The 128660-nt window shown below is 45.3% G+C and overlaps 1 protein-coding gene across 1 annotated transcript; it reads left to right on the top strand.

Annotated features, from left to right (window-relative positions):
- The first annotated feature begins 18566 nt into the window (after window positions 1-18566).
- On the top strand, window positions 18567-70016 carry LOC134352922 (proteolipid protein DM alpha). The gene is made up of 7 exons (XM_063060551.1): window positions 18567-18806; window positions 53174-53360; window positions 55572-55728; window positions 65798-65966; window positions 66880-66953; window positions 67644-67709; window positions 69485-70016. Exons 1-7 carry the CDS (start codon window positions 18803-18805, stop codon window positions 69563-69565), a joined length of 738 nt encoding a protein of 245 aa, XP_062916621.1. The 5' UTR covers window positions 18567-18802; the 3' UTR covers window positions 69566-70016.
- The last annotated feature ends 58644 nt before the right edge of the window (window positions 70017-128660 follow it).

Genomic DNA, 128660 nt, shown 5'->3' with positions numbered 1-128660 from the left:
ATGTCCATTAGGAATTGGATGGCAGAGGGGAAGAAGCTGTTCTTGAATCGCTGAGTGTGTGCCTTCAGGCTTCTGTACCTCCTACCTGATGGTAACAGTGAGAAAAGGGCATGCCCTGGGTGCTGGGGGTCCTTAATAATGGACGCTGCCTTTCTGAGATATCGCTCCTTGTAGATGTCCCGGGTACTTAGTAGGCTAGTACCCAAGATGGAGCCGACTAAATTTACAACCCTCTGCATCTTCTTCCAATCCTGTGCAGTAGCCCCCCTCCTCCCCCATACCAGACAGTGATTCAGCCTGTCAGAATGCTCTCCATGGTACATCTCCAGAAGGTTTTGAGTGTTTTTGTTGACATACCAAATCTCTTCAAACTCCAAATGAAATATAATCGCTATCTTGCCTTCTTTATAACTACATTGATATGTTGGGACCAGGTTAGATCCTCAGAGATCTTGACACCCGGAAACTTGAAACTGCTCACTCTCTCCACTTCTGATCCCTCTTTGAGGATTGGTATGTGTTTCTTCATCTTACCTTTCCTGAAGTCCACAATCAGCTCTTTCGTCTTACTGACGTTGAGTGCCAAGTTGTTGCTGCGGCACCATTCCACTAGTTGGCATATCTCACTCCTGTATGCCCTCTCGTCTCCGTCTGAGATTCTACCAACAATGGCAAATTTATCATCAGCAAATTTATAGGTGGTTTCGAGCTATGCCCAGCCACTCAGTCATGGGTATATAGAGAGTTGGGCGGGTGGTAGAGATTCATGCCCTATAAAAAAAGACACGCAGTCAGGTTACTGACAGAGCCTGCTCTTCTCAAGAACGATCTGTTTATGTGCACCATGTCTTGATCAAAACAACTGTCAGAGACCGCAAACACAAGGAAATCTGCAGATGCTGGAAATTCAAGCAACACACATCAAAGTTGCTGGTTACTTTCAGAGGACTTTAGAAGAAGAATTGTAGAGATGCATGAAGCTAGAAGAAGCTGCAAAAGCATTTCTAAAGAACTGAGTGTTCATCAATCCACAGTAAGAGAAATTGTGTGCAAATAGAGGAAACTGTTGCTACTCTCCCTGGGAGTGGGCATCCTGCAAAGATCACACCAAGAACACAACATGCAATGCTGAAGGAGTTGTAAAAGAACCCAAGGGTAACAGCAAAAGACCTGCAGAAATATCTAGAACTTGCTGAAGTCTCTGTCTTTGTGCACTATAAGAAAAGTACTGAACAAGAATGGTGTTCATGGTAGGACACCATGGAGGAAACCACTGCTCTCCAAAAAACATTGCTGCACATCCCATGTTTGTAAAAGACCACCTGGCTGTTCTACAATGCTTCTAGGACAATGTTCTGTGGACAGATGAGACAAAAGTTGAACTTTTTGGCAGAAATGTACATTGTTATGTTTGGAGGAAAAAGGGGCATTGCACACCAACACAAAAATCTCATCCCAACTGTGAAGCATGGTGGAAGGAGCATCATGGTTTGGGGCTGTTTGCCGCCTCAGGGCCTGGACAGCTTACAATCACTGAGGAAACAATGAATTCAAAATGTTATCGAGACGTTTTACAGGAGGATGTCAGGGTAGCAGTCCATCATTTGAAGCTTAATGGAAGTTGGATAATGCAACAAGACAACGATCCGAAAGACAAGAGTAAATCAACAACAGAATAGTCTAAAAAGAAGAACATTTGTGTTTTGGAATGGCCAAGACAAAGTCCTGACCTTAATCCTATAGAAATGTTGTGGAAGGACCTGAAGCAAGCAGTCCATGAAGGAAGCCCACCAACATCCCAGAGTTGTAGCAGTTTTGTAAGGAGCAATGGCTTAAAATTTCTCCAAGCCAACGTGTAGGACTGAACAACAGTTACCGGAAATGTTTGATTGAAGTTATTGCTGTACAAGGGGGTCACACCAGTTACTGAAAGCAAAGGTTCACATACTGTTTCCAACAAATATATACAATATTGGAACATTTTTTTCTATAAATAAATGAACAAGTATAATGTTTTTTTCTGTTATTTATTTTATTTGGTTCTCCTAATCTAGTTTTAGGATTTATGTGAAGATCTGATCACATTTTAGGTCATATTTATGCAGAAATAGAGACAATTCTCAGGGTTCACGAACTTTCTAGCATCACAATACCTGTCTGGATTTGTGTCCTTCCTCCTGCTCCAGTCTTCTGTGCCATCAGGAATGACCTTTTATCTTGGTGTTACTACCCTGCTCTAACTCCAGACTACTTGATTTCCTTAATTCTATTGACTTCTCTCTTGAGTAAACTCAGCCACTTTGACAACACCTTGAATCTGGGTGGGAACAATATCCTGACAGGGAGGTTTGCTAAGGCTACTGGGGAGAGTTTAAACTAGAATTGCTGGGAGTGGGAACCAAACTGATGAAACAGAGGAAGGGACGGTTGGCTCATAAATCGAGAAGGCTTGTAGACAGTGTGAGAGGAAGGATAGGCAGGAGACCGAGAAGGGATGTGCTCAGACCGATGGTTTGAGATGTGTTCATTTTAATGCAAGAAGCACCATAAACAAAGTGGATGAGCTTAGAGCGTGGATCCGTACTTGAAGCTTTGATGTTGTGGCCATCACAGAGACCTGGGTGACTCAGGGACAGGAATGGTTAGTTAGAGTGCCAGGCCTTGGATGTTTCAGAAAGGACAGAGAGGGAGGCAAAAGAGGTGGGGGCGAGCATTGTTGATCAGAAATAGTGTCACGGCTGCAGAAAAGGAGGAAGTCATGGAGGGATTGTCTACCGAGACTCTGTGGGTGGAAGTTAGAAATAGGAAAGGGTCAATAACTCTACTGGGTGTTTATTATAGACCACCCAATAGTAACAGGAACATTGAGGATCCGGGAATGTCTCTGACTGGGTGCACGACATCCTGGTACGAGAGGGAAAGCAACCAGAAGTAGTGATACGTGTTGGTAACAACGACATAGGCAGGAAGAGGGATGAGTTCCTGACGTGTGAGGTTCGGGAACTAGGCAGAAGGCCGAAGAACAGGACCTCAAGGGTGGTGTTCTCAGGATTGCTGCCAGTGCTACGTGACAGTGATGGTAAGAATTGGAGGAGATGGCAGTTGAATGCGTGGCTGAGGAGTTGGTGCAGGGAGCAGGGTTTTAGATTTTTGGATCATTGGGATCTCTTCTGGGGAAGGTGGGACCTGTACAGATTGGATGGGTTGCACCTGAACTAGAGGGGGAGCAATATCCTTGCAGGTAGGTTTGTTGGCATGGTTCTGGAGGGTTTAAACTAATTTGCAAGGGGGATGGGACCCAGAGCGATAGAGCAGTGAAAGAAATGCATGGAGTAAAGCCAGGTCTAACATATAGAGAGGCTTTGAGGAAAGAGAAGCAGAATAAACGGTGTAAAGATAGTAAGGCAGAAGGGCTGAAGTGTGTGTACCTCAATGCAAAAAGCATCAGGAACAAAGGTGATGAACTGAGAGCTTGGATACATACATGGAATTATGATGTAGTGGCCATTACAGAGACTTGGGTGGCACCAGGGCGGGAATGGATTCTCAATATTCCTGGATTTCAGTGTTTTAAAAGGGATAGAGAGGGCGGAAAATGGGAGGAGGGGTGGCATTACTGGTCAGGGATACTACTACAGCTACAGAAAGGGTGGGTAATGTAGCAGGATTCTCTTTTGAGTCAGTATGGGTGGAAGTCAGGAACAGGACGGAAGCAGTTACTCTATTGGGGGTATTCTATAGGCCCCCTGCTAGCAGCAGAGATACAGAGGAGCAGATTGGGAGGCAGATTTTGGAAAGGTGCAAAAATAACAGGGTTGTTATCATGGGTGACTTTAACTTCCCTAATATTGATTGGCACCTGATTAGTTCCAAGGGTTTAGATGAGGCAGTTTGTTAAGTGTATCCAGGATGGATTCCTGTCACAGTATGTGGACAGGCCGACTAGGGAGAATGCCATACTAGATCTAGTACTGGGTAATGAACCGGGTCAGGTCACAGATCTCTCAGTGGGTGAGCATCTGGGGGACAGTGACCACCGCTCCCTGGCCTTTAGCATTATCATGGAAAAGGATAGAATCAGAGAGGACAGGAAAATTTTTAATTGGGGAAGGGCAATTTATGAAGCTACAAGGCTAGAACTTGCGGGTGTGAATTGGGATGATGTTTTGGCAGGGAAATGTACTATGGACATGTGGTCAATGTTTAGAGATCTCTTGCGGGATGTTAGGGATAAATTTGTCCTGGTGAGGAAGATAAGGAATGGTAGGGTGAAGGAACCATGGGTGACAAGTGAGGTGGAAAATCTAGTCAGGTGGAAGAAGGCAGCATACGTGAGGTTTAGGAAGCAAGGATCAGATGGGTCTATTGAGAAATATAGGGAAGCAAGGAAGGAACTTAAGAAGGGGCTGAGAAGAGCAAGAAGGGGGCATGAGAAGGCCTTGGTGAATAGGGTAAAGGAAAACCTCAAGGCATTCTTCAATTATCTGAAGAACAAAAGGACGACAGGAGTGAAGTTAGGACCGATTAGAGATAAAGGTGGGAAGATGTGCCTGGATGCTGTGGAAGTGAGCGAGGTCCTCAATGAATACTTCTCTTTGGTATTCACCAATGAGAGGGAACTTGATGATGGTGAGGACAATATGAGTGAGGTTGATGTTCTGGAGCATGTTGATATTAAGGGAGAGGAGGTGTTGGAGTTGTTAAAATACATTAGGACGGATAAGTCCCCGGGGCCTGACGGTATATTCCCCAGGCTGCTCCACGAGGTAAGAAAAGAGATTGCTGAGCCTCTGGCTAGGATCTTTATGCCCTCGTTGTCCATGTTAATGGTACCGGAGGATTGGAGGGAGGCGAATGTTGTCCCCTTGTTCAGAAAAGGTAGTAGGGATAGTCTGGGTAATTATAGACCAGTGATCCTTACATCTGTGGTGGGAAAGCTGTTGGAAAAGATTCTTAGAGATAGGATCTATGGGCATTTAGAGAATCATGGTCTGATCAGGGACAGTCAACATGGCTTTGTGAAGGGCAGATCGTGTCTAACAAGCCTGATAAAGTTCTTTGAGGAGGTGATCAGGCATGTAGATGAGGGTAGTGCAGTGGATGTGATCTACTTGGATTTCAGGAAGGCATTTGACAAGGTTCCACATGGTATGCTTATTCAGAAAGTCAGAAGGCATGGGATCCAGGGAAATTTGGCCAGGTGGATTCAGAATTGGCTTGCCTGCAGAAGGCAGAGTGTCGTGGTGGAGGGAGTACATTCAGATTGGAGGGTTGTGACTAGTGGTGTCCAACAAGGATCTGTTCTGGGACCTCTACTTTTTGTGATTTTTATTAACGACCTGGATGTGAGGGTAGAAGGGTGGGTTGGCAAGTTTGCAGACGACACAAAGGTTGGTGGTGTTGTAGGTAGTGTAGAAGATTGTTGAAGATTGCAGAGAGACATTGATAGGATGCAGAAGTGGGTTGAGAAGTGGCAGATGGAGTTCAACCCGGAGAAGTGTGAGGTGGTACACTTTGGAAGGACAAACTCCAAGGCAGAGTACAAAGTAAATGGCAGGATACTTGGTAGTGTGGAGGAGCAGAGGGATCTGGGGGTACATGTCCACAGGTCGCTGAAAGTTGCGTCACAGGTAGGTAGGGTAGTTAAGAAAGCTTATGGTGTGTTAGCTTTCATAAGTCGAGGGATAGAGTTTAAGAGTCGCGATGTAATGATGCAGCTCTATAAAACTCTGGTTAGACCACGAATAGAGTACTGTGTCCAGTTCTGGTCGCCTCACTATAGGGATGATGTGGAATCATTGGAAAGGGTACAGAGGAGATTTACCAGGATGCTGCCTGGTTTAGAGAGAATATATTATGATCAGAGATTAAGGGAGCAAGGGCTTTACTCTTTGGAGAGAAGGAGGATGAGAGGAGACATGATAGAGGTGTACAAGATATTAAGAGGAATAGATAGAGTGGATAGCCAGCGCCTCTTCCCCAGGGCACCACTGCTCAATACAAGAGGACATGGCTTTAAGGTAAGGGGTGGAAAGTTCAAGGGGGATATTAGAGGAAGGTTTTTTTACTCAGAGAGTGGTTGGTGCGTGGAATGCACTGCCTGAGTCGGTGGTGGAGGCAGATACACTCGTGAAGTTTAAGAGACTACTAGACAGGTATATGGAGGAATTTAAGGTGGTAAGCTAGTAAAGAAGAAAGGAAAAGCTTACGAGAGGTTCAAAAAAACTAGGTAACGATAGTGATCTAGAAGATTATAATGCGAGCAGGAAGGAGTTTAAGAATGAAATCAGGAGAGCCAGAAGGGGCCATGAGAAGGCCTTGGTGAGCAGGATTAAGGAAAACCCCAAGGCATTCTAAAGATATGTGAAGAGCAAGAGGATAAGACGTGAGAGAATAGGACCAATCAAGTGTGACAATGGAAAAGTGTGTATGGAACCGAAGGAGATAACAGAGGTACTAAATGAATAGTTTGCTTCAGTATTCACTATGGAAAAGGATCTTAATGATTGTAGGGATGACTTACAATGGACTGAAAAGCTTGAGATTAGAGACATTAAGAAAGAGGATGTGTTGGAGCTTTTGGAAAGCATCAAGTTGGATAAATCTCCAGGACCAGATGAGATGTAACCCAGACTACTGTGGGAGGTGAGGGAGGAGATTGCTGAGCCCCTGGCAATGATCTTTGCATCATCAATGGGGATAGGAGAGGTTCCAGAGGATTGGAGGGTTGCTGATGTTGTTTCCTTATTCAAGAAAGGGAGTAGAGATAGCCCAGGAAATTATAGACCAGTGAGTCTCACTTCAGTGTTGGCAAGTTGATAGAAAAGATTCTGAGAGGCAGGATTAATGAACATTTGGAGAGGCATAATATGATCAGGAATAGTCAGCATGGCCTTGTCAAAGGCAGATCATGTCTTATGAGCCTGACTGAATTTTTTGAGGATATGACTAAACACATTGATGAAGGTAGAGCAGTAGATGTATTGTATATGGATTTTAGTAAAGCATTTGATAAGGTACCCCATGCAAGGCTAATTGAGAAAGTAAGGTGGCATGGGATCCAAGGAGACATTGCTTTGTGGATCCAGAATTGGCTTGTATGTAGAAGGCAAAGTGTGGTTGCAGACAGGTCATATTGTGCATGGATGTCGGTGACCAGTGGTGTTGTGGATAGTGTCAGAGGTTACAGCAGGACATTGATAGGATGCAAAACTGGGCTGAGAAGTGGCAGATGGAGTTCAACCCAGATAAGTGTGAGGTGGTTCATTTTGGTAGGTCAAATATGATGGCAGAATATGCTATCAGTGGTAAGACTTTTGGCAGTGTGGAGGATCACAGGGATCTTGGGGTCCGAGTCCATTGGACACTCAAAGCTGCTGCGCAGGTTGATCCTGTGGCTAAGAAGGCAAATGATGCATTGGCCTTCATCAACTGTGGGATTGAGTTTAAGAGCCGAGAGGTAATGTTGCAGCTCTATAGGACCCTGGTCAGACCCCACTTGGAATATTGAGCTCAGTTCTGGTCACCTCACTACAGGAAGGATGTGGAAACCATAGTAAGGGTGCAGAGGAGATTTACAAGGATGTTGCCTGGATTGGGGAGCATGCCTTATGAGAATAGTTTGAGTGAACTCTGCCTTTTCTCCTTGGAGCGACGAAAGATGAGTGATGACCTGATAGAGGTGTATAAGATGATGAGAGGCATTGATTGTCAGAGGCTTTTTCCTAGGGCTGAAATGGCTAGCATGAGAAGGCACAGTTTTAAGGTGCTTGGAAGCAGATACAGAGGAGATGTCAGGGGTAAGTTTTTTACATGGAGAGTGGTGAGTGTGTGGAATAGTCTGCTGGCGACGGAGGTGAAGGCAGATACGATAAGGTCTTTTAAGAGACTCCTGGATAGGTACATGGAGCTTAGAAAGATAGAGGGCTATGGGTAACCCGAGGTAATTTCTAAAGTAAGTGTGTGTTTGGCATAGTATTGTGGGCCGAAGGGCCTGTGTTGTGCTGTAGGTTTTCTATGTTTCTGTTTCTAACCCTCTTGGGTTGAGATGTCCACAGGTTCACCAAACTCTGGGCGAACAAATTTCTTCCAATGCCAGGTCTGAATGGCTCTCCCATTTCCAAGAGTCTAGGCTCCCTGGGGAAAAATCAACTCAACATCTTGTCCCCAGGGACCAGAGGGATATGGAGTTCGTGGGGTCATTGTTGATACAGAAATGGTTGTGCTGTGCTCCACTGTTCCTGTGCTCTACTGTTCTGTCTTCCATGTTCTTAAACCTTCATTATAATTCAGTGAGGTCCCTTCTCACTCCTCTGAATTGCAGACAGAGCAGGTGTAAAGATCCTCTCCTCCCAGGACACCAGCTCACCCAGCCACTGAAAGTCAACATAGTGAGCACTCTCTCACACGCAGTTGATTGCACATATATTGCCAAAATCATGATGACTTCTGACCAAAAGGTGTCACAGTCAGGGCACAGTGAGAGACTTCTGGCTCATGGGGTTACAACACTAAGGATTTATTTGATGCCAAATCTGCAACACTCTGTGTCACAAAGCTTTGGTGTTAAGACACTCTCTGGATAGAGGAGTGTACAAACCTGACCTGGTGCTCCGGTGTCGATGGACTGCTGGAGCACTCTGTTTCAGACAGGATGTCAGATCAAGGCCACTCTCTCCCAGGTGCACAGAAGGATCCCACAACACCAATTTAAAAGAGATTTTGTTCATTATCCCTCAATCAATGCCATTCATGGAAGACAAATTCATTGTATGTTCCTTCTTTACCAAAAATATTTACATTATCTGGCATTAATTTCAAATTTACACATTCTCACCAGAGCCCCTGAACCTTCATGGCTGCTTCCTCTAAATCCTTCAGGATTTAGATCACCTGTAAGTTGAATCCATGTCCTTGAGAAAAACTATTGAGGGGTCTCAGCATGATATGTCCAACTCTCCTCCCCAATGGAACTTTGTTCAGGAACAACAGCTGATTTTTTTTTAACAGTTGGGTCCTTGTCAATTAACATTGTCTACCAAGAAGTGCTAGAGAATCTCAAAGTCAGTATTTTTAAAAGGTGTCATAACATCATAGAGTGAGGAAACAGACGTTTCACTGACAAATCTGTGCTGACCATCAACCACCCATTTACAATAACCCTACATTATATAGAAACATAGAAACATAAAAAACGTACAGCACAATACAGGCCCTTCAGCCCACAAAGCTGTGCTGAACATGTCCTTACCTTAGAACTACCTAGGCTTACCTATTTTTCAAAGCTCCATGTACCTGTCCAGGAGTCTCTTAAAAGACCCTATTGTACCCACCACCACCACCGTCGCCGGCAGCCCATTCCACGCACTCACCACTCTCTGCGTAAAAAAACTTACCTCTGACATCTCCTCTGTACCTACTTCCAAGCACCTTAAAACTACGCCCTCTCTGCTAGCCATCTCAACCCTGGGAAAAAGCCTCTGACTATCCACACGATCAATGTCTTTCATTATCTTGTACATCTCTATGAGGTCACCTCTCATCCTCCGTCGCTCCAAGGAAAAAAAGGCCGAGTTCACTCAACCTATTCTCATAAGGCATGCTCCCCAATCCAGACAACATCCTTGTAAATCTCCTCTGCACCCTTTCTATGGTTTCCACGTCCTTCTTGTAGTGTGGCGACCGGAATTGAGCACAGTACTCCAAGTGGGGTCTGACCAGGGTCCTATATCTGCAACATAACCTCTCAGCTCTTAAACTCAGTCCCATAGTTGATGAAGGCCAATACACCGTATGCCTTCTTAACCACAGGGTCACCCTGCGCAGCAGCTTTGAGTGTCCTATGGACTCAGACCCCAAGATCCCTCTGATCCTCCACACTGCCATGAGTCTTACAATTAATGCGATATTCTGCTTTCATATTTGACCTACCAAAATGAACCACCTAACACTTATCTGGGTTGAACTCCATCTGCCACTTCTCAGTCTAGTTTTGCATCCTATCAATGTCCTGCTGTAACCTCTGACAGCCCTCCACACTATCCACAACACCCCCAACATTTGTGTCATCAGCAAATTTACTAACCCATCTCTTCACTTCCTCATTCAGGTCATTTATAGAAATCACAAAGAGTAGGGTTTCCAGAGCAAATCCTTGATGCACTCCACTTGTCGCCGACCTCCAGGCAGAACATGACCCGTCTGCAGCCACTCTTTGCCTTCTGTGGGCAAGCCAATTCTGGATCCCATGCCTCCTTACTTTCTCAATAAGCCTTGCATGGGGTATCTTATCAAATGCCTTGCTGAAATCCATATACACTACATCTACTGCTCTACCTTCATCAATGTGTTTAGTCACATTCTCAAAAATTCAGTCAGGCATGTAAGGCATGACCCGCCTTTGACAAAGCTATGCTGACCATTCCTAATCATATTATACCTGTCCAAATGTTCATAAATCCTGCCACTCAGGATCTTCTCCATCAACTTTCCAGCCATTGAAGTAAGAATCTTAATATTTTTAAATTCAGAATCAGAATCAGGCTTATTATCAACAGCATGTGTCATGAAATTTGTTAATTTAGCAACAGGAGTTCAATATAATGCATGATAATATAGAAAAAAGTAAATCAATTACAGTAAGTATGCATATATATATTAAATAGTTAGATTAAAATAGTGCAAAACAGAAATAATATTAAAAAGGTGAGGTAGTGTTCATGGGTTCAATATCCATTCAGGAATCAGATGGCAGAGAAGAAGAAGCTGTTTCTGAATTGCTGACTGAGTGCCTTCAGGCTTCTGTACTTCCTTCCTGATGGTAATAATGAGAACAAGGCATGTCCTGGCTGATGGGGGTCTTTAATAACAGACGTTACCTTTCTGAGGCACTGCTCCTTGAAGATGCCTTGGATAATACGGAGGCTAGTACCCAAGATAGAGCTGACTAACTTTACAACTTTCTGTAGCTTATTTCGGTCCTGTGCATAGCTCCCCATCATGCCCCCGCCCCCATACCAGACAGTGATGCAGCCTGTCAGAGTGCTCTCCATGGTACATGTATAAAAGTTTTTGAGTGCTTTCAACCAAATCTCCCCAAATTCCTAATGAAATATAGCCGCAAACATGAGGAAATCTGCAGATGCTGGAAGTTCAAGCAACACTCGCAAAATGCTGGTGAACACAGCAGGCCAGGCAGCATCTATAGGAAGAAATACAGTCGACATTTCGGGCCAAGACCCTTCGTCAGGAGGGAGGGTCTCCGTCAGGACGAAGTGTCTTGGCCCGAAACGTCGACTGTATTTCTTCCTATAGATGCTGCCTGGCCTGCTGTGTTCCACCAGCATTTTGTGAATGAAATATAGCTGCTGTTTTGCCTTCTTTATAGCTGCATCGATATGCTGGGAGCAGGTTAAATCCTCAGAGATCTTGACACCCAGGAACTTGAAATTGCTCACTCTCTTCATTTCTGAGCCCTCTATGAAGATCGGTTCATGTTGCCTCATCCCACCCTTCCTGAAGTCTACAATCAGCTCTTTCATCTTACTGTTGAATTCTCCCCTATATTCATATCAATTCCTCCAAGATCTCCCGCTCACTTATTCATGAGGGATAATTTTACAATGACCAACCAATCTGCTGACCCACACATGTGGGAGGAAACTGGAGCACCCAGAGGAGACCGATGTGGTCACTGGGAGAACATGGAAATTCCACAGACAGTGCGCACGGTCAGGATCAAACCCAGCTCTCTGGCACTGTGAGGCAGCAGCTCTACTCGCCGTGCACTGGTTTCGAGATCACAGGGCTCTCACTTAACCATCCAATCACTGGTTTGATAAGAAAGAGTTAACAGCTAATAGCATGGAAACGAGCTCGCCAGAGCTCCTTTTGCTCTCGTTTCCATGGTATCGGTCTCAATGCAGCCTGGGGAAGTTTTTATATCTGTAGCATGTGTCCGGTCACAAAGAGTTTGCATTGAGGAGGTCGATAAAATAGGATTCCATGGTAACATTGCAAGTGAAGAGGAAGAATGAGGCTCTAAGGAAGCAAGTGCCCCCTACTGCAACCTTCTTGATGGTTTGGTGCAATGAGAGCATACGAAATAGAGCAGGAATAGACCACATGACCCCGGGGACCACACTGATTTGATTACTGCCTAGGTCTCTTTGCACCCTTCAGCGGTTTCAGCATTATTTTGCCTGATCCTCATAATCCTGGATTTTCCCTGTAACTTCTCAGCTTTAAATAGATGTACAGGCAAAGCATCCACAGCTATCTGGAGCAGAGAATTCACCCTCACTAAGTGCAGTGGAAGCAGGGTCCAGTTACTCACCTCTCCCAGGGCAAAAAGGTCCCCCTTCCAATCTCCACTAAATCTCTTATGTCATCTTAAAACTACGTTCCTTGTCTCTGGAGAGAGCAGAAGTTTCCTGCAGTCCACCCAGTCTAACACTCCTTGTAATTTTACGTACCTTAAACTTATCCCATTTTAACTTCCTCTGTACCAGGGGAAAAAGACCTAACTTCTCCCGTCTTACGCTGGAGCTGAATTCACCAACCATGGCAACGTTCTGACGAATCTCCTCCGCACACTCTCCAGTGCTGTCACATGCGGTGACCAGAACTGTAAACAGCACTGTAATAATAATAATTATTATCATAACTCTATTTATAGAACACTTTTCATACAGACAACATAGTTCAAGGTGCTTTATAATGCACTAAAATGAAAACATGAAAATAAAATACAGAAAGATGTTGGTTCTGAGCATGGTTAAATAAATAGGTTTTGAGTTTGGTGTTTAAAAACCTGAATTGAGTCTGCATCCCTTGTATTTCTAGTTATTGAGTTCCACATGTTAGGAGCATAGTTCTAAAAAGCTGACCTGTAATTATCTTTTGAGGGAGAATGTTTAAATTTAAGATACCAACGGGAGAAGATCAGAGAGCTCGAGCAGGATTATAAACCAAAAGCAATTCTGTCATGTACTTCGATCCCAGACCATTGAGAGCTTTAAAAACAAGTAAAAGAACTTTAAAATCAATTCTAAAAGATATGGGAAGCCAATGCAGAGTAGTTAGGATGGGAGCGATATGTTCCCTCATCCTGGTTTTAGTTGAGGTCTGACCAATTTTTTATAAAGCTGAAGCATAAACCTTCCTGCTCTTGCATTTAATTTCGCACACTTCTCATACTCTCAACAGGCCACTCCTGTTATTAGTTCTCTATACATTTCACGGCTTCCTTTTATTTCTTTATCCAACCTCAGTATCCTTCAACAGGGTCCCCTCTACTTGCTATGCATGGCTTTCACCCTGGGGACATGTTGATCTTCACTATTTCTCCTTTGAATGCTTCCCACAGTGCCGATGTAGTTGTACTGTAGTACAAGTAGATGCTTCGGGTCTCCCTCTGCTTGGTCCTGTCTTATTTGAATGCAGTTGCCAGTCTTCCACTTTAAGACCATTATTCCTGGTCTGTTCCTGCCTTTATCTACAATCACTTTGAAACATAGAGTTACGGTCTCTATCTTCAAAATGCTCCTCCACAGATACTCTGTTCAAATGACCGGCTTCATTCCCTAAGGTCCTGTAATGGTGTAGTGTGGTTGAGGGTTTTAACTTTTTATTGACAGTTTTATTTTAATGAAGTGAATTTTGATTCCCCAGCTGTGATACAGTCACATAGCTCCCTCCCAGCTCTACTGACCGAAGTTCCACCCCGATTTCCAGTCTCATCTCTACTCTCCCTCTGAATATTCCTAGCTTCTTTCTACATCCCAAAGGTGAACTGGTGGGTTAGTCGACTGCTGTAAATTGCCACTAGTGCCAAATAAAAACACAACGGGGTGAATGGTTGTGAAAGAGAATGAGGTGCATAATAACAGGAAAATAAGGATGTGGGAAGTGTGACCGATGGAATTGTTTTGTGGGACCAGGCATGGACCCATTGGGCCAAATGGCTCCTCTTGTATTGTTAAATACAGGACCAGGGATTTGCATTCATGCCCAGATTGTCATTCCCAGCCTTGGGATTACTATATCCTTCCATATGTTACACAGAGCTTCACGGTCACTCAGAACATGCACGTGTGTTATTGCGCAATCGGTTACAGAAAGTGTGAATCACTGTAGAGTTCAGTCTGGAACAGAGGCTGTCAATCATTGGACCCAGATCAGAGGGCTGTGTCTCTGTCATCCAAAATAAGGGCTATTTTCCCTTGTACAATTCAGCCCAGGACAAGGGAGACGTGAGTAAGGTTCATGGGTGTCAGAATACAACCCAGGGCAAGGGCTAGTGTCCAAGTCACAGATTGGTGTAGAAGCTCTGGCTAAAATTGACCCAACATGATTTAGTTTGATTTAGTTCTCGTAAGGATTGCTTCCCTATGATGAGTCAATCTATTGATTTAATGTGGGGCCAACATGAACTTGGTGGGAAAGATGATGCAGGCAGGCAGGTAATAAAACTACACAGGGCAAGCAAGAAGGATCTGCATGTCCTCTGAAGCTTGCAGACTGTTCATAGCTTGGCAGAGCAACAGCTCCTGAGAGAAAGGTGAGACTGGAGAATTCAGAGCAGATCATCATATGCCAGGATTGTTTTTCCTGAAGTAAGGAAGGTTGACAGAAGTATATAAAATCACCATGAGCATAACTAGGATAGACTGAATTTTTTTCCAATGGTAGGGGTATCAGAACAAGAAGATATCCATTTACGGTGTGAAGAAGGTTGATATCTGGACCATGCTGCCAGAGAAGGTGGTGGGATGGGATGCAATTCCTACATTTAAGATGCATTAGGCCAGACACAAGTAGACAAGGCATAGAAGGATCTGGTCCTAATGAAGGCAAATGGTATTATTGTAGATGGACTAAAAGGAAGGCATGTTCACAGTGAGTCAAAGGGTTTATTTCTGCGGTGTAAGACTCTGTGACTCTATGAGACTATGATGATAAACTAGACAGAAATGTGGTTGATATATTGTATTTCAGTGAGGCATCTGAACTTTGGAAAGGCCCTGTGGATAGATGATCATAATGGGTTTTGAAAATTTGATGTGCAGAGACATGTGGATACACACAGGTTCTATGGTGAGTGGGAATGTGGATAAAAATTTATATGAATTACTTAAATGAACACAGAATATTGATTCAAACAGAGGATGACATTCTCATCTTATTGTCCAGGGCCTGTGGACAGTTCCAGGCACCACAATTTCAAGCCTTAGAAAGTGTCCAGAGGAGGTGTTCCAGAATCTCACCAACAGTGAAGAGAGACAGGGAAAGATTGGACAAATTAGCAGGGTCCAGTTCTATGGACCTGATCCGGGGTCTGACCCAAACCATTGACTGACACTTTTTGCCTTCACAGATGCTGCTTGATCCTCTGAATATTTCCTTCTTTTGTTCCAGTTCTAGAGTGCTGTTCTTTGAAGAATGAAGGCATTGTATCACAGGATGAAAGAAATGGCTAGCTGGCTTTCAAGTGAAGGAGCTGCTTGGTGAGTACTTCTGTTTTTAAATCATTTATTTTTGCTAGGTGAGTTAATCTAATGAATGGAGCTAGGGCAGGCCACCTCATATTCATGGGATGCAAACTATGTAGCTACAGGGTGTGGGAAGGGCAGGGTGCTCGTTGTGTCCCCAGGTGACACTATTTGCCCCGTGGGGACAGGTAGTGTCATCAGCTGGAGAAGCTCCAGATGTTGGTGTCTGACCAGTAGCTGATGTCCCTGCCGTCCGTCTTTGGGGCTGAGAGTTTTGTGGAGAACATGTTTCCAGAGGTGGTCCCCTCTCAGTTCAGGAGAGATGCAATTATGCAATTACAAAGTCAGCATGACAGCGACTCTGTTTCATTGGGAGGTACTACTGCAGTTGTACAAGGCCTTGTTGAGACCACACCTGGAGTATTGTGTACAGTTTTGGTCCCCTAATCTGAGGAAAGACATTCTTGCCATAGAGGGAGTACAAAGAAGGTTCACCAGATTGATTCCTGGGATGGCAGAACTTTCATATGTTGAAAGACTGGATCAACTAGGCTTATACTCGCTGGAATTTAGAAGATTGAGGGGGGATCTTATTGAAACATATAAAATTCTAAAGGGATTGGACAGGCTAGATGTAGGAAGATTGTTCCCGATGTTGGGGAAGTCCAGAATGAGGGGTCACAGTTTGAAGATAAAGAGGAAACCTTTTAGGACCCAGATGAGGAAAAACTTCTTCACACAGAGAGTGGTGAATCTGTGGAATTCTCTGCCACAGGAAACAGTTGAGGCCAGTTCATTGGCTATATTTAAGAGGGAGTTAGATATGGCCCTTGTGACTAAAGGGATCAGGGGGTATGAAGAGAAGGCAGGTACAGGGTTCTGAGTTGGATGATCAGCCATGATCATACTGAATGGCGGTGCAGGCTCGAAGGGCTGAATGGCCTACTCCTGCATCTATTTTCTATGTTTCTATGTTAGGAGTTTGAAGAGATTTGCTGTGTTAACAAATACCAGCAAATCTGCACAGATGTACCATGGAGAGCATTTTAACAGGTTACATCTCTTTTTGGCATGGAGGGGCCACTGCACAGAGTCAGAAAAAGCTGCAGAAGGTTGCAAACTTAGCCAGCTTCATCATGGGTACTAACCTCCCCAGCACTGAGGACATCTTCGGAGGACGATGGCTCAGAAGGGCGGCATAGATCATTGGAGACTCCCACCAACAAGGACATGTCTGCTTCTCATTGCTACTCACTGGAGGAGATCCAGGAGCCTGAAGACACACACTCAATGTGTTAGGAACAGTTCCTTCCCCTCCACCATCGGATCTCGGAACTGACAACGAACCAACCCACGGCTCACATTTACTTCACCCTCTTTGGCCATTGAGCCTTATTCTAATTCTGATTCTGAGAGCATGCAGAGAGGGAAGGGCAAATACAGGACAGAAAATAAGGCAGTCAATTAGTTCAGGAGGCCCTGAGGAGTATTCTCTCTTCCTCTAACCGGTATTCAGGTTTGAGTACTGATTACGGAGAGGATCCTCCTCCGGAGTGCAGCCAGAGCCAAGATCAGAGCATTGTGGAAGGAGAAGGATCAGGAGAGCAATGGTTACAGGGGATTCCGTTGGGGAAGGGGAGGTCTGTGATCACAAATATTAACCAAGGATGTCTCCCTTGTGGCTGGGTGATTAAGCAGATACCGTGGTTTCTGGAGTGGGGGCGGGGGTTGAATGGTTGAAATTGAACAAGATGATAGGGCGACAGTTGAAGACCCAAGAGTGGATTTCAGGGACAGAGGAAAGAGATGAAGGAGTGGTAATTTCTGGACTCCAACCTGTGCCCTGCACCAGTGAGATAGGATATCTCTGGGAGGTGAACGTGTGTCTAGGGAGGTGGTGCAAGAGGGAGACTTCAGATTCCTACGGCATTGGGACTTGTTCTAGGGAAGTAACTTTACCAGCCAGAACAGCACCAAGATCTGTCTCTTCAAGTGCGAGCTTGTAGGCATTTAGCTCAGTTCACCAGGTGGATGGGAAGCTGAGCAAAGATTCAGAAAAGAAAAATGCAGAGATAAAAATGGACCCCAGAAGCTTAGTGAGAGCTGAGACACCAGACCAAGCAAAGGTACGAACAGAAAAGGGGAATTGTGTTGCTATATGGATGCATTCTTTTGGCGGAGAGTTGACTTGGTGCAGTGCAGGTGGCTGTTGTGTTATTTTGGTGTTGCATTCCTTTGTGCTGCATTCCAGTCGTAATCCATTCCATTAGTGTTGGGATCTGTTGGTGCATTGTTACACTGGTACGATACTCTCTTGGACTGTGTACTGTTGGTATGGTGTTTTTGTGCTGTATTCTGCTGGTGTGGTGTTTGAGCTGTGTTTCATTGGTGTGTTGGGATTGGTGTTCTGTTGGCGTGTTGGAATTGTATTCTGTTGTTATTGTATTTGAACTGTGTTCTACTGGTGTTGTTTTTGAGCTGTGTTCTGTCGGTGTGTTGGAATTGTGTTCTGTTGTATTTGAACTGTGTTCTGCTGGTGTTGTGTTTGAGCTGTATTCTACTGGTGTTGTATTTCTGCTGTATTCTTCTGGTGTGTTGGGATTGTGTTCTGCTGATGTGTTTGAGCTGTGTTCTGCAGATGTGTTGGAGCTGTGTTCTGCTGGTATTGTGTTGGAGCTCTGTTCTGCTGGTGTTATGTTTGAGTTGTGTTCTGCTGGTTTTTTGCTTGAGTTGTGTTCTGCTGGTGTTGTATTTGAGCTATGTTCTGTTGGTGTTGTGTTGGGATTGTGTTCTATTGGGGTTGTATTTGACCTGTGTTCTGCTGGTGTAGTGTTGGACCTGTGTTCTTCTGGTGTTGTGTTTGAGCTGTGTGTTGCTAGTGTATTTGAGCTGTGTTCTGCTGGTGTTGTGTTTGAGCTGTGTTCTGCTGCTGTTGTATTTAAGCCGGGTTATGCTGGTGTTGTGTTGGAGGTGTGTACGCTGAATTTTCCTGGGGCAGTTTGTGTTGTGTTCAGCTGGTGCGGCATTTGATCTGCTCCTGTGTGTTGCTGGTATTATATTTCTGAGGTGTTCTGCCGGAGATAGTGTACCTGCTATGTGTGTGCTGGTGGTGTGGTTGCGTTTGGGCTGCGTTCTGCTGGTGCTGTGGTAGGAGCGGAGTCTTTAAAAGATTCCAGTCAGGTTGAAGACTGCGGGAGGAGCGGAGCTGTTGGATTGGGCTGTGGTGCTGCTCTGTCTGAGGGAAGTTTGTGGACGAGGAGTTGCGTTCAGACCCTTTGATCACTGGTTCGAGTATACGGAGCGGCGGGGAGATGGGTGAGTGAAAGTGAAGACGGAACATTACAGGGGAAGGGGAAGGGGAAGGGAATGGGTGGGTGGGGTGTTAGGAAGGGAAGGGACGGGACCCACTCTCCGAAGGTGTGGAACAGCTGCAGTTTAACGCAAACTATCAGGACCGGACTTGTAATCCCGCTACTTCCCCAGACCTAACTCCCAGAGGGAGGGAGGTGTCCGGCCCGCCCGGGACCGCCGCTTATACACCCGACCCGACCCGACCACACCCGAATCACTGTGCATCTTTTTATATTTCTTTCCCGCCAGGTTTCTCCCCATCGATTCCATCTCTCCCCATTTCCCGTTCCACCCTTGTCCCTTTCCCAGTTTCCCGACCGCCTCACCCCTCAGCTCCTCACTCCTTCCCACTCAACCCACCCCTACGCCAGTCTCCTCATACCTCCACTCATCCCTTTTGCACTTTTCGTCCTCTCTCTCTCCCCCCCCCCCCATATCCCCGCCAAAATTCCACTTCAAGTGTGGGAGAGTGCCTCCCTCACTCCCACACCTCCCCTATGCCTTCCCCACCACTCGCTTTTCCCATCTCCATCATCCATTCACGCTGTCTCATCGCCACTTCAGCAGTTCACCACCGCCCTGCACCCCATCCCCGCCCCCACCTTGCACCCGGTCCCCGCCCCTCCCCCACCCTGCAATCCATCCCCACCCTTACCCTGCGCCCCTCACTGCCCCACCCACCCCGCCATTGCCACCCTGTCCTCGAACCTGCTTTTGGCCCCGCCCCCATTCTCCCCCAGTGCAATTCCCCGCCCTCCCTCCCTTGTCCAACCTCCAACCCCCACCCCATCCTTCCTAGTCTCCTTGCACACCCCCACCCCACCTGTTGTGTGTGTGTATTTGATCCTGGCACTGTGCCTGCTGGAGTGCCAGGTTAGACCTCTGGTCCTCTGAGCTTCTGTCCCTTGTCTCACACTGAGGACATGTTCTTGTCCCTTGCCTTTCAATTGAGAGTGCATGTGTTGCCCCACATTATCTTAAAACTACCCATTCTAATTTCTTTACTTCAATGCCTGTGTTTCCCCAGATGAGGAGATAAGATCAGGATTAGTAACTGAGCCTTTGATGGGGTGGTCTACAATTTACTCCTGCCTCTCAGCAGAGTTCTTATCCTCCCATTTATTCCTGTAATAGATAGGAACAGGGAATCATCAGGTTCACTTCACATTCTGGGCAACCTCGATCTTGGCTGCATTTTGTGGGCACTTCCTATAAGCTTTGATTCCTGACTGGTTTAGACATCTTCCTCTACTTTTAATATGTTCATTGACTCTGACTCCACAGCTCACTGGAGGAGAGGCTTCCAAGAAGCATTCACTGGTGGAATAAATGCCTCCTATTCCTTATTGAATAGGCGACCTTTTATTCTGAACCAATTAAAGATACCCAACTTGTGGGATCTTTCTCTCAGCTTCCTCCTTCTCAATCTTGTGTTTCATTAAATCCACATCTTATTCTTCTAACCACAAATGGGTAGTAGCCCAATCAGCTCATCCTGTAAGGGAACCACAGATATCAATCTGCTGCATTGTCCTTGAACTTCCTCCAACTCTGGAGTATCCATCCTCAAGTAATGGACCCATCTTTGTATGCACTGCTCCAGGTGTGGTCTCATTAGATAGTTGTACAAGCCTTCGTTGTTATATTCCATCCCCTTTGGAGTAAAGGCCAACGTTGCACTTTCCTTCCTGGTTAATTGCAGTACTGGCAAGCCAACTTGGTGTACAAGGTTCGACACATAGTAAAGACGTACTATAATATTTCTCCAGTTTTCAAACCAGATTCTGCTTTTTCATTTTCCATTTCATCTTTCCACACTGAACATTCCTTCTGCCTATTCACTTAACCCATCTACAAACCCCTGCAGATTCCTTCTACGAACCACTCCCGTCCCTTCAGCCATTCTGTAATACAATCTCCCCAAGTGATCTGGGGTTGGGGAAAGTGAAGTATTGACTCGCCTGAAACTTGGCTGGCCAAGAGTCGTTTCCTCCCCCCCCCCTCCCCTTTTTAGTTGGCTGGTGGTTTCTGTGACTGTGCCTCTGATTGAGAACAGGTGCTTATCACTGGGTGGGTTCTCCTCTGGAACCAAGCCCTGCTTGAGTGCTGGTCAGTTTGTAGTTGGAGCTGCAGAACATTGAGAAGCAATTTTGGTGATTTGGAGTTGGGACCCAGCAGCCAGCTCGTTCTGATCTGGGCAGATTCCCAACAGTTTTTGAGTTAAATTATTGCCTTAGTTTTATTGTCTTTATTTGATTTTAATTCCCATCACGCGGAGTCGTTCAGGCTGAACAAACTGAATAAGTAATTGTTCACAATATGACAGGCAGAACTTTGGAAATGCAGTTACCACAACATTAACCCTTCTTGAGCTGAATTCATGGATGCCCAGGAATGTGGAGATGATCCCTAACATTGGAAATATTTGTCAGGCTGGAATTTTCACTCTCCGTAACCAGCATTCCTGAAACCAGAGTTATTCAGAACTGGCAGTCTCCTGTTGTGAATGTGGTGGACATTGGAAGCAAGGGGAGGAGGACAGAGAATGCAGTTAGTGGGGAAGACAGGGGGCTGGGCTGAGAGGACTGTAGGACAACGTCTGATGGATACAAAGGAGAGTTTGGCTGAGGCCCATTGTCGCTGAAGCCATTTTGTTTCCACACCATAGATGTATTCCTCATCTAGTGAGTGGAGTTGTGGAGAGTGGGGGTGGCAGGCTGACAGGAGAGAGGGATCAACAAAGTGAGAGGATGGGGGGGAAGAGAGAGGGGTAATGTGAGAGACAGATATAGGAAAGGAGAGAGAAGAGGTTGGATACCTCTGTGATTAAGGACAGGGTGAAATACCCATTTTCTCAATAATTGAGAGGCTTCTGGAAGCTGCAGGGGGGTTTTGCTGGTATATCTTCAGTCTCGGCATCGATTGATCACTGTCCTGTTTTAGTAGGTAACTGATGGGCTCACGAGAAAGAGTGTTTCAGGGAGTTGACTTGGAACAGTTTTATTTCTGGAAGTAAACATTGCATTTGAATAGCATTTTGTAATCTGACAACGTATTAAGTCCTCCGTGGAAGCATGGGAACCCTTTCTCCTGCAGCAAGAGAAAAATCTGGCAAGCTGGAAGCCAAGCTAAACAAAGACCTGGAGATGAGCTGAAGGCTTGGTGAAAGAGTGACGTTTCAAAACAAAACAAAAAAAGGATTAAAATAAGGGAAGAGGTTTAGGGAGGGAATTTGAAAACGTTGGGTCTCTACAGCTGATGGCACAACTGGGAGTATAGGTCATAGAGTCATATAACAGAGAAACATGCCTTTCGGCCCACCATGTCTATGCTGGCATTTGCAACCATCTATTCTAATCCCATTTACCCTTCTTCACTTTGGTAATTGAAGTTTAGGTGCTGCTTGAATGTTGTGGGTGTCTCTGCCTCCACCAGCCCCTTAACCAGGATATTCCTGATTCCAACCACCCTCTGGAGGTGGGATTAAGAAGGATCCCTTCAGCTCCCCTCTAAACTCTTATCTCTTACTTCAAACCCATCCCCTGGGAAAAAGATTCTTGCAGTCTAACCCAGTGTATGGTGGCCTGAAGCCAAGAACTGGAGTTGAGCAGGGCTTGTAGGGTTGGAGACGGTTGCTGCTGCATCGACCAGTGTAGCATTCGGCTGATGGCAGAGAGTTGTTATGCCATGGAGTTTTGGATGACATAAATTTAGTGCAAGTTGAGAGGTTTTTGAAGGGGGTTCAGTCTAGGCTGAAAGTAGCCAAGACTCCTAAGGTTTCAGCAAAGGTCACCGGCTGGATGTAATGCTGGTGTAATGGGTAGTCTTCTTAAATAGGAACAGTCTGATCCCATCTTGGAGTAGCCAGGGAGAAAGGTTGGCGGTGAATGCCAAATTAGTAGGAATTATCATTACTGAGAGAGGAGTTGGTAAGTTTTACCCAAGGATGATCTGGTCAACATGATCTTTCTGGTGCTCTGCTGAATGAACAGCGGATCAAGCAGTATCCGCGGGGGTAAAGGAATTGTCAATGTTGCAGGGTTTCAACCCAAAACAAGACTGAGAGTGGAAAGGGGAAAGAGGGTGTGGTGAAATACTAGCTTATGGTAGCTGGTGGACTGGGGAAGGATGAAAAATGAGGGCAAGTTGTATCAGATGGGCTCAGGGAATAATGATTGATGGAGGTGGCCAGAGTGAAAAGGACAGACACCAAAAGGTTGAAGAGGCAGTTTCTCCATGCTCTTTCTGCATCACATTATCTAGGGCAACGTACAAATCAGTAATGGGAGTGGGTGGGAGCCAGGGATGGATGTGGAACAACAGGTGAAATGTGAAGTTTATTTTCAAGCTGTAGTGGGACGGGTAGGAACGGAAGAAGGAATTGCAAAGAGCCAATGGCTTGGAAGAGGGTGATTGTCCAGTGTGTGAAGGTGCAGACAAGAGGCAGGGGAGAAAGAGCAGTCGATAGCCCTGGGTGCTGGGGCATGGGCAACTGTCTGTGGCTTTAGTGTGGTAATGTTAGTGCTGATGATATAGCCATCTGGATTTCAGCAAGGCAGTTCAATGTAGACGAGAGTTGGGAAAGTTAAATTTCATGGGTGACTGATGGCTGGATCCAAGTCTGTCCGGTAGCAGGAAGTGAGGGCAATGCTTCCCAGTGACCAGAGGCTGTGGGTAGTGGGATACAGCTGCACTCGGGGCTGTGGAGATGCTTAAAGCAGATGTAGACACATGGAGGCTGTGTTTCAGGGAATTGACAGATCAACCCTAAACTGTCAATGTTACAATATTAGATCGTTATTATGTGCCCGCTTCTGCTTCCCCCAGGCCTATTTATTTCTTGACCTTTCCCAGCGCTGAAGAACAATCAGCAGCCTGGAACATGCTCTATAAATGCTTGCCCAACCTGCTGAGCTGTCTCAATTTTCTGTCTTTATGGAAATGTGAGGTGGCAGGAAAGGGGAGGAGGTTTGGGTTTCTTTGTAGGCGAGTGAGAATTTGGAGAGGAAGTGGAAGACGGGATGGATAGAGAAGGTGCAGCAGGAACTGAGGAATGAGGGTGACATCCTGACAGGTTGAAGGCAAAGATTGTGTGATTGTTGGGGGGAAGCAAGTGGAGTCAGTATCTTGCTGTCTCAGTGACCCACTCTCGCACCTTATTGTGTTGAGATACATTGTGGAAAATCAGAATGTGTGTGATGAGAGGAAGGAAGGGGAAGGGAGAGTAGGAGGGTTCACTGTCCCAAGAGCTTTCCGTGTCTTTATCCAGTGGGTACACTTTGCCCAAATGTCTCTCACTCCCTCATTGTAGACGTTCCTGTTCCACTGGTCGTCTTATGAAACAGTTGTGGCAGATTTGATTTATCTAATGCAAATGTTGGACCTTTTTTTTCTAAATGAGCTCTGTTTCAATGGCACCTGTGCATTCTTGTTGCTCAGGAACAGCGGTGATAATTAAAATCTGTTGGAATTCTCCAGGTCTCTGGAAGTGCTAGTAGCTTAAAGCACTGCACATTCCAAATTCCTCTGTTTTGATACACTGGGTTCAGATTTATGGATGGACTTGTCTTGTATTTCTTTACCAATAGGAGGCCATTTGGTCCATTGGGTCTAAGATGTCTCTTGGAGCATTTCCACCAATCCCTTTTCCCCTGTGTCACCATGTGACCTATTTCCCCCATGTGACCTATTTCCCCATGTGACCTATTTCCCCCATGTCACCCTGCTACCTATTTCCACCAATCCAATTTCCCCATCTCACACTGCTACCTATTTCCACCAATTCAATTTCCCCCATCTCACCTGGTGACCTATTTCCACCAATCCCCTTTTCTCCATGTCGCCCTGTGACCCATTTTCACCAATCCTCTTTCCCCCATGTGACCCATTTCCACCAATTCCTTTCCCCCATGTCACCCGGTGACCTATTTCCACCAATCCCTTTCCCCCATGTCACCTTGTGACCTATTTCCACCAATCCCTTTTCCCCTGTGTCACTGTGTGACCTACTTCCACCAATCCTATTCCCCCCATGTGACCTATTCCCCCCATGTCACCCTGCTATCTATTTCCACCAATCCAATTTCCCCCATCTCAGCTGGTGACCTATTTCCACCAATCCCCTTTCCTCCATGTCACCCTGTGCCCCATTTCCACTAATCCTCTTTCCCCCATGTGACCTATTTCCACCAATCCCTTTCCCCCATGTCACCCTGTGACCTATTCTTTATCTCATCTGCCCATCAGATACCACCTACCTTCACTTGGGGCATGTTTACAGTGGCCTGCTAACTAACAGCATGACAAGGAAGTGGCTGGAAATCTGTGCACGTCAGGGGAATCTACATGGACAACACTAACAGCATTGGAGGGCAGAATTCAAGCCAGATCACCGGGGCTGTGAGGCCATGACTCTACCAGCTGCACCATTGGATATAACTGGTCTAATTGGAAAGGATAGGGGAAAAAGAGGAAATCGTCATGTTGCTACTGTATTCTGCTTGCTGCCGCACCGGTCTCACTGGCAGTGATGGGGAATAATTTCAGGCACAGAGTATCTGAAGCAACAAGATGACGTAGAGATAACTCAGCAGGCTGGCCAACTTCTGAAGAAGGAAGGCAGTGTGAGGCAAAGGGCAGCCTGTTCACACCCTGGTGTCTGTTGCACATCCCAGTGCGAACCTGGGAAATCTGAAGCTCAGTTCCACTGAAGTACTGCTCTGTGATTTTTATTCCTTTCTCCAACAAATCCATGGGTTTCAGTCTGTTCTCTCCATCCTCCACAGCCTACTGCAAAACCAAAATCCCCTGATTTGATCCCCGCTACATTCCCTTGTCAATTACACCAGTGTATGAGCCAGGTTGTGTGCCTGGCCTGATCGGTCTTTAACAACAAAATAGTGCTTGAAGGAAGCACTCAGCGGGTCGGGCGGCATCTGTGGAGCAAGAAACAGGGCTAATCGGTCTTTCATCCACACTAGGAATAATTGGAAAGCAAGCATGCTTTAAGCTTGAGTGAAGGATGAGGGAGAAAAAGAGCAGAAGGGATGTCAACAGGAGGCTGACTGGTACAGGTGGTGAGTTTCTCAGGACTACTAAGCATGGGGTACTTGCCTTCATCAGCCAGGGCTTAGAATTCAAGAGTAAGGAAGTCATGTTTCAAGTTTACTAAAAGTTGCTACAGCCATAACTGGGATACTGTGTGCTCCAAAGGAGGGATGTGATTTCCCCTGCAGGCAGTGCACAGGAGATACACCTGGATGTTGCCTGGGATTGAGTGTCTCAGTATGAAGACAGACCAGAGAGGCTGGTTTTCTTTTCCTTGCAGCAAAAGAGGCTGACCTCCAAGAGGACCACAACCTTGTCGCGGTTTAGAGGCTTGTGTACCTCAATGACCCAGAGAGCTATGTTGGCTGGAGTCAGGGCCTTGTGCTTTGGCTCTCAGTAGGGTCCCCCATGTGTAACAAGTCAGAGGGCAGTGGTCAGACTAAGAGTGATCCACTGGTCCTCCTGGTTCGGGACTTCTGTTCAGGGCTAACAACCCTGATTGGTCAAAAACAGTTGTTACAGAAACAGCAATGAAGAATCCTTCCATATCTGTGTGCGACAGTATGGACAGACAGAGATGGAGGACCTCCACTGCTGCCGTAAATGCCAGTGGGCATTAAGTAAGTAAGAAGTGGCGGAGGGGGACCCTGATTGAGGTATATCAAATCTCGAGGTTCAGATAGCATCGATAATGGGAGGGTTTTCCCCTGTAATAAAGTGTCTGAGACTTGGGAGATAATGGAAGGCTTTCATCTCTCATCGATAATGGGAGGCCCCCATCTCCCAACAATAGTCGATAATGGGAGGCCCCCGTCTCCCATCGATAGTGGGAGGGTTTTCCCCTGTAGTGAAGGTGTCTGAGACTTGATAGCATCGATTCAAAATGAGGGTTAAAAACTTGAGGGGATCTGAGGATAATTTCTTCCTCCCTGAGGATGGAGCCTGGAATGTACTGCTTGAGGGTTGGAGTTGCGCTGATGGTGGAGTTGGAGGCTCTCACATTTAAGAGATTGGCTTGAATCACCAAGGTGTAGGAGGTTAGGGATGGTCTGGTAAATGGTCAGCTTAGACATAGTGGGCTGAAAAGCCTTTTTCTGTTGAATAGCGAGGTGGTGGTGCCTGAGAGAGGGGTGAAGGCTGGACGAGTGAATGGAAGGAGAAGAGTGAGGCAGAGCTGAGAGGAAAGGAACGTCATGGGGAGTGTCGGATACTAAATGCTGCAAGTGCAGAGAATCTGAAATGAACGAGAATGCTGGAAGTACCCAGCTGGTTAGGCAGCGTCTATGGAGAGAAGAACAGACAATAATACAGGTTGTTGATCTATCTTCAGAACACGGGAAAAGCAGGGTATCAGTGACATCTCAAAGGGTATTATGACCCGCTCAGAAGGTGAGGTTCTCTTCTTCACGGGGTGTGTGCATTGGTTTGTGTCGGAAGATTGTAAGAGGCCAAGGGCCATTGAGTGGGAGTGGACTTTAGGATGATATGCTGCTGGACCTGGGAAGGCAGGAAGGATACCAGCACGTTCCAATCTAACTCGGCAAGGTAGTGTCGTGGCCAGCACAATGCTTTACAGTGCTAGCAACCTGGGTTCAATTCCCGCTGCTGCCTGTAAGGAGTTTGCACGTTCTCCCTGTGACCGCATGGGATTCCTCCAGGTGCTCCAGTTTCCTCCCACAGTCCAAAGACATACCGGTTGATTTGTTTTTTAAATTGTCCCACGATGAGGCTGGGATTAAATTGGGGGATTGCTGGGCAGTGTGGCTGAAGGGGCGGAAGGGCCTGTTCTTTATACTTTATTGTCGCCAAACAATTGATACTAGAGCGTACAATCATCACAGCGATATTTGATTCTGCGCTTCGCACTCCCTGAAGTACAAATCGATAGTAAATATTAAAAACTTAAATTGTAAATCATAAATAGAAAATAGAAAAGGGAAAGAAAGGTAGTGCAAAAAAATTGTGTGCTGTATCCCAATAACTAACTAACTAAATAATTGCATAGATAAACAAACTCCTCCTCCTTCACCCACGACCATTCCAGCATCTTCCGCAGCACATTGCCTACATTGGCTCTTGCTGAAGGCGCTGTGCTAAGTCACAGGTAGTTTGTTTTCAGGTACAGCCCTCTGCAGGAAAATTAGACAAGGGGCATATCGCTGGGTATCTGGACTGGTGTGATCCAGGGAGGGTCAGGAATGTGATTGTACGCCAGGGAGAGAATTTGTTCCCCTCTCCTGGCTGCCGTGGTTCCCAGAAGCCCGGTGACTGAGTGAGGCAGTGTCTGGTACTGTGCAGAGCCTGTCCATCCCTCGCTGGGCGGGAGCTGCCTTGGCTGAAGCTGAATGGTCTCTTTGTTGAGGGTCAGGGTTCAAAATCAGCCACTTCCCTCTTGCAGAGCACTGTTTACCCTGTTCAACAGAGCTTCACTCATTCTCGACTCTTCCCTGACAAAGCTCATTGTTCCTTGGGACTTAACCACTTCCACTCAGTCTGAAGTCATGCACGAGCTTGAGTTGTGACCATTCATCCCTGCAGCTTATTCCAATGTGTTGAAAGAACTATTCAGTCACCCTTGCACTTTCCCTCAACTATGCTGCCTTTTTCGGATAATACAAACGGTCGTGACCTTCAGTTATTTACCCTCCTACTGATTCTCCTGACTTGACCTCATGACTTTGATAATGAATTTCTACCCCAGAGCATCACCTCTCATTGAAGGAAAACAATCCCAGTTTCCCGCCTTGTTAATTCAACTCACTCATCCCTAGTTTCCTAGAAAATTCTGGCAATACTCAGCAATACCTGTAGAGAAACAGTAGATGTTTCAGATGAGTGACCTTGGATCAGAATTAACAGGAAAGGATGATGGTCTCATCTGAAACTTTGATTGTTTCTCTTTCCACAGATGCTTCCAAGCTGGCTGAGTGTTTCCAATATTTTCCATCATCTGTTTCTTCATTTTATTTAAATTGCCCGTTACGCCGATAGCGTTTAGGGCAGCAGTGAAGATCCTCTGTCTCTGGCAGTGTTCAGGGCTTCCTTCGCCATGTCAGTAGCTCGGTTCTGTCAGTCATGCAAGTCCCGGGTGGAGACTCAGGAATACCGTCACACTCAGATGGAGAAAGATTCTTCATTGCTGTTTCCATTACAGTTTTGTTTGACCAATCAGGGTCGTTAGCCCTGAGCTGAACCCCAGAACCTGGAGGACTCTTAGTCTGGCCCCTACCTTTGACCTGTTTGGCATGGATGACCCTACCAAGAGCCAAAGCACAAGGTCATGACTCCAGCCAACATAGCCCTCCGGGTCATTGAGACACACAAGCCTCCAAAGCCTGCAACTAGGTTGTGGTCCACTTAGAAGCGCCCCCCCTCTCCTCCTCCCCCCCTCTCCTCCTCCCCCCCTCTCCTCCTCCCCCCCTCTCCTCCTCCCCCCCTCTCCTCCTCCCCCCCTCTCCTCCTCCCCCCTCTCCTCCCCCCCAACTTGAGTTATGAATTAAAATAACAAATATAGGCAAATTCAAAAAGGTAGTGCATGAGAGGGAAATTTCATGCTGATTTTCATGATCAACAGCCCAAAATCCATAACATATACCCAGAAGTATTCGGGAAGCCAAATCTTTGTTACCAGCTGTTTTTAGTGTATCAGAAGTCTGTTGAAGAGTTTTATAACAGCAGGATAGAAACTGTCCTTGAGCCTTGTTTTGTATCTTTAGCCTCATTGGGGGGGGGGTGAGGTTGGAGAAGACAGAACGATCATGGTGGGAGGGGTGCTTGATTATGTTGACCTCTTTCTCAAAGTAATGGGCAGTAGGAATAGAGACAATGGAAGGGAGGTTGGTTTACATGGTGGACTGTTCACAACATAATCGATTTCTAACTTTTCTAGTTGTGATGAAATGCCCTTTATCTAATAGGGTAACTCATGTTGTTCTTTACAAATGCTGCCTTACCTGTTCAGTTTGCTGCAGCTTCTGTCTGTAATTTAACAATTGCTTCTGATTCTATATTTCTCATGAGAGATAATAACCTCTTTCTAGCCTGTTAAATCCTCTAGATGTCTGACTCGATACGCCTCCATAAATCTCTCCTCAGTCTTCCACGGGTTCATGCGGTGTGAGTCCAAGTTCACCCTGAATCCTCTGTGTACTCTGCAGTCTACTCTTAGCTTAGTAAATCTTTGCCACACTCCCTCTGTGTCAAGTACATCTCTTGGGTAAGGAGATCGAACTGTACACAGTTCTCTACTGAAACCCTGCAGTGTGGTCCTGCATGGTCTTGCTCTGAGGTCCTCTTGTCCTCGATCGACAAGTCAAAAGATCCCCTGCACCTGCTTTAGCAGAAACCCAGAATGGTTTGCACATTCAGCAGGTCAGGCAGCAGCTGCTGAAAAAGAACCAGAATTACTATGTTATGGTCTTAAGGACCTAAGACATGGGAGCAGAATTAGGCCATTCAGCCTCGAGTCTGCTCCGCCATTCCATCATGGCTGATCACGGATTCCGCTCAACCACATACACCTGCCTTCTCACCATAACCTTTGATGCCCTGACCAATTAAGAAACTATCCATTTTCACTTTAAATATACCTCCGTCTTGGCCCCTGCAGCTGTCTACGTTAAAACAAAATCCCCCCTTAACTCTGTTCTAAAGGGTTGCCCCTCAATTTTGAGGCTGTGCCCTGTAGTTCTGGATACCCCTCACCATAGGAAACATCCTCTCCACAGCCACGCTATTTAGTCCTTTCAACATTCGGCAGGTTTCAATGAGATCCCCCCGCATCCTTTAAATTCCAGTGAGTACAGGCTCAAAGCTGCCAAACCCTCCTCATATGTTAACCCCTTCATTCCCAGAATCATCCACGTGAATCTCCTCTGGACTCTCTTCAGTGACAACACATCCTTTCTGAGATATGGTTTCCAAAACTATGGTCAATACTCCAAGTGCAGCCTGACTAGTGTTTTATAAAGGCTCAACATTATCTTCTATTATCTAAATGGGGAGAAAATTCAAACATCACAGTGCCCAAGTCCCTTTGCACCTCTGGCAAAAGAATAAATCAAGGAAGGTAGTGCACCCGTGGCTGACAAGAGAAATTAGGGATAGTATCAATTCCAAAGAAGAGGCATACAAATTAGCCAGAAAAAGTGGCTCACCTGAGGACTGGAAGAAATTCAGAGTCCAGCAGAGGAGGGCAAAGGGCTTAATTAGGAAGGGGAAAAAAGATTATGAGAGAAAACTGGCAGGGAATATAAAAGCTGACTGTAAAAGCTTTTATAGATATGTAAAAAGGAAAAGACTGGTAAAGACAAATGTAGGTCCCCTACAGACAGAAACAGGTGAATTGATTATGGGGAGCAAGGACATGGCAGACCAATTGAATAATTACTTTGGTTCTGTCTTCACTAAGGAGGACATAAATAATCTTCCAGAAATAGTAGGGGACAGAGGGTCCAGTGAGATGGAGGAACTGAGCGAAATACATGTTAGTAGGGAAGTGGTGTTGGGTAAATTGAAGGGATTAAAGGCAGATAAATCCCCAGGGCCAGATGGTCTGCATCCCAGAGTGCTTAAGGAAGTAGCCCAAGAAATAGTGGATGCATTAGTGATAATTTTTCAAAACTCGTTAGATTCTGGACTAGTTCCTGAGGATTGGAGGGTGGCTAATGTAACCCCACTTTTTAAAAAAGGAGGGAGAGAGAAACCGGGGAATTATAGACCGGTTAGCCTAACGTCGGTGGTGGGGAAACTGCTGGAGTCAGTTATCAAAGATGTGATAACAGCACATTTGGAAAGCGGTGAAATGATCGGACAAAGTCAGCATGGATTTGTGAAAGGAAAATCATGTCTGACGAATCTCATAGAATTTTTTGAGGATGTAACTGGTAGAGTGGATAGGGGAGAAGCAGTGGATGTGGTATATTTGGATTTTCAAAAGGCTTTTGACAAGGTCCCACACAGGAGATTAGTGTGCAAACTCAAAGCACATGATATTGGGGGTAAGGTATTGATGTGGATAGAAAATTGGTTAGCAGACAGGAAGCAAAGAGTGGGAATAAACGGGACCTTTTCAGAATGGCAGGCAGTGACTAGTGGGGTACTGCAAGGCTCAGTGCTGGGACCCCAGTTGTTTACAATATGTATTAATGACTTGGATGAGGGAATTAAATGCAGCATCTCCAAATTTGCAGATGACATGAAGCTGGGTGGCAGTGTTAGCAGTGAGGAGGATGCTAAGAGGATGCAGAGTGACTTGGATAGGTTGGGTGAGTGGGAAAATGAGAGGTACAGCAGGCAGTGAAAAAGGCGAATGGTATGCTGGCATTTATAGCAAGAGGATTCGAGTACAGGAGCAGGGAGGTACTACTGCAGTTGTACAAGGCCTTGGTGAGACCACACCTGGAGTATTGTGTGCAGTTTTGGTCCCCTAATCTGAGGAAAGACATCCTTGCCATAGAGGGAGTACAAAGAAGGTTCACCAGATTGATTCCTGGGATGGCAGGACTTTCATATGAAGAAAGACTGGATGAACTGGGCTTGCACTCGTTGGAATTTAGAAGATTGAGGGGGGATCTGATTGAAACGTATAAAATCCTAAAGGGATTGGACAGGCTAGATGCAGGAAGATTGTTCCCGATGTTGGGGAAGTCCAGAACGAGGGGTCACAGTTTGAGGATAAAGGGGAAGCCTTTTAGGACCGAGATTAGGAAAAACTGCTTCACACAGAGAGTGGTGAATCTGTGTAATTCTCTGCCACAGGAAACAGTTGAGGCCAGTTCATTGGCTATATTTAAGAGGGAGTTAGATGTGGCCCTTGTGGCTACGGGGATCAGGGGGTATGGAAGGAAGGCTGGTGCAGGGTACTGAGTTGGATGATCAGCCATGATCATAATAAATGGCGGTGCAGGCTCGAAGGGCCGAATGGCCTACTCCTGCACCTATTTTCTATGTTTTCTATGTTTGAATTTTCTCCCCAGTTAGATAATAGTCTGCACTTTGGTTCCTTTTACCAAAATGCATTATCCTATATTTCCCAACACTGTATTCCATCTGTCACTTTTTTGCCCATTCTTCCAATTTATTTTAAGTCCTTCTGCAATTGCATTGCTTCCTCAGCACTACCTACCCCTCCACCTATCTTCGTATCATCTGCAGACTTTGCCACAAAGCCATCAATTCCATTAAATCATTGACAAGCAATGTAAAAAGTAGCAACTCCAATACTGACCCCCGAGGAACACCACTAGTCACTGGCAGCTAACCAGAAAAGGTCCCCTTTTATCCCAATCACTGCCTCCAGCCTGTCAGCCATTCCTGTATCCATGCCAGTATCTTTCCTGTAATACCATAGGATTTTATCTTGTTAAGCAGCCTCATGTGTGGCACTTTATCAAGTGCCTTCTGAAAATCCAAGTAAATGACATCTTCTGCCTCTCCTTTGTCCACCCTACTTGTTACTTCATTGAAGATCTCTTCACAGAATGTCAGGCAAGACTTCCTTTACAGAAACCATGCTGACTTTGACTTACTTTATCATTAGTCTCCAAGTACCCCAAAACCTCATCTTTAATAATAGACTCCAGCACTTTCCCAACCACTGAGGTTAGGCTAACTGGCCTGTAATTTCCTTTCTTTAAGGTGTAGTCCATCTGGTCCAGATGACTTCTCCACTTTAAGATCTTTCAGTTTGCCTGACACTTTTTCCTTTGTAATAGCAATGGCACTCACCCCTACTCCCTGAGACTCATGGACCTCTGGCATACCGCTAGTGTCTTCCACAGTGAAGGCAGATGCAAAGTACTTATTCAGTTCATCCGTCATTTCTTTGTCCCCATTACTACCTCACCAGCATATTTTTCCAGTGGTCCAATATCAACTCTCACCTCCTTTTCACTCTTTATATAACTGGAAAAACTTTTAGTATCCTGCTTTATATTATTGGCTAGTTTGCCCTCATATTTCATCTTTTCCCTTCTTGTAGCTTTATAGTTGCCTTTTGTTGGATTTTAAAAGCTTCCCAATCATCCAACTTCCCACTCGCTTTTGCTACCTTTCCTTGGCTTTTATGCAGTTCTTAACTTCCCTTGTCAGCCACAGTTGCTACCCCTACCATTTGAGAACTACTACTTCTGTAGTTCTCTGTGTCATATCTATCCTTGTGAATTATTCCCAGGAACTTCCGCCAGCTCTGCTGTGCCGCCATCTCATCAGAATCACCCTCTGATCCACCTGGGCAAGCTCCTCTCTCATGCCTCTGTAATTCCCTTTATTCCACTGCAATACTAATACATCTGACTTGTGCTTCTCCCTCTAAAATTGCAGAATGAATTCAATTATATTGTGATCACTGTCTCCTATGGGTTCCTTTACCTTAAGCTTCCTAATAAAATCTGGATTTACACAACACCCAATCTAAGATAGCCTTGATTAGGCTCACGCACAAGCTGCTCTAAAAAGCTATCTCGTAGGCATTCAACAAATTCCCTCTCTTGCGATCTGACACCAACCTGATTTTCTAAACCCCCTTGCATATTGAAGTCCTCCATTACAATTATGACATTACCCTTATTATATGCCCTTCCCAGCTCCCTTTGCAATCTCAACCCCACATCATGGCCCATATATGATTCCCATAATGGTTTTTTTTTACTCTTGCAGTTTCTTAACTCCATCCACAAAGATTCGACATTCTCTGACCCTGTCACCTCTTTCTAAAGATGTAATTCCATCTCTTACCAACAGAGCTACAGCATCACCTATGCCTTCCTGCCTGGCCTTTCAATACAAAGTATAATCCTTCGATGTTAACCTCCCAGCTATGACTTTCTTTTAGCCATGGTTCAGTGATGTCCACAACGTCATACCGACCAATCTCTAATTGCGCCATGATTTCATCCACCTTATTCTGATACTATGCGCATTTTAACACAGCACCTTCAGTCCTGCATGCTTTGCCTGTATGGATTTTGCATCTGTGGTCCAATTTAAATCTTTGCTCTGTCTGCATTTGTACCCAATCATTGGTTGTCCTTCCTTACATTCATGTTACACCCATCATCTGTTTGTAAACCTGCTGGCTCATCCTCAGCTCAATTATACTGGTTCCCAGCCTCTGCTATAAATCACTCCCAACAGTTTTAGCCAACCTGCCCACAAGGATGTTGGTCCCCCTCAGATTCAAGTGCAACCTGTCCCTTTTGTACAGGTCACACCTGCCCCAGAAGAGGTCACAACTTCAATACACCAGGTGGCCATCGGGGAGATTGGAAATGTCCTAGCAATCCCACATCCGATACCCAGAGCAGGATACTGGCCCTGCAGACATACCCACTATTCTTTCAAGAGTTAAATAAGAAATAAGAAAAAGAAATAAACTTACTTACCTCACCTCTGCCTGTACTTGCCGAAGTCTGTTGAGCTAAAGCCTCCCCACTCTGGCTCAGACCATTCTGAGGATGACCGCTCCACTAGACGGCACCTCTCTTTTAATGGAGACTGAGTTTTTCAGTCTCCTCTCTGGACCTGTGCGGGAGTGCTTCCTCTGCATCCGTGCCACTGTCCAATCAAAGACTGAAGGTCATAAAGCTTTTTTTATTAAATCATCTTAGATAAAAACTGCAAATGCGGGTTGATCTTGAGAAATGTTGACCCTGTTTCTCACTTCACAGCCACTGCTGTGTATCTCCTGGAGTTTCAGTTTTTAGTTCAGATTTCATCTGCTTTTTTCAATATCCCCTTTTAATAACTGCATAGTTACATTGATCAAACTTGGTCAAATCTCTACTAACCTTGCAACTTTCTGGTTACACAGTGATTAAGTTGCCAGGCTAGCAGCCAGAGTTCTGGCCTATTGATCCAGAGACACAAGTTGCAATCCCACCATGAGATCTGGAGAATTTAGTCAGACCAATTATTTTACAAAAGGTCTGGCCCCAGTAATGGTGAACAGGGGCCTCCAGTATGTGGTAGAGACCTGCTCAGCGTTTCTTCAGCTCTGCTCAATCAAACTGGCCTGTATATAACTCCAGACCCACCGATTTTGTTTCCTCATTTATTCATTTTTCTTTGGGGATCTGGCCCGTTGCTAATTGCCCTTGAGAAGTGGGTGGAGAGCTTCCACCTTAGACTGCTGCGATCAGTGTGGCGAGATGCTAAGGGAAGGTAGTTCTGGCATTTGGACCTGATAACGATGAAGGAAAGTTACCATCTTCCCTCATCAGATGATAGGTGAGTAGGGGTCGTGCTCCCCTGCTCTGGTTGTGCTTTTCCTGGTTTAGTTTCTGGTCGATGCTGACTAGAATGCTGAAATGGGTTCTTGGAAATGTTAATACTATTAACTGAGTAATAGTTAGCAGCTTTGAATTTGTCTTGGTTTTCGCGAACAGGCCATACCCTGGCTGTCCTGTTGTACATCTTACTGTACATACTATTTATTGCAGATTACTATAATTTGCACATTGCACGTTCAGATGGAGACATAACGTAAAGATTTTTACTCCTCTTGCATGTGAAGGATGTAAGAAATAAAGTCAATTCTAATCAATTCAATCTTCCGTGTTGGGTCAATACCAGTATTGTAACTGGTGAATGAAATGAGAAAAGATGATGTTGCTGGAATTGAGGGGCTTGAATTATGAGGAAAGATTTGGAGATGTAGGGACTGTTTTTTACTGAGCGAAGGAGGCTAAGGAAAGGGGGAGTGATCTAATGGAAGTTTATCGAGTCATGAGGTGCATGAATAGGTTAGGTAGTTACAATGTTTTTTCCAGGATAAGCAAGTCTAAAAGTAAAGGGCACCAATACAAGTTGAAAGTGGAAATATAGAAAGGGCAAGATATATTTGTACAGTGGGCAGTGAATATATGTACGAATGGGTACACTGACAATGTTTGACAGGCATTAAAACAAGTAAATGGGCAGGAAAGTTTTCGAAGGATGTGGGCCAAATGTAGGCAAATGCAAATAGGATTAGCATCATGGTTGCCGTGGATGAGTTGGGCCAAAAGGTCTGTTTCTGTGTTGTTATAGCTTTACAAATCTTATGACAAGTTGGCTGGAGTGCCTGCTGTGGTGGTGGGGATCTCTGAAGGAAGTCAAGTTTGATTCATAGTGGCCCTGTAGTTTGGGGGCCATTAGGGCTGGGCAGTAAATATTGGCAGCGTCCGCATCCCGTGAATTTTAAATGTGAAATTTATATGATCTACCATAATTTCACCCTTTTGTCTGGGATATAACCCTTCTGTCGTATGCCACACAGCGGTCTGCACCTCTCCCTGGATGTGTGCAGGTGGGTTCTGACTGGGCAGTGGCAACACCACCTCTGGTTCTGCCTGATAGCTTTTGGTGATGGGTGTCACTCATCCTTCACATCCACAGTCATCCCTCATTGGTACCAGATTTGCCTGGAGAAAAGGCTTTAGTTCTGGCTAAAGGGGATGAGTTGACACTAGGCTTCATTTTACTCTTGTGCCCATTCCCTTCTGGTCTCTGTGGCACACATTCCGCTGCATTTATCCCCCTTCCATTTCCTCTGGCATGCTGACGGTTTGGCGGCACTTTGTTCCTCCAGGCACATTCACGCTCTTTTGTGTCGGCTCTGGCCAGCTTGACAAGAGAGCTCTTTGTTCAGTGACTTGTATTTACATTTATTGAGTCATTTGCTTATTTGTACATTGTGTTTTCTTGGCTAGTCCTTTGGGCTTGAGGGTAACTTGCTTCTTTTCTGGTTCTGTGAGTTTTTGGGGTGACTGATGAGGTTGATGCGGGACCTTTAGGCTGTTCAAGTTAATTGTCATCTGACTGTAGATATATACAACCAAATGAAACCAGACCGTGGTATACCCACACAACATATATCGCACACATCACATACACAAAAATATTATACGGTAAGTTAATAAAATATAATTCAAAGTGCATGTAGTAAAGTGCAGCACAGTTAAACAGTAAACAGCTTGCTGTCCTAGTGATAAGACCTCGGTGGTGGCAGGGTATTTATTCGTCTCACAGCCTGAGGAAAGAAGCTGTTACACAGTCTGGCAGTCCTAGTCCTGATAGTCCTGATGCCTCTGTACCTCCTTCCAGATTGTAGTGAGTCAAAGATATCGTGGGACGCTGGCCCAACAATGCTTTGGACCTTTCATCTGCAATGCTCCGAGGTAAACGTCACACATAGGGAGAAGGGAAATCTCTTAGTTTTTACATGCTGATGTCTTCCATCTTCCGTGCCACACAATGATGCAGCCAGACAGAACACTCTCAATGGTGCTCCTGTAGAAAGTTATTAGAATGGGGGTAGGGAGCCTCGCACGTCTCAATCTCCTCAAAAAGTGTAGATGCAGCTGTGCCTTCTTGACTAGTTAGAAGGTGTTGTGGATCCAGGTTAGATTGTCTATTATGTGTACACCAGGGAATTGTGTGGTCTTCACTCTTTCCTCGGCAGAGCCATTGATGTGTAATGGAGAGTGGTTGAACTGTGCCTTCCCAAAGTCCACAATCATCTCTTCTGTCTTGTCCATGTTGAGACACAGGTTGTTGTTCTCCCACCATTTGACAATCCTCCCTACCTCCTCACTGTGTGCTGACTCATCATTGTTGCTGAAGAGGCCAGCCATGTAGTATCATCAGTGAACTTGATGATGTGGTTTGAGCTGAATCTGACAGTGCAGTCATGAGTCAGCAGTGTGAATAATGGCGGGCTGAGCACACAGGCCTGGGGGACACCAGTGCTCAGCGTGATGGAGCTTAAGATGTTGCTGCCAGCTAGACTGTCTGGGGTCTGCCGATCAAGAAGTCCAAAATCCAGTTACAGAGAGGGCTTTTGAGTCCCAACGAGGGCAGTTTACCCACCAGCCCCTGAGGGATGATCACGTTAAACACTGAGCTTAAGTTGATCAACAACAACTTGATGTATGAGGCATCGTTTTCTAGGTGGGACAGGATAGAGTGGAGGGCCAAGGCTATGGCATCATCAAGGGTCTGGCTTGGGCAGTAGGTGAACTGAAAAGGGTCCAGTGTAGCTGGAAGGTGGGATTTATTGCGATCCATGACCAGCCACTCCACGACTGTTGAAGTCTGTGCCACTGGGCAGTGATCACTTGGGACCGGTACCATCGTTTTCTCAGGCACTGGAATGATGGTGGCTGCCTTGAGGCCCTGCAAGGACAGTGGAGAGTTTCAGAGAGATATAAGCTATGTCCTTTAAGACCTCTGTTAGCTGGGCCACACAGTCTCTCAGCAGTCAAGCAGGTATATTGTCTGGCGCTGCAGCTTTGTGTGGGTTTATCCTGGCTACATCATAGCCAGATCGATTACATACTGTTGCAGAGCCAGTTTCAGTGGAATCAAGAGATGCTCCCAGGTGCAGATATTGGAAGTGACCACGACCTGGTGATAGTGAACTTTAGAACCAGGCTGAAGAAAGTCGAAAAATGCAAAAACATCAGCGTGAAGTTCAACTTGGACAAACTGAAGGACCCCTCCATCACAAGGTACTTCAAAGCTGCAGTTGGCAGAAAATTTGGAACACTGCTGTTCCGACATCAACAGGACATTTTCCACATGTTCATGGACTTCAAGAAGGCATTCGAAAGGGTGTGGCATGATGCACTCTGGGCCACAATGAAGAGATACAACATTTGAATTATATTGGAATTTGAATTGACTTTATTACTTACATCCTTCACATACGTGAGGGGTAAAAATCTTTACATTACAACTCCATCTGTATGTTTATGTTATGCACTTTGGCAGAAGAAATAAACGGGCAGACTATTATTTAAATAGGGAGAAAGTTCAAAGTTCTGAGATGCAACGGGACTTGTGGGTCCTCGTACAGGATACCCTTAAGGTTAACCTCCTGGTTGAGTCGGTGGTGAAGAAGGCGAATGCAATGTTGGCATTCATTTCTAGAGGAATAGAGTATAGGAGCAGGGATGTGATGTTGAGGCTCTATAAGGCACTGGTGAGACCTCACTTGGAGTACTGTGGGCAGTTTTGGTCTCCTTTTTTAAGAAAGAATGTGCTGATGTTGGAGAGGGTACAGAGAAGGTTCACTAGAATGATTCCGGGAATGAGAGGGTTAATATATGAGGAACGTTTGTCCGATCTTGGACTGTATTCCTTGGAGTTTAGAAGAATGGGGGGAGACCTCATAGAAACATTTCGAATGTTGAAAGGCATGGACAGAGTGGATGTGGCAAAGTTGTTTCCCATGATGGGGGAGTCTAGTACGAGAGGGCATGACTTAAGGATTGAAGGGCGCCCATTCAGAACAGAAATGCGAAGAAATTTTTTTAGCCAGAGGGTGGTGAATCTATGCAATTTGTTGCCACGGGCGGCAGTGGAGATCAAGTCATTGGCTGTATTTAAGGCAGAGATTGATAAGTATCTGAGTAGCCAGGGCATCAAAGGTTATGGTGAGAAGGCGGGGGAGTGGGACTAAATGGGAGAATGGATCAGCTCATGATAAAATGGTGGAGCAGACTCGATGGGCCGAATGGCCAACTTCTGCTCCTTTGTCTTATGGTCTCATGAATGTGCAATGAGCAATTTATACTAATTTGTAATAAGTAGTATGTACAACAGTCCTTAGGGTTTGGGGACCGATGCCAAACTACTTCAACCGTCTGAGGTGAAAGAGGCGCTGTTTTCACCACACAGTCAGTGTGTACAGACCACATGAAATCCTTGGTGATGTTTATGCCGAGGAACTCAAAGCTGTTCATCCTCTCAATCCCAGATCCATTGATGTCAATAGGGGCTAGCCTTTCTCCATTCCTCCTGTAGTCCACAACCAGTTCTGTTGTTCTTGCGCCAGAAGCTGATCCAAGCCGTCAAGCAGCTCTACACCAAAGCTCGCATTGTGGCACTTGTTCAAGGCACAGTCGAAGAGTGGCTTCACACATCAGTTGGAGTCTGACAAGTCTGCCTCCTTTCACCCATGCTGTTCAACATTTTCCTGTAGTAAATAATGACAGGTGCTCCGGAAGACCATATCAGCACAGTCAGCATTGGAGGACAGACCATAACCAACCTCAGGTTCACTGAGGGTATTGATGGGCTGGCAGTAAGTGAGGATGAATTGGCCTGCCTTGTGAACCGTCTGGACGATACATCTACCAGATATGGCGTGGAGATCAGTTCAGGGAAAACCAAGCTGATGAGGAACAGTGAGGAGCCAATCATGACAAAAATCACTGTCAGTGGACAGGAACAAGAGACTGGCAAACAGATAAAGTATCTTGGCACCATCATCCACAAGAAGGATCAAAATCCAAAGTCCTTGCAAGGACAGTTCAAACAACAGCAATGTTGGCTGAACTAAAACCAGTCTGGAGAGATGATAACATTGCTCTCAGATCCAGTTTGTAGACTCTTGCACGTACTCCTGCTCTCCATCTTCTTGTATGCATGCAAATCATGGACATCGACAGCAGAACTGCAAAAGGTGATCCAGGCAGTAGAAATGAGATGCTTCAGAAGACTCCTCGGCATCTCCTATACAGACCGTGTCTCAAACGATGAAGTATGAGGAACCATCACTCAGCACACGAGACACTATGAAGATCTATTGTCCACAGTAAAGAAGAGGGAACTGAGGTGGTATGGCCACATAACAAGATCAAGTGGATTCTCAAACAGCATTCTTCAGGGAACGGTGCAGGGGAAAAGGAAACGGGGCAGACAGGAAGAAATGGGAAGAGATCATTGCAGAGTGGACCAGACAGAGCTTTACTACAACCCAGGCACTCACCCACAACCATGAGAGATGGAGGCACCTGGTGCAGTGCTCATCTCTACAACGCCCCTGTGACCCAGGTGTGCTGCTAGATTCAGCTGGGGCCCTCCTCACCTCGGCTGGGGCCAGAGAGCATGTCTGTTTCTCAGGACGCGAGGTACAGATGAGGTAATGTTGGTTTATGTAGTAGTGTGACCCTTCTCACTGTTTATAGTGAAGTTAAGGTTCTCAGTGGCTTCCCTAATGTTTCCCTTCTTCTCTGAGTTCAGTGAGAAAGTTGTAGTTCTTTGAGCATGTCCTTAATCATTCCCTCTCTGCCTGGTAATCCTTTCCCATGACAAAATTTAGAATGGCACGTCTTTTTCAGAAGAGCACTGGTGGATGTGATGATGATATGGCCTGCCCAGTGGAGCCAGCTGAGTGATCTGATCTCCTTGTCCCTGCACTGCACTGCACCTCTCTGTCATTGGACCACCACATCTGGTGTATTTTCCTTTGGCACCACCCAGATGTACTTGTGTACGGAGTGATCCACCTGGATGATGTACTAACTGAAACTTCTCACGGTATTTTGTAACATGAGACAACAGTGAGGCAATTTATAAACAAGTGCCACTGCTGAGATCCTGGAAGAAATTCACAGACCGCAAAGAACATTGGGTTGCATACAGAGGCACCATGCAAAGCAAATGCTGCAAGGAAATTTGCATTTCTGGCTTCTGCCTATCTCCATCCAAATTGTAATCAAATTCTTTGCATGTGAATTACCAAATGGCCTAATGTCCAATGACTTCGTACTTTACTCCACAGGACACATCTTCCTGGGCCCTGACACCCATGGGTGTAGTCTGGATGAGGTGTAGGACAAGCATGGTGTTTCCTGGACACTTTAAACAAGCTCGGTGTGAATGCCGGCATTTAGAATTTAACACTGCCTTCCAACAACAGCGCATGTGCTCCCCTTAGTGATCCAAGATAGAATACAGAAATGGGGCTCTGCTGAATCCCATTTCTCTGCATTAGTATCGTATCCTATTCCAGTGTCTATTTAAATGTTTCTTAAATGCAGTGATTGTCCCAGATTCCATCCGCCTCCTCCGATAGCATATTCCAGATATCAACCACTCTGTGTTTAAAACAAATTTACCCCTCTGATCTGCTTTAAAACCTTCCTCAGGTTAAACCTGTGCCCTCTTGTTTTTGATCCAGCTACAAAGGCCAGTAAGGGTAAAAATATGATGATATGGCAGGTGAATGTGTAGCTGAAGAATTGGTGCAGGGAGTCGGGTTTCAGATTTTGGGGATTATTGGGATCTCCTCTGATGAAGGTGACCTCTACTGAAAGAACAGGTTACACATGGTCTCAGGTGGGTGGTGGTGGGGGCATCGAATATCCTTGTTGGGCTAGTTTGCTAGAGCTGTCAGGGAGGGTTTCAACCAGGGGGGAGAGAGAGAGACTGTGAGGAAGGATAGGCATGAGTTCAGTTAAAACATGATCACAAGATCAAGGGTGACGAACTTGGAGCATGGATCAGTACATGAAACTACAATGGTGTGACCATTGCAGAGACCTGGCTGTTACAAGGACAGGAATGGCTGCTGAATGTTGTAGGTTTTTTGATATTTCAAAAGGGACCAAGAAGAGAGGTAACAGATGTGGAGGAGTGGCATTGCTAATCAGGGATAGTATCTCAGTTGCAGAGAGAGTAGATATTGTAGAGATACTAACTGAGTCAGTGTAGGTGAAAGTTAGAAATATGAAGGGAGCAATTATTTTATTGGGAGTATTTTTATTTCTTACCCCAACCCCCCCCCCCCGCCCCCATAAGCAGCTGAACCACTGAGGAGCAGATTGGGGAGAAAGATTTTGGAAAAGTACAAAAATATTAAGGTTGTTACTATGGGTGGCTTTAACTTCCTTAATATTGATTGGCACCTCCTTAGTACAAAAGGTTTAGGTGGGCTAGGATTTGTGAGGAGTATCTGGGAAGGATTCCTGACACAGCATGTGGACAGGCTGACTAGAGGAGAGGCCATCCTGGATCGAGTAATAGACAATGAACCTGGACAGGTGACAAATCTGTTCTGGGTAAGCATTTTGGAGATAGAGTTTGCAACCCGCTGACCTTTGGCACAGCCCTGGACAGGGTATGGGAAAACATTTAATTGGTTGAGGCTGAATTATGCTATTATGCGGGAGCCGATGTAGTCAGGGGGCAATACACAGTAGAAGTGAGGATGTTGTTTAGAGAGCACTTGTATAGGTTCTGGATAGGTTTATCCCACTGAGCAAGGGAAAGAATTTAAGGATGATGGAACCACGATTGACAAGAAATGTGGAACATCTAGTCAAGAGGAAAAAGGAAGTATACTTACGGATTACAAAGCAAAAATCAGATAGGGCTCTTGGAAGTTATAAAGTAGCCAGGAAGGAGCTGAAGAAGGAGTTAGGAGAGCTATATGGGATATGAGAAGGCTTTGGCAAGCTGGATTAAGGAAAACCCCAAGGCATTCTACACATATGTGAAGAACAGAAGGATGACTAGAGTGAGGGTAGGACTGATCAGAGATGAAAGAGAAAACATGCCCAGAGTTCAGAGGGATAGGGGAGGTCCTTAATGAGTACTTTGGTTTAATTTTGACCATTGAAAGGACCTTGTTGAATGTGAGCACAGCGTAAGCCAGGCTGACGTGCTTGAACATGTCAACATTAAGAAAGAGGATGTGCTGGAACTTGTGAATAGATAAGTATACCTTAACAATAGATTATTACCTGGGGCCAGACGGGATAAACCCCAGGTTACTACAGGAAGCAAGGGAAGAGATTGCTGTACCTATAGCATCCTTACTGGCCATAGGGGTAGTACCAGAAGATTGGATGGTGGCAAATTTTATTCCTTTGTTCAAGAAATATAATAGAGATAATTCAGGGAATTATAAACCAGTGAGTCTTACATTAGTGGTCTGCAAACTATTCTTAGACTGGAATTATGAGCATTTGGTGAAGCAGAGTCTGATGAGAAATAGTCAGCATGGCTTTGTGAGGGCCAGGTCAAGTCCCACAAGCCTGATTGAATTATTCGAGGAAGTGACAAAACAAATTGATGAAGGTAGAGCGGTGGATGTAATCTATATGGATTTTAGTAAGGCATTTGAAAAGGTTCCTCATTCAATAAGTCAGGAGACGTAGGATCCACGGGATATTGTGTTCATGTCTGCTCATCTCATTAAGGAAAGGATGTGGAAGCTTTAGAAAAGGTGCAGAGGAGATTTACCAGGATGCTGCCTGGATTAGAGAGCATGCCTTATGAAGAATGATTGAGTGAGTTTAGGGCTTTTTCCTTTTGGAGCAAAGGAGGATGAGAAGTGAAGTGATAGAGGTGTATAAAATGATAGTGTGGACAGGCAGTGCCTTTGTCTCAGGCTGGAAATGGTTAATAAGAGAAAGCATAATTTTAAGGTGAGTGTAGGAATGTATAAGGGGATGTTAAAGAGAGTCTTTTTTTGCACAGAGTGACACGTCTGTGGAATGCGCCTTTAGGGGTGGTGGTAGAGGCAGACACATTAGGGACATTTAAGATCCTATTTTATAGGCACATGGTTGAGAGAAAATGGAGGGCTATGTCTCAGATAAGCGTTAGACTTTGGAACTGGATAAAAGGTCAGTACAACATTGTGAACTGAAGGGTTTGTATTGCGCTGTACTGTTCTATGGGATAAAGATATGACCCTATCTACAGTTAGTGGTCACTTTATTAGGCACCCCCTATACCGGTCTGTTGGCCAGTGGTGTAGTGGCATCCTCGCCGGACTTTGGTGTGAGAGGTCCCAGGTTCGAATCTAGCCGGCATCCGTGCAGGGTTGAGCGTTGAATTAGCCACTCAGCCTCATAAACCAGCAAGGTTGCTGTCCGATGCATCCTTACCTCTGCCTAATAAATTGGTCACTGAGTGTATGTTCGTGATCTTCTGCTGCTGCAGCCCATCCACTTCAAGGTTCAATGTTTTGTGCATTCAGAGATGCTCTTCTGCATGCCTCTGTTGTAACATGTGGTTATTTGAGTTACTGTCACCTTTCCATCAGCTTGAACCAGTCTGGCCATTCTCCTCTAACCTCAAGGTGTTTCCACTCACAGAATTCCCACTCACTGGATATTTAGTTTATCGCCCATTCTTTGTAAACTCAAAACTGCTGTGTGTGAAATTCCCAGATCATCAGTTTCTGAGATAATCAGACCACCCTGTCTGGCACTAATAATCATTCCACAGTCAAAGTCACTTAGATCACATTTCTTCCCCATTCTGATGTTTGGTCTGAACAACAACTCTGCCACTTGACCATGTCTGCAAACTTTTGTGCATTGACTAATTGCCACGTGATTGGCTGATTAGACATTTGCATTGACGAGCAGGTGTACAGGTGTACCCAGTAAAAGCTTACAGATGTACACTGGGTTTATTTCCCTGGCATCTGAATTTACTGGAGTTGATGTAGTTGGTGTAACACCGTTATTTGTTTGACTTTTGCTCGATCCGGTTGACTCCTCCCCACAGTTTTGGAGGCCTGCTGTAGTGTCATGCAAACAGCAGAGTGCAGTGCTGAGCTTCATATTTGTTATTCACAGGCTGATGGAAATTCCATGTCTCCCTGTGCTCCTACCCCGTCAGTCTATTCCATCCAGTTTAATTGGGAACAGTGGTTGAACTGCCCAGGTGTGCTGTGTTCCCAGCAGGCTTGCTGAGTGAGGCCTCCGGTTGTGTGCAGACTCGGGGAATAATTGTACATTTTGGGCAAAGTCCAGATTATGGGAATTGCTGTTGGGCAGAGGATTGGAGGAAAGTTCATGTTCCAGGTTATTGTCATTCAACTGCACACATGTATAGCTAAATGAAATAACACTCCTCTGCAACCAAGGTGCACAACGCAGCACATATATCATATACAGTCCATAAAATAATATTAACATAAAATAATATTGGTACGCTGGCCTTTATAAACCAGAGCATTGAGTATAGGAGTTGGGATGTAATGTTGAAATTGTACAAGGCATTGGAAAGGCCAAATTTGGAGTATTGTGTACAGTTCTGGTCACCGAATCATAGGAAAGATATCAACAAAATTGAGAGAGTACAGAGAAGATTTACTAGAATGTTACCTGGGTTTCAGCACCTAAGTTACAGAGAAAGGTTGAACAAGTTGGGTCTTTATTCTTTGGAGCATAGAAGGTTGAGGGGGGACTTGATAGAGGTATTTAAAATTATGAGGGGAATTGATAGAGTTGACGTGGATAGGCTTTTTCCATTGTGAGTGGGGGAGATTCAAACAAGAGGACATGAGTTGAGAGTTAAAGGGCAAAAGTTTAGGGGTAACCTGAGGGGGAACTTCTTTACTCAGAGAGTGGTAGCTGTGTGGAATGAGCTTCCAACAGAAGTGGTTGAGGCAGGTTCGATGTTGTCATTTAAAGTTAAATTGGACAGCTATATGGACAGGAAAGGAATGGCGGGTTATGGGCTGAGTGCAGGTCGGTGGGACTAGGTGAGAGTAAGAGTTTGGCGTGGACTAGAAGGGCCGAGATGGCCTGTTTCCATGCTGTAATTGTTATATGGTTTGTTATATGATGATATAAAATTATGTAGTTGTCCAAGTTAACATAAAGTGCATATACAACATACATGTGGTTAAACATACAACAGTACAGTGTTACTGACTTGTCATCAATACCTGGGTAGTAACAGAGTGTTCGGAAGTCTCACAGCCTGGGGCAAGAAGCTGATATCCAGTCCATGGTCTTATACTGTGGTACCTTCTGCCTGACGGTAGAAGGTCAAAGCGATTATGGGATGGATGGGAGGGGTCCTGAAGAAGGGTTTGTTCCTGAATTACTGGGTATGGCATTGCAAAGTGCTGTCTTTCTGTCCCACTGAATGTTGGCAAAGGTTGGTTTTTTAAATAGAGTTTACCAGTTGTAACTTGTTGGATCCTGATGCTAATCTGTGTGTTTGTTTGGCTGAATTCAGTCAACGCTGACAACTTGGAAGAACAGACAGTGCCAAGTATACAAATCTGCTGGTCTTCCAAAGCTGGGTGAGAAACCAAGTCAGGCTTAGAATTTTAAGCAGGTGAAGTGAGTGTGTGAGAAATTGGCGGAGTAGGGGTGGGGTCCCATGTGTGGTGAATTTTGAAAGAGGAGCTGTATTGTTGGCTCTGTATGTCTGACACTTGTGCCATGTGATTCACTATGTGTTTTGTGTCTTGCAGATGGACTGAGATCAGTCTGGAGATGTAGTAGAGGAGATGCTTTCAGAAGCAGGAATAGAATAACGTGGTGACAGTAGATGTGTGAATAAAAGGAGGAATAAAACATCTATCTGTCTGAGGCTTGAAGTTAACAAAATAATCAGCCCTAGCTTGGGGTGATTTCTAGTGTGTGTTGGAAACGTTCTTTAAAAAATAAAGATAATCCTTTTTTTTTTATCAGATTTGTACTTCTCACAGTATTTTCACATGTATTTTTCACAGTCTGGGGTGGTTCATCCCCACTCACTGGCAGAAAGCGGTATAGCAGCTAAATTAACGGTTTATCACCTTTCTCATTTTTCATTGGCTTAGTATTAGCACATTACCCATGTGATGTAATTGTGCAATCATTGTTTGGTTTAACTTATCTGAGCAATTTTCCTTATCTATAAAAGTGATGGATTTTTCAGAGGCGCCAACTTTTTGCGTTCTTTGCAGCTCATTTACCTCTTAGCATTGTTTCTCAGTTCTTTATTTAGTTTGCTTATTATTTGTGTGTTTGTTTGACCTCTAAAATAAGCAATCATTAGAATTAAGACTGCTGGTCATTCCTGAATCCCGAAAGAACCCTAAGGGTCAGAAGATAAACAGAGATCCATCAGTGAGTGTGTACATTTTGTGCCAAAGTTCCTGCACAGCTCTGCCCTACAATAGACTACAGCAATAACATTGTAGAGGCATTTGGAAAAACTACCCCAAACGTTCACTATCATAAACACAACAGATTCTGCAGATGTTGCAAATCCAGAGCCACAAGCAGAAAATGCTGGAGGAACTCAGCAGATCAGACAGCAGCTATGGAGGGGAATAAGCAGTCGATGTTTTGGGCCTGATGAGGGGTCTCAGCCTGAAACGTCAACGGCTTAGTCCCCTCTACAGATGCTACCTGACTTGCTGAGTTCCTCCAGCATCTTGTGTGTGTGGCTAAGTGAACACTGTAACTCCATAATTTTGGAAATGAGTTGGTGGTGACTGGCAGTCACACAGTCTTGTAGACTGGAGAGATAGAGTTAGATTTTTCCAACAGTTGGCAATAAATGAAGTGAAGCATTTTAGACCAAGTTTGAATCAATCACTGCACTGTAAAGAGTATGTTACCACTGACTGGTGCTCTGTACTGTGGGCATGTTGTGTCATTGACCAAGCCTCTGGCTGAAAATTGGAAGAAGACTTGTTAGTGAGCTACAGATCAGACTCTAGAATCTAAATAATGGCCTGTGCTCTGGAAAACCCGGCACAATGTGAAGCATAATTTAATTTCCTCCTTGGGGACCGAAGATGACTTGCTTCCGCTCTGCTTGTTTGGATTCTGAAGTGACTGATGAGGTGAATGTGGGAGCTACAGACTTTCCCACAAGGAGGGTGGAAGGTCTGTGGGGTGATGTGCTCCTTAAACTGCTTGTACTAGGCCTCAGTGTGCTCCTGATGCACAGTAGGTGGAGATTTTACATTCCTTCAAGGAAGCTTTGAGCATATCCTCGCATCTTTTTCTCTGTCTGACATTGGATAGGAGTGGAATATAGCATAATGTTTCACGGGACTGTGGTGTGTAAACAATGTAGCCCACCTACCAGAGCTGACCGCAACAGGTAGAGGTGTTAGCTTACTTGCCCTTCCAGTGAGGCTGGCGTATTTAGAGGAGTCAGCATTGGTAGTAGTTGTCTGTCAGCTTGAGATATCTGCTCCAGGTAGTCCAGGTCTCAGGAACACAGAGGAGGCAGTGGCCATTTCTGCTCTTCCTCTATCAAATCTCCCCTCATTCTTGAACACTCCAGGGAATAAAGTCCTAACCTATTCAACCTTTCTCTGTAACTGAGTTTCTCAAGTCCCGGCAACATCCTTGTAAACCTTCTCTGCACTCTTTCAAGCTTATTAATATCCTTCCTGTAATTTGGTGACCAAAACTGAAAGGACGAGGAAGTGGAAGGATGGGTTAGTACGTTTGCAGATGACAAAGGTTGGGTGCCTTGCAGATAGTGCAGAAGGCTGTCGCTGGTTACAGTTGGGCAGAGAAGTGGCAGATGGTGTTCAATCCAGAAAATTGTGAAGTGATACACTTTGGAAGATCGAACTTGAAGGCAGAGTACAAGGTTAATATCAGGATTTTTAGCAGTGTGGAGAAAGAGAGAGAGTGTGGGGGTTTAAGCCGAGGCATCCCTCAAAAATGCTGTGCAGGGTGATAGGACGGTTAAGAAGGCACATGTTGTGTTGGCCTTCAGTATCCTGGGGTTGAGTTTAAGAGCCATGAGGTAATATTACAGCTCCTTGAAAATCTGGTTGGTCAACAGCGTAGTGTGTTCAGATCCGGTCGCCTCATAGGGAAGATGCTGAGGTCTGAGAAGGGGCACAAAGGCGATTTACCAGGATGGAGGTGTATAAGATTATAGAGGCTTAGGTATAGTGGACAGTCAGTGGGGCAGCAATGGACAACACCAGAGGACATCTGTTCAAGGTGAGTGGAAGAAAGTTTAGGGAAGTGTCAGAGGTGTTTAATTTATTATGCGAGGGTGGTGGGAGCCTAGAACACACTGTAGAGAGTGGTGGGAGACGTCGATTTAATGAGGACTTTTAAAAGACACAGGCACCTGGATGTAAGATTACTGAAGAGTTATCAGCTGTGTAGGCAGGACGAGTTAGATTAATCATGGGGTAGGTTTATATAGGTCCGCCTAACATCATGGGCCAAAGGCCCCATACTTTGCTGCACGGTTCTATGTTGTACGTTAATTTTCAGACATTCCTTTCCTCAATTGACTAAATGTCAAGTAGGGCATTGAAGGCAGTGGCGAACTTCATCATCAATGTCTTCCTTTGCCTAGAACTGGCTCCCGAGGGATGGGAAAAGGTTCAAGTTTCCCAGGGCATAATTCTGACTGGAATCAGTCACTCACTATTTTTGGTTCAACTTTGGTCATTTTCCTTGTTTGGGAAGACTGGGTCTTTGTAATTATTTTAAAAATAACTTTTTGGCAGTCGCAGTTACTTGTGCTTTCTATAAGAACTGCAGTCAAATTGCTGGTGATAATAGCACCATTTAAAGTCTTTTATTCTGGGCTGTTTGTCCCCAAAAGATGCTTACTTTTGCCTCTGACCAGGGGTTCTGTTCCATTTTCACAGCTAATCACTGTAGACAGTGTTCCATTTCTGCATTTTGAAAGCAGTAGTGCTTGAGAAAAATGCATGGTTGATATTTTAAGATCTATTGGAGAAATGGAGCTTTGTTTACACTGCTGCAGAAAATAAAATTTCTATCTTTTGCCTTTTTGTTTGTTATTGGTTAAAACTGGCAAGTTGGAGCCCTTGGAAAATGTGAGATATTTGTGTTTTTAGAAAGCACAGAAAAGGGAATGTTTTTTAAACGGTGAATTAATTAGTAAGTGTTGGTGTAGAAAATAATACACAGATACAGCAAGTAAATGATGCGTTGATCTCTGCTGGGGTCAGTAGCCTTGCTGTATGTGTAGGAATGTGGTGAGACCTCTGCAGGAAGAGAACTCACAGCTTTGTGCTCTATATCTGAAGAAAGGCTTACCAGTTTTAGAGCTTTGTTCCAGTGTTAATTAAAAAAATGTGAGGGTTTTCCAGCTGAAGAGAGTCGAAGGCAAGCTACAGCAGTGTTTCAAAGAACGAGGGGAGATCTTGCTGTGACCAGGATGATCGGGTGTGTGCTGGCATTCTGATTCCTCTGATTGGAGTGTGCAGTAATGGGGGAAAGGTCTCCAGGTAAAGGGTGGGACTAGTGAAAGGGGTCCACACTTGGTGTTGGGAACCTCTACAATCTGTCAGCTGGTGCTGAGGTACAGGTGTCCCCTGTGTTATGGGAGAATGAGGGGATGGTTGCATTCCTATAAAATGATCCATCTCATTACTTTCCATAATTCCCTAAGGCTCAGCTACGTAAATGAACCAGAGTCAATAAGCATGAGATGGAAAAAAAGTTGATTTACTAACTTCTTTCTCACATAAATTCCACGAGAATGAACTCTACTCCATATCTTAGGATTTTAGTTAGCGATTTATTGATTTTATTTTCTTTTATTGATTTTGTTGAGATATGGCGTGGAGTTGGCCCTTCCAGCCCTTGGAGATGCACCACCCAGCAACTTCCGATTTAACGCTAGCCTACTATAATCATGGGACAATTTACAATGACCAATTAACCTACCAAATGGTACATCTGTGGATTGTGGGAGGAAACCAGAGCACCCAGAGGAAACCCACACGGTCATGGGGAGAAATGTCAGGGAGCAAGAGTGAATGCCATTGCTTTTACAAAGGAAAAAGTGGGAGGCAAACTCAAAGGTCTTAAGGTTGGAAGGTCACCTGGGCCAGATGGACTACATCCCAGCGTCCTAAGAGAGGTTGCTGAAGAGATAATGGATGCATTGGTCACGATCTTTCAAGAATCACTTGATTCTGGCATGGTCCCGGAGGACTGGAAGACTGCAAATGTCACTCTACTCTTTAAGAATGGAGGAGGGCAAAAGAAAAGAAATTATAGGCCTGTTAGCATAATGTCAGTGTTTGGGAAAGTGTTGGAGTTTATTATTAAGGATGAGGTTTCGGGGTATTTGGAGACCAATGATAAAATAAATCAAAGTTAGCATGGTTTCTGTAAAGGGAAATCTTGTCTGACAAATCTGTTAGAGTTCTTCAAGGAACTATCAAGTAGGAAGGACAAAAGAGAGGCAGTGGATGTCATTTACTTGGATTTTCAGAAGGCATTTGATAAGGTGCCACACATGAGGCTGCTTAACAAGATAAAATCCTATGGTATTTTTGGAAAGATACTGGCATGGATAGAGGAATGGCTGACAGGCAGGAGGCAGTGAGTGGGAATAAAGGAAGCCTTTTCTGGTTGGCTGCTGGTGACTAGTGTAGTATTGGGACCATCGCTTTTCACATTGTTTGTCAATGATTCAGATAATAGATTTGGTGGCTTTGTGGCAAAGTTTGTGTATAATACGAAGAGAGGTAGAGGGGTAGGTAGTGCTAAGGAAGCAATGTGATTGCAGCAGAACTTAGAGATTGGAAGAATGGGCAAAAAAATAGCAGATGGAATACAGCGTTGGGAATTGTATGACAAGGCATTTTGGTGTTGTAGTTACTGAGGATGGGGTGAAATTTGGAGAGAGTGATATTAGTTTCTGTCTGGGCAGTCAGACTGTTTGCTGCAGTCGATGGGATGGACGCTGGCAAGCAGGGGGTGGATTGGCGGTGTATTATGAACTGTACCTTTTCCTTGCAGGTTGCTCGGAGTGCTGTGTACGATGCCTCAGGGGAGTTCCCTACGCTTCCCTAATCGCTACCATTCTTTGCTTTGTGGGCGTGGCCCTGTTCTGTGGCTGTGGTCACGAGGCCTTGACTGGGACCGAGAAGCTTATCGAGGAACACTTCTCCCATGACTTTGTGGACTACGCTGTCCTGGTGACCCTGTAAGTAGCTCCGTCTCCTCCCTGCTTTTTACCCTTGTAGGAGGTCACAGGGAAGTGTGGTAGCTGTTTGCACGTGAGGCAGATTCTGTCCAATGTGTGGAAGTTTGAGGAATAAAATAAAATTTGGGTTTTTAAAAATGTTTGGAGAAGCAAAGCGGTAAGGATTAGGTATAGAAGTTGCAGATCTGGCCTTCTGAATTGCTCTACCCCATATCACGATCATGGCCCCATTTTCCATGTTGATTATTGCCATGAGGGTAGGTACGGTGAGGCACAGGCACAATGAAGAATTGACTTGCAGCAGCATCACAGGCATGCCGATTCAGATAACAACACACAGAGCACAAAATAGACATAAATTATTAAAGGGGGTCTACTAAAGGACTGTGAAAACAAGGCAATAATGAAAAAACACAATGAGAAACAAGGGTATGACAGTGCAAGAGATGGTCTGTAGTCTTTTGTTGCCAGGAGGATTATATTGTGAAGGTGACTTCAAGAACCTGAAGGTTACAAGAGAGCAGCTGGTACTGAAGCTGCTGGTGTGGAACTTTAGGGTTCTGCCCGATGGCGGAAGTGAGAGGAGGGCATGGCTTGTATAGTGGGGATCTTTGAGGCAGCTCCTCATGTCGAGGCTCCCAGTGGCGAGGAGAGCTGTGCATGCCAGGCAGCAGGTTGTGTTTACTGCTCTCTTTGTCCTCTGGTATTTCTGTGCTTTGGAATTGCTGTACCAGCCTATGATGCAAGCAGTCGGGGTACTTTCAACAGTGCACCCTTAGAGGTCTGTTAGAGTATTTCATGACATGCCAAATGTCCTGAAGCTTCAAAAAAAACAGAGATGTTGGAGTGCCTTTTTCGTTATTCTGTCTATGTGCTGAACACTGGACAATTGGTCCAAGAACGTAAAGCTGCTAACACTCTCCACCAGTGACCCACCAATGGGAACTGGTGCTAACGCTCTCCACCAGTGACCCACCAATGGGAACTGGTGCTAACGCTCTCCACCAGTGACCCACCAATGGGAACTGGTGCTAACGCTCTCCACCAGTGACCCACCAATGGGAACCGGTGCTAATGCTCTCCACCAGTGACCCACCAATGGGAACCGGTGCTAACGCTCTCCACCAGTGACCCACCAATGGGAACTGGTGCTAACGCTCTCCACCAGTGACCCACCAATGGGAACCGGTGCTAATGCTCTCCACCAGTGACCCACCAATGGGAACCGGTGCTAACGCTCTCCACCAGTGACCCACCAATGGGAACCGGTGCTAACGCTCTCCACCAGTGACCCACCAATGGGAACCGGTGCTAACGGTCTCCACCAGTGACCCACCAATGGGAACTGGTGCTAACGCTCTCCACCAGTGACCCACCAATGGGAACCGGTGCTAACGCTCTCCACCAGTGACCCACCAATGGGAACCGGTGCTAACGCTCTCCACCAGTGACCCACCAATGGGAACTGGTGCTAATGCTCTCCACCAGTGACCGTGACCCACCAATGGGAACTGGTGCTAACACTCTCCACCAGTGACCCACCAGTTGGAATTGGTGCTCAATCTCCTGACATCCCCTTCTTGTACAATTCCCATTTTTCAAAATTCACTTAATGTCCAAGATGCTCAGTGTATCTCGAATGAACTCAATGACTCAGCCCACGCCCCCCCCAGAAAGAGAATTCTGAAGGGTCACAGTCCTCCAAGTAAAGGAGGTTCTCTTTATTGCAGTGAGGAATGGCCAAACCCTTATTCTGATGGTGAGAGCCCCAGGTCTGGAGCTCCTGGCCTCGGGGTGCATCCTACATGTACTCAGCCTGTCGAGGACTTTGTGGATCAAGTATAGAGATTGAGAAAAGCCAGTGGGCAAGTCAGAAGGGGCAGTAGTGTAAAAGGTGGAAGTGACTGTTCAGCTATCTATGCCGTTAACATTCTCAGGAAAGGGTATCAGAGGCTTCTGTAGGTAAGAGGTCACTGGAATCAATTCAGAACTGTCTTGAGATAAATTCTTTCCACTTCTTGTGTTCCATTTTTGTCCCAATTTACTCCTCATTGTTCCTGTTACCTGGGAGAGTGCAGTGGGAGCCCAACTACCCGACCCATGCAGATCTGCCCGACTGCTGGGTGCCCTTGCTCCCACAATATTCCCTTCTTTGGACCTATATTGATGATATGATTGCTCATTACTACCCATTCGCTCTGTTGCTTCCAGGGTCCAGATCTTCCAGTATGTTATCTATGGGACTGCATCCTTCTTCTTCCTGTACGGCGTGCTGCTGCTGGCCGAAGGATTCTACACCACCAGTGCTGTCAAGTCCCTCTTCGGGGAATTTAGGACCACGATGTGCGGCAGATGTGTCAGCGCTACAGTAAGTCTCGTGGAGCCTCTGCTCCGACCCTTCCATTGCTTGGCTGCCCACCTTTGAACTTGGTGAATTTATGATGGGTAGGGAGAAAGAGAAACTGATCCTTGATCTGAGTTGGTGCCCCAGTGGTGACGGTGTTGCTCTGGGATGGTGTAATTCTGCTGTCAGTAATCCACAGTTGCTTCAATCCACTTTGGTGGCAAGAACAGGAAAACAGATTATTATCTGAATGGTGGCCGATTAGGAAAAGGGGAGGTGCAACGAGACCTGGGTGTCATTATACACCAGTCGTTGAAAGTGGGCATGCAGGTACAGCAGGCGGTGAAAAAGGCGAATGGTATGCTGGCATTCATAGCAAGAGGATTCGAGTACAGGAGCAGGGAGGTACTACTGCGGTTGTACAAGGCCCTGGTGAGACCACACCTGGAGTATTGTGTGCAGTTTTGGTCCCCTAATCTGAGGAAAGACATTCTTGCCATAGAGGGAGTACAAAGAAGGTTCACCAGATTGATTCCTGGGATGGCAGGACTTTCATATGATGAAAGACTGGATCGGCTAGGCTTATATTCCCTGGAATTTAGAAGATTGAGGGGGGATCTTATTGAAACGTATAAAATTCTAAAGGGATTGGACAGGCTAGATGTAGGAAGATTGTTCCCGATGTTGGGGAAGTCCAGAATGAGGGGTCACAGTTTGAAGATAAAGGGGAAGCCTTTTAGGACCCAGATGAGGAAAAACTTCTTCACACAGAGAGTGGTGAATCTGTGGAATTCTCTGCCACAGGAAACAGTTGAGGCCAGTTCATTGGCTATATTTAAGAGGGAGTTAGATATGGCCCTTGTGGCTAAAGGGATCACGGGGTATGGAGAGAAGGCAGGTACAGGGTTCTGAGTTGGATGATCAGCCATGATCGTACTGAATGGTGGTGCAGGCTCGAAGGGCCGAATGGCCTACTCCTGTGCCTATTTTCTATGTTTCTATGTTTCAAAACCCAGGCAAGAATGGTGACACAATGCAGACATGCCTTGTTCCGCTCGAGCGAAGCTTGGTGCTGTACGTTGGACAGAGGGTGATTGACAGGCAAGAGAACAAAGAGCGGGGGCCTTGATAGTTTAGGAAAGCTATTCTTGACTTCCATTCGCACTTTACGAGGAAGCATTACAGAATTCATGGAGAGAACTGGTGAATTTTTGTTTCACTCCCATGGTAACACACTGATGAGGGAGAGGGAGAAGTGGAGAGTCCGTCCCCTAGGCCTGAGTCGACGTAGTAGTAGTCCCTTGGTGGGAAAGTGCTGAGAAGCCATTCAGATGATTTCATGTGTTCCATCAAGCATATGTAATATGGAAGGACTTGAATTTATGTAGCACCCTACCTGATATCTGGTTACTCCAAAAATATTACAGTAAACAAATACCCCTGGCTCATCTTCATAAAGTGAGGGACACAGCGGACATCCCATTGCCTACCGGTTCCCTCTGAAGACACACATTCCCCATGACCTTGGAAGTATATTGTTTCTTCATCATCACTGGGTGTAAATCTGGCCTCTCTCTTCCCAATACATGATGGGAGCACCTTCACTGCATGGATTTCAGTAGTCTTACACAGCAAGCTGGTCTGGAAGGTTAGATCACGTAGGATGTCTGGTGAGCTAGCCCGTTGTATACAAAGTTGGCTTGGTGGATGGAGAGGGCTGTTTTATTTTAGTTTGTAGCCTGTGTCCAGTGGTGTGCTACAGGGATTGTGTGCAGTTCTGGGCATTGTACCATGCAGGGCCCTGTGATTAAAGTAGAGGTCGCAGAAAATATCCACAAGGTTCCTGCCGGAATCCGAAGGCTTGAATTGTAAGATGAGGCTGGATGAGTTGTGAATGTTTTCCTCGGACCGTAGGAGGCAGACGGCAGACATTATAATGGTTTTTGTAACAATGAGGTGCATAGGTAAGGTGAATAGTTCCAGTCTTTTCCCCAGAGTGAGTCAAAAACTTAAGGGTAAAGGGTACAAGAGGGGAAGATTTAAAAGGCAAATTTTCCACACAGGGTGGTGGATATATGGACCAAACTGCCAAAGGAAGCAGTAGAGGTGGACAAAATTAAAATTTTACAAAGGGGAAAAGAAGGGAAGAATGGGAAAGGATTAGTAGGATATGGGACTAAGTCAGTAAGGCACCTTGATGGGCATGGACCAGTTGGGTCAGAAATATAACTTCATTTATAAATCAATGGCTCGGCTGCTCAATGCACCGACTCGAGGGCAGTCTGGGATGAACAGTAAATAATGGTCTTGCTACTGATGTCCAGATCCCAAGACGTGAAAGCAGAAGCCAGTTTGTGCAGGACTGAGGTAGTGAGTTGTGGTTTTGCTTGGCTAGTTCTACTCTGCTTTTCACAGAGTGTCACAGGACTTTCCTCTGTGTTTTGTCTGAATAAGGACATCTGTAATGTACAGCATTCCCTCGGCGCTAACCTGGGTGTTTTATATGGGATGTTCAGCCAAAGGTCTAAGGGTGGCACATGCTGAGCTGTTATCAATGCCTTGTGGAGGATTCGGCCTCCAAGACCAGCCCAGACTCTCAGCTGTGTATCAGTAACCTTTCTCATCCATATCAGAACAAACTCTGGCTTGTGTTTGCCACATCCAAACATGCAATTTACTTTTGACTTTGTTCTGCTCACACCTGTGGCCAGTAATCTGCTCAACACCACTGCCCATCACAACAGTACATAGGGCAGCCTTAAATAGAACCAGGGGTACACTGTACCTTGAGAATTTGATCAGAATAGGAACTTGGTTGACGGCTGGAGGGCCTATAGTTCCTGCCTCCATTTTCCATACAGCTAGAGAGAGTCAGTATTTAAAATTCTGTCCAGTGTTTTAATTCTGGGGCCAATCAGCGCCCCCCCCCACCGCCGCAAGCCTGCCTTTTCATTCAATACACGTCATGCCTCAATTACTCTTCTGATATACCCATATAGTTTAAGAATAATCTCCCTCCTCTTTCAATACCCCCAAAGATCTAGGCTTCACAACCCTTTAGTGATCCAGAGATTCCCACCCCCGCGAGAAGAAACTTCTCTGTTTTAAATCACAAACAAGAGAAAATATGTAGATGCTGGAAATCTGAGCAACACACACAAAATGCTGGAGTAACTCAGCAGGCCAGGCAGCATCTAGAAGAAAGTTGTAGTCGACATTTAGGTTCAAAACCCTTCTTTTCCTAGATGCTGCATGGCCTGCTGAGTTCCTCCAGCATTTTGTGTGTGTTCCTCAGTTTTAAATTTTTGTTTTTAATGGTCTGTGTGCTGAAGTTCATTAAACTGCTTTGGGCCAGTACAGAAAATAAGCGGAAAGAGAGTAAGTACTAATCATGTCATCAAGGTGTCTAGCCCAAGGAGAGGGAAGTCATGCTTTTGTCTGGTGAACTGTTCTATCAACACCAAGGGCAGAGTGAGCAGTTTGCAGTGTCTGATCTTGGAAAGTGTCTACTGTACATGCATACGAGGCTTCAGCAGGATAATGGAGCAAACGTATAAATCCTGCCACAGGCAGGTTAGCCCATGGCAAGCATTGTGTGTAGCTCTGGTTGCCACATTATAGGAAGGATATGATTAAGCTAGGGAAGGTGCAGTAAAGATTCACAGTAATGCTGCCTGGACTCAAGGGGTTGAGCCGTAAGAGATTGGGTAGGCCGGGACTGTTCCCCTGGAGCAAAGAGGTTGGGTAGGCTGGGACTGTTTCCTTGGAGCAAAGAGATTGGGTAGGCTGGGACTGTTCCCTTGGAGCAAAGGGGGTTGATTTTACAGCTTTATAATATTATGAGGGACATAAATAGTATAGATAGTCACTGTCTTTTCCTAGGGATGGAGCACTGAAAAGAAGAGAGTTCAGGTTCAAGGTGAGAGGGGAATGATTTAACAGAGTCCTGTGTGGCAAATTTTTCACACAAAGGGATGTGGGTATATAGAACGAGCTGCTAGAAGAAGTAGTAGAAGCGGGTACACTGACAATGGTTAAAAGACATTTGGACAGGTAATTTGATAAGAAAAATTTAGAGCCATACAGGCCAAATCAGAGTCGGGTTCATTGTCACTGCCATTATTCACGAAATTTATTGTTTAGTGACAGCAGTACAGTGCAGGCGTGACAAATACTATAAGCTACAGTAAAAATAAATATCTAGTGCACAAGTGAACTAATGTTCATGGACTGTTCAGAAATCTGATGGCGGAGGGCAAGAAGCTGTTTCTAAAACATTGAGTGTGTGTGGTTAGGCTCCTGTACCTCCTCCGTGATGGTAGCATGAGAACTGGGCATGTCCTGGGTGGTGAAGGTCTTCAGTGAAGGGTGCCACCTTCTTGAGACACTGCCTCTTGGAGATGTCCTCAGCGGTGGGGAGGCTTGTCCCTGTGGTGGAGCTGGCTGAGTCCCCAGTGCTCTGAAGGGTCTTTTGATCCTGTGCCTTGGTGCCTCCACACCAGACGGTGATGCAACCAGTCAGGACCCTTTCCACATACACATGCAGACATCTGCTCGAGTCTTTGGTGGCATTCCAATCTCCTCAAACTCCTAATGGAGTATTAGCTGCTGACATGCCTTCATCAGTATGGTGGGCCCAGGTTGAGGATGCCCAGGAAGCTGAAACTGCTTGCCTTTCTACTGCTGACCCTTCTGTGAGGATTGGTGTGTGTTCTCCCACCTTCCCCTTCCTGAATGCCACAGTCATTTCCTTGGTCTTCCTGACACTGAGTGCAAGGTTGGTGTTGTGATACCAGCCTATCTAATTTGCTGCTGTACACCTCACTGCCATCTCAGATTCTGTCAACAACAGTGGCATCATCAGTGGATTTACAGATGGCAGTTGAGCTTTGCCTATCCACACAATCAAATGTGCTTAGTGTAGATGGGAATCATGTTCAGCATAGATGATATGGGTTGAAGAGCCAGATGTCAAACTCTATGACTTAGAAGTTACAAAGCGTGCACGTGCCCAGCGAGTCCACAGCCACTTCCAGGACAGCGGAGACACGCGGCACATGTGGAAGGGCATTCAGGACATCACCAACTACAGGACAACATCACCTGCCTGTGCGGGTGATGCCTCCCTCCCAAATGCGCTGAACAACTTCTACGCTCATTTCGAGGTGGAAAATGATGTGGTGGTGAGGAAAACCACCCCTTCTCCAAATGAGCAGGTGCTGTGTCTTATCATGGCTGATGTGAGGAGAACCCTGTGCAGGGTCAACCCATGGATGGCTGCTGGACCAGACAATATTCCTGGCAGGGTGCTTAGAGGATGTGCAGATCAGCTAGCAGATATTCTCACTGATATCTTCAACATCTCCCTGAGCAGCGCCGTCATTCCTACGTGCTTCAAGGCCGCCACCATCGTCCCCGTGACGAAGAAGTCTTCAGTGTCCTGCCTCAACGACTACCGTCCAATTGCACTCACATCCATCATCATGAAGTGTTTCGAGAGGCTCGTCATGAGGCACATCAAGACCCTGCTGCCCCCCTCACTGGACCCCCTGCAGTTTGCGTACCGTCCCAACCATTCAACAGACGATGCCATTGCCATCACCCTCCACCTGGCCCTAACCCACCTGGACAAAAAATACACGTTTGTTCGAATGCTGTCCATAGACTTCAGTTCAACATTCAACACAATCATTCCTCAGAAACTGATTGGAAAGCTGAACTTACTGGGCCTGAACACCACCCTCTGCAACTGGATCCTAGACTTCCTGACTGGGAGACCTCAGTCAGTCCGGATTGGAAGCAGCATCTCCAACACGATCACACTGAGCACGAAGACCCCCTAGGGCTGTGTGCTCAGTCCACTGCTGTTCACTCTGCTGACCCACGACTGTACTGCAACACACAGCTCGACACATCATCAAGTTCACCGATGACACGACCGTGGTGGGTCTCATCAGCAAGAACGATGAGTCAGCATACAGAGAGGAGGTGCAGCGGCTAATGGACTGGTGCAGAGCCAACGACCTGACTCTGAATGTGAACAAAACAAAAGAGATGGTTGTTGACTTCAGGAGGACACGGAGCGACCACTCTCTGCTGAACATCGATGACTCCTCCTTAGAGATCGTTAAGAGCACCAAATTTCCTGGTGTTCACTTGGCGGAGAATCTCACCTGGTCCCTCAACACCAGCTCCATAGCAAAGAAAGCCCAGCACCGTCTTCACTTTCTGCGAAGGCTGAGAAAAGTCCATCTCCCACCTCCTCATCCTCACCACATTCTACAGAGGTTGTATTGAGAGCATCCTGAGCAGCTGCATCACTGCCTGGTTTGGAAATTGCACCATCTCAGATCGCAAGACCCTGCAGTGGACAGTGAGGTCAGCTGAGAAGATCATCGGGGTCTCTCTTCCTGCCATTACAGATATTTACACCACACACTGCATCCGTAAAGCAAACAGCATTATGAAGGACCCCTCGCACCCCTCATATAAACTCTTCTCCCTCCTGCCATCTGGCAAAAGGCACCGAAGCATTCGGGCTCTCACGACCAGACTATGTAACAGTTTCTTCCCCAAAGTCATCAGACTCCTCAATACCCAGAGCCTGGACTGACACCAACCTACTGCCCTCTACTGTGCTTATTGTCTTGTTTATTATTTATTGTAATGCCTGCACTGTTTTGTGCACTTTATGCAGTCCTGGGTTGGTCTGAAGGCTAGTGTAGTTTTGTGTTGTTTTACGTAGTTCAGTGTAGTTTTTGTATTGTTTCATGTAGCACCATGGTCCTGAAAAACATTGTCTTGTCTTTACTGTGTACAGTACCAGCAGTTTTGGTCAAAATGACAATAAAAAGTGACTTGACTTGACTTGAACTCCTGATGCCACTAAACTCCGCTAATCACGAGGCATAAACCCAGGTCATAGTGGAATGCCTTCCATTTGTCTCAATGGATTAAATCAAGACAGTGATGTGGACTTGAGGAGTGATTTGGTGTAAAGCACAAAAGCAGACTGAAGTTTCCTATATAGAAATTTAATATGGTTCTCATAGACTCATGTAAGAGAAATTGTTTGCGAGAATAGGGAAATGGCAGAGTAATTAAACAAATATCTTGTGCCATCTGCATTGAGGAAGCACAGAGCTCTCCTGGAGGGCAACAGGTCCAGAATGAGGAGGTGAAAGTTATTAAACTTAGTTAAAAGAGAAGTCCTTGGAGACATTAATGTGGCTGAAAGATGATAAGTTCTTGGGAACCGGTGACCTGCATTCAAGGGTTCTGTAAAATCTGACGATAGATAGAGGGAGTGTATTGTTGCCATCTTTCACGGATTCTGGACTGGTTTTCACAACTTGAAAGGTAAAAGATGTAACCAGACTATTTAAGAAAGGTAGGAGAGAGAAAATGGAAAGCTGGCGAGCAGTAAGCCTGGCATTTGTAGGAGAGAAAGTACTGAAATCTGTAATGAGGGAATGGGTTTTGGGCACTTAAATAATAAAAGCATTGGGCAGAATCTGCAGGAATTTGTGAAAGACAGCCATGTTTGATAAGTCTGATAGCTCTGTGGTTGTGACTGGCAAAATTGATATGGGCAAAGCAGATAGAGCAAAATAGTTGATGTAGTGCTCTGGGCTTTCAGAAGGCTTTTGATTAGATGATACGAAAGTGAGAATGAAGTAGTATTAGTGGGCACTGTGTTGGTTACCATGGACTGAGGAATGGTTAACAAATAGAAAAGAAAGTGGGAATAAACAGCTGAGCTGAGAGGCTGTGATTATGAAGTGCCTCAGGAATTGATGCTGTTCATATTTTATGTTTATGTTGGATGAGGGCACCAAATATAACTTGTACAAGTTTTCTAATGACACAAAGTTGGGTGGCTGCAGAGAGGCTTGTACAGGATATAGATAGCTTTAGTGAAAGGACAGAGACTTGACAGATGCAATATAATATTAAAAAAAGTGAGGCCTTCATTGGTAGAAAATGTGTAATGGTGGGATATGTTTGAAATTACAAGAAACCAAAAGATGTTGATGTTCAGAAGAACCGTGTCTACAGATCATTGAAAGTTAATGTAAGGCTACAGCAAGTCATGATAGAACATAGAATATAGAATAGTACAGCACAGTACAGGCCCTTCAGCCCACAATGTTGTGCCGACCCTCAAACCCTGCCTCCCATATAAGCCCCCACCTTAAATTCCTCCATATACCTGTCTAGTAGTCTCTTATCATGATGATAGGAATTAGTACCTTTGCCAGAATGGATTGGTGTGTTTGCTTTCTATAATAGAGTCATCAAACACAGTGACAATCCTCTCAGCCTACTGTGCCCACACCAATCATTACCTACCTGTCTAGACCAATCCCATCTACCAGTAGCTTTCTGTGCCTATGTGATTCAAGTGCTCATATGAATACTAGTTAAACGTTATGAGATTCTCTGCCTCCACCACCCCTTCAGGCAGTATGATCCAGATTCTAACTCTCCTCTTGGTGGAAAAAACAATCTTCCTTCTATCTCCACTAAGTCTCTTACTCCTTACCTTAAACCTGTGTTCTCTCATCTTGCAAACTCTGCTATGGGGAAAAGTTTTCTATTGTCTACTTTAGTTCTACCCCCTTGTGATTTTGTATATATCTATAAGGAACACCCCCCCCCGACCCTCCAGCCTCTTTCACTTCAAAGGAAATAAGTCCAACTTGTCCAGTCTTTCCTCTTCACTGAGACATTCCATCTCATGTGACACCCTAGACAGCCCCTTCTCTACTGTTTCCAGTGCAATATGTTCTTTCTATACTTTACAAACCAAAATTATGCACAGTATTTCAAACGTGGCCTCACCAATGATCTATTTAACCATATCACAACTTCCCTGTTGGTATATTCTATGCCCTTTCCAATGAAGGCTGGCTTCCCACATACCTTCATTACCATCCTGTGCTGCCACATTCAGGAATCCTCGGACTTGTATACCAGTGTCCCCCAGTTCCTTAATACTTGCTATGGCCCTACCATTCGTTGTGTGTGTCGTATACAGAGTTGGTCTCACTACCCAAGGAAGTCACGGTGTAACACAACTGCATTCTGTTAATGCTTTTCTCTTGTGCTACTTGATGTACTGACACGATGAAATGATCTGCATGGACGGCATGCAGAACCCAGGTTTTAAACTGTTCCTCGGTACATGTGATTAATTTACCAAGATATGTGTACTCTCTGGAGTACAGCAAATGTTCACTGAAATGAATCCTGGGGTGGAGGGAAAAAATGTTTGTTCAGAAGAATGAGAGGTGATTTAATTGATATGTGGTGCATTCTTCTGGGCCTGGACAGAGTTAATGCAAGTCTGTTGTTTCCCCTGGTTGGACGTTTAGAACTGGGAGTGGGGGGGGGGGTGTCACAGTATCAAAATAGGGCTCAGTCATTCAGGACAGAGATGAGAAGAAATTTCTTCACCCCAAGTATGAGTGAAACTTTGGAACTCTTTGTCCAAGAGAGCTGTGGAGCCACAGGAGAGTGAGATAAAGAGACTCTTTAAGTAGTCTAGGATCTGGGCACCATTAGCAGGTCAGCATGTATTGCTCATCCCCAAGTGCCCTTGAGCAAGTGATGGTGAGGTGTCATCTTAAGCCACTGCTGTCACTTCTGTGAAAATGCTCCCTCGGAGTGCTGTAGGGTGTTCCAGGATTTAGACCCAGTGACAATGTAGGAGTGGTGATGTGTTTCCAGTCCAGGATGGTGTGGGACTTGGGGAAGATAAAGCTGTTTGTACTCTCCTGCACCTGCTGGGCTTGTCCTTGTTGGTAGAGGATGTAGGCTTGGGACTGGTTGGCTTAGTAGCCTGGCAAGTAAGTAAAATGTTGCAAACTGCACCCTCTGTGCACTGGTACTGGAGGAGTTAGTATACCAACCTTTATACCGTAAATTTGCTATCAAACTCATTCTGATTATCAGGGGTTTTCACCCTTCTAGTTACTGAGAAATCCCCCCTAATCTCTCCTAGTTGGCCCTCCCAACCATTCCCCCCTCACTATAAACATGTTGTGATGATCTCTACCAAGTTTGATGTCAACTTCTCCTCTTGCTGCAGTTCATCTTCCTGACCCACATCTTGAGTGTGATCTGGATGGGAGTCTTCGCCTTCTCTGCACTGCCTGTCTACGTCTACTTCACCATGTGGTCCACGTGCCAGACAGTCAGACAAGTGACCGAGAATGGGACTGGCTTTGATGATGTCTGCATTGATGCCAGGCAGTACGGTATGGATGGTGTTTCCGTGTGGCCCAGTGGCAGAAGAGGCCACAATGTGGGGACAAAGTTTCCGATGCAAAGTTGCCCTCACCTTGGGGCAAGGGGCAAGATTCACAACACTGGCTATTCTGAGGGGTTGGGGCCAGGGAGGCACTTTGTGGCTAACCAGACAAGGAAGGTTTTTCTTCTTACTAGTCAATGGTCAAGTTACTAGTCTTAAGGAGGATTAGTTGTTACGGGAAGGCAGAAGGGAGGGGACCACATGATAGTGCCTAGGCTTTTCAGTCTGAGTTTTTTGGGAGGGGGTTTGGGAGTAAAAGGGAAAAGGTTACAACATGTGCTACTTCATTCTTGGTGGCAGTAGTGGGATCTCAGTCACATTTGTAAAATTCTTGGATATCTTCGGGAGTCAATTTTCTGCTGGGAGAATCTATGCCTAAGAATCTGCCCATATCCGGGTGAGGGTGAGATACTGAGAATTTTCGTATAAAGATTATTGGACCTTCCAGTCTGAGCTAATGAGGGGCTGGGGTATTGCTGATAAAATGAAGCCGAGTTTGGGTATTCACTCTGTTCGTAGTGAGGGACAATGCAAGGTTAAGGAAACCTACTACCCGGGGTCCCACCTTTAATTGGTCCTGCCATCATCCCACCTCCTGAAAAGCTCTGACTTCTTTGCAATCCTCAAGAATGAAACGAATGACTAATTGTTGAGCTGAGGTTCAAATGAGGTGGATTACTGCTGAATATAGTTTTGAGGTGATATGATCTTTAGAATGGTTGCATATCAATGGGATCAGCTAGTCTTTGCCTTTCACTTTCCCATGGTGATTTACTGATGGAAGATCGCAGTGTATGAACAGATTGTATGCACACTAAATCATTCACAAGTGTCTTGTGCCTCATGTCCTCATGTTTTAGGAATGCTACCATGGAAAGCTAGTCCAGGGAAGGTCTGTGGCATGAATTTATCCCTTGTCTGCAACAACTCTAACGTAAGTGGTAGCCCTAACTTAGATCACCATTTCGCCTGGCAAGGTTGTGTTGTGAGCTAGGACGTTCCCAACTTTCACCCACTCATTCCCTTTTGGACCTCAGCTTTGGTTCTAAAGATAGGTAGGGTGTGAGTGAGCCGTCTTCACTCTGTACGATGAGGCTTTGTGGAGAGATCGCTCTGTGTGACGGGACCATGCAGAGGGAGATTTACTTTACATTGATGTAGCATCACATAGAGCTTATAACATTACAGCACAATTCAGGCCCTGAGGCCCATGATGTGCGTCAACCTTTTAATCTACTCTAAGGTCAGTCTGACCCTTCCCTCCATTTTTCTGCTATCCAAGTGTTTGTTTAAATCCCCCTGATATATCTGCCTCTGTTACCACCCCTGGCAAGGTGTTGCACACGCTCACCACTCTCTGTATAAAAGAAAGCTTATCGCTGACATTCCCCCCCGCCCCCCATGTACTGTCCTCCAATTACCCTAAAATTATGCCCTCCTTGTATCACGTTTGAAATTCTCTGGTGGGTACTGCGGCATTCCAACTAGCAGAACAAGATTTCCCAAGACGTATTGCTATCCCTAGAGCCAGTAAGACCTCTCACCGACGTTGTAATGCTTTGGTTCTGTCGATGTTGTATTTAAGATCGACTCTCTTCACTGCATTTCTGTGTTTTGGCTGCAGCTGGAGCTGACCTACCATTTGTTCATCGCAACGTTCGCCGGAGCTGCAGCAACGGCCATTGCTTTGGTAAGTTGCAGGTGGTGGATAACCAGGGGTGTTGGATGGTGTGAGTGCATTTCTTTGTGTGTGCGGAGGCTGAATCTCATCATACGCCAAAATTTTCGTCACAAGAGAACACAGTAAGAGCAGAAGTGGAGCATCAACCCCCTCAAACCTGCCCCACCAGTCTGTATTGTCATGACTGTCCCCATCCCAACTCCTCTTGTGTGACCCTCAATTGCCCAGCAAGAGGATGGATCACAGCAATTCACATAAATAAGCACAGTGTGTGCAAAAGGTTGGCCCTATTTATGGAGCTGTGGCTTTGATAGTGTTATTCCAGCAAGTCACATTAATTGGCCTGCAGGAGATGATGCAGTGTTGCTTTAAACATTGCTGGTGGCTGCACCTTGTCATGTGTTTCCAGGATATCCATGGAAGCTTAACCTCAGAACCATGTTGGTAGTGCTGTGCTGGTGATGACACAAAAATTGGTGGTGTGGTGGGATAGTTCCACGCTACAGAAAAATATTGATCTGCACCATCTACCGCAAGTGGGACTTCCCAGTGGCCAAACATTCTAATTCTCATTCCGACGTGTTGATACGTGCTCTCCTGTTGAGCCAAGATGAGGCCACCATCAGGGTGGAGGAGCAACACCTTGTATTCCGACTGAGCAGCGTCCAACCTGATGGCATGAGCATCAATTGCACCTTCTGGTGAACATATCCCCGCACCCTCTTCCTCTATTCCCCACTCTGACTTTTTAATTTTTATTACCTGCCCATTACTCCCATTTTAGGCTTCACCTACCACCTTCCAGCTAATCTCTTTCCCCTCCCCCCCCCACCCTTTTTATTCTGGCATCTTTTCCTTTCCTCCTCAGTCCTGAGGAAGGGACTCAGCCCAAAACTTCTACTATGTATTCATTTGCCTAGATGCTGCCCGACCTGCTGAGTTCCTCCAGCATTTTGTGTGTGTTGCTTTGGATTTCCAGCATCTGCAGACTTTCTCTTGTTTTTGATCTGCTGGCAAAATGGGCAAAATAATAGAGGATTGAATTTAATCCTGAGAAATACAAAGTGATATATTTGGGGACATTGAAGGGTAAGATGAACACACTGAATGGGGAGCATTGAGAATAGATGTACAGGTCCAGAATTGGTGTACAGGTCTGGAGATCTTGAAGGTGGCGGTACAGGTAGGTAAGGCGCTGAAGAAGACACACAGGATGCTGGTCTTAATTAATCAGAGGAGAGAATACAAGAGTTGAAAAGTTATGGAACAGCTTTATAAAACAATGGTGAGGCCACATTTGGAATAAGCTCCGAAATAGGCCCTTTGTCCCATCATGCCAATGCTAGCCTTTCTGCCCAGCCAATGTACACTGAACCCTATGCCTGCATTAGAAACATATCCTTTTGCAGCCTTGCCTTTTACCAGAAGGCATAGGTTTGAAGGTAAACAGTAAAAGGTTAAGAGGGGAAATGAGGAAGATTTTTTTTCACCCAAATGATGGTTGAAATCGGGAACTCTGCATCTTCCTGCGGTGGACGGAGAGACTCTCACTATGAGTTGGTACCCTAGAAAGGTACTTTAATCACTATGGACCTAGTGCAAGTAAGTGGATGTCTGGCATTGTAAGGCAAAGGCCTGTGCCTGTCTACAGACACGATACTTTGTTGAACATTATGATTGTGTGTTAGTCATGTTTGATTTTGCAAACCGAATAAACTTTAATGTTTTTGTTTCTTTTTTCCCCCCCCATCCACACAACCCCTCCATCCCACTCTCTTCTCCAGCTCACCTACATGATGTCCTCCACCTATAACTATGCTGTACTGAAGTTTATGAGCCGGGACAACTGCTGCACTAAGTTCTAACCCCACCTGCGCCCACCTCTCCTGTACCCCTCCCTCTTACTCCTCTGCTTCTTTTGCACAATTTTAATCCGGGGAAATTTCACGGACTGTTGGTGATTCCTCACTTCCTCTGAATCCTGCATAATAGCCGCACAAGGATCCTGAACTTGCCTTGTAACCTACACATAAGCTGGAACGTCGTGTCGAGGATGTGCATTTAATACAAGGAACATTCTTAACTGCTGGTTTAGTATTAACTATAACGTGCATTTTAACACTATTGAATGCAGAGACAAACGCAACAACAGAATCTCCGAGCTTGAAACTGGTAGTTGCCAAATACGACTGTGCAAATAGTTGCGGATTCTGCTTTCTGACCAGATTAACATGGTCAGGATTGTGCTTTCTCACCAGGAGCCTGATCCCTGTGCGAGTCTGGAGTTATGAAATAAAACCACCGACTATCTGTGAACTGTTGAGGACGTTATGGGTTTGTCTTCCTCCCCTGGTAGTAGCCCACAGCACTAACAGCCAGCGAGGTTTTATCAGTATTTCACTGGGATCTAGTAGGAGAGTATGTGCTGGAAATGACGGTGTAGGCTGGTTTGGAAAGGGGTAAAAAATTTATTTTAATGGGGACAACATACGGTATCTGAGAACATAAGAAATAGAAGGCAGAACAGAACATTCAACCCTTTGTGTGTGTGTGTGTTCTGTGATCTTTTACCTCACTTTGCTTTCCTGTGCTGACCTGATACCCAAAATCTGTTTGGCCCCACTCAACACCAGTTGGCATTAAGCCCTAATGAACAGTGACTTACCTGTTACGCTCCCCTGTATTTTGGGTCTGTGTTCTTAAACACTCAGGTAGCAAATGCGTTGTTCCTGCATCCACACTGTTGTATCATTCAGCAAGGTCCTCCTGATTTTTCTAACGCCTGAAGACTATAGGCTCAGATGAAACTCTCCTTGGGTTATTCCCTACCCCCACCAAGGAATCTCTTACGGGAAGAATATCCTTCCTTGGATATGGAGACCATCTGATCATGGTAATCCAGTTTGACTGAGACTTTTACCTGACTAGAAGGATGCTTTTGCTCATATCCTTTTGCAACAAAGTCCAGCACTTTATTGCAAAAGGACTTGAGTTTTCCTTTTTTTGCTTGTGTATTGGCATGCTAACATTTAGTGGTTTATGTACAAGAATTCCTAGGTTCTGTTGAACAAGAAGACTTCTCAATCTTTCCATTTAAAAGCAAATATGCCAAAATGCATGACCTCATATTTTCTTGCCTGGTCTTCCATTCGCCATGTTCATTTTGCCTGTCGATACACCGTGAAGCCTCTCCTCCCATCAGTCTCAAATCCATCCCTGGAGTCCAGCTATGTCCCATCAGTGAACTTAGATATATGGATAATCTACAAATTGTGAAGTATCTTCGGAGTGAGAACCGTAAAGTTAACATTCCAGGTCAATAGCCTTCTGATGAGAGTTCGTTATCCAAACTCTACTCCTTTCACCATATATGCTGCCCGGCCTGCTGAGCATTTCCAACTTTCTCATTTCGCATCTAATTCTAGTACAGTTCCTGTAGTTGTTTGTCTTTTTTTATACTTGGTATTGATCCATAAATCACTTTGAATATCAGGGGCACCAGCAGCATCCTTGTGCCACACATTGGTTACTGCCCCAAGGTGGAAAAGATCCCATTATTCGAGTTTGTTCACTGGCCATTAACCAATCCTGCATCCTAGCTAGGAAATTTACTTTCAATTCCATTTATCCTGAGGTTGTTTCACATCCCCATGTTTGGTAATTTATTAAAGGTCTTTTGATGCATCACATCCACTGATTCACCCTTATCTGTGCTGCTGGTTATAACGCCAGAAATGGTATTATGTTTTAATTTCTGGAGGCACTCTTGGCTCTGTTATTATTTTCTGTGTTCTTTGACCAATTTTGTAATATAGTGTTGCATTTTTCCAACTCATGTCAGGCTAATGATCTGTAGTTTCCCACTTTCTATCCCAAATGTTATGTACATTTTCTTCCTTCCATTCTATGAGATGCCTTGTAGAATCTCTGAAAGACTGAAAGGCAATGATGATCAGTCCACCTTTTGACTTCACAGCTGCCGCTTTTGAAAACTTTGGATGCTGGTCACCAGGCCCTTGGAATTATTGATTTTTAGTACTGTTAATTGTTGCAATACAATTAATTTTGTCTCTAAATTTAATTCTCTCGATCTCTTCCCCATTATTTCTGTACCTGCTTCAGTGGAAACAGCCACACACAAATCTTGATTACGTTTTCTGCTACTGCCTTATTCCTCAAACTAATCTCTCCTGTAGCAGGCATTTTAGTTTCTATCTAAACCTGGTCCAGGGCTGAGATGCATTTAGCTGCTGCATTGCATCTGCTCTTGATCAATATCCTCAGCTCAGCATTTTCCCATGCGGTAGATGACTGGGCAACAGTAGTCCTTGGTGTTGGGTAAGGAAGCTTTTGTTCGTAAGGGCTTGTTCCCAACATATGATGGGGCCTCCCACACTCGTAAGGTACTGCTTCAGTACGTTACTGGTAAAGGCAACTACGTGGATCTCTAGGCACCTTGTTGTGGATTTGGAGAGGTGGGAAGAGGCCTGTGGGAGACTGGTCTATTTCCAATGCTGAAGCTGAGTCCTGATTAGATGGGAATCACTCATTGATTATGAGGGTTTACACTGAGTGTGGTTGGATATCTTGTACCTATTTTAATTTGCCAGGAATGAGTTTTTGGTGTTCCTCTCAAATACAGCTGTAGATGCCAGTAATCCATTTTACCTTAGACCAAAAAAATAGCTGGGTGTTCACCTGGTCTGTGAAGAGATCAGATACCAAAACAGGCCAGCTTGCTGAAGGACTCATCTCACTAACCATAAGAAGCCAAGTATGGACCTCTAGACACTGTGCTGTGCATGATGCCTGCTCTCGACTGGAGGCTGATGGGGTAAAGCTTAGTACAGTATTGAGTGTAGTTACCTGAAAGTGTCCTCCATATCGTTTGATTCTAGGTCAGCTTCCTCCTCTGCCTTTTGGCCAAATGGGTGCACATAAAGGAAGTCAACACAATGAAGACGAGCAAGGAACTGCAGGCAAAGGAGGTCCGGGAACTCTGTGTTTTGGAGACATGTTTGTGATCTCACCCACGAGTTGTATTTTCACAAAGCTGTAAAGGCCTCTTTCAAAGGCTTCTGTTCTAATTGTTTTGTTGCTATCTTGCACCATTAATAATGTGGAGACCGGAAGAGGTTAATTTGATGACAAGAATTCCATAAGTTTCTAGCCTGTACAAGTTTCAATGGGGAATTGGATGTCTGATTAAAAAGAAGTCTTGTGCCTTGGATGAAAGTGAATACCTGGATTTGTGTAGCACCATTTCCTATAATGGCACAGTCTCACATACAGTGAAGTTGGACCCACAGCCTAGCCTGCAGTGCTATCTGTGTGGAGTTTGCGTGTTCTTCCTGTGATCTGGGTTCATATGGAGTTGTGCAATGTAGAAAAAGACCCTTCCGCCTGTCACATCTATGCTGACATATTTGCCTATCCACATCAATCCCATTTGCCTGCATTAAGACAGTAAACATTTTCTCCCACATCCCAAAGACATGCTGGGTTAATTGGCTGCTGTAAATTGTCCCAAGTGAGTAGGAGAATTGGGGATGGGGTGAGAGGAGAGAAAACGTTGGTGTTTGATAGTAGGGACAGATGTTGGGCCGAAGGGCTTATTTCTGTGTTGTATGATCATCAGTTCAAAGAAGGAGTTTGCCCATGCTTCTCAACATTTATATTTACAAACAAGGGAAGGCAAGACATTGGTTCACTGGATAGAAAAGTACTCAGTGTTGCAGAAATTCTCTCAGAGTGGAAACTGTGCGGAGGTGCAACTGAAATCATGGAAAGTGACTGCAAATTACCGGCAAGTAAAGTCAAAGTGAACAGGCTTTGCAAGCATGTAAGACAAGTCACCAAGGGGATAAACAGGGTTATTTTGAACCCAAGGAGGCAAGTTGAATGTGGTAGCGGCAGACAATGGGATGGTTCTAAAGGAATACTTTGGACCTGCCTTTGCTGTGGAGGTGACCATAGAAGGTGAAGTAAGGATGAGATAAATGTCATAGAAAGTGTTGGTTCCAGGCATGGATAAAGTGCACCCCATTCTCTCAGGAGCAGCAAGGCAGAGAATAGTGCACGTGCTGATCATTATTGTCAATGTTCTCCAGTCCTGGTGCAAGATGACTGTAAAATACTACTTCATTGATTAAAAAGGACAGTCTACTCAGAGGTTAGCCTGATGGGTGTGGGGAAAGATCCTAACAATATTGAAAATCACTGGCATTAAAGGCCCTGGTTGAACAAGGGGAGCCAGAGTTGGTTTGGAGGAAGATCGTACAGCACAAGTGCTTACCACACTTAAAAATTCAGCATTTAAGGAGAAGTGACTGACAGGGGATCGAAGTTGGGACATTTTTAACCAAGGGGGTGATGGAGTTGAACAATACCACAGCAAAGATCGTTTTGTATAGATGGTGAGAGAAGTTTTTTTAAAAACTGGGGTTACATGAACAGGAGAAACTATCACCCCATCCTTAAACACTAGACAACTGCCGTTGTCCTGGCATAAAGTGGGTTTTGGGGGTTGCAGTTGCTGGGATAAGTGGCTTAACAAAACCTATGTTGGGCCACAGTGAATTGTGATAGTCTGTGGCGGTGACTTTTCTATGGTGGGTGTGGAGTTCTGTGGGGTGGAAGAGGCTGGATGGGTGGGTAGCAGGCGGTGGATGTGCTCTGTTGAGAGATGGAGTTAGGAATTGAAGCACACAGGAATGTTTCTCCGGAATGCACCCCTCACTGATGATCAGGCCATCCTCTGAGAGATTGGCCCTCTCCTCTCTCTGAACACCACACCACCCCCACCTACTCCTCCTCCAACCCATGCCCCAAGTCCTGTTGTACTCTCTGCACCATGTCCATAGGCAGCCTTATGCATCTGGGGACCCATTTCAAGAGTTAATGTGGGACCCTACTCCCGCTTCACAAAAAAAAGAAAGAAAGCGAATATTCAAGTTGGTTTGCATCAATAATGGTATAATTCTGGACTCAAATGTTGATGCATTATATGCACTTTCAGCATAATGGACAGACAGCTCAACATAATCCAAACAATTCTCTTAATTAAAAACTGAAACAATGACATTTTTTGCTTTGGAGTGAGAAGCAACTAGTCTGTATTGAATGGCACTATGTGTTAGGTATCAGCTGACATAAGAACAGCTTAAACAATTTCCCTCTAATTAAATTAATAACAAAAGCAATGTCATAATTAATGAAAATTCACACTTTATTCTGTGAACAGTGTCTGAAAGTTAACTACTGGAAGTTTACAACAAACTGTGTCTCGTGCTCTTTCAGCACAACAGATAGCTCACACAAGGCCTGGAGAGCGAACAGGAGGAGAGTGAGAGAGAGAGGGGACACAAGCGGGAGAGAGAAATTACGATTTGTGGAAGCGCCGCCTAATCACCTGTACACATTTTGAGTGAAATACGTGGTTTATTTTATTATTTTAATTATAAACTTTATTTCTGCTAAAAATGTGTTAAAAGACTTGCCACTAGAACTTCACCACCCTCCTGTGCTTGAGTGCTGAGAATGCTTTAATGAGCTCATCTTTGTCCAGCGATCTTGTTATTTCATGCTCAATTGATATCGGAGCAAGAGTTGACAGACGCTCCTGGAGCATGGTTGCCCTCAGATGCGTTTTGATGAGCTTTAGCCTCGAAAAACTTCTCTCTCCACTCGCTACAGTCACAGGCACTGTCAGCATGAGTCTCAGAGCAATGGTGAGGTTAGGATACAGTTCAACCAGATTGTTGCTGTAAATGTAGCTCAGAATCTGCAGGCCAGTGGTTTCTTTTGCAGGCACGGCACTGACAGCAGCCGACAACTCATACAAAAGGTCCTGAGCATCCACATCACCAAGTGTCCTCTCCATGTTTACGCAGCTGTCTTTCAGTGTGTGACTTTGGGTGGCGTTTTTCATTTCCTCTCTTCCATAAATGAAGCCAGACAGACTGTAAAATGACTCCATCAGCTTGAAGCGCTCAGTAATGCCTGTGATGGCAGAGTCCACTAGTGGAAGGAAAACTTCTTTCTTGTACTGTTCCTCGGGTGCCACTGTTAGGGAAGGATCTGCACTTTGAGACTCGTACTGGAACTGGCATTTTGGGTTTTTGATTCGTGCAGTAACAAAGACCATTGGCATCCCTATCTCTTCAGTTATGTCTCTGACATCTGTTTGGGTGGATGAAAGGCCGTTCTCTCTGTATTCCTTGAGAAATTTCAGAACCTATTCCACCTCGCGCTGTAACACATCGAATCCCACATGCGGGCTCTGGAGTAGCTTGTTGACATGATTCACCTCATGTAAAACGTTGTACCAGATGATAACAGTCAGCAGGAATTTCCATGACATGATCTCCTGTTCTAGGCCTCTGGCTGCAGATGTGGTTTCGCTGTCACCTTTCTGTGTGACCTGTTCAATCAGTGACAGGAGCGCATTGCCAACATCGGGAAGCTGGTAGCGCAGGACTTTCACACTTCCCACGCAGCACTCCCATCGCGTGTTGGATATGGCCTTGAGGGTCATCTGTGGCACGTTCTCCTTGAAAAGTTCCCATCTCTGTGTTGATGAGCTGAATAGTGTGTATAGATGTTGCAGCACCCCAAAGAAGCTCACAGACTCCACTGTTGATTTTACAGCATCGACAATGACTAGGTTTAGGATGTGGCTGGCGCATGGCATGAACAGTGCTTTTTTGTTAATATCTAGCACCCTCTTCTGCACCCCACTATTTCCCCCCCGCATATTGCACCCATTAACATATGCCTGCCCCCTGCATTTTGAGATATCTAATCCTAACTTCTCCATATGCATTAAGAAAACGTCGGTTAGGCCTGCACCTGTTGTGTCAAGCACTGGTAGGAAACCGACAAAATGCTCACTAACAGTATCTCCGACATTTACTTGGCATGTGACAATGTGCAGTGTCTCAGAGAGCTGCTCCATGTGTGCAGCGTTAGTAGTGCAGTCTATTATCACCGAGTAGTAACGTGATTGTTTTACACTCTCTATTATCGCTTCCAGTGTCTTGTCTCCAATAAGTGTGATTATCTCATTTTGTATGGTTTTCCCCATGTAGTGGTCAGCAATCTCTTTTTTCTTTGCTCATCTGACATTTCGCTCATCACTGGGTCGAACTCAGCAAGCAGCTCCACCAGACCTAGAAAGTTCCCATTATTTGGTTCATGTAGGGTGGAATTGTGGCCACGGAAAGCAAGATTTCATTCTGCAAGGTGACAGACTATGGCAATGAACCTCTTCATGACATCATTCCAGTGTTTTTTTTCCAGCATTTGCATTTCTTGGTACGTGCTGTCAATGGCATTGTGCATTCTTAAGCGCGTTTCCAGCTCACGCCAGCTATCCATGTTGGCACCGTGTGCATTTGACTTCTCATGATCCTGGAGTGTGAGAGTGAGTTGCTCTCACACTTTGAAACCTCTGCAAGTGAGACTGTGATTTCGCTTGCCAAATAGGGTACAGCAGAAACAGGAGATTAAATCAGAAGATTCTGAGTACACTAACCATGACCTACGAATGGTTTTTCCATTTTTCATCTTCATAAGATACCTGTCCTTGGTAAAACGACGGCGTGATTGGCTCTGTGGAAAGTTAATGTCCTCTAACTGAACTGGACCTCTCCTAACAATGTCGATCCGTTGGTCACTGGTAATACGTGTTGGCCAACGTGCCGGATCGGTCTCTGTGAATGTTAGTGGGGCTTTTTCTCTGTCTGGTGTGCTGGCGGTGGCCTCTCCCTCACCTGTCTCAGTTGTAGGACTGTCATTATGCTGTGGTGCTTGTTCATCAAACAAAGTTTGGTCATCATTATCACCACCTGTTTGAGTAGAATTGTTCTTCTCATTTTCATTGCTCTGATTATCAACATCTCCTGTACCGCTCACACTGTCACTTGGCACTGCAGACCCATGCTGTGACGATGGTGCAGCAGCAACTGCAGTCGGCGGGCCTTTTACAGATGCTGGACCAAAGAAAGATGTAACTTTTGGGAGACTATTTTGATGTTTTGTTTTGTTGTCTAATACTTTCTGTTTTTCAGCACCACTAGGATAGGAGTGTTTCATTTTCCTCTCATTGAAAAGTGGCCTTCTTTGCTAGGAGCAATGTTTACAAGTGAAGTAAATATTTTAATGTATTTTCTCGGATGTCAGTCAGCGAGCGCCCACTGGTGGTTTGGCTGGCAATAGCAGGAGAATATTGTGGCGTCTGGGAGCTGTGCATTAAATTTTTGCATGTCAGTCAGGGACCCCTGGGAGGGCGGGGCCCGTTTCAGTTGAAACAGGTGAAACATAGCTAAGGCCGCCTATGACTGTGTCACTCCACTCTGTCCAATTGGGCAAAAATATCCCAGCAAAATGTATTTTGCCAGGATCATTCTCAAACAAAGCACAACCTCTGAAACCTGAGGTACGCATAAAGGAGGTACATTATTATCATTGAATTCCAGAAACCCGGATTCAATCCTGATCTTGGGTGCTGTCTGTGTCTCTGTATGTTCTTCCTGTGACTGCATGGCTTGCCTCTGGGTGTTTAAGTCTCCTGCTCATTTGTGGGTTAATTGGCCACTGTAAATTGCCCTGCACGTGGGTGTCTCGGAGTTGATGGGAATGTGGGGGGAAATGGACGGCAGGGAACATTGCGGTGGTGGTGGGGGGGGGGGCAGGTCGGGGAGGGCTTGGGATGCTCCAGTGAGTCAGCGTGGATTCATTGGGCTAAATGTCCTGATGCTCTGTCATGAGGAAGGGTTTGGGCTGTTATAAATAAAACAGGCAGCTGATTGTCTGAAAGGTAAGATGGGACAAGAAACGAGTGTAAGGGAGCCTCCCAGTCAGTTCCCAGTTAATTTGTTCCGAAATCAATGCCGTGAATATGGGAACTTTTTACTGACATACAAACAAGGAGGAGTTTTGTGCTGAGAGAAATGTTTAACCCTTTGTTTCCTGTGTCAAGCTTAGGAGCAGCTGTAGTTTCTAGGACTTGGTAATGACCGAGGAATATTCCTGGGAACTCCTAGCCATGTCAAGCTTTTTGGATAGCTCCCCATGACCAGCCTGTCCTTCCTCCTCCAGCTGTCTCCCCCCGCCCCCCCCAACACACCCACCCCCATCCCAGATCTACCACTCACCCTCACACTTAGCTCACTAACCTGTGCATCTTTGAGATGTGGGAGAAAGTAGAGCACCCAGAGGAAACCCACGTGATCACAGGCGCAACATGCAAACTCCCCAAAGACAGCACCCAAGCATTGAACACCTGCCTCCAGAAGTCAAGAGGTAACAGTGCTACCAACTGTGCCACTGTTGTGCTCCAAACTCAGGGAACCAGCCGGGCAGTGTCTGCTGTGGCGCTGGGTTGGATGAGCAGTTGATGAAGAGGGCACGCATCAGGCGTTGAGCCTGATAACTAAACCACAGGGATGGAAGCAGCTGGTTAGTGGGGTCTTTGATCAACACACACGGAATGCTGGAGGAACATTGGCTCTGGTATACAATGCCTCTTCTCCATTACACATTCCCTCTCCCGCTCACAGGAACATGAAAGGGTGACTTTGACGCAAATGGCTGGCAATGATTCTGGCTCAGCAGGGTTGACCTATTGTGCACTCAGCAAGTTCCCAGGAGCAGCACTGATTACCTATGATGGGAGATAAATTTTCAAGCCTTTTGCCTCTCCCACCTATCGCCTCCCAGCTTCTCCCATTATTCCTTTTCCTCCCTCTCCCACCCTCCTGTCTTCTCTCCCTGGCCTGGGTTCACCTATCACTCGCCAATTCTCCTCCTCCCCCTGCCAATTTATTCTGGCTCCTGCCCTTTCTCTTTTCAGTCCTGACAAAGGGTCTTGGCCTGAGATATTAACTGTCCATTTCCCTCCATAGATGCTGCCTGACTGGTGAGTTCCTCCAGCGTTTTGTATGTGCAGATGAGGGATAACTATCGGCCTGAGCCCTGGGGTGAACTTTCCCTGCTGTTTTATGCTGACCTGTCGTCATTAGATCAATGGGCAAATAGCCAGCATGGCTATGATGGGCCGAAGGGTTTCTTTCTGTACTGAGTAACTCTATGATAGGGTCAGTGGTCTCCTTAGAAGTAGGACATCGTGAACAGTCCTCGTTTATCAGTCTCCTATCCTGCTTATTGATCAGCAATTCATTCTTTGATCAGAAGCAATCGAGGGTCTGATCCAGCACTCTCTGAATGTTGGTCTAGTGATTAGCAGCTGGCCACCTGTGGGCCTCCTGATGTGAGGATGGGCCTGGACCTGTGCCTCACTGCGCCCTTGGGCTCTGCTGGGAAAGCTCCCTCTCACAGAGACCGTTTGGGCTGCAGTCTCTCTCGCTGTGATTTCCATTAAACACAGAACATGGAACAGTACTGATAGGAGCAAGCCTGATGAAGGGACTCGGCCTAGAATGTCAGCTGTTTACTCTTCTGCATGGAGCTGCCTGACCTGCTGAGTTCCTTCAGCATTTTGAGTGTGTTGCCTTGGAGCAGGCCGTTTGGCCTATGATGTTGTACTGAAATAATTAAGCCAATGACAGACATCCCACCCTGCAAAAACTCATTTCGGGGAGGTAGCACCCCCGCCCCCCCTGCAACCCCATATCCCCCCCCCCCAACCCCGGTCGACCTCCAAGGGTGTATGTAATACTTTTAGTGATTTTGTCTGATCTGTAAACCAAGTTGGGTATATGCAGAAAATGAGACATTATCATGTTTATTCTATTACAACTTTAAGCAAGTCTACAGGGAGTTTGGCCTCATCACGTAGGACATCAATAGAATAGCTCCTTGCCAGCCAGCTACTTTAAATAACGTTAGCTATGCTGTAATGACATCTGTTAAACTCACCTCAACATGTCTTCTACATTTTAACCCACCATGGGCAATAGAAAAGTCACTGTGGCAAACAGTGCAGCCAGCAACACTGTCATTATTTTTGAAGTTGACTGTAAAGCCTGCCCACAGAGAAAACTGATAGGTCTACTTAGCACGAAGAGAGACCAATCAGGATGCTTCCGCTCCCACTCTCGCTCTCAAAACATCAAATTCCGGGATATTGTACAAAGTATATAATTTCCAGGCATCAGGGAGCCACTATCAATATGTGGGAGACTCCCAGAACTTCCGGGAGAGGTGGGATGTCTGTAAAGATACCTCATCCCTTCTGCCTGCAGGTAAATTGCTTTCCCTTTCTCTGCACACTCGTGCCCACTGAAGAGCTTCTTAAACTCCTCTATTGTATCTGCCTCCACCACCACCCCTGCAGTGCGTTCTGAGCACCTACCGCTTTCCGTGTGAATGAAACTTACTCTGCACATATCCTTTGAAATTTCCTTCTCTCACCTTAAATACATATCCTCTAGTATTAGACATTCTGAACTTGGAGAAAAAGGTATTGACTCTGTACTCCATCAATGCCTCTGATAATTTTATCAACTTGTGTCAGTTCTTCCCTCAGCCTCAAGAGCTCCACAGTGAACTGCAGACAGCCTGGAGTTCAGAAGGGAAGCCTGAGGTACAGGCCCTTCCAACCCAGCAAGCCACACCACCCAGAAACCCACCTATTAAACCCTAGCCTAATCATAGGACCATTTTCCATGACCAATTAACCCACCAATGGATAGGTCAATTCACACATGGGAAGAATGTGTAAACTTTCTTACAGAGGTTCTGACTCAGACCCTCTTTCTGACTGATAACAAACGAGAGAAAATCTGCAGACGCTGGAAATCTGAGCAACGCACACAAAATGCTGGAGAAACTCGGAGGGCCAGGCAGCAAAGAGTGCAGTTGAATGTTTTGGGCCGAGACCCTTCAGCAGGACTGATACCAGCAATCTTTGTAGAAATGGATTATGAGGAAAGAGTTATTTTCTGGCTACAAGCTCTTGGGGGAGTTTTGTTGTCAAGTTGTCCTTGGCTTGGAAGAAGCTGCCCTGTGCAGAATGATCGCCCAGGAACACTACACTGTGCTGGTGTTTGGTTTGCGTGGGAGCCTCCCAGTCCTGAAGGAGTGCCGGGAGCTCAGGCTCTGAACTCAGGCTGACTAGTAGGCGATACAGTGTGAAAGCAGGCCCTTTGGCTGATCATCTATGCTGGCCACCAGCCACTCATTTACACTCTCCTTACTTTGATCCCAGTTTATTCTGCCCACGTTCCCCAACAACCTCCCCTCCAGATGCTACCCCTCACCTGCATGCTAGGGACGGTTTACAGCGGCCAATCAACCCACTAACCAGCACATCTTTGGGATGTGGGAGAAAACCAAAGTACCTGGAGGGGAACCCGCGTGGTCACGGGAGAATGTGGAAACGCTGCTGTCTCTCAGATGAGTCTTTTTTTCTTTTCAAATCTTTTTGTTATTATTATTATCCAAAATTAACATGAGTACGTCGAAGTAAGCAACATTTACAATGACTCAAGAAAAAATAATTATTTTAAAGATGAAAAAATTTTGGTGATTTAAAAAAAAACCCTACTAAGCAAGAAAAAGTGGGGAGGGGGAGAAACCCCGTTAGGTGTTCAACCCCGGAGCCATGCGTCATTCAGAAAACTTCTAAAGATAAACATCAAACCGCCAGCAAGGAAAAAAAGTACCAAAAAGTTACAATTAGATCGTGCAGGAAATCTATCAATTAACTCAAATGATAATAATGAGCAAATGAACCCCATCTTTTCTCAAAATCAAACATAGGTTCAAAGGTTTGACTTCTAATTTTCTCCAAACGAAGACATAGCATCACTTGAGAGAACCATTGTGACAAAGTAGGAGCAGATGTATCCTTCCACTTCAACAAAATGGCCCTCCTAGCCATCAATGTAACAAATGCAATAACATGTTGGTCAGACACAGAGATACCACAGATATTTTGAGAAATTATTCCAAAAAGCACACTTAATTTATTAGGTTGTAAATTAATTTTAAGTGCTTTAGAAATTGTCGGAAAAACTGAATTCCAGAACTGTTCCAGTATAGAACAAAACCAAAACGTGTGTCAGTGTAGCTGTCTCAGTTTTACATTTATCACAATAACTATCAACATTAGGGAATATTTTAGACAAACTCTCCTTCGTCAAATGTACAATTTTAAATTGAATCAGTGAATGACTAGCACAGATCAAAGAAGAATTAACCAGCTTCAAAATCCGCATCCAATCCTCCGTCATAAAAGTCAAATTGAGTTCCTTTTCCCAATCTTGTTTAATCTTAAATAAAGGACACTTATCCCATTGTAATAGTAAATTTTAAATTCTTCCAATAGAACCCTTCATCGAAGGGTTCATACTCATAATAGTATCTAACAGGTCAGCATCCATTATATAAGGAAAATTACTTAAGTATTTTTGTAATACTCAGATGAGCCATTACGGAGTGACCCGTCCTCCTCTAGTACGTGTAATTGACATTGGGGTGCTGCTGAAAGGAAGGTGAGCATTGCCAGGCGTTTACCTCTCCACAGAAAGCAGATTACACGGTTGTAAACACATTGATGACTCTGGCTGCTGGAGCTGACCAACTTGGTTCGCATGCCTCCCCCACCATGTTGATGACTGTCCTTGAGCCTCTGGGAAGAGCTGTAGAACGTACTGGGCCTGGGAAGTACTGTACCCTGTGGAAAGACAAGTCCTTTCTCACTCAGTAGCGTCCTTCTGCTTTATACCGGCTGAGTGTGCAGCTGGTGTGTGCTCCTGGCTCACTGATGCTTTGGGAGGTAACCCACACTCCCTCGTGTGCAGACCTGCCCTACCATTCTTGCTAATATCTCAAACAAAGCTCCATCTCTTCAGGGAAGACAATCTTTGCCCCGAGCCAAATGAGAAGAGAGTCTCTCTTCTGCTGAAGGAAGCGGAATTGGACTCGCCCACAGTCTAGGGGCAATTGACAGAGGCCCATTCACTTGGCAATGCACAGTTCGGATTGGAGGACTTCAGTCATGGGGAGAGATTGGGTGTTTACCTTGGAGCAAAGAAGAATATGGGGAACCTTGGTATCTGAAGTTATGAAAGGCGTAGACTAGGAGACCTATTCTCCATCCACCAGAAAAAGTGGGATCTCCCAGTGGCCACCCATTTTAATTCAACTTCCTATTCCCATTTCGACTTGTTCATCCATGGCCTCCTCTACTGTCACAATGAGGCCACACTCAGATTTGAGGAGCAAGATCTTACATTCCATCTGGGTAGCCTCCAACCTGATGTCATGAATATCAATTTCTTGAACTTCCAGTAATGACTCCTCCCTTTCTCTATTCCCCATTCCCTTTTCCATCTGTCATCTCCTTGCCTGCCATCGCTGCCTCCAGGTGCTCCTCCCCCTTCTGTCTTCCATGACCTTCCGTCCTCTCCAGCTCTGTATCTCTTTCATCAACCTCCCTGTTCTTTACTTCACCCACCCTCCCTCATCCCAGTTTCATCTGTCACCTTGTGTTCCTCCCCTCCCTTCTAACTCTGACTCCTCATCTTTTATCCCCTGTCCTGCTGAAGGGTCTGGGCCCGAAACATCGACTGTACTCTTTTCCATAATGCTGCCTGGTCTGCTGAGTTCCTCCATTATTTCATGTGTGTTGATCTGGAAGATAGAGTCTGACTTTTCATGACAGAGATATCAAAAACAAGAGGGTTTAAGGTAACAAAGAATGGTTTTAAGGAGAACCAAGGTGCAAGTATTTTACATGGAGAGTGGTTGACGACTAGAGGTGGCGGAATCAGATACAATCAGTGGCAGTTAGACAGATGCTTAAGTAGGCAAGGCTTAGAAAGGTAACAGTCCCAATACAGGTGAAACAGGTTAGTGTAAATGGACACAAAAGTCAGCAGGATGTGGTGGGATGAAGAATTCATTTCTGCACTGTGTAATTCTGCAACTTTGAAAGGCTTTACATCAAATAACCTGCTTCTAAAATGTGGTCAGTGGTTGCAGGATCCCACAGAGAAAAGGTAATATTTGTCATATAATGAGCATGGAAATTACTTGGCTAAAGTTTGCCAGAGTCTGACTGAAGACTCCTCCAGCCCTTCCTGTGATTCAGTGTCGTTTGTCAGTGGAGGTGATAAAGTCCTCTCCTACTGATTGCATTCCTCTCCTCCTCCTCACTTTCTCTGCAACTTTAAACTTGTTCTACATCCAACTTCTCACAGTTATGACGAAAGCTCCTCAACCTGAACCTAAATCTCTCTCTCTCTCTCTTTCTCTCTCACACACACACACACAAATCTGCAGACCAGGCAGCATGTCTAGGAAGAGGTACAGTCGACGTTTTGGGCTGAGACCCTTCGTCAGAAATCTCTCCTTCTCTCCAGAGATGCTACATAACCTGCTGAGAATCTCTGGCAGTCTCTGTTTTGCATGAAGCTTTTTTCCTATTCTCAATTCACTATTATTCCACTCCAGCCATTTCAATCTCTGTTATTCTTTGTTGAATCCTCACAACTGCATGAATCTCCTTTTCTGTTGTATTTCAAACATTTCAGCTGGAAACTACCAATTTTTTTTTTCCCCTCAAGGACTTGCAAAAATCAGGAAGCAAAGCTTCCCCATAATTTGCCCTCTTAGGAATGTATTGTTGCTGAGAATCAGTACCATACCCTCTTTTATACATGCAAGGTAACAGTAAAGAAATTGCAAAAGAGACTCAGTAAATGAAGGGGTTACCAATTCCCTCAATCATTTGGAAGGAGACTATTCACCCGATTATGCAGTGTGTGTTAAATCATGGGCTGGTGACTCAGCTCCCTGCTTTATATCTCTCTCTCTCTCTCTCTCTCTCTCTCTCTGCCGTCTGTTCAGTCTGTGGGACAAATGTCATCATTCATTGGATCCGTTATATATATATATATATAAACTTCTTGTGCAAATAATATTCAGGGCACTGAAAAATGCAGGCAGCATTATCTTTTCCATAAATATCAGTTTCCAATAGTGTGTATGACAACAAGTCCTTTAATCCAACTAACACTAACAAGAGCATCATTATCAATTGATGTACAGAGATATTCAGGCTTTTGGAAAAAAAATTGGTTGATTGGGCAGTTTATTTTTTTATGGAATATTGTGGTGGAGAGGAGATAGTGGAAGGCAGAGATGATTTGGAAACAATTCAGAAAAAGAAACTCAAGTGTAGGATGTCAGTACTTCAAGATGCAAATCTAGAAATGGAACAGGTGGGGTGGGGGTGAGGGAGGACAGCATTGCTTCAAATCTTGGATCTCCATGAGACCAAGACAAACACCCCAAGCAGAATTCACAGTTCTCAGCTCACTGACGTCTTCACGGACATCTTCAACACTTCACTCATCCAGGCTGCTCTCCCCAGATGCTTCAAGTCTGTCACCATCATTCTCTAACAAAGAAATCTACAGCTTCAGGACTAAGCGACTATTGCCCAGCTGGTAATGAGACATATCAAACACTCCATTCCTGCTACAGTGGACACTCACCAGTGTGCTTACCAACAGAACCACTCTACAACAGATGGCATTGCATCTGCAGTGCACCTGGCCTTGCTGACACACCTAGAAGAAAAAGGACACTTCTATTAGAGTGCTGTTTTTGGATTTCAATTCAGCATTCAACACTATTGTCTTACAGACCTTGGTAAGCAAGCTCCTAATTCTTAGTTTAAATGCACCACTGTGCAACTGAGTGTGGGACCACCTAACGAATAGACCTCAGATAGACAAGGTACACAACCGCTCCTCCCTCAACAGAAGTGCTGCGTGTTGAGCCCGCTGCTGTACACTCCGCTCACACGAGTATGCGGCCAAACTCCCGAGTAATCACATTGTCAGTTTGCTGCTGACGTGACAGCGGTGGGGCTCATTGGAGGGGCTTATCTCCAGCAATGATGAGATAGTCTACAGAGAGGAGGTGGAAGAGTTCAGGTCCTGGTGCCAGGCAAATAACCTCATCCTCAATGTCAACAAGAGATGGTTATCGGCCTCAGTAGAACTCGTGCTGCTCACACCCCTCTTTACAGCAGTGTAAACTGTAAGCAGTTTCAAACTCCTGGGAGTGCACATCTCACACAACCTCTCATAGTCCCAGAACACATCCTACACCATTGAGAAAGAACACACCAATGCCTCTACTTTCTGAAGAGGCTGGAAAGAGCTGGACTATGCACATCAACACTCACATCCTTCTTCAGATGCACAGCACCCTAGCAAGCTGCATTACTGTATGGTACGGAAACTGCCCTGTGGCAGACAGGAGGGCAGCCAAAACTGTCCAAAGCATTACTGGCACCAGCCCACCTGCCTTCAAGGATGTGTATACAGAAACGTGCCTGAGAAAGGCCAGTAACATCATGAAGGATCCCACACACTCTGTCAAGGGTGAGGCTATGTAACATCCACACCAGGACCACCAGACTCAAAAACATTTACTTTCCCCAAGCAGCAAGTCTAATCAACACCTCCAGCCACTAACTCAGCTGATCACACCACCCCTACCAACACTTTTTTTTCCAGTCAGAGTCAACTTATGAACAGACACTCCTATGTCTAGTGTCACTCTATGGACAAACAATCAGTCTATGTATATAAGCTACCTTATGTATTTATATTTTTATTATTTATATTTATTTTTCATTATTGTGTTCTTTATCTTCTTTTTGTGCTGAACCAGATCAGGAGTATCAGTTAAGTCGTTCTCCTTTACGCTTTAATCTTGAATTTTGAAGAATGGAGAAATGGAGAGCACTTAGGGAGTTGTAGGACAAGAGATTAAAGACATGGGCAAGGCAGGGGCTGAATGAATTGAGCACAAGGCTGAGAATTTTAATATACAAGTAATAACAAACTGTAGCTAGCATAACGAATAGCTTCATCTCATTTACACCCCGGCTGAAGGGACAAGACGGCATTAGAGAGGCAAACAGCAGTCAGCAGTTTAGATGTGATGAAGTAAGGAATCAGGATGACAGGAATGTGATGTTTTATTGTAACTGATTTTCTAAAAACAAATACTGTGAGGAATGTCAGTAATTTAAGCAATACCCAAGCTTGCAAGAATTTCTCTGTATCAAGCCAACTTTTCTATTGGCTTTACTCGTGAGTCAGTACAATTTAGCCCGAGAGTGAATTAGCAACAAGCTGTGCTTTGTCACTGATTGTTAGTAGCAGGCTCAGATCAGGGACGACTTCCATTCAGTGTTTGAATGAGACCCAAACCCGTCGTCTCCTCACCTAGTTGTAGTGGCAGTTATAACTTACCTGGATGAAGAGCAAATGATTTCCCAGGATGGTAGGACTGTGATATGAGGAGAGCTTGGGTCAACTAGCCCTGTGTCCGGTAGAGTTGAGAGGAATGAGGGTGATCTCAACAGTCTGGATACAAGGAGAATGTGTCCACTGATTCGTGGGGACCAGGGTTTGACTGGATGCTTTAGAATCAGTTTTCACTGTCTCACAATGCAGGTTATGGCAATGGCTAAGCTGAACACAAACTTCTTCACTCAGAGGGTGGTCATTATGAGACGACTATGGAAATCAAACCCTTTACATTTTTAGGAAGGAGGTGGGTAAATTTCTAAGTATGAACATTATCTCAGAATTTGGGGAGAGAGTGGGACTATGTATCAAGGTAGAGGATAGGCTGTGACGTTATTGGTTGCTGGAATATGCTCAAAAGCTGATTACTCTCCTCCTATTCACAGTGTAAGTGATAGTCTGGTTCATTTCTGATGAGCACGGATCAGAAGCATTGGCTGTGAGAAAGGAACAGAATCTCTCCTGGGATAGATGCTTCAGGACCAGAGACCTTCCTTTGGGAAACTCTACTCCTGGTGTGAAGCCAGAGGAGAATATTGTGTATTCTGGGGTGTTGGTGTAGGAGGAGGCCATTTACAGGTGTCCTGACATACACTTAACTCAACCAACCTGCCTTTTAAGCATATCCTTCAGACAGTTATTTCAGTAATTCAGATTGATAACGTCATAGTGATACACAGGGCCCTTCTTTATATTAATCAAATTTGCCTGCACTTAGCCTACATCTCTCTAAACCTTTTATATCCACGAACCTATCCAAATATCTTTTAAAGAATGCAATTCTAGCAGCACCTCTGACCCCTCATTCCAAAGGTTCTGAACTTAAAGAAGGGTAACTTTGAAGGTATGAGACATGAATTACCTATGACAGACTGGCAAATGACACTTAAAGGGTTGACGGTGGATATGCAATGGCAAGCATTTAAAGATTGCATGGATGAACTACAACAATTGTTCATCCCAGTTTGGCATAAGAATAAATCAAGGAAGGTAGTGCACCCGTGGCTGACAAGAGAAATTAGGGATAGTATCAATTCCAAAGAAGAAGCATACAAATTAGCCAGAGAAAGTGGCTCACCTGAGGACTGGGAGAAATTCAGAGTCCAGCAGAGGAGGACAAAGAGCTTTATTAGGAAGGGGAAAAAAGGTTATGAGAGAAAACTGGCAAGGAACATAAAAACTGACTGTAAAAGCTTTTATAGATATGTGAAAAGAAAAAGATTGGTTAATACAAATGTAGGTCCCCCACAGACAGAAACAGGTCAATTGATTATGGGGAGCAAGGACATGGCAGACCAACTGAATAACTACTTTGGTTCTGTCTTCACTAAGGAGGACATAAATAATCTTCCGGAAATAGTAGGGGACGGAGGGTCTAGTGAGATGGAGGAACTGAGGGAAATACATGTTAGTAGGGAAGTGTGTTAGGTAAATTGAAGGGATTAAAGGCAGATAAATCCCCAGGGCCTGATGGTCTGCATCCCAGAGTGCTTAAGGAAGTAGCCCAAGAAATAGTGGATGCATTAGTGATAATTTTTCAAAATTCTTTAGATTCTGGACTAGTTCCTGAGGGTTGGAGGGTGGCTAATGTAACCCCACTTTTTAAAAAAGGAGGGAGAGAGAAACCGGGGAATTATAGATCGGTTAGCCTGACATCGGTGGTGGGGAAAATGCTAGAGTCAGTTATCAAAGATGTGATAACAGCACATTTGGAAAGCGGTGAAATGATCGGACAAAGTCAGCATGGATTTGTGAAAGGAAAATCATGTCTGACGAATCTCATAGAATTTTTTGAGGATGTAACTAGTAGAGTGGATAGGGGAGAACCACTGGATGTGGTATATTTGATTTTCAAAAGGCTTTTGACAAGGTCCCACACAGGAGATTAGTGTGCAAACTTATAGCACACGGTATTGGGGGTAAGGTATTGATGTGGATAGAGAACTGGTTGGCAGACAGGAAGCAAAGAGTGGGAATAAACGGGACCTTTTCAGAATGGCAGGCGGTGACTAGTGGGGTACCGCAAGGCTCAGTGCTGGGACCCCAGTTGTTTACAATATATATTAATGACTTAGATGAGGGAATTAAATGCAGCATCTCCAAGTTTGCAGATGACACGAAGCTGGGCGGCAGTGTTAGCTGTGAGGAGGATGCTAAGAGGATGCAGGGTGACTTGGATAGGTTAGGTGAGTGGGCAAATTCATGGCAGATGCAATTTAATGTGGATAAATGTGAGGTTATCCACTTTGGTGGCAAAAACAGGAAAACAGATGATTATCTGAATGGTGGCCGATTAGGAAAAGGGGAGGTGCAACGAGACCTGGGTGTCATTATACACTAGTCATTGAAAGTGGTCATGCAGGTACAGCAGGCGGTGAAAAAGGCGAATGGTATGCTGGCATTCATAACAAGAGGATTCGAGTACAGGAGCAGGGAGGTACTACTGCAGTTGTACAAGACCTTGGTGAGACCACACCTGGAGTATTGTATGCAGTTTTGGTCCCCCAGTCTGAGGAAAGACATCCTTGCCATAGAGGGAGTACAAAGAAGGTTCACCAGATTGATTCCTGGGATGGCAGGACTTTCATATGATGAAAGACTGGATCGACTCGGCTTGTACTCGTTGGAATTTAGATGATTGAGGTGGGATCTTATTGAAACATATAAAATCCTAAAGAGATTGGACAGGCTAGATGCAGGAAGATTGTTCCTGATGTTGGGGAAGTCGAGAACAAGGGGTCACAGTTTGAGGATAAAGGGGAAGCCTTTTAGGACCGAGATGAGGAAAAACTTCTTCACACAGACAGTGGTGAATCTGTGGAATTCTCTGCCACAGGAAACAGTTGAGGCCAGTTCATTGGCTATATTTAAGAGGGAGTTAGATATGGCCCTTGTGGCTGAAGGGATCAGGGGGTATGGGGGGAAGGCTGGTACAGGGTTCTGAGACGGATGATCGTACTGAATGGCGTTGCAGGCTCGAAGGGCCGAATGGCCTACTCCTGAACCTATTTTCTATGTTTCTATGTTTCTATACCCACCTCCCTCTTTGCTTCTCAGGTTCCTGCATCCAGTTTTGAATTGTGTAGGAGAGTTAGTTTCAAACTACTCTCGTTATGCAGCAGGCCAGGCTCCAGTCGCCAGTCCTGGACAAAAAGACAGAGGGCCTTAGAAATACCCAGTAGGTCAGGCAGCGTCTGTAGAGAGGGAAACTAGTTAATCATGTTTACAAACAAGAAATTCTGCAGATGCTGGAATTTCAGAGTAACACACAAAAACAGAAGGAACTCTGGAGTTCGGGCAGCATTTATCGACAGGAAGAGAACTGATGTTTTAGGGTGAGACACTTCATCAGGACATGAAAGGAGAGTGGAAGAAGCCAGAATAAAAAGGTTGGGGGAGGGGAAGGAGTACAAGCTGGAAGGTGACAGGTGAAACCCCGTGACAGGGAAGGTCAGTGGGTAGGGAAGTGAAAAGGTGATAGGTGGAAGAGGTAAAGGGCTGAAGAAGGAATCTGATAAGAGAGGAGTGTGGGCCATGGGAAAAGGAGGAGAAGGGGCTCCAGAGGATGTGATAGGCAGGGAAGGAGAAGAGGAGTAAGATGGGATCCAGAATGGGGAATGAAAAAAGGGGGAGAAGCGGTGAGAAAATGATGGAAGTTAGAAATACTCCCCCCCTCCACACTCACTTTCCACTCTCCCTACTCTCCACTCTCCCTGCACTAATCCCAACCTCAGCATCAAACCCAGAGACGAGGGGAGTGCTGAGGCCAGATGGCAGCTCTCATCCACATCCACTGACTCACCCTTCGAAGAGAGGACCCCACTTACAGCCATCACAATGTTGTCCAGAACCATCACCATCCTCATCAACTCTGGAGATCTCCCATCTAAAAGGCCTTAAAGCTCTCAGCTTCTTTCTAGACAACAGATCTAACCGGTTTCCCTCCATGACTACCTTTGTCCATCTGACAGAATCGGTCCTCAAGTTCAACTAATTCTCTTTTGGCTCCTCCCACTTTCTCCAAACCCAAGGGCGCCTGAATGGGCCCCAGCTATGCCCCCCTTTTAATTGGACATGTCCATGTCCCAAGCCTTCACTGGTAGTGCTACCCAACTCTTTCTGTCCTACATTGACAACTGCATTGGTACTGCTTCTTGCATCCATGCTGAGCTTGTAAATTTCATCAACTTTGCCTCTAACTTCCACCCTGCCCTCAAACCCACCTGCTCCATCTCTGACACCTCTCTCTCCTTTCTCAATTTCTCTGCCTCCATCTTTGGAGACAGACTACCTATTGATATCTTTTATAAACTGAGTCTCAGAGTTATCTTGATGACCCTGTCACTTGTAAAAATGTCATTCCCTTTTCTCAGTTCCCCCTTCTCTGCTACATCTGTTCCCAGGATGAGGCTTTCCTTTCCAGGATATCAAAAACATCCTTCTTCAAAGAACAGGCTTTCCCTGCCTCTACCATTGATGCTGTCCTCACTCATATCTCCTCCACTTCCCAGACATCTGCCCTCACTCCATATTCCCACTGCCTTAATGGAGATAGTTCCTACCAGCACAGGAGCCTCCACATCCAGCAGATCATTCTCCACAACTTGCATCATCTTCACCAGGAACCGACCAGGCAAACACATTTTCATCTGCCCTGCTCTTTGCTTTCAACAAGGATCGCACTTTCTGTGATTCCTTTTCTTTTCAAATCTTTTTATTGTAGATATATAGGAAAAATAACATGAGTACGTCGAAGTAACAACACTTACAATGCCTCAAAAAAACCCATCATCTTAAAGATTGAAAACAAAATTTTGTGATAACAAAAAAAACCTACTAAGCAGGAAAGTGAGAAAAAAAAAGAGAACCCATTAGGTCTACAAGCCCGGAGTCATGCGTCATACAAAAAGCTTCTAAAAATGAACATCAAACTGCCAGCAAGAAAAGAAAATATACTAAAAGAATTTACAATTAGATCATGGAAAAATTATAAAAATTAACTCAAATGATAATAACGAGCAAATGAATCCCATCTTTTCTCAAAATCAAATAAAGGTTCAAAGGTTTGACTTCTAAGTTTCTCCAAACTAAGACATAGCATCACTTGAGAGAACCATTGTGACAAAGTGGGAGCTGATGTATCCTTCCACTTCAACAAAATGGCCCTCCTAGCTATCAATGTAACAAATGCAATAACATGTTGGTCAGACACAGAAATACCATGAATATTTTGAGGAACAATTCCAAAAAGCACAGTTAATTTATTAGGTTGTAACTTAATTTTAAGTGCTTTAGAAATTGTTGAGAAAACCGACTTCCAGAACTGTTGCAATATAGAACAAGACCAAAACATAAGTGTCAGTGTAGCTATCTCAGTTTTACATCTATCGCAATGACTATCAACATTAGGAAAGATTTTAGAAAGTCTCTCCTTTGTCAAATGATAACAATGTACAATTTTAAATTGAGTCAATGAATGGCTAGCACAAATTGAAGAAGAGTTAACCAACTTCAATATCCACATCCAATCCTCCGTCATAAAAGTCAAATTAAGTTCTTTTTCCCAATCCTGTTTAATCTTAGACAAAGGATGCTTATCCCATTGTAATAATAAATTATACATTCTTCCAATAGAACCCTTAATCAAAGGATTCATACTCATAATAGTATCTAACAGGTCAGCCTCCAATATGTAAGGGAAATTACTTAAATATTTTTGTAAAAAATATCTAACTTGAAAAATAGTGTGAATGTGAAAGAGAATATTTATCAGTTAATTGTTCAAAGGACATCAATCTATCTTCTTTAAATAAATCCAGAAAAGAATTAACACCTTTATTTTTCCAAAGTAGAAAAATTGGATCACTCAAAGAAGGCTTAAAAAAGTAATTTCGGTAAATTAAACTACAAAGTTTAAATTTTGTAAAATTAAAAGAATTGCGGAACTGGAGCCAAATTTGTAAAGAATACTTAATCACAGGATATAAGTTTAAATTAACAACTTTACCTAATTGCATAGGTAAAGGAGCCCCCAATAACGAAGTTAAATAAAACTGTTTACAACTTTTAGTTCCAGATCTACCCAAATTGGCCGATCAGTCTTATCAACCCAGTATAACCAAAAAGACATATATCGCAGTTTAACAGCCCAATAATACATTCTAAAATTAGGCAAGGCAAGACCTCCATCATTTTTCAGTTTTTGTAAATGACATTTACTAATTCTCGTCTTTTATTATTCCAAATAAAAGATATAATAATAGAATCAATCCTGTCTGTTATTCCCTTGTCCACTCATCCCTCCCCATTGATCTCACTCCTGGCACGTCCCTGCAAGTGGAACAAGTGCTACACCTGCCCATTCACCTCATCCTCACTACCATCCTGGACCTCAAACAGTCCTTGCAAGTGAGGCAACAATTCACTTGCGATTCTTGGTGTCATCTACAATACTTGGTCCTCCCAGTGCAGCCTCTTCTACATCGGTGAGACCCAATGTAGGTTGGGGGATCGCTTTGTCAAGCACCTTCTCTCCATCCGTGACAGTGGTTAGTGGCCAACCATTTTAATTCTATTGCTCATTTCCATCCTGATATGTCAGTCCATGGCTGCCTCTAATGCTACAATGAGGTCCCTTTCAGACTGGAGGTGAACACCTCCTATTCTGTCTGGGTAGCCTCCAACCTGATGGAATGAACATCGATTTCTCTGACCTTCAGTAATTTTTCCCACCTCCCGCTTCTGTTTTCCCATTTTCCATTCTGGCTCCCCTCATATCTCTTCTCTTAACCTGTCTGTTATCTCCCTCTGGTGCCCCTCCTCCTTCCCTTCTCCAATAGTCTCTCTTCCCTTTCTCCTCTCTTATCAGATTGCTTCCTCTTCAGTTCTTCACCTTTTTCACTCAGCTCCCAGCCCCACCTACCCACCTTCTGCCTCTCCTGGTTTTACCCATCACCTTCCAGCTTGTCTCCTTCCCCTCCCTCCACCTTCTAACTCTGGCTCCTTCCCCCTTCCTTTCCAGCCCAGATAAAGGATCTCAGCCCAAAGCATCGGCTCTTTATTCCTCTCCATAGATGCTACCTGACCCGCTGAGTTCCTCCATCATTTGATGTTTATTATTGATCCAAGTCCATACTTTTCACATTTATGGGAATACATTGGCTCTGAACTCCCATTATTCCACCTCTCAATGTACTCACTTCTCAGATGTAGACCTACCTGCAAGAAGCTGCTTCCAGTACACTTTTGCAGGCTTTTGGCTAATATTGAACTTGGCCTTACCACTAATTCAGGAGCATAATATTTGGGCCATCCTCCTCTCTTTCCATAACACACAAAACTTGCAGAATAATGATCACTATCTCTTAAATACTCTCCCACTGTCACTTTTAACAAGAACAAGATCACAGTTAATGTTGGGAAAGTGGAAATCTCCTATTACTATATCCCTGTTCCTCGTTTGTCTCTCTCTGATTCAACTCCTTGCTCTCACACTGATTGTTAGGAGGCTTGTAGTGTATCTCCAGCAAAGTGACTTGTCCCTTTCTGTTCCTAAGCTCTGCTCATATCTCCTCATTTGAAGTGTCAACTAGGATATTCTCCTTTATTATTGCAGTGGTGGATTTCTTTTCCAATATTTCAACAGCACCACATTCCCACGCACTGATCAAACTCCCATTTCCAGAAGCACTGGCAAGCTTCCTCTTGACAAACAAGACCTTTTACAGTTCAGGTGTAACTTGCCCAGCTTACAGGGGTCCAACTCTCACCAGAAACAGTGCCAGTGATCCAGATGTCGAAGACACTCCCTACACCAATCCTTTACCTCACATTCCTATCCTCACACTCACTACTGCTCTCTTACAACTTTCTTATTATAGATTCTAGGATTTACCCCACATTCTACCACTTGCCTACATACTAGGAGCAATTGACAACATCCAACTAACCTCCCAAAATCCTCATCTTTGGGATGTATAAAGAAACAGGAGCACCCAGAGAAAACCCACACGGTCACGGGGGAGAACACAAAAACTCCATGCAGACACAACTGAAGGTCAACGTTGAACCTGGTCTCTGGTGCTGTGAGGCAGCAGCCCTGCCAGCTGTGACGTCACAATAACTGATCTACAGCTCCCTGTGTTCTCCCACCATTTCTAAATTATTTTTCCTTCCATTTTCTGAGAACCAATCAAGGATCCATGGGATTTTGGAAGATAACAATCAGCCCATTGCCACCTCCTTGAAATTCCATGGAGACAAGTCATCAAGTCATGGGAGTTTTTGCTCTACAGTCCAATTACTTTTCTCTTTTTACTGCTGCTAATTTCTTCCTGCCACTCACCCACTCTAGATCTTCTCTCCATTATTTCTGTGTGGCATTACTGAATGCAGTCAGTAAGTCTTGGCTCAATTCCCTACCATTTCCTTTCTCCACAGTTCTGTAAGCAAAGTCCGCTACTCTGTTACAAACTTTTTTCAAATTTACTTTCCCTTTGCAATTCAAACTCTTCGTGCCCTGTTGCTGAGTTCTGAAATTTATCCCAATCTCAGGCTTAATGCTTTTATTGGCAATGACCTTTTACCTAATTCAATCTTTAACTTCTTTCAATAGCCACAGCAATTTTGATTTAAAAGGGCCAGAAATCTGTAAAAACCATGTGTTAGTTATATAAATGTCAGCATTTCTGATTCACTCTTCCAACTTTCATCTACTTTCATAAATGGCAATAACCAGCTTCTGCCTCATTGCTTCCTATTCTGCTTTATACAGATTTAAGACAGTCTGAGATTAAACTAATATGTTACAAATTTGCATAAAATTCTACTGCAGTATTGATCACACTCCCTTAAAATCCCTTGAACTATCAAATCATCAAGCAGTCCTTTCTCATTTTCCAGCAGAGATTGGAAATTAGCTTGCTCGTTCCTCACCTGACAAACCTTGAAAACCATCTTATACTCTCCAAGAGTTTATCCTTCATACTGGTGATTGATAGTGATTCCGTCTGTCTGATCAATGATTGAATTAAATTGACTTTATTGCTTACATCCTTCATATACATGAGGAGTAAACATCTTTACGTTACATCTCCATCTAAATGTGCAAGGTGAAAATTAGAGTTATTTGTAATAATATGTACAACAAGACAGTCAATATAGCATAGAAATACAATTGTATCAGCGTGAATTAATCAGTCTGATGGCCTGGTGGAAGAAGCTGTCCTGGAGCCTGTTGGTCCTGGCTTTTATGCTGTGGTACCGTTTCCCAGATGATAGCAGCTGGAACAGTTTGTGGTTGGGGTGACTCGGGTCTCCAATGATCCTTTGGGTTCTTTTTATGCACCTGTCCTGAATAGTGGGAAGTTCCTTTGATTTTCCTTGATTATCATAGTATCCCCATTTCATAAATCTCTAATTTTCTGATCCTTACTGTGACCAAATTAATGTCTGGGACTCTACAGGTAATCTCCCACCAACTGTTTTGCCCCTCACAGATGCTGTTCCTTCAACAGATTGTTTGCTGGTCCAGATTCCAGCATTTCAAAGGTTAATTTATTATCAAAATATACAACTCTGAAATTATTCTTCTCTGGGTAGCCATGAATCCAAGAAAGAAAAGAAAGGCAGCATGATTCATCAACCCCCAAATCCCCCTGCCCGCACAAAAAAACAAATGAAAACAACAGGCACATCAAACCACACATCCCTCCTCGCACGCAAAAATCCAAACAAAACGGAACAGGTACATTGATCCCTAAATCCCCCTCCCCATGCAAAAAAAGCCATGATTGAGTGAACAACACAGAATATAAAAAATCTATAAGATTGAAAGAAGGTGTGTAGTCCAAATCCACATCCAAGATGCAGCAAACCTGGGTCCAGTCGGAGACCTTTCCCTCTCCGTAGCAGAACCATCAGAAGGCAGGCAGCCAGTGCTCCCCCTCTGCACTGGCCTCGAGGCTTCAATCTCCCCCATCGCTTTTATTGGTGGAATGGAGTCGAACAACGATTTGCACCCTGTCTCGCAGGCTTCCTGCGTCGAGGTTCCCGCACACTGTTTCTGTCTTCCAGAATCCTCTCAGAGACTGCAGAGCACAGAAAAACCCAAACGACCTCCAAACTATGATCTCTTATCTCTCCAAGATTCCTCTGCTTGACTGTCTGAGTCTTCTCTCTCCACTGCCTTTATCCTATCCAGGCTAATTGGTAGAAAGACCCTATGTTGGAGGCAGATGTGGTGCGGCATGTTTAGCCATTGCTTCACTGCTCCAGAGACCACTGGCACGGTCTGTGTGGTACTTGCACATTCTTCCTTTCACTACGTAGGTTTCCTCTGGGTACTCCGATTTCCACCCATATCCCAAAAGTCAGTAGTTAATTGGTTGCTGTAAATTTGCCTCTGGTGTGTAGGCGAGTGCTGGAATCTGGGAACAGTTTTGGGAATGTGCTGAAACGTAATAAAACAGAGCAACAAAGCAGCAATAGCAAAACAATGCCCATTCCACTCTCCATGCAATGCTGTACACAGTCCTGAAACATCAGGGCATCCTGGACTCCAGCCTTCAGAGGACTCCTGGATTCGTAGACACGGGTTCCGACTTCCCCAGTGGTCCATTTAGAGTTCTGGGGCAATCAGAGGCTTGCTGAAGCTGGGTGATGATTAGCAACAGGCAATGGGAAGATACTCAAAATGCAAACTCAGCCCGGCTCCCAGAGCAACATTCAGCTCCAAAAGCACTCTGCTACTGTCTCTCGCTGTTAGGGGAATCATTATCTCATCCCCAGCTGGATACAAAAGCTTCTTGCATGTCAGAAGAATTCCAGCAGAGAGGAAGGACTTGCATCACAACAGTCCCTGGATGCTTCATAACAAAGCAAGGACATGCAGCAATGTAAGAAACGGTGCAGGCAACTTGCACACATCTGTCCCCAAAGGCCACTTCGCCACGGCTCAACTTGACCAAGTGGCCAGTGCTACCAACATCAGACTGAGCTGGTAGCCAGGAAGCATGATAGGTACACGGAATTCTGCTAAGGCTTGACAGGCTGGGTGGAGGGACAAGAACAGATTGCTGGAAACACTCAGCAGGTCAGGGAGCATCTGTGCAGAGGGAGGGAGGGAGAGAGAGAGAGATTGCTAATGTTTTAGGTGGAAGATCCTTGGTCAGAACTAGGAAAGGGAGAAAATATTACTAACAGTAGGAGAGAAGATTGGTGTGGAACCAAAGAGATGCCTGAGTTATGGTTAAGTCAGGAAGCAGTACAGGTCACCTAGTTGGTGGTTAACAGGAGTAGTTACTAAGAGGAGAAATTGTCTGAAGCATGGAAGCAGAGAGCAGGGAGTGTGAGAATAAAACTCAGGGAGGTGGAAAGTTTTGAAATGCTGGACTGTGGACATGCCCATGGGGTCAGTCTGCACTGATAAAGAGAGAAAAACTGAGTTAATAGCATGGATGGATGTCAGGCAGAAGAAGTGAGTTACCTGAATTTGTAGCATTTGTTACTCAGTCCTGCAAGTTGTAATGTGCTCAGATAGAAGATAATTGCACCTGGTGGTTGCTTTGGGCCTCATTGGAACAATTTTGGAGGCTCAGTACTGGTAGGTCAAATCGGGAAGAGGTATCTGTTTCAGATTTCTTGCATCTATGGTGTTCATGATATTTATTTACATGGAAACAGATGTAATACCCTGGGTTATCGCCATGGTTTATTTTATTAATACAGTTATGCTGTTGGGTATTTTATTTCCTGCAGCTTTTCTCAAAGTGCAATGATATTCCTTTAATTATATTATACAATTGAGTAATTCAATTAATTGATAAACTGGGCTTGATGAATTAGCCAATAGGATTTGTCTTGTTAACATCTTGGCCTATAAAATGCCCCCAGAACATTCTAGAGAGATCAGTGGGAATAATTTTCTGGAGAGAGTACAAGAGTTTTTGAAGAGGGGAAGAGATATAGCAGAAGAACATGGTGAAACACTCACAGAACCTATTTAGAAGGACTGATACTGCTGTGTGAAAATCCTCGTGTAGACAGTGGTCTCATGGGGAATGTACAGATGACTTTTAATAAGCTGGTTATCACATGACCTTGGAGAATGTTTGAAGCCTAAGACATTGTGTGGATACTGATGTTTCACTTGGACTGTTTTCAGTCAGAGTTGTTTGGTACTGTTAGTAAATGAAGTGCAGCAAACTGGATTGATCTGATAATGAAACCATGAGCTCCAATTATTGCATGCATGCTCTAAGTATATATATATATATATATATATCTCCTTTCTTTATTTTTTAAACATGTTGTTTAAAATATTTTGTGAATGCAAGTTTAATCTAAGTTTATAGTGGTGTGAGCTAAATTATCACTTCCTGGTGAAAGGTAACTTTGCATGGGTGTGTCTCAGTGTATATACAAGTGATAGCTAGCCTCATTTTCCCTCAAAGGGACAATCAAACTTTTATGTTTGTACTTGCCTGACTCATATTTATCCTAGACATGCTTATTTATTGGAAATGACCTTTTCATTATTATTCCCCATGTATTGTAGGGTTATGTTACTGTTAGTTTGTATTTACAGTAATAACTAACTCATTATGATTCTGCGGTGAGAAGGTTACCCAGAGATGATGATATTTCCCCAGGTGAGGAGAACCATAAATTGCAGTCTAAAAATTGTATGTGCGTGTGATGGTCTGGACTGAGCAAGACATTCCTTCACACGGACTTATTTATGCTGGGGCTGGGTGGGTTCCTGGACATCAAGGGAATCAAGGCTTATTGCAGGATTGTGTGCCGATGATCTGCCTTGGAACCTGATCTCATTGAATGTGGAGCAGGCACTGATGAGCTGAGTGGTCTGGCCCAAACTCAGTATCTTTGATTTGTTTTATTATGTACATTTATGTATTGGAATAAAACTGCACAGACAACTTGGCTTCAATCCAGTGAAATTGTTCCCAGGCCAGTTAAATGTCACTAGTTCTTCCTCTAGGGACTGGTGTGTAAATTTGCAGTCAATCAACAGGCTGGTGTTTTCCTTCAGGTTTAATGCAAGAGGATAATTATAGACCAGATCCTTCCGTCGCAGTTCCTGGTGACGTGTCTGCACTGTTGGGACTGAACAAGGAGGAAGGGGATGAGGGCTAGGCTTAGCAATAAAGAAACAGAGGGCACCCTCAACATTGACTCCACACCTCTGAAATTTCATAGTATTGAGTCAAATGTGGGCACAGAGACCTTTTCCTGATCACCACCCACCAGCTTCCCTCGACTGATGATGCAGGACTCCTCCATGTTGAACTGTGTTATGGTGAAGTTGCATGTTGAATGTGTAGAGAGGGAGGAAAAAATGTGCAAACAATAAAAGAAAGCAAACAGCATTTAGAACAAAAGGGTGTTTTCAGACACGAAGCCCGGAGCAGGCCCACAGACTCTGCCTCAGTTCAGCATCGTAGTGGAGCCAGCAGGCATGAAAGCCAGAGCAGGCCCACAGCCTAGGCTTCAGTTCAACATCGTAGTGGAGCCAGCAGGCACGGAAGCTGGAGCAGGCCCACAGCCTAGGCTTCAGTTCAACATCGTAGTGGAGCCAGCAGGCACCGAAGCTGGAGCAGGCCCACAGACTCGGCCTCAGTGCAACGACAAGCGGTGTAAATACCACAGAGCAGTCAGAAGAACCAGCCTGAACCTTGCCTCTGGTCCCGACACCCCGCCTTCTCAATCCATCTGGCCTGGTGTTTAAATCGTTCAAACATTGGGCCATTCTTCAATTTATGATCCGGGCCCTGTCACATCGATTCCCTGTGGGCCTGGACGTTACAGCCCATACTCGACCTTTCCAAATCAGCCCAGCGCTGCGATCGATCAAACCTCTATCTTGGTTTAGGTGGGCTGGCCCTGAATCTGCCTCTCCGACTTTCCTCTGCTCCGCTTGCCCAAGACATCTCGAACACGCTTTCAATTTGCTCTGACTTGGCATCGACCTTGCTCTGACTCCGCCTCACACCCGCACGCTTCAACCCTTGACCCAGCCTTACCTTCGCTCACTTCTCGTGATGATCATTTACCATAATCTTTTTTCACAGAAAAAGTGTTATTAATGAAGAATTTAGTTGTATTTCTTGTTTAGTTAACCACCAGTAAGTTGTTGTTCACCCTCAGAAGTGCCATTTTAAACCGGAAGGTGGGGTGAGAGCAGTTGCCATCGAGGCAGCATTTGACTGAGGGTGGCATCAAGAAGCCGAGTAAAATTGAAGTTCTTGGGCATCAAGGGGAAAACATTCCAGCAGCTGAAAAATGATTCTGATTGTTGGAGGTCAGTTATCCCAGGACATCTTTTCAGGAGCTCCTCAGTGCTGCATTATGAGCCCCAAATTCTGCTGCTTCGTCAATGGCCTTCCATCAGAAGTGGGGATGTTTACTGAAGACTGAGCATTGCTCAATCCTATCCCAATCTCCTCAGATTTCAGGTGTGGGTTGATAAATGCCATCAGGCAATGACCATCTCCAACAATAGGGCGTTTAATCACATAGACTTAACATCCAATGATACCACCATTGGGGAGACCCACCATCAACACTGTGAGGGGCAGCATTGAGCAGATGGATCGCACTGGTTTCAGATGGTGGCCCATCATCATCCACTCAAAGCCATTTAACAATGGGCAACAAATACAGGCATTGTCAGTAATAGCCCACTCCATGAGTGAAAAAAACAATGTATTTGGCCCAAAAAGAGGAGTGTTGGAGTCTTAGTGTCATGACCTATAAAGGATACACTGTGTTACAGTGCATTTCAGTAAGGAATTGATTAATTCTAAAGTTACTTGCTGGATCCCCAGGTTTGAATGGATCCTGCTAAGTCTCCAGGTAAAATGATTCAATAGAAACTCCTCTTTGGCAGTGGCACCTGCTCAGTTCTGTACACCCAACCACTGAGCTCACAGCAAGAGGTGATCCTGCAAACCAGAATTTCGAACCGATTCAACTGGACATCAAGTCAACAGTATGGAAACTTGGAGCTCTTGCCATATCACTCCAAGCGAGGGACCTGGGATTGAAAGCATCTGGTCCAGATTGAACTCCCAAAAACATATAGTGCTAGGATGCTGCTTGTTTACAGGCACGACTTCTCCTAATACCAATTAGGGAAGGAAAGGCACGGTTGATACAAATCAGACTGATAACAGGGCAAGGGACAGAAATTTCAGTTTCTTATGTAGTTGCCATCAGGAACTGAGGAAGGTTTACTGAAGGCATTTCCTGCTGTGAGGGAAAATGGAAATTAGTTGTTCAGTGAATTGATAAAATCCATAACTTTCCAGCTCAGGCTGAAGTGTCCACGAGACTCTATCCAGGTCTGGCTTGGGAAAGAGGACTGGGGACTGTGAGGGCTGTGATCCTGAATGCAAGGTGGAGAGAGCAGCAAGGCCCAAGACCTCAGATCAAGGATAGCAGAGTGTGAACACAGACTATGGTGTTTCAGTGCCAAGTGCGGGTGTGTGTGTGAGACCAGAGGGTGGCAAGTGACAAAAGGGTAGGGGAGTGTGAAGCCACAGTGTGGTGATCACCCAGGGTCTAGGATGGGAGGAATAAGGCCCTGGGTGTTTCAAGTTGAGAAATGAAGAACTAGTTGACATAGGTTTAGGGTGAGAGGGTAGAGAGTTAATTGGAACTCGAGGAGTAACACTTATACACACTGTATATGGAATGAGCAGCGAGGGGAAGTCGTTGAGGCAGGTGTATTAATGAAATTAGGAAAGGTGGACAGATCATAGATAGGAAAGTTTTAGAGGGATATGGGTCAAACCAGAGCAAATAGGATCGGCTTAGATGGGTGACTTGGTTGGCATGGAGAACTGGGCCTGTTTCCGTCATGTGTGACACTTTGGTACCATGACTCTATTACTGTAGAACACAGAACTTGGAACACTACAACAAACTCCAAATCCTTTGGCCCACGATGTTGTGTCAACATTTTAACCTATTCCAACATCAATCAACCCGTCCCTCCTACATAGCGCTCCATTCTTCCATCATCCAGAGATTCTTAAAGGTCCCTTAATGTATTTGCATATATTAACTCTGCTGGTCATTCCATGTACCTACTACTCTGTGTAAAACTTACATCTGACATCACGCTAAACTTGTCTCCATCACCTTAAAACTATGCCCCTTCATCTTCGCCGTTTCCACCCTGGGAAAAAGTCTTTGGCTGTAGCCTCAATCTATGTCTCTTATAATCTTGTAGATATATCTCTAGTTACATTTCATCCACCTTCGCTGCAAAGAGAAAAGTCCTAACTTGCACAACTTATTTTTAAAAAGATGTGCCTTCTAGTCCAGGCAGCACCCTAATAGATATCCTCTGAACCCTTGCTAAACCCTCTAATGAGGCAATCTATAATTACATCTGTTGTTAGAAAATATATGCAATTATTGCCTTTCCCTTATACATTTGGGCCACATTCGTCCACACCTTACTCCAGTGATTGTGTGAAACCTGCAAGGGATGTAACAAATAAGGGGCAGGAGCCAAGCACCAGAGTAATGGTGGGGGTCAGAAGACAGCTGTGGGCCTGCCCACTTGACTGTCATGTGACCTGTCCTACTCCTGACCTGCAGGTGACGAACTTACTGGTAGAAACCAAGGAGAGATGTTAATAATGGTTCTTTAATGAATGGTAGGAAGGTTTTGTCCTAGTGTTAGTACTGGAATTGCAGTGTTTATTGATTTAAAATAATTAGATGTGAATGTGTGTGGGGTAGAATCCCTAAATTTGTGAATGATGCAAATCTCAGAGTGCTATAAACAATGAGGGGGATAGACCTGCTGTAAAAAGTCTTGGAAAAGTTGAAAAGCAGGAAAGAGGCAGGTGACATTTAACATGGAAAGGTATGAAGTGAGGGAATTTGCCTAAAGCAATAAGGAGAGGCTGTGTATTAAATTGAACTGAGTCTACAGTACAGAGAGACCGGGAAAGATGAACTGTACATGAATCTATGGAAGTGAAATGGGCCATGCAGAGTGTTGGTACAAAGTCAAGTCACTTTTTATTGTCATTTCAACCATAACTGCTGGTACTGTACACAGTAAAAATGAGACTTTTTCAGGATTATGATGCTACATGAAACAATACAAAAACTACACTGAACTATGTAAAACAACACAAAAACTACACTACAGACAACCCAGGACTGCATAAAGTGCACAAAACAGTACAGGCATTACAATAAATAATAAACAAGGCAATAGGCACAGTAGAGGGCAGTAGGTTGGTGTCAGTCCAGGCTCTGGGTATTGAGGAGTCTGATGACTGGGGTCTTTGCTCTTGAGACTTGAGGTCTTGGGTCTTGAGCTTGGCTGCGGGATCCTCAAGGCTTGGGTTCTTGGAGCTTGGAGCTTGGCTGTGGGATCTTCGAGCCTTGAGTTCTTGGTTCTTGTAGCTTGGCTGCAGGATCCTCAAGGCTTGGGTTCTTGGAGCTTGGCTGCGGGATCCTCGAGGCTTGGGTTCTTGGAGCTTGGCGGTGGGATCCTCGTCTTGAAATGCGGAGGCTGATAACTCGGTGGCTGGAGCTGAGAGACCGACTGGGAACTGAACATTAACATAGAGCCGGGACTCATCATTAACAGGACACCAACATGAGACAGGACAGTACATAGACATAGAGCCAGGACTTGTACTTAGAGAAGCCGGGACTCAACCTCTCCACACCAAGGTGGGACAGGTCCACCTGTGGGGTAACGGCAGAACAGCCAGACTTACCCAACAGAGGCAAAGACAAGACATGTCCCTCCGCAGGGCAACAGCAAAACTGTCTGACTTACCCCAGAGGCGAGGACAAGACAGATCCCCCACAGGGCAACAGCAAAACAGCCTGACTTACCCCACAGAGGCGAAGATAAGATAAGACAAGATAAGACAAGACAGGACCCCTCCCCCCCTCCCCCCACTGCAGGGCAACAGCAAAACAGCCTGACTTACCCCACAGAGGCAAGGAGAAGAAGAGACAAACACCAAAGAACAACGGATAGTTCCATCTCTGCTTCAGGGTAGCTCCAAGTCTCAGTTCAGCCAACAACCTCAGCTTGCTACAGAAATAGCCAGATCCCTGCCTTGCTCTGAGTGGCTTGCAGCCACTCAGCTGGTCTAGGAAACAGCCAAATCCATACCACAAAGACAGCTCTGACTACTGACAGCAAGGTTCCATGAAGCAATGGTTTTGCAACACGGCCTGAAGATGGCAAGTGGCCACTCTAGCCTTCCACCAGCAGGTTACTCCCAGGGGATCTTGACAAAATAAACCAGAAGCTCACACTCACCCCCAAGGCTACTTATATTCCAAGCCCCAAGATGGGAATCAGGTGCTCATGATTAACTCAATCAAGGGACAGCTGGAAGACCCGGAGTCCTGAGTCCACGGACTGGACCATGAACTGGAATACGGACTTCGTGGACCGGACCATGACAGCGACTTCATGTGGACCCACAGACTTGCAGAGCCAGGGCTTCAGTCTTCGGCTTCGACTTCCTGACTCCTGATCGGGCTTCAATCTTCAGTATCGATCCCAGGATTGACAATGATTGGACCCCAGACTCCAGGCAGAGACTGTGATGATCTACGAGGCCCCAGTCTAGGTGTGTGTGTGTGTGTGTGTGTGAGACCAGAGGACAGTGATCTACACAGGATAGGGAAGCGGGAAGTCATAGTGTGGTAATCAGCTAGGGGCAGGAATGTGAGGTAAGAGCCTAGGGTTTGATGTTCTGCAAAGGACCAGGGTGTTACTAGGTGCATTACCTATGGTAGAGAAATCAAGATCTAGAGGGCACAGGTTTGTGAGTGAGAGGGTGCAGATTTAATAGAAAACCAAGGGCAACCTTTACACTGGTCAATATATGAAAATGAGCTGCTAGAGAAAGTGGTTAACGCTGGTATATTGGCAATATTTCAGACAGGTGGACAGATATATGGATAGGAAAGATTTAGAAGGATAACAGGGGAGGGCATAATTTTAAGGTCAGGGGTAAGTTTTTTTTAAAAAGAGAGTGGTGAGTGCGTGGAATGGGCTGCCAGAGATGGTGGTGGAGGAGGATATGATAGGGTCTTTAAAGAGACTCCTGGATGGGTACATGGAGCTTAGAAAAATAGAGGGGTATGGGTAACCCTAGTAATTTCTATAGTAAGTACATGTTCGGTATAGCTTTGTGGGTTGAAGGTCCTGTGTTGTGCTGTAGGTTTTCTGTGTTTCTATATGGGTCAAATATAAGTGCATGGGATCAGTGTAGATGGGTGTCTTGGTTGGTATGGATCAGCTGAGCAAAAGGGCCTGTTTCCATGATGTACCTCTCTTGGACAGTATTCATCGAGCACCTCCGCTCCATCCACCACGACAGACAGGATCTCCCAGTTGCCACCCACTTCAACTCTGCTTCACATTCCCATTTGGGTATGTCCATACATGGCCTCCTCTACTGCCATGATGAGGCTAAACTCAGGTTGGAGGAGCAACACCTCATATACCGTCTAGGTAGTCTCCAGCCCCTTGGTATGAACATAGAATTCTCCAACTTCCGGTAATTCCCTCCCCCTCCCTTTCTCTATCCCTATCTCACTCTGCCCCCTCCCCCAGCTGCCTATCACCTCCCTCATGGTTCCACCTCCTTCTACTACACGTTGTGTTTTCCCCTATTCCTTCTTCACCTTTCCTGCCTATCCTCTCTTTCTCCCACCCCTTTATATTTCCAGTTTTTCACCTGGAACCTACCAGCCTTCTCTTCCTACCCTCCACCCACTTTCTTTATAGGGCCTCTGCCCCCTCCCTCTTCAGTCCTGACGAAGGGTTCCGGCCCGAAACGTTGACTGATCATTTCCACGGATGCTGCCCGACCTGCTGAGTTCCTCCAGTGTGTTGTGAGTGTTGCTTTGACCCCAGCATCTGCAGAGTATTTTGTGTTTACTATAGAACACAAAAGTTAGAACATTACAACACAGTACAATCCTTCAGCCCATTATATTGTGCTGACCTCCTGATATGCTCTACCATCAGTCCTATATACCTCTCCATTTCTCTATCATCCATGTTCCTCGTTTGTACCTAATGTATCTGCCTCTATCAGCACAGCTGGCAGTTCCATGCTTTCACCACATTCTGTGTAAAATCTCACCTCCCCCATCACCCCGACACTTCCCTCCAATCTCCTTAAGATGATGCCCCTTTGTATTAGTCATTTCTGCCCTGTGAAAAAGTCTGACTATACACTCGAGCTGTGACTCATCACATCTTGTAGACCTCTATCTAGTCAGCTCTCATCCTCCTTCGCTCCAAGGAAATAAGTCCTAGCTCACATAACTTATCTTCATAAGACATGCCTTCTAGTTCAGGCAGCATCCAGGCAAATCTGCTCTGCACCCACTCTAAAAATTCCACATCCTTCCTAAAATGAAATTATCTATAATTAGATCTGATATTATAAAATATATGCACTTATTTCCTTTCCCCTTTATATTTGGGCTACACTCATTCACACCTCACTCAACTGGAGGGGTGAAAGCAGAGGGTTAAACCTGTGGGGATTATTACAAGTGAGGCACGGGAACCAATCCCACGAATGATGGTTGAGGTCACAATACAGCTGTGACTCCGCCCACTTGACTGTCATGTGACCTGCACTGCTCTGGATGTCCAGGTTGGTGCAGCTGACTAACTGGCGGAAAGCAAGGTGTGATGTCAGGAATGGTTTTTCCCGAATGGGATGTTGGTTTTGTCCTAGGGTCAGTACTGGGATCTCAGGGTTCATTGATATACAGTAATTAGACGGGAATGTGTGGGGGGAAATTCCCCAGATTTGCAAATCTCAGAGTATTGTAAACAATGAGAGGGATAGAGATACTGTAAAAAGTCTTAGAAAAGTTGAAAGGCAGGAAAGAGGCAGGTGGCATTTAATACATAAAGGTATGAAGTGAAGCAATGTGCAATGTGTAATCATAGTAATTTATAATAAATAGTATGTACAACAGGACAGTTGATATAGCATAGCAATACAATTGTATCAGCATGAATTAATCAGCCTGATGGCCTGATGGAAGAAGCTGTCCTGGGGCCTGTTGGTCCTGGCTTTTCAGCTGCGGTACCGTTTCCGGGATGGTAGCAGCTGAAACAGTTTGTGGTTGGGGTGACTCAGGTCTCCAATGATCCTTTGATCTCTTTTTACACACTTGACTTTGTAAATGTCTGCAGAGTCCTGCGATTGAGGGAAATACAGCTCCCATACCAAACAGTGATTTGGGGACTCATGCCAAACTTCTTTAACTGTCTGAGGTGAAAGAGGTGCTGTTGTGCTTTTTTCACCACACACTGTTGTGTACAGACCACGAGATCCTCGGTGATGTGTATGACGAAGAACTGCTTACCCTCTCAACCCCAGATCCATTGATGTCAATAGGGGTTAGTCTGTCTCCATTCCTCCTGTAGTCCACAACCAGCTCCTTTGCTTTAGCAACATTGAGGGAGAAGTTGGTTTTTTTGACACCACTGTGTCAGGGTGATGACTTCTCATTCTTATTTGAAATAAGGCCAATTAATTTAGTATCGTCAGCAAATTTAACTAGCAGATTGAAGCTACGGGTGACGACACAGTCATGGGTATACAGAGGATAAAGGAGGGGGCTTAGGACACTGATCATATGTTGAGGAGGGGCTTCTGTGTTGAGGTTCAGAGAGGCAGATGTGAGGGAGCCCACTCTTACAACCTGCTGGCGATCTGACCGGAAGTCCAGAATCCAGCTGCACAAAGCAGGGTGAAGGTCAAGGTCTCTGTGCTTCTTGTCAAGCCTTGAGGGAATTATGGTGTTGAATGCTGAACTATAGTCCAAGAATAGCATTCTCACATAAGCATCCTTCTTCTCCAGATGTGTAGGGACGGTGTGTAGAGCTGTGGCTACTGCGTCATCTGTCTATCAGTTGTGTCGGTAGGTGAATTATAGGGGGTCCAGTGTGGGTGGTAGCATGGTGCAGATGTAGTCCTTGACCAGCCTCTCAAAGCATTTGCTTATTATTGAGGTGACTGCGACAGGACGCCAGTCGTTCAGACACGTCACCTTGGTCTTTTTAGGTACCGGAACAATGGTGGATGTTTTGAAGCAGGAGGGCACTCTACACTGTGAGAGGGAGAGATTAAAAATATCCGTAAGCACACCTGCCAGTTGTGCTGTGCACATCCTGAGCATCCGTCCTGGGACGCTGTCTGGTCCTGCAGCCTTGTGACTGTCCACTCGTTGGAAACACCTACATACTTCAGCCTCAGAAATGACCAAGGTGAAGGTCACTTCCGCGGCTCTCCTCAGGGGCTCAATGATGTCGACATCGAACTGAGCGTAAAAAAGATTTAACTCATCTGGGAGAGAGGCAGCAATATTGGCAGTACCACTGAGTCTTTGAAGTCTGCGATGGTGTGCAGACCTTACCATAAGCTGTGTGTATTGTTGTATCTGCATCTGGTTCCTGTATTGTTGTTTTGCTGCCTTGATGACTTTGCGTAGTTTGTGGCTGCATTTCTTGAGTTCCTGGTGGTTACCAGCGGCGAAAGCTCTGTCTTGTATTGTGAGTGCAGCGCGCATGGAACTGTTGATCTAGGGTTTCTGGTTTGGAGGGACCCTAACCGATTTCTAGGGGACATCAACCTCGATGCACTTCCAGATGAAACTTGTGACTCCATTCGTGAGCTCGGAGACATCCTCATCATGAAAGACATTCCAGTTGATGTCATCAAAGTAGTTCAGTAGCATGGAGACCAATTTGTTGGACCATCAGCAGATGATTTTAACTATGGCCGCCTCTTGTTTCAGCTTCTGCCTATACGTGGGCAGAAGCAAGATGGAGGAGTGTCCTGACTTCCCAAATGGCGGATGGAGGAACGCTTTCCAGAAAGATCTGGAAAGATGAACTGTACATGAATCTATGGAAATGAAATGGGCCGTGCAGCGTGTGGGTACTAAGGCATGTAGGGTCGGAAATTTGTGAATGAAGTATAAAAAAGACTTCAATTGAACTTGTATAAAGTGCCAATTAAAACCACAAGTGGCGCATTGATTCAGATTTGTTTGTTTATCACAAGTACGTTGAACCATACAGTGAAACAACCAACACAGCCTAAGCATATGCCGGGGACTTCCCACAAGAGTTTATAGACATTACAGCATCAACAGGGCATGCTCACAATGTTAAGCAGAACAACAACATTGCACTGGGATTAATCACTGAGTGGGAGCTTGAGAAGGGAGCTACTTTTTCACATTGTTCACACTCAAGATTAAAAAGTCTGCACGATGCAGCAGCTTTTCAGAGTAGGACTGCGGCCAGTCAGTGAATGGAATTCATTAGAAATGGCGAATAAAAATATGGCAGAGGCATCAGCAGTGGCCATTGTGAGAGTGGGCCAGTGTTAGAGTGGCTTATTTCATCGGACTTGGGTGCGGTTAGTATCTTGTAAGTTTCTTCTTTATTCTTCATTCCTGGTCTGTGAGGGTACAGTTAATGCGGCAAGAATGGCCCTAGGGTAGAGTTAGTGCGGTGAGAATGGCCCCAGGACACAGTTAGTGCGGTGAGAATGACCCCAGGACACAGTTAATACAGTGAGAATGGTCCCAGGGCACAGTTAGTGTGGTGACAATGGCCCCAAGGTACAGTTAGTGTGGTGAGAATGTCCCCAGGGTACCGTTAGTGCGGTGAGAACAGCCCCAGAGTACAGTTAGTCAGTGAGAATGGCCCCAGGACACAGTTAATACAGTGAGAATGGTCCCAGGGTACAGTTAGTGCGGTGAGAATGGCCCCAAGGTACAGTTAGTGCAGTGAGAATGGTCCAGAGTACAGTTAGTGCAGTGTGAATGGACACAGGACACAGTTAGTCAGTGAGAATGTCCCCAGGGTACAGTTAGTGCAGTGAGAATGGCCCCAAGGTACAGTTAGTGTGGTGAGAATGTCCCCAGGGTACAGTTAGTGCAGTGAGAACGGCCCCAAGGTACAGTTAGTGTGGTGAGAATGTCCCCAGGGTACCGTTAGTGCGCTGAGAACGGCCCCAGAGTACAGTTAGTCAGTGAGAATGGCCCCAGGACACAGTTAGTGCAGTGTGAATGGACACAGGACACAGTTAGTCAGTGAGAATGGCTCCAGGGTATAGTTAGTGCAGTGAGAATGGCGCCAGTACACAGTTAGTGCTGTGTGAATGGACACAGGGCACAGTTAGTGCGGTGAGAATGGCCCCGGGACACGGTTAGTACAGTGAGAATGGTCCAGGGTACAGTTAGTGCGGTGAGAATGGCCCCAGGGTACAGTTAGTGCAGTGAGAATGGTCCGGGGTACAGTTAGTGAGGTGAGAATGGCCCCAGGGCCATGTCTTGTTCTGTGTGTGAGATGTGCGAATTCTAAGAGATCTCCAGCCACCCAGATAACCATATGTGCACCAAAGACATCGAGCTGCAGATCCTCTGAGAATGAGGTAAGGTACTGAAGGTGCAACTTGATAACCTTTGGCTCATATCGGAGAATGAGGGGGTGACAGATAGGAGGTGTGTGTGTGTGTGTGTGTGTGTGTGTGTGTGTGTGTGTGTGTGTGTGCGCGCGTGCGAGTGAGTATGTCCATCGCGAGCGATGAGGACCACTGACATCGTTGGGTGGGTGTGCTTGTTATTTGCATGTCTGGAGGTGACTGATGTGTCCAATCCAGGCTACAAAGTACCTCCCACACGTGGGGCAAGTGTGTGAAGCTTCTGTATTTGCGGTGCCTGCTGCTCGTTCTTTCCACTGTTTTCGTTTCCTTTGTGTTTCAGCATTGCGATTCTTTTCAGCTTCGATGGCACCTTTATTGAGAAGGCTGTGCCAGGATGAGTGATTCACAGCTGCGTGTTCCCAGGAAGTGTGATTGATCTCAAGGACCATTCGAGAAGTCTGAGTGTGTCCTGGAATCATTTCCGCTCACCATCATGACAGCGCTTCCCTGTGGACAGTTTCCAAAGGGCAAACGCCCGGGTACGGGATACTCCGACAACCTGACGACATGGCCTGCCCACCTGACTTCATGATTTGTCAGCAATATGTGTGGTGAGCAAGTCTGCTGTGGACAGCATCCGTGTCAGGAATTCTGTCTTGCCAATCAATTTTCATGATCTTCTGTAGGGATGACAAGTGGAAGTTGTTCAATCTATGTGCATGCCTCAGATGTAGGATGACAGCGTGGTGGACTTTCAGCTTAGTTTTCAGAGTAATTCCCCTTCACCCCCAGTGTCACGTGGTCTCCCAAAGCCTTGGTGATCCTGCAGCTGATATGAATGAGCAGCTTGTCAGAGTGAGCTGCTCTTGAGAGGGTGCTGCAAAGATGCGTGAACTTGTCAACTGCCTGGAGCTGCAGGCCGTTCACCGAGACGGATGGCTCTATGTAGGGTTGATCTGGGGCTGTTTGGTGCATGACCTTGGTGCTGATGGTGAGACCGACACTGTCACATGCAATAGAAAATCTGTGGATGATATCAGACTCAGAGTTTGAATTAAGAGTGCAGTTGTCAGTGAATAGGAAGTCTTTCTGTACCATATCCTTCACCTTAGTATTGGTTTGAAGTCTGTGCAGGTTAAACAGCTTGCCACCCATCCTGTATTTGATGTGGATTCCAGGATCGTTGCCCCAGAGTGCATCAGTCAACATCACACTGAATGTCATGTTGACGAGGGTTGGTGGCAGCACACATCCCTGCTTGACCCCATTTGTGACGGAGGAAGCAACAGAACAGTCACCATCATCAAACATGCAGGCTAACATCCCATCATGAAACTGCTTGGCCATGGTGATGCATCTGCCAACTTCCATGATCTTCCATAATCCCTCTCGGCTCACAGTGTCAAAGGCTTTGGTAAGATCGACGAAGGAGGCGTTGAGGTGTCTGTTCTGCTCCTGGCTCTTTTCCTGGAGCTGTCTCACAGCAAAGATCATATCGATGGTTCCTCCTCCTTTCCTGAAGCCACACGACTTTCCAGGAGGTGACCTCGTCCAGGTGAGCATTTCTGTGGGTATCACATGCCTGCTAGTTTCCTTTCCTCTTGTACAGGTGTATACTGGATGCATCTTTCATTTCTTGTGGAATCTGACACTCCTCCCAGAATGACTGGAAGAGTTCTGTCAGTTTGCTAGTGATGTGTGGACCATTGGTATACCATTTGCCCAAGGAGTCTTGCCACTTGACAGCTGGCCAAACCATAACAAGATGTCTTGGATACATCTTCCTCATCTTGGGGAAAAGAGTCCATCTCATGGTTGACGTTGAGATGATCTATTCAGCACAGGTTCAAAATGCTCTGCCCATCTGTCCAGAATCTTGGCCTTCTCAGTGATGAGGTGGTGCAAGGTCCCAGAAGGGTGAGGGCCATAGAGTGTTTTGATAACATCATAGACTCCCTTTGAGTCATGTCTATCGGGGTAGCCTTAAATCTCGTCAGCCTTCTTGCAGAGCCAAGTCTTGCATCTTCCTGAGTTTGGATTGAACTATTCTGCGCGTATTGGCAAACATTGTCTTCTTGGAGACGCAGGAAGGATCACTGGCTTTGTGTAGCCTGTGCTTTTCCTGTAGGACAGCTATTATCTCCTTATCATTCTCGTTGAAACAGTCTTGGTTCGTCCTGGTTGTGTGGCCCAGGACCTCGAAGGAGGCAGAGTGAGCACGGTCTCTGAAAGCAGACCAGTCTTCTCCAATACACCCTCCAAGATGAACATTGGCTTTGAACAGGTGGTCTGCAGTAGTATCCGATTTCAGCTTGCTGACGTTGAGTTTCTTGGCAAACTTCCTTGCCTGTGCACGTCCTTTGGGTTGGATGTGGATGTTAAGTTTGATGGTGATCTGTCCAGCAGTCTGTGCCACACAAGGCTTTGGCCACTCTGACATTGCGTCTGTCACATCTCCTGGTGATGACATGGCCAATCAGATGCCAAGGCTTATAGCAACGATCTATCCAAGCCAACTTGTTATGGTTTGGCAGGCGGAAGACCTTGTTGGTGATGATCAACTCATGCATGACACAGCTTTTCAGAAGAAGCGGGCTGTTGCTGTTGCATTTGCCTGTCCCGTAGTTCCCTAGGACTCCATCCCAGGTTATCGTGGTCTCTTCCCACTCGACCGATGAAATCTCCAAGGACAAGGAGCTTGTCTGACTTTGGTACAGTTGCAATCAGGGAATCAGGCTCTCCATAGAACTTGGCTTTGGCATTCTCTGGGTTAGTCATCGTTGGGCCATAGGCATTGACCAGCGCAACATTGTGTTTGTTCCTCAGGGGTAGTTGCATGGTCATTAGATGATTGTTGAATCCTTTTGGCAGACTGGAAAGCTTTGGACAAGGTGGTTCTCGATAGGAAATCTGACTCCTGCTTTGCAATGTTTGGTGCTGCTGCGTCCACTCCAGAAGAATGTGTAGCCACCACCCGCTTCCGTCAGTTGGCCTTCATTGTCTTTGAGAAAGCTGCGATGCTAATCTTGTACCTCTCCAGCTCTCTTGCCATCAAAGCACTTCTTCTCTCAGGGCTGTCAGACTTGGTGTTGTCCACTAAGGTTCAAACATTCCATGTGCTGATTCTGAGCAGTGTCACTTGTTTGATTTCCTTGATTTTGACCATTGAAGTTGGATCCTGCCATCGGCAGTTTGCTGACCAGGTTTGAGTGAAGTAGACAATGTTTAGGGCACATTTTCTAGCTTCTTCCTCGTACTACAGGGGTGAGCAGTGTGGTCCTGAAAAGGGCTGCTCAGTCACACAGGTGGCTGCTGAGCTCCACTACTGCCTCGGTCAATGAAGAATGACTTGCTGGCCAGAGCCGCCTATGTGTAGGTCCCCGGCCTCAGAATCCAGTGTATCCTCACCTGCTGCTTCACCGCTCGCCCATCACCACTCGACTTGGACTTGGATATCGTGACTTGCCATGAGTTTGATTAAATTGAGGGAGAGCTGCGCAGCTCGTAATTTTACTGTCTCGTCCTAGTCTATCTGGATCCAGTGGCAAGACAAGAGTCAAGATGACTGGAGATAGGTTAGGATGCAGTGGATGACCAGGGCAAGCTACATATCTTGCTGTGCTCTTCGCCCTCCACAACGCGTGTTAGGAAATGCAAGCTGATGGTTTCCTCCGCGCAGTCCGCTGACTCCAGTCTTCACGTGCTTTAGGTAGACAAGCCCAAAGTCACCGAGGGTTCAAAAAAAAAACCCCCGACAGATACTCTCACCAGGTCTGGCCAGCCTGTCAAAGCTGTTGCCCGGGGTGTGGCCGCTGTCTCATGCGAACAGCCTACTGGGAGGCACAGGTGAGAGGCTGAGTGCCAGGTAAAGACTAAAGGTGGAGGACCTGCCTTGGAAGCTACATCAAGTCTTCACACCAGAGGTGCTACCCTTCCCTGACAGTACATGTAGAAAGGAGCTTCAAGGAGATCGTCTGCCCTAGGTTGCAGGAGACAGGTAACAGGGTGATTGTCAGGAGAAGGAAGGGAAATGGGCAGCCAATGCTGAGTACCCCTGTGGCTGTTCCCCTCAATAATAAGTATGCCACTTTGGATACAGTTGAGGAGGACGACCTCCCATGTGGAGTTGCTGTGACCGGGTCTCTGGCATTGTCTTGTGTTGTGGCTCAGTGCGGAGACATGAAGAGGACTGCTGTGCTGACAGGAGATTCCATAGTTAGAGGAACAGAGACAAGATTCTGTGGATGCATTCACCTGTCAAATCATCCTATTCTTACCCTCACTGGCATGTAGCACTGGCAGCAATCCAGAGATTACTACCCTGGAGGTCCTGTTTCTCAGCTTTCTACTTAGATCCCTAGAATCTCTCTTCAGGGCCTTCTCCCCTTTCTTATCTATGTCATTGTGCCTATATGTACCAAGTCTTCTGGCTGCTCACTATCGCCCTTTAGAATCCCATGGACCCAATCTGAGACATCTCTGATCCTGGCACCTGGATCATTGGGATCTTTTCTGAGGGAAGTATGACCTGTACAAAAGCAATGGGTTGCACCTGAACCAAAGGGACCAATATCCTTGCAGGCCGGTTTGCTAGAGCTGTTCAGGAGGGTTTAAACTAATTTGGCAGGGGGATGGGAACCATTGTGAGAGAGCTGAGGATGGGGCAGTTGGTTCTCAAACAGAGACAAATGTGTAGTGACACTGCCAGCAGAGACAGGCTGATGATAGGGCAAAATTGCAGTCAACGGGGTGAGTTGCAGTGTAAGAGGGGGACAAAATTGAAAAGGGTGATGAATACAGGACTGAAGTTGTTACATTTGAATGCATACAGTTTACAGAATAAGGTAGATGAACTTGCAGCACAGTTACAGGTTGGCATGTATGATATTGTGGGCATGGCTGAAAAAATAATTATAGCTGGGAGCTTAATGTCTAAGAATAGACATTGTAGTGATAAGACTGGCAGGTAGGCAGAGGGGATGGGTGGCTCTGTTGGTAAAAAAATGAAATCAAATCACTAGAAAGAAGTAACATACGATCAGAAGGTGTAGAGTCATTGTGGGTCAAGCTAAGAAACTGCAAAGGTGAAAAAAGAACAGTTGGGAATTATATACAGACCTCCAGACAATAGCAAAGATGTTGTTTACAAATTACAACAGGAGATAGAAAATGCATGTCAAAAGAACAATGCTACGCAATTCATGGAGGATTTCAAAATACAGGTAGATTGGGGAAATTAGGTTGTTGCTGGATCCCAAGAGGGGGAATTTATAGAATGCCTATGAGAAGGCTTTTTAGAGCAGCTCATGCTTGAGCCCACTAGAGGATCAGCTATTCTGGATTGGGTGTTGTGCAACAAACCAGAATTGTTTAGTGAGCTTAAGTAAAGGAACCTTTTTGAGGTAGTGGTCATAAGATGATAGAATTCACCCTGCAATTTGAGAAGAAGTTAAAATCTGATGCATCATTATTACAGTGGAGTAAAGGAAACTACAGAAGCACGAGAGAGGAGCTAGCCAGAATTGATTGGAAAAGAATCCTAGCAGGGATGACATCAGAGACAGCAATGGTTGGATTTTTTAGGAAACAATTCAGAAGATGCAGGATATATACATCCCAAAGAAGAAGTATTCTAAAGGCAGGATGATGCATCTGTGGCTAACAGGAAGTCAAAGCCAACATAAAAGCCAAAGAGAGAGCATATAATAGACCAAAACTTGCTGGTAAATTAGAGAATTTGGAAGCTTTTAAAATTCAACAAAAGGCAACCAAAAAGTCATAAAGATGGAATATGAAGGTAGGTTAACCAATAATATTAAAAAGGATACCAAAAGTTTCTTCAGATATATAAAATGTAAAAGAGAGGTGAGAGTAGGTATCAATCAGCTGGAAAATGATGCTGGAGAGGTAGTAATGGGGACAAGGAAATGGCAGATGAACTGAATGAGTATTTAGTAGCAGTCTTCACCGTGGAAGACAGTAGTAATAAGCTGGAGGTTCAAGAATCTCAAGGGGCAAAGTGAGTGAAGTTGCCATTACTAGGGAGAAGGTGCTGGAGAAAAGACAGATAAGTCACTTGGACCAGATGGTGTACACTCAGGGTTCTGAAAGAGGTTGCTGAAGAGATCATGGAGGCAAAAGTAATGATCTTTCAAGGATCAATGGATTCTGGCAGGAATCTGAATGACCGAAAAATTGCGAATGTCAGTCAATTCTCCAAGAAGGGAGCTAGGCGGTAGAAAGGAAATTACAGGCAGTTAGTCTAACCTCAGTTAATACTACAGTAGCGTAGTGGTTAGTGCAACCATTTACAGTACAGGCAATCCGGGTTCAATTCCCACTGCTGCCCGTAAGGAGTTTGTATGTTCTCTCTGTGACTGTGTGGGTTTCCTCCAGGTGCTCCGGTTTCCTCCCACAGTCCAAAGACATACCGGTTGGCAGGTTAATTGGTCATTGTAAATTGTCTTGTGATTAGGCCAGGATTAAAACAGTGGATTGTCAGGGTAGTGTGGCTCAAAGGGCCAGAAGGGCCTATTCCGTGCTGTACCTCAATAAATAAATGTAACCCTCAGGTTCAGCTAGCCACTTAATCTAGGCGGAGACAGCCTCTGGCCCGGCCAAAATTGAGAAATCTTGTTTGGGTGGAAGTTGCGTGATGTGTTCCCATCACAGATCAGTACTACAAAATAACAAACAGTACACAACATGCAATTAAACGATTGAGCTTCGTATTTCTTAATTTGACTATATGGTTAGTAAAGAAACAAAAAAGAAAAGGGTCCATTCTTATGAACCAGTCTAATGCGCAACGTTGGAGCTCACGTTGGTTTTCCCGTCTGTTCCTTCTCCATCAATTTCCCCCTCCCCCCAGGCGTCGACTCCCGACCCCATTCCAAGCCCACTCCGTCCTGCAGACTACAAATTCCCCATCCTGGCATCTTCTCTCTCCATCTTCCTCTGAACAAAAGACCACAAAGCCTTCACTCGAGCACACATGAAAGAAAAACACTCCCCACATTGGACGCCGCACATTCCAAAGCCCCTGTTATCTCTAGTCATAAACCTAACACTGCTGCTACAAAGAAACCATTACATTAGCAGTGAAACCTTTCCCAGGTTGTTACACTCTCCCCCCGCCCCCACCAAATTTAGTCATGTCCTCATGACTTTGAGATAATTTGCCAACCCTTCCTGAAAAACATGAAGTCCAACCGAGGTGTAAAAATTAGTGACAGATCTCCCCAAAATGGTAGGGGTCACACTATATTCCCCCGGTGCTACATAGGCCAGCCTATCCGGTGGTCTCCTAATTCTCTGAGACCTCCATTCCCCCTCACCTAACTCTTCAAGTTCCGACACTACTGAGGATATTTCTGGTCTACCTGGCGAGGCCTCCTCTGGCCCCTCACTCATGCCCACCCAACAACTCAGACCTCTCTGTACCCTGGCCAAGCCCCGCTTCATTCCTTGCAGAGTCCCACTGCAACCCAGGCTGTCCACAGATGGCCACATCAATTTCACCTGACTCAGGTTGGAGTCAGGAAGGCTGGAAGTCTTTTCCTCAGTCAATGGGGAGTTAGCAAAAGGCAGCATATACCACACATCCAGGTCCTCATCCTTCAAATCAGTATCCCTCTTAGGGGTGGGGGCCGACTTAACCTCTCCTGTGGGCCCTGCAGTCGCCCTGTGTTTCCACAGAGTCCTCTTACCAGGTGTAGGCTTCAGGTTGGGTTCTGGGTCTGCCTGCACCTCTTGTCCCAGGGGCAGCAGGTGGTTCTGATGGAGAATCTTGACAGGCCCATTCCCATCCTTCGGTTTCACCCAGAAAACCGGTAGGTTTGACATCTGACTCTCCACCATATAGGGTGTGGCCACCCAGCAGTCAGCCAACTTCTGTTTTCCAGGTAGCCCCAAATTCCTTATGAGGACTCGGTCTCCTGACAGGAGTTGGGAGAGTTGGCAGGAGTTTGATCATACCTCCTCTTATTTCCTTGTTTCTGCTTGGCAGCCGTGACCCCAGCTAATTCACAAGCCCTTTTCAGCTCTCTTCTCATATCAGACAGATACTTCAGATAAGTCTTCAGTGGTAAGTCACCCTCATCAGTCCCAAAACAAAGGCCAATGGGCAACCTTTCCTCGCGCCCAAACATCAGGTAATATGGTGAGTAGCTGGTAGCTTCATTTCGAGTACAGTTGTAACTGTGGACCAGATGTTCAAAGTGTTGATTCCACCTGTTTTTCTTGCTGATCTCCAAGATCCCGAGCATATCTCGCAAGGTCTGATTAAACCTCTCGGGCTGGGGATCACCTTGTAGATGATGGGGCGTGGTCCTCGACTTCTTGACTCCAAGCATGCCCAGTAACTCATGGATGAGTCTGCTCTCAAAATCCTGTCCCTGATCACTATGTATCCCCCTGTGAAGGCCATAATAAATGAAATACTTCTCCCATAACACTTTGGCCACCGCTGACACCCTCTGGTCCTTGGTAGGAAAAGCCTGAGCACATCTGGTGCAGTGGTCCGTGATGACTAAGACATTCGCCATGTTGCTGGCATCGGGTTCTGTTGTCAGGAAATCCATACGCACCAGGTCCAGAGGCCCCGCACTTTGCAAATGGGACAAAGGAGCTGCCCGCATAGGCAGTGTCTTCCGCCGTATGCATCAAATGCACAACTTGCAGTATTCTTCGACCTTCGACTTCATCCGGGGCCAGTAGAACTGGTTTCTGAGCAATCCATAGGTCTTTTCCACCCCCAAATGTCCAGAATCATCATGAAGTGATTTCAACACCATCCTCCGATACTTCTCCGGCAGAACCAGCTGGGAACGCCGAGGTCGATCCAGGGGTGATGTGACCTGGTATAGGGTCTGGTTCTGCAACTCCTATCTGGGCCATTCTCTCAGTAAGTGAGGCACTGCCGTGTGTTTCGTCTTCTCTGTCTGAGCCAAGTCTCCCTTTTCAACCACTGACCAAATGGTACCGATGCCCGGGTCATCTCGCTGAGCAGCTGCCACTTGCCCAGAACTCACTTCTGGCAGCTGATTTGCCTTCAGAGCAGTCAGATTATGGTAAAGTTGGGGAATAGCATCATGAGGAGTTCCTGACTGATCCACCACTCGATCCTGCCCCTCCTATTTCCAACAGTTTCTCCCCGGCGTGTCTCACAGGGACACTAGACATTACCATCATCAGGAACAGATGCGCCAGGGACATTCCCCTGCTTGAAGGTAACCTCCCTCTTCATAGTGTTTCTGACGATCACTGCCATCCTGCTCGCCTGTACTACCAAGGGCTTCTGCAATTCGGGCTTCACCAGTACCCCAGCAGGAAATCCCAACTCCCCCTCATGGTCTTCTGGAGCGTCCACAAAGAGGGTCTCGCTCTCAGGCAGTCTGGGAAATCTGGGGGCCCCCATCACTCTCGCTACTTCCCTGGGCCATACCACCATTGGCTTCAATTGGTTGAACCACACAGTCCCTCATTTAAATTCAGTATCTGACCCAATGCAGCCACGCACTTCCTCTAAAGCAACTCGAAACACCGGGTGCACGGACAATGTTCCCAGAAAGCTCTCGCCAGCCTTCTCCTTGCAGGCCCCCATGAGTCCTTCTGAAAAGGGTCCGGACAAACCAGCACCAATGTACCTAGGACCTCAGACATTCCCACATCGGCCTCTGAGAAATCCAACTTCACTGACAAATAACCGTTGTATGGATAATCACCAGCACTGAGACCCCAAATCTCCAGTGCCCTGAATGGTGTCAATGGTAAATGCTTCAGATACCAGTTGTAAAACGAACGGTACAACAACGTGACCCGCGACCCAGTGTCAAGTATGGCTTTAGCATAAATACCTTCTATCTGTAGCGACACATTGGAGCGTGGACCCACTAAGCCTTCAGGAATAGGGTCTTTCACTTTCGAGGGTTCCTTGGTGCATTGCTGGGAATGTGTTCCACCAGAAACACCAGGCCGTTCCCTTACTAGGTCTCCTCTAAGTTTTCCCAATGACTTTCCCTGTGAAGATATCTGTGGGCTCACTCTACTTCTGGCGTGACACCTGCTGCCAGCAGCCCTCCGTATTCTTTGTCCCCTTAAGAGATACGACCCCGCATCAGCTCTGTCATGGGGGGGGGGGGGGGTTCACACGCTGATATCAGCCGAGTCATCTCAGTTCTCAACTCTGCCGCAATCTCTTCTACCGCTCCCCAGGGCAGAAACCGGGAAGTCCACGAAGTTGAATAACTCAGCAGTCAACTTTCCCCCCTTCTCCTGATGCATGTTCTGAAACCCCACTATGAGTTCCATTGGACTTCCTGTAAGGCCAAAAGCATTTTCCAGTGCTCGCATGTAATCACTCATAGTTGCTAGGGGATACCACAACCTGACGGCTCTCACAATGTCAGTGGCCCACCCACTCAAACTCTCAGCCAATCTCTGCCGATTCACGTCATCAGAGCACTGCCACTCATCCAACAATGGAGAGGTCCGCTCTGCCCAAGTCTCATACTCCTCCTCCCCCTTAGGGGTGGGGCGTTATTCCAGAGAATAGTCGGAGCCTACCATAGCACGGACTTTGAACCTGGGCATTTTTCAATTTATCCTCCAGAGAGGTAAGGGCGGATACTAACTCAGAATCTCACTTTCCCCTGGGGGTGGGGTGTGGACTATTACAAATAATTAGACATTACAAATCCGACCACTCCTTCCCCTCACTCCTCAGAAATGAGAGAACCCTGTCTTTGAAATCTCTGCCCCCGGCTACCGCTAAATCTCTGCCCCCGGCTACCGCTTTATCAAACCCACAGGCAAATTAACAATTCATCAGGAGTACAAATATATACCCCATGGTTCAATACTCAGGGTAATCACACTGCATCCAACGAAATCAATCCTGAATGATACCCTCACAATTGTAACCCCCAGGTTTGGCTAGTAGCTTAATCTAGGGGTAGACAGTCTCCAGTCTGGCTGAACTTGAGAAATCTTGTTTGGGTGGATGCTGCGTGATGTATCCCCTGATACAAATCAGTACCCCGAAATAACAAACAGTACACAATATGCAATTAAACGATTGAGTTTTATAATTCTTAATTTGACTATAGTGTAGCAGTAAAGAAACAAAAAAGAAAAAGAGCCCATTCTCATGAAACAGTCCTATGTGCAATGTTGGAGCTCACGATTTCCCATCTGTTCCTTCTCCATCGATTCCCTGCCCCCTCCCCGACCCCATTCCAAGTCCACTCCGTCCTGCAGTCTACGAATTCCTCATTCTGGCATCTTCTCTCTCCATCTTCCTCCAAACAAAAGACCACAAAACCTTTGCTCGAGCACACAAGAAAGAAAAACATCTCCCGTCATTGGCCAGCGCACATGCCACCAAGCCCTCGTTATCTCTAGTCATTACCCAAACACTGCACCACAGTGAAACCATAAAATTAGCAGGGAAACTTTTCCCAGGTCATTACATAAACTTTCTTGGTAACTTCCTCCATCAACTTAAAACAATTTGTTCGACATGGCCTATATCTTATCTGCTCCGATGTCTTATAAAACTGCAACAGCAATACAAATGCCTTTACTGCACACAAACGACAGGATGTACCCATTGGACTCGGGGAACCACAGATAATATTGGGCCTATGAATTCACCAGTGGACTCGCAGACTTGCAGCTCCAGGTCTTCAGCCGTCAGCCTTGACGTCCATTCTTCTGATCACCTTCAGGCTTCTATCTTTGTTACATACCTCGTGGGTATCTTGTGAGCATGATGTAATGGTCTTGTGATGGTAGGGTGATATAATTTTCCTGCCAGTGTGAGGTCACGTGATGACATGTTCTCAACAGGTATATAAAGGGAAACTCTGTTGTGACGCAGTCAGGATTTTCAGTTTAGTTTGTCAGTTACTCCGGTATGCTGCGTATTCGTCTCATGATGCAGTTTTGTTTTAAAATGGAGTTCTACTTTCTATTGTAAAGTGAAATTGCTGTGCTGGCAGTTTCACCAATCACTGCCAGTTTTGTTGGCATATCTTTGGTTTACCTTTACAGTAGTATTGGAGAGTGAAGACCTTACGAAATTATGAGAGCCTGAAGGATCGAATAAAGTTGGAGTCATTCGGCAGTTTAATAAAGGATCGACCTTATTAAGAATTCGTTCAGAATTGGTGACCCATATCTGAGATAACTCCTGCAAAAGCAGGGAAGTTTGTGCAGTGTTCACTCACCAGGAAAATGTCAGTTCCTTTAAGCCGTTTTATTTCCTTCGTCGTGAATCCTTTGGAGAATCAGCAGTAATGTCACATCTTTGAAGAAATCCATTTCCAGAGAAGTCTCTCCTTATTGACTGTGTAAATCACTTGGACTTTTGAATTTACCATTTTAAGAACTGTTCCAGAGTTGCCGTATAGCAGTTAACTTCCGGTTAAGTTAGTCGTTGGAATACTTTTCTCTATTGTTGAGCAGCGTTTAATAAGTGTTTGTTTGCTTTTAATAAAACCTGACTCTATTGATAATTCATTGTTGTCGGTCACGTGACATCTTTGATATTGACCCCAGGATTGACGATGATGGGACCCCAAACTCCAGACACAGGCTGTGATGATGCACAAGGGCCCAATGTGGGTATATTGTAGCACATCACACACCCTTCGGCCAAGGATGTTGTGTTGACCTGTTAACATACTCTAAAACCAATCAAACAATTCCCTTTGACACAACACTCCATTTTCCTATTATCCGTGATCTATCGATGAGTTTCTTAAACGTTCTCTACTGCCACCCCGATTATTCCATGCTCCTACCATTCTGTGTAAAGTCTTACCTCAGACATGGCCCCTATACTTTCCTTCAATCACATAGTACTGTCTCATATCAGCAATTTCCACCCTGGGGAAACGTCTCTGGCTATTCACTCAATATACACCTCTCATCATCTTGTTATCCTCTATCTAGCCACCATTCATCCTCCTTCACTCCAAAGATAAGAGTCCTAGCTGGCCCAGCTTTTATTCATAAGAGATGTTTTCTAGTTCCAGGCAGCATCCTGACAAATCTTCTCATAAATCTTCTCTACACCTGTTCTAAAACTTCCACATCCTTCCTGTAATGATGCAATCTATAATTACAACTGTTATATTCACTTATTTCCTTTCCACTATATATCTGAACTCCCATTCACACGTCACTCCACTGATCCTATGAAACGAGAGGGTTATACCTGCAAGGGATATAATAAATGAGGTACAGGAGCCAATCACAGAAGAGTAATGGTTGAGGTCACAATACAGCTGTTGCCCTGACTACTTGACTGTCATGTGACGTGCTCTGCTTTTGATAACAGGCCATTGCAGATGACTATCTTGGTTCGACTGCTTGCAGTTGGATTGGGGTTGGAGGGAAGAGGTCCTGATGAAGTGTCTCAGCCTGAAGCATCGACTGTTTACTCCAGAAGAGTCTCAGCCTGAAACATCGACTGTTTACTCCCTTTCATAGCTGTTGCCCGGCCTACTGAGTTCCTCCAGTACTTTGTGTGTATTACTGCTGTTGGGAGCTTTCTTATAGGCAGGAAGAGGAGGGTAGAGATGGCAGGAAGTGATTGAGAAGATGGACATAGAGAACAGGATGTGGTATTGGGTGATGGGAGTTGTATGGAGGAAGACGAATGTCAGGTTCCTGGGAAATTGAAAAATAAGCGACCAGTTGAGGATTGTAGTGGCTTATCGTCCAGTGATGATGGCGTTAGACACAATTTAAATAACAGAAGGAAGACTTAAAGGTTTTGTTGCATCTTGAATGTGGATCTGGTTCTGATATCAATCCAATTAGACTAGCTGAGGATTCTGGCACAAAACCTTTTAAGAGATGAGTATTTTGTAAAGATAGTAAGTAATATGAGAAAGCTTTGGTGTTGAAAGCTGTGGGAGGAAGGAAAGTAATACCAAGAATTTCTACTGAATGACAGTGGCTTTGGGGAGTAATCTCTGGAGTGCTTCAAGAGGTATCCATGGACGAAGTTAAAAATAATTTAGTTATGGGAAAGATTCTGGATTCTAAACATTTAAAGGGGTTCTGTGGTGGAGTTAGAACAGATAGCTTATTGGTTAAAGTCTCTGGTGAATAAAATCGATCATCTCAGAGCCAGTGTGCTGAATCAGAGGGACATTAGGACCGGGTGTGTCCTTTGTTTCACGGAATCCTGGTTAACCCTTTCTGTACCAGATGCAGCAATTCAGATTGACTGGTTTACTATATACCATCAAATAGATCTATAGGGTCTCTCAAAAGCAGAGATAGAGGAATATGCCTCATGATCAAATTTTCTTTGTGCACGAACCCATCAGGGTTGTCCCAATTCTGCTCACCGGACCTGGAATATCTAGCAGTAAAGTGTCTTCCTTTTTACTTACCACGGGAGTTCTCTGGGGTCATTCTGGTAGCAGTTTACATTCTACCTCAGGCCAGTGTCAAGCAGGCTTCGGATGATCTGAGCAATGGCATCAACATGCATGAAACAGCACACCCTAACGCCTTCAGCATCGTTTTGGGAGATGTTAACCAGGCCAGTCCGAAAAAAATCACTAAGCAATTACTATCAACAGATCACTTGCAATACCAGAGGAAACAACACACTGGACCATTGTTACACCACCATCAAGAATGCTTACTGTGCTATTCCACACTCTCACTTTGGGAAGTCTGATCACCTAGCTGTACTTCTACTCCCTGAGTATAGGCAGAGACTGAAGACTGCAGCACCAGTAGTGAGGACCAAGAAGGTATGGACAAGGGAAGCACAGGAGTGCCTACAGGACTGCTTTGAATCAGTGGACTGGACTGTATTCAGGGATTCATCTTTGAATCTCAATGAGTATGCTGCAGTTGCTTCTGGCTTCCTTAAAACCTGTGTGGATGAGAGTGTGCCTATAAAGACTTACTGTACATTCCCAAACCAAAAGCCGTGGATGAACCAGGAGTTACGTCATCTGCTGAAGGCTAGACCTGTGACATTCAAGTCTGGCAACCCAGGCCTGTACCAGAAAACCAGGTATGATCTGTGGAGGGTTATTTCAAGGGTGAAGGGACAATTTTGAATGAGGTTAGAGACAATATCAGATGCACGGCAACTCTGGCAGGGTCTGCAAGACATTACTTCCCACAAAGCGAAACCCAATAGCATGAATGGCAGCGATGCTTCACTACCAGATGAACTCAATGCCTTCTGTGCCCGCTTTGAAAGGGAAAACACAACTACAGCTGTGAAGATCCCTGCTGCGCCTGATGACCCTGTGATCTCTGTCTCAGAGGCCGATGTTAGACTGTCTTTAAAGAGAGTGAACCCTCGCAAGGCAGAAGGTCCCGATGGAGTATCTGGTAAGGCTCTGAAAACCTGTGCCAACCAACTAGCAGGAGTATTCAAGGACATTTTCAACCTCTCACTGCTACAGGTAGAAGTTCCCGCTTGCTTCAAAAAGGCAACAATTATACCAATGCCAAAGAAGAATAATGTGGGCTGCCTTAATGACTATCGCCCGGTAGCACTCACATCGACAGTGATGAAATGCTTTGAGAGGTTGGTTATGACTAGACTGAACTGCCTCAGCAAGGACCTGGACCCATTGCAATTTGCCTATCACCACAATGGGTCAACGGCAGATGCAGTCTCCATGGCTTTTCACATGGCTTTAGACCACCTAGACAACACAAACACCTATGTCAGGATACTGTTCATCGATTATAGCTCAGCATTTAATACCATCATTCCCACAATCCTGATTGAGAATTTGCAGAACCTGGGCCTCTGTACCTCCCTCTATAACTGGACCCTTGACTTCTTAACCAGAAGACCACAGTCTATATGGATTGGTTATAACATATCCTCTTCGCTGACTATCAACACTGGTGCACCTTAGGGGTGTGGGCTTAGCCCACCGCTCTACTCTCTGTATACACGTGACTGTGTGGCTAGGCATAGCTCAAACACCATCTACAAATTTGCTGATGATACAACCATTGTCGTTAGAATCTCAGATGGTGATGAGAGGGCATACAGGAGTGAGATACGTCAACTAGTGGAATGGTGCCACAGCAACCACTTGGCATTCAACGTCAGTAGGACGAAAGAGCTGATTGTGGACTTCAGGAAGGGTAAGACAAAGGAACACATA

Source organism: Mobula hypostoma, chromosome 10 (assembly GCF_963921235.1).
Source record: "Mobula hypostoma chromosome 10, sMobHyp1.1, whole genome shotgun sequence".
Lineage (NCBI taxonomy): Eukaryota > Metazoa > Chordata > Chondrichthyes > Myliobatiformes > Myliobatidae > Mobula > Mobula hypostoma.
This window is presented reverse-complemented; position numbering and strand designations above follow the sequence as displayed.

Excerpts from the sequence above, each read along its gene's own strand:
- LOC134352922 (XM_063060551.1), top strand. Across the intron at positions 53,361-55,571 it reads TACGCTGTCCTGGTGACCCT|GGTCCAGATCTTCCAGTATG; the intron begins GTAAGTAGCTCC and ends TGTTGCTTCCAG. Across the intron at positions 67,710-69,484 it reads CAGCAACGGCCATTGCTTTG|CTCACCTACATGATGTCCTC; the intron begins GTAAGTTGCAGG and ends TCTCTTCTCCAG.